The sequence below is a fragment of the Vidua chalybeata genome, chromosome 3 (assembly GCF_026979565.1).
Source record: "Vidua chalybeata isolate OUT-0048 chromosome 3, bVidCha1 merged haplotype, whole genome shotgun sequence".
NCBI lineage: Eukaryota > Metazoa > Chordata > Aves > Passeriformes > Viduidae > Vidua > Vidua chalybeata.
Genome location: NC_071532.1, coordinates 10,559,028 through 10,703,206, shown reverse-complemented (window position 1 = coordinate 10,703,206; position 144,179 = coordinate 10,559,028).

Here is a 144,179-nt window from a genome sequence, read left to right as displayed (position 1 = left end):
TCTCAAGGACAGACACACTATGCATCTTTTTCTTCCACCTGCCTAAATACTGAGCTGTGTGTTTCTGTTCTGATCTTAAAGAGGAATGATGAATTGCAACTCCAGCTTGCAGAGTATAACATTTGATTTTGCTGTATCTGTGGTTAGCGGATCACATTCTTAATACACCCTTGCTTGTCAAACAGCAGCTCTGTAGGCAGAGATCAAAGGAGCTGGCAAGAACACGTTTCCTTCACTCATCTAGGAGAAGATGAGAGGTAACATGATCTTGACCTCTGAAAGTCAGGTACAACTCTGAGAGTGGGTGACAAGAGCCAGGACTTGTGTTGATAACAACAAATACTGGTGCCATAACACAGACATGGATTAATTCTTTGGAGGGAGTTGTATTTTTGCAGGTCCTAGCCCCTGTATAACTAGAATTGACTGGATAAACGTATCCTGTATTGTTCATAATTTTAACTATTTTTACTATATATATATGAACAAAACAAGCTGATTCTTAGTAGATTGTGTTGCTAAATTTTGGGTGGAGAAGAAGCAACTCCTTGAGTGAATTACATGTTCAGATTATGTCACAAAGACTGTCTCTGCAGGGTTTTATTGCTCCCTAAGTAATTTATTGTCTGCCCTTTCCCAGGAAGGTTTTATACCATCAACAAACAGCAGGGGAGTGAAAAATATCATCTGTAGGACATAGTAAACTCACACAAGTAAATGTGGCTATAAACTATAAGTAAGCTAGCAAATTTACAGATGTTCATTCTATTCCAGATGCAGCTATTGTATCTCCAAGGCCTCACAGACGTAGTGCAGAAGTTGCTTTGCCATGTTGCATGGAGAATTAACGAAGTCACATGATGGTGTTGTTGCCATCTTTTTTTTTTCCCAGCTACTAAATTACATTAAAAAAACACTAAATAAACACCCAAAATTTTCTTTAAATATCATGTAGCAATGTTTGCAGCTAATCTCAGTGCGGGTATGTGACTGTAAATGGAAGGTGTCAATCAATGTAATTAGAAAAGATGTGCCTGAAAAACAATCTCTGCATTACAATATTGCCCCCACTATAAACACCCTACCACACGGTGTGTCCCTTCTTAGTTACACAGTGTAAGTCCTGTGTTGATTCAGGCTTGAATTACACAGTAAATCTTTTTTTTTGTGAATTTACAGACTGTCCCTTTGAAGGCAGAATTGTGCCAGCCTATTTATTTAAAGTCCTTTTTTCACTGCAGCAGCGTGCTTTGGAGATCTAATACCTTATATGCAAAACCCCTGAGTGACAGCAGCTCTGCAAGCTCATGATACTTATAATACATTACATATTATCAATAAAATGTTGCAAGACATGTCATAGATCTTATTAACATAACTTTAAATTATGGGTACAAGTTTGACCTATCTATTGATGGATTAGAAGCAAAGCTTAGACTGTTAAACAGAATTAAAAGGCTCAGGGCATCATTAAACAAACTGTTTCAAGTAAAATGTCTGTATTTCACCATAAAAAGTCAAAGCATACCTGAAAAGGTAGCTGTCCCCAAGGCAACTTATAAAGTTTAAAGATATCCATGATCTCTAGTATTTTTTAAAAAATTATTTTTGCCATTGCTGTCATATTAATTATCATCCAAATTTCTCCCAGAAATTTTGGCTGCCTTAAAAATTTTTGATCTCTGTCTCTCCCAGTCACCCAAAGCAAACCAGAGAAAATAAGGTCTGAACTGTCAGGAGGTCTAGACAGCACCCAAACCTTTGGTATCAGTGACATGTAGACTGCCTGACTGTTGTGTCCCATTTCTGAGATGAGATTCATTATGTCAAGACTGGAGAGTGCAGTGACAATGAGGCTCCAAACAGAGATTTACAAGTGACTCTTCAGACATGCAGGAGTCTATGCTGGCAGATCCAGCTGAAGACTTTGTACATTAGGTCACAAATGACTCTTCTGCAAATTTTCAGAGACATTTTGTAGGGTATGTTTATTTGTGCATGGTTAGGTAGCTTGACTAATTTTTACTTATGGAGTGCATTTTGGCATTTTAACCGTGGATTCTTTGCCACATCTTTTTGTGTTCTCTTTGTGTTAGCACTTTGGCAACAGGGAAAAAATTAAGGCAAATAATTTAAGTGTCTTGCCTGAAGTTATGTAGAAAAAACAAGGATAGGGCCATAAACAGCTCAGAGATGTCCTGTTTCCTAGCCCTCCACATATATCCTGGAAATATTCCTTTTTTTCTGAGTGTCATTAGAATTAACTGTCTATAGCATGGTAAATAAGGCTTCTTCCCTCCATACTTTATTGTTTAAAACATGAATTTTATTTTTAGGATGTGAACTTCTTTGTTGGAGGGGTAGTGGAGTGTGCTTAGTCTAATAAAGATGGAAGGCAAGAAGCCCAGAAATTACTGCTTTTTTTTTTTTTTTTTCATTATTTCTGTAATATAATTTCTGGATCAAGTACAAAACCATGACAGAGAGAAAGAGAACTTTTCCATTGACTTGAGAGGGAATGGAGAGAAACATTGAAAAGAAACATGTCCAGCTGATGAGTAAGCTGGCATGCATCACTGAGTCATTAGTTTATTCTATTAGAGTGGACTGTGTTTTACTGTTGATAAAAAAGCCCAAAATAATTCTGTCCATTACACATTAAATTAAGAGAACATACACATGCTCCATAATCACAACTCTCTCTCCCTGAGCACTGATCAGTAATAGTGACCTTTTAGGTAGGGGGTGGAAGGTGATAGCCTAAATAGTTTTGTGTTAATTATTACTCCTCTGTACTCTGGAAAATCCTAAAATTTTAACAACTTTGCTATGCCTCAGGTCCCTTCAGACCTGACATTGGCAACAACTAAAGAACATATATACTTGGACAACAGTGTTATAAGTAATTCTGCTGCTTTGTGTTTGTTTTGATTTAGGTTATGTTTGTTTGTTTTGTTGTAATCTCTCCTGGAGTGACAAAAAGCTTTATTTGACAAGTTAAAAAAGTTAGTTTTCACTCATATTTATTCAGTCTCATATACTGAATAAATAAAGGCACAAATAAGAGCAGCTTGAGCTCTGCAGTGGACTTCCCTGACTCAGTTAACCTTAAAGTTCACTGTGCTGAAAACTAATAGCATTTAGTTGTCAAGAAGCCAGAGTAATGACATTTTGTGCTATTATTCTAATGCATTTTTCACTGTGCATTTTCTTTAATTATTTCCATGAGTAATATCATTATGCATTCATGCCAATACAATTCTGATAATTAATTTACATTATGGCAATTTCTTAATGATTTTGATGTCAAAGTTAATAGCAACATCTGATAGTTGATCTGTTTGAGCTGACATAAATTTAACGTATTGATGCCAAAACCAACAGCAGCATCAAATTACATAGCAGAAAAATAAACATCCACAGGGTAAAATCCTCAGTAGAAAAGTCTTGATCCTTACCCGAGGCTGATAGGTTCAAAATAAAACCAAGACCCCTAGACACGATGCATGTCAGATTTTTACTTCCTCTTGGTTTATTTATTTATTTACACATTAATGGTATTGATGTCTCATTTTAAGAGATCAAGCAATATGCTATCATATAAAAGATGCTGTACTCTTGCCTCCAGATAGATGCATGCATTCCATATATTAAAAGGAAAAAAAATGCATTAACTAAGCCTTTATCTTTCTACTTCTTTAAGCACTATTCTGTAGGAGGAGAATTTAGGACTGATGTCTGAACCCAAATTTGTGTCTTGGTTTGTGATTTCAGTTTGCATCGTGGTAATAAAACCAGCACAACAGACTTTTGTGGAGGCAAATATTGTTAATATCAATAAAACAAAAAACCAGAGCAATGCAAAATAATGTTCGAGATCAATATTTTTAGTACATTTTTGCTATATGGAATTGATGCATAGATAAAGTGATAATTGTATGTGTTACTATATATATGTATCTATCTTTTTAATATTGACTCACATAAGTATTACAAGACAATTAACATAAAATAAACCCACTTTCTTCAAGTTTTTGTCCAGGAGATTTGAAGATCTCTTTACAAGTCTATAGGTATTTTTATTTTCCAGTTAAATATTTTAGTACACTTTAGTATTGAAAAAAATCTATGTGAAACAAATTATGATAGCCATAAAATGGTGATGGTTGTTTTCCCTTTATATTTTTAATGAAAAGCAAAACCTCATTCCATGACAGAGTCACTAACATAATATTTATTTCCCCCTGCTTCAGCCTGTTAAATGTATAGATGAAATGTTAAAAACCATTAGAAATAAAATTGATCCTGCCGTATATCTCAGCCTTTTCCTGAACTGGCTTTTCATCAATGATATCCACCAAGGGAGTGCATATTTCATTTTACATTGTAAGGAGATAATTATAAAGCCTCAATTAGACCTTTCGTTGCTGGAGTATAAAGGGCTGCTAGTGCAGACCCAGATAATTTGCCTCTAAAATGCACTAGCTTTCCTTCTTCAGACTCCATAAGCAAGATGCCTGTCCCTACCTGCTGAACAAGAAGCTATGTCTGATTGCTTTTAGCCTCTCTTAAACTTGTCTTCACAAACATGAGGACACATGCTTGCTTGAAGCCAGGCCCCCAAGATTCAGGCATGTCAGTGTCCATTTTCTGCATCCATCCTGTGGAGATGAACACTGCTCCACCCAGAGGCAAAGTTTGTTGAATGATTTTAAGTCCTGGTGGCGTGGGTGAAGGTGCAAACTGCAGCAATAGCTTAATCCCTCATGTATATTTCTGGGGAGCTGTACTTTGGAAGAAGCCTGTGGGATGACAGGGACTTTGTTTACTCAGAATTTTTAACTTGTGCAGTGTACCATGAGTGCACAAGTTCAGCTACACACCTGCAAGTTCTTGTAAATGTAGTGCTGTGGTGGTGTGGGAGGATGGATTGTAGGAGAATAGAGATAGTGCTGAAGGCAATCTCACCCCTGAGGAGTTGCAGCTGTACTAATTACCAAAGAGTAGGAACAGGCCTGCCCTTAATAAGTCACAGCTCTGTCCAATAAGGATGGTCCAATAAGGATGAGTGTTATAAGAGTGGGTTAGCTGGTTGAGAGGAGAGCTGGAGTCAGTTGGCTGTGCTGCTGTGAGGAGTAAGGGTCAGGTGTTTGTGTTAGGGACAGTGAGGGTTAGAATGTGCTGCTAGGGACAAAAAGGGTCAGGTGTTTGTGTTAGGGACAGTGAGGGTTAGAATGTGCTGCTAGGGGCAGAAAGTGTCAGGTGTTTGTGTTAGGGACAGTGAGGGTTAGAATGTGCTGCTAGGGACAGAAAGGGTCAGGTGTTCGTGTTAGGGACAGGGAGAAGTCAGGCAGTCGTGTGAAAGAAAAGGAGTCAGTGCTGTGAGGCGCTGCCTGTGGGAACTCACAGAGAGAAGGTATGAAAGTCTTACAGTAGATAATAAAGTAACAGTGACAGTCAGTTCCCATCCACTGTTGATTGGTGCCAAGCGCTGACACCAACAACTGGTGGCCCCTACGGGTGTGGGTTCTGACATGGTGGAATACATGAGAAGTACATGGATGGGAGGGGATATCTGAGAGCCCTTGAGTTTCAACCACCCTTTGTTAGGACATACACATCTTCCCTATGTTCAGACATAAGCTGAGTCTGCCTCAGCCTTTTGGTCTTAAAAGAGAATTGGTTTGAGGCAGATACTACTCATACAAGCAAGGACAGTGAGAGAGAAGATCGGAAAAGAGTCTGATATATGGAATTTTTTTGTTATGCAGGCTTTGTCAAATGCATATTCTCCTCACACATTTGTGATAAAGATCTGGGATGCTTTCCTCTAACAGAGCAATTTAATTTCAGAGCCTTTTTGGGGGGTGGAGAAAAGGGAGATTTTATTCTACACAACATTACCCTATAGTAATTAAATTTTATTTTACTAATAAATTTTTAAAATAATAACATTTCATATTATGGAGACTGAGAAAGGACTGGAATACTGACTGTCCTTTTTCCTTAGTCTGTAGAAGGTATGGGTTTTAGCTGTTCAAATTTCTTTCGGCAATAGGTTAGTCAAGAGCACCTCTTGGTTTTAAGAATAGCTGCTCAATGAGAAAGAGCAATGTAAATGTTATCTTTATTCCAGGTGAGGAGAAAATCTCTGAAAAGCATTTCTGAGGAGTGTTATCTCTGTGGGTTGATTGTTGGAAGGTGTAAGAAATATGACTATGATTGTGGTTTGCACACTGAGAGACTCTCCCCCACAACCCAAATGGCTTTCTTGTGTGTGGCATTTCAGAACCCCCTTTTTTCTGGCTCCAGGCATGTGGAATGCCTGTGAAGAAAATATTTTTTTTTTTTTTTTGTGTAGGGCTTGTCATGAGTTGGACACAACCTCCTTGGAATGCAATGTAGGAGTTTGAAAGGGAGGTTTTAAAAATTCAGAGCTGCCTGAGGACTGTGAGCATTACTAATGAAAATGTGTTTGAGTTTAATGTTAAAACTAAATGTCCCATAGAACAGAATGAAATTAACTTCTTCTGTCCCCAAAACTCATACTGAAGTTTCCAAAGCCTTAAATCTGGCCCAGATAAATTAGCTTCTGAGTCAAAAAACTGCTCCTTATGCCTCACATAAACACCCACACCCAGGCATCTCGTATTATCTTCCATGTCTTCAGTCTGCCAATTATTTGTCACACCCTGTTGTTGTGGACTATCTTAAATTAGCTCCTTAGTGACTCAAACATTTATTAACTGCTCTGAAACCAGGAGTTCATCATGTTAGGAAGCTCCCAGGCCTTAATTGCTGCAAAAGAAGTTGGCAGAGGCAGCAGGGGCACCACCTGGCAGCAGGGCTATGTCTCCCAAAACAGGGGCTGCTCTGCTCATTCCCTACACCGGAGAGACATGGAGTGCTTTACGGGTGGTGGGATGCATCTTGTAGCAGTGTCCCTTTGAGTCATGAAGCCTGAGGGAGATGGCAGCAACAATCCACTACTCACTGTCTTTAATCAGGTGTGAGTGCAGAGGCGTGACTGTGGATATGAACAAGCTGCTTTGGTCCTTAGTGCTGAGGCAGAGAGCACTGGTCCATTTTGCAGGAACAGTAATTAGTCAGAAGGCAGCCTAACTACCAAGTAAAATGCTCATTGTTTCTCTGCTTGACAGCTAGCTCAGGCTGGTTATTAACACAAAAAAAAAAAAAAGCTTTCACTTTGAAAGTAATTTTGTTCCCTCCATCCTCCACTCCTACATTTCCTTTGCAAAAGCCGTGCTGAGTCACATCAAACTGTGGCTAAGCTTGTGGGGCCTCTTTAAGGTGCTGCTTTGGCACACTGGTTCAGAAGTCTCAGACTGGACCAAGACCAGAAAAGCAAGCAGTGGAGGTGGAGGAAGCCTCCCAGTTCCCATAGCACAGACGGCTGCACAGTGAGCTGGGAGAAAGTTTTGTGGGAGACATTCCACAGCACATTACATGACAGCTTTTTTACAAGAGGGAAATTATGTCCTCTGTTACTTGTTGGACAGGGATTGATTACACTGAGTCCTGTAACCCTCTGGGTATTTTAAGTCTGCAGACCACAAAGAGTTTTCACTGTAACTGGACAGTCACTAATGTCCATTTACTGCACTGTCCTTGTCATCTGAAGCTTTCAGTCATACAGTTTACTGACTAATTGTACCAAGCAATGTGTTTTTAGTACAATGGGTATTTACAATCTGCAATAGTTATATATAAAGCCTTAAAAATATGCAATGTCTGACTACTAAATCATATGATTTTAAAGGAGGTTGTGTATATTTTTACATCCACTTTAGACTTACACACAGAGAGTATTTCCAATTGTTTACATATGTTAGAATCTCTTGCATTTAAATAGCTCATTATGCAAATATTTACAAAATACATGGATATTTATTTTTACTGTACCCTCTATTCAATCACTGAGCTAAGATTTAATGTCTAAACATCGTCTGCAGAGTTGCATGTGCAGTAATGTATTATGAGTAATTATGTACTATATACAGTTATACAACAAAAATAACAGATTCAAAAAATATTAGCCTTTCAAAGGCAAGCACTCAAACTTATCAGAGGTAAGGTGCAATCTAAGGTGCAATCCTATTTCAAACCCCAATTATGCACATGTGCCTTATACCGTGGTCTTCACTAGCCATGTTCTGGTCGTCCCCCAGCTGCCTTCAGCTGCGATGGGTGCGTGTGTCCCACACTGTGTCACAGGCCAAGGCTCCAGCCAAGCCTTGGGATCAGACTAAGGCAAATTTATAATGTTTCCCAGGCAAGGACTTTTTCCTGGATTTGGTCACCTAAGCAACTGACCTGGCTCAGCGCGCATGTTTCTGATTTTCCCACTCCAACACAAGAGCTTGCAGAAAGAGAACACCCTGTACTAATTCACCTCTCTGGCTGGAGCCATACACCAAGCAGGACTAATTTTGCATTTGAGACATTTGAAAGAGCACTGTGTTCTCATATAATCAAAGACAGACTGAAGTAATTGTGTTGAAGAGTTTTCCTGACCAGAATATCTTCCACCAGGAAATGCTGCTTTGTTGGAATTGAAATACTTCATAGGAACATTTTGTTTGTGATGATATTTTTTGACAGAAAAAAATGTGAGCAATTCAAAATCTGAAGAAAGTTCTTCTCACTGCTGGTTGTTTCAATGCAGGCCTGATTTAATTTCTTTTGGTTTCAGAGCATATATTATTTATATTTATTATTCATGAGTTAAATATTATGAAATCCCCTGTAAAATGCCCTTGAAACATTTCAATTGTGTTAATTCTGACATTGACCAATTTGATTATTACAAGGCTTCAATAAGTTTGGGTTTTAACAGTTATGTGTTTATCAGCCCTTCTGCGTGCACAGGGCTTTCCTATATTTTAAGAAAACAAGAAAATTTCAGAAACTTAATTTCAACAGAATTTATAACTGCTATGAGGATGACATTCAATCTGAAAAAAAAATCTTTTTAAGTGGATAAAGTTTTTGCAAGTTAAAAGCCGCCAAAATAAATCTAAAAAATGAGTGATCTCAATAATAGATGGCAACTTTTGTTCCATCTACTACACTGCAAACAATTTGTCCCTGGAAATTACTCTGAGAACAGTATTTTATTTTTTTAAATAGTGCAATTTATAGAGAATTTGTAGCACAAAAAGAAGATACTTGAAGCCAGGTTTTTTTTAGTGTTAGCTGAATCAGTGATGAATATGATGTATACACTTGCCTGTAGTTAAAATTTCCTAAAGCTAAATTATAGCAATATGCATCCTGCATATTGATAATGTTCTAATAAAACCAGACTAAATAGAAGTTATCTTAAACTGAAGACAGGTTGGACTACAGTAATATCATTTGGATAAAGATTTCTCAGGATAATTGAATTAATCTGATCACAAATCTTTTATTTCCAGTTCACAAAACATTTTGTAACTTCCTGGATATTTATATTAATTGACATGTATCTTCATTCTGATTATGGAAAAAGGTAAAGCAAAACAGTGATGAAGGAGACTCGTGTAGACAAGTATCAGGAAATCCTTTCATAGCACTTCATGCTAAATGAACAGTGTTTGGCAAGTATCTTACATAACGGATCAGGATTCTTCAATTCATTACTCACTTGCTCTCTTTGGAGACATTTAGAAATAGGAGTGCTCACAGCAGGCGTGCTCACAACTGTGAGTGGTAAGAAATCTACCTCCATACAGTGCACTGTAACAAGCCCTTGTTTGGCTGTAGGCTTGACTGCTTTTTATGTCAAACATTAATTGGTTGGGTAAAAAGAGATCATCCTGGTTTTCCACAGACCCTTAGCCTGAGGTGGCTACAACACCATCCAAGCTTTTTTACATTTAATTTTCTACTAGCCACTTGTTGGGGATCCTAATAGAGCAATCAGCTTCTGATCTTCCAGGGACTAGGATTTTTGAACAACTTTCCTACAGACATATTGAGGGGCAAGAAAGTCAAGAGGGATTATTCAGTGGATCTCTGTGGGTTTATGAAAGGGATTATAGACCACGTTTTTCTGCAGCAGCAGCCAACTGTGATTGGTGGCTCAGGAGTTTCTTTTGTTTGCTGAAGCAGGCTTGTCCAAACTCAAAAGGACCAATGTCTTCTCAAAAGCTTCAGCTCCTTTCTGGAGCCAGCAAAAGCTATCTGAGACGTAGGTTCCTGCTGCTGAAATCCAGGGCCAGAACTCAGACCAACTTCTGGGGTCCTGTCTCTTCTGCTGGCTTCCTTCTCCTCCTACTCCCACCTCAGTCTCACAGAGCAGTCTTGGGAGAGCCAAGCAATGCACGCATCACGTTTTCACATCTAAAACAATGGACAAAACATTGCATGAACCACTCTGATGAAGGCAATGATTCTTGATTAAAATATGGTAGGTGTGCCAATCATTACTGCAGTAAGGCTGCACCACAGAGTCCACTGCTTGGAGGGCACCAACCCAAGCAATTCTACAGTCTCAGCTTGCTCTGCTCTAAACTTAAGACTCATTGTGTTCCCCTGACCCCCTCTTCTATCACTGGAGATATATTCCATCACACCAGTTCTGTTTCAGGTGGAAAGCAGAATGCCTTTAAAAAGAAAGAGAAAAGGAAGGCAAAAAACAGGACACACCTATGCATTTCACATGTGACTTCCACCCACCTCCTGCCATATAGCTACAAAAATGTTGAGTTTATTTATATATAAATAAAACCACTTTTTCATCATTGCAACTTGTAAATAGGAAATGAAGTCACAATCCTCGAAATTATAATGGCAGGCACACAAAGACACAGTTGCTGGCAGGGAATTCAATTAACAGATAGCAATCACCCTTGGGTGACTGTGTGAGGCGGAAATATAGAGGCATGCTAATAAGTAAAATCTTAAAGCCAAAGCGTTTATCAGCCAGCAGCCAGACATGGGCATAAGTGTGGGCAGACAGCACTGCTCTGGGATATTTAATAAAACCTGCTCTCTTCACTTGAGGATTTGTGTTTAATCATTTGGTAACATTTTAGAAACATCTAGCCTGGGAAGCTTCTCAAATGGAAATGCTTAGGTCACAAAACGTAGAGAGTTATTTACAGATACTAAAATAGCTAAAGGAACAGAGTGGATTCTAGGTAATATTAACAGAATGCTTTGTTGCCATATTTTTTGACCTTTTAAGTTTCTGGGGTATGCCTGCTACGTGAATCACAGCCTTATCTGGGTAAACATGCAGGAGGCATTCATTAATACTGGGAAAGTGAATGATTGAACTGCTGTTTGAAATATAATTTTAACTCTTCTTTGCTTGGTTGAAAGCCTAAAGCTAAAATAGTTTTCTTCTAAGCTCCTTGAACTTTAATTTGCATTGCATTTTGGCCTTTCAAAGGCTTCAGGCAGGCCAAGGTATGTCATCTGCTGAAAGACGTTCAATTTAAACTTTCTCATCAGGACTCTCTTTGTGCCACAGCAGTAGGGTGAACTCACAGGGCTGTTTTGCATGGCTAAATACCACTGCTTAGAGGAAAGACAAATCCAGGAGCAAAGTCATGAGTTTCTTTAAAGGAAGGCTGTTCAACTTAGGGAGACATTTGTTAGGAGGTTCATAAAGAAGAAATGTAAGGGATGGTGTTAGTACATTCTTGGGTAACTCTCCAGGGTTAAAGGATTCATAAAATGAAAATGGTTTGGAGCAGGACACAGCCAGCCTAGTGATGGGACATGCAGGAAGCAGCATATGTCAGCCATTATTAAGGAAGGCTGGAGGGTGTTGGCTGTGAAGTAGACACTGTTGCTGGTACCTGCTCTTACTGCTTTTGGTTTCAACTCTGACCTGGGTATGCAGTCGTAAGTTTTGTGGTCATTGGCTCTGCTCCCGCTACTGGGCTGGAGACAGCAGAAAGTCTGTGGTGCCTTCACTCCTTCCATGAGAGAGAGGAACACCCCTCTGGATACACTGCCTCAGCAGCCTGCACCATCCCTCTCACCGGTGTGGTTGCCTCCTTGGCTTTCTTCGGAACGTTTCTGATGCCCATGCAGACTCTGGTGGCCGCCAGTAGTTGTGCAGCAGCTGAAGCAGTGTGGTCATTGTTCAGTTTGCAGAGTCTTAGTCATTTTGCTTTGTCAGAGGAATCATCAATAGATGGGCTGAAGCAAATGTTAGAGATGGGCAGTGCCATGCAGCAAGCACCCTCTAACAGGTGCTCTCAGTACCTGCTCCCTTTTCCCCTGGGGATTCGCGTGACTTACAAATCAGTGGCCAGAGACTCTGCCAGCCATTTTCCACACTGCTGGCATAGAGCCCAGCCTGGGCTCTGCTCAGGAAGCTGTAAAGTGGCTCTGAATAGCTGCTGTGAAGCTGTCCCTGTGCTGCTCCTGTCACAAAGAGTTTTCAGTGCCCGCCTCACTAATGGATGGGTTTCTCCTATACAGAGTGCCAAACAATGCAGTGATACATTCAGGTTTTATTAGTGTGAGTTTAGCGTGGTCGCATTATTCATAATGGAAACAGCACAAGAGAACTGCGCTGTTCATCCCAAACGCGAGACCATAAATCCTGTGAGCCACGCAGCACCGTCGAATGATGTGTTTGCACCACTTATTTAGCAGGAAAGCTATTTGTAGTCCCTCTGTATGTAAACCCAAGCTGTCTTAATATTGCAAGCCCAAACTGTGTTGGAGGAGGTAATAGCAACAAAAAAATAGCAACCAGTACATTTTAGAAAACTCAGTTGTAAGTCTAGGATACCAGGGCTCAGTCCCTGCCGCCAAGTGAGAGGGGAGCAAGTGCTGTGGATGGGTGCTCTGCTGAGGGGGCTCGGCCCTTGCCCATCTCTGGCCTATGACAGGGGGTGCTGTGTTTGCTTCAGGACTGAACATGGACCTGCTTTGCTGAGGAGTGTGTGTTTGTGTGGGTCATGGGGAGACTTCGTGCTGCTGCTCGCTCGGTTTGCTTTCGCAGAGAGCAGCTGCAGCACTGGAGTGTGTGAAGAATGCCCGGTGGAGGTACATTAATGGCCTGAGTGTGGGTAAGCTGGTCAAGAATTAAAGACAATAGAATTTACTGTGACGAGGACACATCACCTGCCTAACATAAATCAGGCTTTTAGGTGTCAGGAAGCAGTACCAGCTATATGCTGATTTGCGGTTATGTGTTCCTTGGGAGACTGAACCAGAGGGAGTCAGCCTGGGCTGAGGAACAAGCAGTGGCTTGGGAGGAGCTAGGCTGAAAGCACTGCCTCCCTTCATGTAGGCTTTGTGTGACTGTGAGGGAGATAAAGCTGACTTTTGTGTGCTTCTGCATTCAACCTAGTGACCTAGAAATGAAGGGCTACAGCAGCTATTACCAGCGTTTTAAACTACTGCCTCTTGCAGAACTCCTGTCACCCTTCCATCAGCCTTTGCCAGTCCTGGAAGCTGGGCAGTTGAAGCCCTGTGGCCTAAGCACTCTTTCTTTGATGCTGCACAGCACTCATTGAGGGAAATGTTCATGAGAAGATTCATGCACATTTTAGATGTGAGTATTATTAGTTGACTCGGATGCAATGGCTCAGGAAAATTACTGAGCAGGTTCCTGTTGCTTTTTCAGGAAATATTGACTGAACTTGTGGGAACACCTCCCCTCTCTCCTCCCCCATTCTCTCCTGCATCCATACCCTCTCCAGTATGGCCATTAAAGCAATTCATACTGGGCTGAGAGAGGAGACTGATTTCCTAAGCCTCACCTCTGAAGCAAGCTCTCTGCACTCCTCCAGCTACTTTGTTCACTCGGTATTAGCACTGGAAATGCTGACAGTAGCTGCTAAAGGTTAAATGTGTTTGTAGAAAATCAATAGTGTGGTGCCCTGTTCTCCCTTTCCCCTCAACTTCTCAGGGGGAAAATAGCCCCTGGATACATGAAGAATATGAGTTCACATTTCTCCATCTCAGAACACATGCATTTATGCAAGAGGTTTAAAGGATATCTTTTATGATCCTGGCACAGCGACACTTCTCTTAATTCAGTGCTTGGAAGAGTGACAGAGGCTTCTGGAAGTGTTGGTTATTATGCAGGGCATGTGTTTTAAAACCTTAAGTACCTTGATTGTCTCTCACATAGCTAGTGCTGTCAGCAGTTTGCACAGTGCTTTTATGTGCGTTTTTCCTCCCTGAGACACCTGTGTTAAGTTCAGAACTGATTCTGCTTCTGAAGCAATTTATTAAACATCTTCAGTGCGCCACTTCTGTGAAGAGGTCAATTTGTTCTTTCTGCCTAGAGATGCAAAACTCTGAGCTTCAGTTGGTAAATGCAAGTATTAGGTGAATTCCTCACTGTTTAACTTGAGATTTCCTTCAATCTACTCTCTCTATTGATCCCTTCCTTTAACATAGGAATTTATTATTCATGAAATGTGGAGACATGCTACTGTACCAGTCTAGAGCAGTGCAATTGGGTAGCCTGGCATGCACACACTCTGCTCTTCACCCTCTTCTGGAGGACACATTTTCCAGATGACTGAAAACATCTGTTTCTTTCTCTTATGTTCCTTTGTCTTGCTTGCAACATGCCAGTGTGGTGGTGGTGGGCTGGCACACATTCATGTCATGAGGTTCTTGGGGCACAACCAGCCTGAAGCTGGTCCCTAAAGCAGCTCATGCACAGGCTGCTGGATACATGTGAGGAGCCTCTGGCTTTTGGTTCTCTCTGAGGTGGCCTCCCTGGAGGTTAAAAACAGGACTCTGGGAAGGAGTCCTGCCCCAAACCCCAATTTTGTAACAATTTTCCTTGTCTTACTGCTTGAAGGTCTTCAGGGTGGTGTTATCTATACATACTCACCCTCAGAGGTCCAAATGCCTCTATGTATCCTTGTTTATGGATGGGCTTTTTATTTTTGTTTGCTTTGTTTTTAATTTGGGTATTTCTAATATGCAAATTGACCTGGATCACATCTGTACATACTAGATACAACAGGTTTAATATTAAAATACAAATTTTAGGTATGATGACTGGATTCAAATTAAAATTTACTTTGCAAGGCTTCTGCATGAACTTTTTTCCCCTCTTTTTTTCTGCCACCCATCATTCTTATCATTGTTCTGGGATCACTTTTATTTTGCTATTTCAGCTAGGAATATGGCTCATGGTGTTTGGCTAGTCCTTCAGTTCTGGAGGGAGCACATTTGCTGAAATAAAGATTGGTAGCTATTCCTAAAGTTACCCCTTGGATCTTGGTCAATCTTTAATAAGTAGACCTGAGACAGCAGATCTTGAAGTAAGAGGGACCATATCTATTGGAATATCAAATTAAACTGTCATCCCAAGACAAGTATGAATATACAAAGTTGATATTTCCCCTGAACAGTGAATATTTTGGTAAAATTATTATACTACTTATTACAGAAGTGATTACAGCTTTTTGGCAAGATTTTTATTTAATGTGATTGAATATAATTTTCTGGACTGTGTTTTTTTGCATACAATGTGGTTTCTTTCAAAGTTGTGGGGTTTTTTTTTTGGGTTTTTTTTTTTTTTTTTTTTTTTTTGCAGGGAGGGTGTTCTGTTATTTTTTCTTATTTTCTTTTTATTTATTTTTTTGTTAGACAAAGTCAGACTGTGAATTTAAGAAGCAAAACTGATTACAAAAAGTACCTGGAGAGCATTAATCAGTGGGAACTTGAGAAGTAGCAGACTCTCAGAGCTAGTGATATAATATTTTTCATCTTTCTTTTATCATAGAAAGGGTCTGTAGAAATATGTACTTGAATCACTAAAAATGTCCAGTTCTCAAGGATGCTGACCAACTTGGTATTCTTAGTTTTGATTTAAATGAAATATTTTCAGCATGTCGTTCATTTCCAAACAAATCAAACAAAAAAAAAAAAATCTTGAACCGTAAGTGATGCTTCACATTTCCTGTTGGAAAAGATTTCAGAAGCTCATAAAATGTCTCCAGCCCTTACAATATATCAAGTCATATTAATTTATGGTAGTCAATGATCAGTCAGAAATGGTGGAGGAGAGAGATGGAAAGCCTATAATATTTACTTTCTTTCAGAACTGTATATCAGAGGGCTGCTTTTTTTTTTCCTTTTTTTTTTTTTCTCCTTTATACACAACTCAGGCACAGCATCTCTTCTTTCTTGCTTCAGGAAAAAAAAAATGGAAAAAATGAAAGAAGGGAAAAAATCTACATATTTGTATTATATTATGTTCTCCAAGTAGCAAATTCCCTCTGCCAGCTATCTGTGGGTGTGCAGCCCTTCCTCAGGAACATACTGTATCTTCTGAGTTCCTGTGTTTGTGATATCACAGTGCTTTTGCTCTGAAGAACCATGAATGGGGCCATTATGAGGGGCCGACAGATAATTAAGATTCTGAGAGGGGTAGGCTGCTAAAAGCGTGTTTAGTGAGGAAATTACAAGGCCAATAAAAAATGTCTTTGCGAGTTCCAATTGTATTCTTTTCTTCAGTGGGTCTAATTTTTCAAGGTCTGGCTGGATCAAGATGAAGTTTTTTTTCATCCTTTTTTTTCCTCTCTACAACAGGAGCTGAGACTAGAATGTAAGTCCAAGTTAATGAAGCAGCCTCAAAGTTGAGGAGGAAGAGAATAAACTGCAGCTCTGAGGTACAGACCATTGGAGATTCCTCTTTCAAACCCTGCCTTTGCCACTCACTGGATTTATTTGATTTGGGAACAAGATAAGAATTCATAATATCTGATTTGTAGAAATAACCTGGAGGAAGGAAAAACAGTCAGAAATACTAACTTCAGATTTAATTTTCATCTCTGTTTTCTAAAAGTCTTTCTCATCTCTAATATCATTAAGCAAATACAAAGTACAGATTTTGGGGAAGTTGTGCACCGACTGACAAATGCATGTCCAAATAGCCCACAGTTCAGCACTTCTTTTTCTGTCAATATTTCGTGACCAGGAAAGGTTTGGAGCATAATTCTCTCCCAGTAATCTATCTTCTCCCTTTCTCTCTCTCTTTTTTTTTTTCTTAGTAAGAAATAGACCTGGAAATTCATTGCTGATTTCCCAGGAGTGTTATTCATGCCAGTTTATTTATGTATTTATTATTCAAGTGCAAACTATTCAGTTCCTTGTGGTAAACTGCAAATCAAACTGATAGAGGCAGAGGGCTGACTGTGACACCAAGTGCTGTAGAGACGAGTGCCGATGCTGTGGCTACTACTGCCCCTAAGTGATGAGGTGTGAGGACAATTCAGCCTCCTTGGTGCTCAGGTCTGCCCAGGCCTTGGCTAGAGCTGGAAAAAACCAGTATACTTTCACAAGGATTTAATTGTCTTCAGCAGGACATTTAATACAACTATGTTTTAACATGTGAGCATAACAGTTTATTGTGTTTAAGTGCTGGAACTGCCGCTAGGAGAAATCTATATCAAGGCTGATAAGAAAGGAGCAACTTCAACTTGTGATGTGGTCAATTGCAAAAATAAAAGATGTCTCTAATGTAGCACTTGTTTCTAGGCTTCCTTCTTCTTATTCCTGATTTTTCCACGACCATTTCTCATAATTTATTCACATCCATGTACACAGTCCTTCGTTACTGTGTGAAAAACCTACACAGGTTTTTCAAGGCAGCTCATTGATTACACAGAAGAAAAAGTGAAATTCATGTCAATGCTTAAAGAAATCAAATTAAAAGAGTTGTCATTTTACTTTATTGACTTAGTATTCCCTTTCATAACATAGGATAAAAATGTGAGTTTGAAATAATTGTGTTCCTTTGTCTGGTATCTTGATTTCCATACAGATATGCTGATTTACACTAGCAGAAGTCCTAATTGTTAATTCGAATGCCATCTTACTATGTCATCTTGGTAGAGACATAATGTTCCTGTATTTTTCATGCGACCTTGTCTCATCTGCAAAGCTCAAATTTCATTGCCACTCTGGGAAAGGTTATTGGTGAGAAATGTTTGAGCCTTAAATGGATTCTTAAATTTGAATAGGACACATTTTTTTTTATGTGTTGAAAACCAGGCTTAGATCCAAATACCTCAGAAACTTGAGAAGATTCAAACTTGATTTAGACTGAATTGTGCGACTTAAGTCTATTTCAAGTACATAATTCTGTACGCACAGAGTGCAAATCCACATGTACATGTGTGTGTGTACACACAGAGGCACAACATATGTATGTTGATACACAAATGTACATGTCTTGCTTTAGTCTCATACTTGGAAATAAGTGACTTATATATCTTTCACAGGAATTCCATCAGTGTTTACTTCCTTAAAGAGAATTCAAATTCTAAAAGTTTTTAAATAATTTATTGAGTAACTAAATAATTACTGATGGGAAAAAAAAAAAAAAAACAAACCAAACCAAAGGAATCAATTTCAGTTTTTTTTTTTTTTTTTTTTTAATTTCTCTCATTGGCCATGAACTAGATTTTAGACATAAATGTGAGTAGGGTATTTTAAATGCTTATTAGTTCCTTATCTTTGTTCTATATGGAGCTCAATGTAGATTTCAGTTTGAGTAGGACCATGAAAAGAAGAAAGCCCTCTTTATATGGCTAATACAAGGTAAATAAATGTTGGAAGTGTGAAGTAGTGATTGGCAGGCAGAGGGAAAGGATGTTGTATGGGATGGATGGCAAACCAGGGAATCAAAATGTGGAAATAAAGTAGACATAGAACCATTCTGGTTGTTTTGGAGAAAATCACTGTCTGACTCCTGGTTCTGCAGAAACAAAGACAGGGTGCCTGGATTTGAATCCTTTTTTACCAGCAAATCCAGTCTTCAGGATAGTTTGCATAACCCATTCCAGCTTTGGCTTATGTCTGTTCTGAATAAGCAGTTAAGTTTGGGTATTTTTCAGTTCCCTGTGGGTTGGCAGAGAAAAGATATGTAGCACAGAGGATTGAAGGAGATGATTTGTTTCTTTTGCTGGCCTGCATGGATGCACCTCCCTGAAGGCAGCAGCGTTCAGCCACTCTCATTCCCAGTACTGATTGGTGTACCAGGCAGAAGGTGCTGGTCTCACAGATAGAAAATGTTCAGTGCTCAGTGCTTCAAACACCTGTTTACAGAGGTTTATATAACTTAGGAGCATAATAGAGCTGTCTGCTGAAAACTCGGGGTGCTCTGAACCTGGTGGTGGTTCCAGCTTGGCAGGAATGGCTCAAATGGACACAGGAAAAACAGAGAAAGCAGTCAAGTGTTATATGCTGCCCCAAACCCTTGTTTATGAGTTTGTGCTAAACCTCTGCTGTACTGCAGACTCTTCCTATGAGAGTATCCAAATGTGTCGTTAGCATACCAAATCACAGGAGCCAAATTTCATCAGCGGGTTTGTGGCTGAAGCAGATTTTTATGTGTGTAATTTTTTCAATATGGATGTGACTTTAGAGCAGGACACAACACAATACAAGGGAGAAAATCAAACTTTGGCTTAAGTTTGTCTCACCTATGAACATATATAAGTTTAAAAAAAATTTACTTATCTGTTGAGAAAGTGCAAGGCTGGTGTTCCTCAGTTTGCAAAGACAAATATTTGGTTAATGCCAGCATTCCAAGGACCTGGACGAGACTTAGCTCTTTGTTACAAAGTGCCCTGCAAATCCAAGATATGAGACAGCTCCTGTCTCCAGGAATTTGCCTTCTCTGTTCATAACCTGCAAGGAGGGAGGATATCCTGCCTGAGGCATTGCAAGCGACTAACTGGAAAGCTGAAAGCAGAACTCAGATCTCCAGCCCAGTGCCTTGCATGATGAGCTTCACTCTGGATTGGTTACTGTTTTCCCACAGCAGTGCTCTGCTGCACTAATTGGGATTAGGTCCCCATTGCACTTAATGCTTCCTGAGCACAGAGGAGGAAGCAAATTCTGCCATGAAAAACTCAACAGTTGTAGCTGCTTAATTGATGGGGTTATTTTAAATCCAGTCAGTTAAATTGCTACGGTCACCCTTTATTATAGCCTAGGCAATTTTATTTCAAGTTAGCTTTAATCAATTAGGAATTGATTTTAGCTAAGTCAGTATAAGAACATCTGATCTGGTTTAACAAAATTGGTTTTAGAGAAGTGAAATGGGTGCAGATTCAGCCTGAGCCCAGAGGAGGCTTGCTTTCTCTTTTTGCCTGCTAATGATCAGGTACAGGATATCCCAGTAAAACCCCAGATCCTGCACAGCCTCAGCAGATCCTATACCAATCTTAAGCCCTGGCAAAATAAAACATAAGGCAGATAATGATGGTTGCCTTAATGAAGACTCTCTCCTCAGCAACTTGCACTCATATGCACAAGCACATCCTCATCCTGACTGCACTGGTCAGTGGAGGAGCTTTGGGAGCAGCAAGCGACATGCAAGTTAAGAACTTGCTAACTCGGCCTGCTAACAGCCCTCCAGGCCACTGAGGCAGCAAACCATCTTGGTCTTCCACTATGTGCTTTTAATGCATTTGTTTTCAGCCAGTTTAGTGTTTTGAAGAGATTTGCAAAGATGGCTGAGCTGGAGGTATGGCAAGGAAAGTGGCTGGGAGCAGGTGGAGGTAGGAAGAGGAAGCAGCAGATCTGCTTCTTGGCAGAAGCGTGGCACTATATTGTGAAAATGGAAATCCCAGGAGAACTGAGAATTATCAATAGAGAATTTTGAGCTATGAGCATTTCTAATGATGTCTTGCCTTCAGGGCTATGAAATATTTGCAAGGTTTTATGACACTTTTGAAGCTTATTTCTCCAAATGATTATTAAAAAAAACTCGATACTATGTTTAAAAAAAAAACCAAAACTTATCTTGTTCTCAATTTGCTGCTGTTGTTTTTATCATGATTGTTATGAGTTCTTGTATAGACACTCTTTATCACTGAATGTTGGAATCTTTCATTTCTGTTCTCATAAATGGTAAGAATAAAGCTACTGCTGTCAAGGACCCACTATTTCTGGTACTATCAGAAGAAAAAAAGCAGTATTTCTGCCTAGGACATGTTTACTTTGTGCTAGAGCCATTCCCATGCTTGACTTCTTCTGTAGGTACAAGTAGTGTTAATGAGGTGTTAATGTGTATGTAGGCGTCGAAGACATAGATTTGCCTTTGATCAGTCGGTGTTCTTTCCCTTTTTTTCTTCATTTTTTTCCCCCTAACCTCGAAAAGCTGTTTGCACTATGAAAGCCTCCTGACTTAACAGAAAATTTTCCAGGAGCTGTAAGAACTTCTGAAAACAATGTCTAGTGAAACTCCCACTGACTGCAGTGGGGTCAGTACTGCTCCTTTGATTACAATTGTTTGAAGAGCAAAAACATACTCCCAAGGGTTTGCCTACATGCAGTGTTCGTACTGCTTTAAATATATACTTAAAACTAGTATATTGAAAGCAGTATATAAACCCTAGTACAATGCAATTGTGCTATTATCAGGAAGTTATGCTGATCTTCTTTGATTGCACAAATGCAGATCAGACCACAGTCTCTCCCTATCTGTATTAGTATAACTTCAATGTTTTGTTTTTCTAATGCACACCTAAGGAGCTAACTTGGCACAGAGACTGGGTGTGTTAGTTTCTTGGTTTATAATTATTAACACACACAAAAAAAATGAAAGCAAGACATTTAAAGTGAGAAAGCTCCAGAAGATAGAAAAATTGTGCTCTCATCTTATTGATGTGGGCTTCCTTATCCTGTTGCCTTTATCTTTCTTATTCACTCCTGCTGACTTAAAGCAGCATCACCTCCTGTTTATCTGAGTCTCATGGAAAAAAACAATTGACTGGGGTGTGTGTGTGTGTAGTTTTCGTAAAGCAAACACGTACAAAGTGAAGTTGAAAAGGTTCAGGACTCACGTCTCCTTCCCCAGACTCTCTAGGCATCCACTTGGGACTCTGAGGCCTGGCACAATCATATATTCGAGTGGAAGACTGCGTGGGTTTCTGCATATGTCTCTCTTGGGACATCCTGTTTGCTGCAGTCATGCCTTACAAGCGGCCAAAAACAGACTCTACTGTCCCAGGTGCTGCACAGTCAAGCCAGCAGACAAGTCCTGCTCTGCACAGCAGCCTGAGCTGTGGTGTTGGCCTGGCCACATGCAGCAGAAGGGAGACGTGGAGCTCACAGTGGGAGACAACGGTGTGGTCGCAGCAGCCAGTGTGCTGGCACTGAGGCTGGTGGAGGGCTGAACATGGGAGGTTTCCCAAGAAGAGAAGCTGAAATGGAAAAGGAGGGAAAGTGAAGTGAGAAAGAGAAGCTGGGAAAGATGTATGCTCCAAGAAAACTGTGATGCAGGCTGGAGGAAGCAGCCCACTAGCACAAATTGACAACCCAGTCAAAACTGTATAAAAGGCTCCAGGAGCAGCTGGAGGCTCCCAGTGATGATGGCTCTGTAGCTTTCCCTCCTGGCTCTCTCTTCTACCTCCTGGTTGGGGTCTCATTCAAAATTCAATTTTCTCCCACAGGCCACATGGCAGGAAGGAGAATCAGGCTTGAAACATGGAGAATTGATTTAAAACAGCCAAGCTGGGCTCCTGTTCTAAAATCCTACTTTAGAGGATATCTGTCTCTCCCTTGTAACTATAGAAAACCCTGGTTTGATTATCCTTGCCAAACTTCAGTCAACCTTTGGAAGTGCTTCTCTTCCTCCTTTCTCCTAACTCCGAGAATGAGGTAGGAGGGTAGGAGAGGTGGCTCATTGCATAAAGCTATGTCCACGGGTTGTAAAGATGTAGAGTAGCTGAAGGACTGGGTCCCAGCCCCCTGCCTTATCTTCCTGTAATGAATCCAGTTCTGCCTGTTTGTGTTTGGAAGAATACAACAACTCCTAAAAATAGGAAAGGGAAAGTGTAAACATACTAGCAAAGGAGAGGCTTAGCAAACTATGCACATCCCTGTGTATAACTCTTATTTATAAGGTTTGTTGCCTGAACTTAGGCAAGCCTGCAGCAGCAGAGGTAAATCATGTGGCCCTGGAAGCATTTGCTGTTTCCTACATAGGCAACAGCTTCTATTTCTTCCTCCCCCACCCTAGTTTATGTTTTGCTGTCCCAGTTGGAGTTTAATGTGCTTTGCAGTTTCCTCTATTTTTCTTTTTGAGTGTGTTTTGATTTTTTCATGTTGAAGTCTCTGCCGACAAAAGGTGTCAGCCCATTTAACAGCTGCTGGGAGACAAGTGCTCCGTGGATACAGACAGCATGGCAGTGTGGGAGGCCAGACAAGGCATCCTTTGGGCAGGCAAGCACCACGTGTCCTTGGCCTCTAAATCCATTTTCCCCTTCAGCTGGGCTGCTTAGAGCACATCATGGACGATGCTGATTTTTGGAATGGGAGCTTAGTGCTTTGGATGTGAAAGCATGCTGTATGTTTTCACACCTGAAAGCTCTTCAAGGAGAGATCTGAGATCTTTCCTTTTATGCGCATACATTGAACTTTCTTTGACTGGCTTCAAACTATTTTTTTTTACCACATATGGTGATTGCTTCCAATGTGTGCTTATAGAAACTGGAGACATTTACATTCCTAGTTTAGGGAAGACTTGACAGATATTTGATTTGAGTTGGTTTGTTATTCCTAGTTCTGGCTTATTGCAACCACAGTGCCTACTGCTGTATCTCTATTGATTGCAGACAGACATCCTGAGGGATAACTCTGTCTTCCCTTTCATTTAAAAAGGAGAAAAAAAGGCATGTCTCCAGCCCTAGTACTTGTGAAGACAGACACAAATACCTAATGCAGACTGTTTGATGAGACTGAAAGTGTGTCACTGTGAGTTCTAAAACGTCATCATTTATTCACCCTGACTTCTCTGTCATACACTGAGGTACCCACAACACTAATGTGAAGAACTGCGCTGAAAAGGCTGCACAAGAAGAGTAACTGCAATTTTTTTGGGTTACACTAGCAGGACAGTGCTGAAGTGAAACCCTGAAGGACACCCAATCTGAATTCAAAACTCTGCTGACTCTATAGCAAAATTGCATCTGACATCCCCTACTCACATTCCCTTATTTCTGTCCAGACAGGCAAATTCCATCTGACCCCTGGATTTAGCAGGTTTGGGATAGTTTCCTTGAGCCTTGTCCAAAGAAGAAACAAGGAGATTTAGTTAATATTTGCATATCTAGAGCACAAGAGTCCCTGGGAGTTTCTCTGGCAGCCCAGATGTTTTTCCTAGTAGAAAAAGGCCCTGCCCATGTCCCATTGTCTCAGTAGACCAGGGGCGAAGGACAAGTATGATTATCTGCTGGCACTAAAGATCTTCCTTCTGTCATTATAGAAACTTAATCAAAGAGTCTGTTCCAGTTCTTCAGCATTGCAATCTCTTGCCTGACATATGTCGGCTGCTGTTCTGACTTTCTTTAACACACTGCAGGGTTTGACTGCTCTGAAAATGAAGGCAGCTTGTACAGGTAAAAGTGGGCCAGGGTAAAATCCTGGAGCATGTGTAGCAGTGGCAGTGCTATTCCTGCAGCAGGACACTCAGCACAGGTGAGTAGCCCAGGAGTTTACCTCTGGCCTTTCTGTTGCACATTGCCTAAGCGTTTGTGGGGGTCTCTGATGTATTGCCCCATGCCACCTCATTTAAAGCCAGCATGGCCAAGTTCTCAAAATCATTGAAGATTCCCACAAATGCAGGACTGTCTCACAGGATGAGAAAACAGTCAGTCTTCAGCTTTTTTTTACCTCTTTCCTACAGCTCCTAGAAGTGAAAATGAGGCTAGGAGAAATGGCAAGCATGATACTTGAAGCCCTAAAAATTTGCGGTTGCTGTGGTACAAATCTTTTAAAGCAACGTTCTTGCTCTACTTCATTTAATGAATTGATCCGATGGCTTGTGCTCCTGTGAAGCCACTTCCTCTTGCCCATTTAGTTTTCCTTCCTCCCTCTAAGCCCCAGAATGTAGACCTTTCTCATCACAGAGAAGGAGTGATCTCCTTCTATTGGAAGGAAATCTCTGCTCATTCCTGCCAAATGAGAGAAAATCAAAGTCCGTGCTGAGCAGCAGTAAAAGAGCAATGTTGCTGCCTGGAATTGCATCAGGAGCTCCTTCCGTATTAGACCGTGTAAGTGCTACAGCAGGGAAACAAGTAGCTGAGCCTGTTCAAAAGCCTATGAATTCTTTCTTGCATTAAGTTAATTAGTGAGAAATGAAACAAGAAGCTGGTGCATGAAAGAAAAGGATTACATATCTTGTATCTTAGTAGCTCAGTGGAATTGCAAGGAAAAGGGATCCAACTTGTAAGTGATAAGAAATAAGTGTTTTATCCTTGTTTCAATTTTGAGCAAAATTCACTGTGTGTTTTACCTGCTGGTGGACAGAGAACATTCAGCTGCTGAGGCAAACATGATAACAGAAAATCCAGGGAAATTTGTGTGACCAGTTAGTGCTCAAGCACAGTCCTGTCTGAACCATGTCCTACTGGCTGAGAAGCACCATCTAATTCCCTTCTGCTTTCACTCTAACTGGCTGATTCAGGGAGTAGGAAACTCAAAAATGAACACACTCACTCCTCCCCAGCACTTAGCAGCACCAGGAAAATATGGCAAACAGATGGGAGTCAATGTATCATCCAAATGAAATCCCACCCTTCATGAAAATGTGCCAGCTGAAGAGGAGACAGAATTCTTATTGGTGTCCTTTGCCATAGATAGCAAATGTGAATTTTTTGGCTCAAAGACAGCAGTGAGTGCTTTGCTTTTTTCCTCCTTTGGGTGCTTGTCATCTTGGCCAGGTGGTCTTTGAAGCTTGGGACATGCAGAAGCATGAGACTTTCCAGAGAAAGCTCCAGATGCCCTTGGCAAACTTGTTTTTCCTAAATCCTGCTTTCCTGCTGTCTGTGGCTGGGGCTGAAATTTTCACAGAAAAACTAGCAGGATAGTTAAGAAAAATCTAACAGGCTCTTGAGCTGCATTTTATGTGGACAAGATGTATTTCCATCTGGAGTTGGGGTGGCAGATTTTCCTTGCCTTGCTGACAGACTTCATGTTGTCATGAACAAAACTTGCTTTCAATGGGTATTGGGATCCCTTTCCTCTTCATGTGTTTCAATTGTGACATTTGGAAATGGTACTCAGGAAATCTCTCGCCATCTGGGTCTCCAGCAGCCTCAACACCTGCACCACTGATGCGCCCTCGCCTCTCTCAACAGTAAGTCCATCTCTTCCCCTGCAGCTGTCCCCTTTAGATTCTCTTCCTCAGTCTGTCAGCAGAGTCACCAACAGAAACCATCTTATGGATCCTGTTCAGTCCTTTTTCCAGCCTATAAACTTGACAGGAAACTTCTATATTTGCTCAGTTTCCATTACTTGCCACAAAGTGGGGAACGTTCCTGCAACATCTGAGGAGGCACAGATTTACCTGGAAGTCCCCCCACCTGTTCATAGGGAGCAAGACGTCACTTCAAAGCTCACAAGACAAGTACTTCAGTCTGAGTTTTGAAGGGGGCAGCTTAGGGCTGCCTCTTTCCCTTCTCAGCTACAGTGCAGCCTTACTATGTCCATACAAAAGGCTCTTACCCTCAGCTCCAGGATCACCTCTGCTTTGCTGAGCATCTCCATCAGCAGCAAACAGCCTGCTGAACAGTCCTCTTCCTTCTCTTCATCCTCTGTTGAGTTCAGGTGAGGGTGGTTAGGAGGAAGTTTTTCCTCTGGAACAGCACTGCTGATCTCTTCTCAGGACTGATGGTGAAGCTGAGGTCACCCCATGAGGTACAATGCACACTCATGCACTACTGCTAACCTGAACAGCCTGCTGGCACCTTCACTCACTATGGTAGCTTCCTGGTCTAGCTAAGCTCTGAAGGGCTTATCTGCTTCAAAATAAATCTGGGGTCTGGCAAGAAGTCTTGACTAGCTGTGCTTCTTGATCTAGTCTGTTAGCTTACAGACTTACCCTAAAGTACTTAGGGTCCCAAGCAGGGTAAACTAACAGACTAAAAGTGGTACATGGGTATGTGCAATTTTAAATTTTATACATGTTCATAATTATATGTACTATACTTTATATTTATATATAGTTATATACATATATAAAATATTTGTGTATAGTTACTGAGGAGAACTATGAGCATATCACTCAGAAACCATCCAAATTATAACACCATTGCAGAAAGCTGAATCAGCTCTACTGAAGCCAATGGAACAATGAATCAGATTAATGTGCCATTTTCCTTGGGTAAAGAAGGATATTTACATGAAGTACAGCATTTCAAAATGGTCAAGGGTGCTTTTAAGTCTGTGAAACATTGTTGTTTAAATATATATGTAAAATTTCCTTTTATAGCTGGTTAAGACAGTTGCTATGAAGTTTACTAGCATGAGTGGTCTTTTCCAAATTAATTTTACACTTTAATTAGAATAAGTACTGTACTGCTAGAAGACAGAGAGAATATGGAAAGAGCATTAAGTTCATTCCAGTTCTAGTTTTCACAGGTAGGTATCATATGTTGAAAGGTGGACATACTATGGGAGTCCTAAGTACTGCTAGCAATTCCATCTAGCTAGTGAGTTTATGTAAAATCATTGACCTTGATCTGAGGATAGACCTCTTTAACACAATCAATACAGGTGCAATCAGATAAGAACATTCTACTGTTTTATTAAAGTGCATCTAATTCAAAACTCAATAACTCTCACAAATCCTTAATCAGAGAAGACATCCTGGGAGGTATTTAGGTGAGTGATCTTATAACTCTTGCTCTCTCCTTGTTAGGGTGGCATTTTACAAATAGACATGTCTATTTCCTCCTTACCCTCCCTGCCATAATTCTTTCACTATACAGCTGTGTTGATTATCACACATTTATCAAGTATTTTTGCCTTCATTTATTTAGAGAGACTGAGTCAAGTGACAACTTCTCTTTACCCTGTCCCCCACATCAGTGTGGCCAAGCATACAAATGCAAATGTGGCTCGCTTGCTGGCACGCTGGATCCTGTGTTCTAATCCTTGGCTTAGATGTGTGATTCTATAGGAGGTGTAGGGTTAATGCATGCTCTCTAGCTCAGGGTGGTCGGGGATAATGAGAGAAAACAGTCCATGTGCAGCAGTATGTGATAGTTTGAGCAGAATGAAAGCCAAAGGCAATGACTGCATTTTTAGAAATTATTTCAGATCAAAATGATGTATACCAAGTAAGACAAAATAACCACATGGTAGAGAGCTCTGAGAGCACTGCTTACAGTGAGGTAATTATTATTTTTTCCAGGTGATCCTCAGCACGTTTCTCGATAATGCAAAACAAATTGTAATTTGGAGCAATTGAGCTGAAGGTAGATTTCTTTTTCAATCATTTAAGTTCGTATATGGCAGACTGAGGGGAATCAGATCTTCAGTGTAAGTGTAAATGGCTACACATACTTAACTAGACCCCTGGTTCCTTGCATTACACAAAACAGCACTTAGCCAGTCCATAGAATAAAGTAAGAAAAAAAATCAAATTGGTTTGTAACAATGTACAGCACAGAGAGGCTTAAGAGGCTGCAGCACTGCAACAGTCTCCTTAACATACGTCTCCAATGAAAAGAGAGGATGTCTGGATTGCCACTCCTCACAGTCAGGAATATTCCAGTTTGATTCTGATCCCTTTACTCCCTCAGACTTGAGCCTTGAACTTTTATTCCAGTAACTATATATTAGTTATTCTAATAACTTCTTCCTCACTCTATTTCTGCCTCAGTTGTTTTGAGACCTAAGTTGTTTGTTATCTTGTTCAAGATAATGCCTACAAAGGACAAAACTACCAAGTTCCAATTCCCACATGCACAAACACACCAACATCTGTGCTTTCCAGGAGTAGAAGTCTGTGTCTCCTATTCCAGGTGGGCCAAAGTAATACCTCCTGTGGTAGAAACAGGATTTGAAAGGGGATGGACTGAGCTAGTTGGTTGTGTTCTGCTCAAGTTCTGCTGTCTGGGAAAAACTCAGTTATCATCTTTCTTTAGCTAGGAATGTGGCCTGGGTCATCTTCCTCTGTTCTAAGGAGACAGACAAGGGCAAGAGTGGCGAACAACAGAGGGCCAGGCAACCCTCCTGAAACTGGTTTGGTGATGCTACTACAGCTGATGGCAGCAGAAGGAAAGAGCTGATCCTTCCTTCCCAGCCAACTCCGTATCAATTGCCATCATAGTTGTTCTGGCCTTCCCTTCTGTTCACACCAAGAGCACGAATTTCCAGGGCTCTCAGTTACTTTGCCGTTTCTGGCTGCCTATTAAATTAGATGGCTTTCTGCTTGGCTTGTGCTTCATCCCTACAGTCTCCATTGCTCTCCATGTCCAGAAGTGTGCTTGCTCCATGCAGTGATGATGACTCAGTGCTTCCTGAGGCACTGCAATATCTCTCAGATACAACATGATGCTGTGTTGTCTTAGCTTGGGTCCTGAGGTCACTGAAGCATTAGCACTGCACAGTGCAAGACCTAGTCACTTTGTCATTAGCATAATCTTCTCCAAAATGCTGAGGTGATTTATCAGATTTCACACAACAACTGGGAATAAAGTACTGACGAAAGTGCTATGTATTTGTGTTGGGTTTTTTTCTGGTGGTTTGTTTGTTTATTTGTTTTAAATTACTGAGCTTTTGATTACCTCAAATATCTCTTTAAAACACAGTTTTGAAAGAAGATGTGCTGGATAGTGGAATGGTTAAATGCAAAGGCATGCTAAGTATCTTGGCCTTTGCCACAAAAAGCATTGCTGATTCAAGACATTACATAAAAGCTCCTGCTGCTCTGCAATCTCTCAGTAGTTACTCTAGCTAGCCTTTTCACTCTCCTTCTGCAAGGCTAAATAATACCCTCTTTTTATTTTTGTAATCAGAATTTATGTCATGTAATCTCTGAAAGGTACTTTTTGTGTGTTTCAACTTTGATAAATGCAGCCCCCATCACCATGGAACACAAATAAAATTAAAATTTATCTCTGCACACTTCTGTGTGCTGGGTCTGCAGTTCAAAAGCAGCCTTATTTTGGAGAGCTTGGCGAGGGGGAGATGATGGTATTTGGATGTACACAACACTTTAGACAAAGAGTTAAAAAGTAAAATGCTATTTCTTAATGCTAAAGGGAGAAACAACAGTGAAAGACACTGAAAAACTGTCCAGATGCTGCATTATATCTACAATGATATGTAACTATTCTGTATTAATGAAATAAAGCCATAGCCTCTGAGTAACTTTGTGCTTTTTATGTGTTGGGCTCTGAAGGATTCCCACCCACAATGGAAAATAAGGATGCAAGAGATCTAATTAAAAGTGGGAGCTTGAGAAGCACAAGACTTTAAACTCCTCTTCTACTTAATGGAATTTGCTGTGGTACTAAAATAGTATTCCCCCCTGTCATTTTGACAAGAAAAACATTAGTCAATATTTGATTTTTTTGTGGAACAAATTATGGTAATAATGAGTCTTTGAGAGAAAAAAACCTGCTCAAAATGGTACAATCTCATTTAAAATGTGCATGTGTAAAATAGAGCAGATACACAAAGTGTTGTCTGTACTTCACCGAGAGACTGTTATTTTATGAGCTGCGTGCCCTTTCAGCATAGTGCTCAACACGTACCATTTGCGTGTCTCAAGCCCACTCTCAATGCAAACTCCTTTCTTTATATAATTTGGGCATTGGGACTGTATGAACTATCAGGTTTCAGCTCCTACTCAGCAATCCCAAACTGCAGGGTCAGGTATCAGTGGGCAGAAAATTCTCCCTATCTTTCCAACTGATTCTCAGACATTATGGCATCAAAGATTGATCACTTCCAGTCAAAATGTGAACAGCCAAGCAACCATTTATGCTGGATTTTTTAAATTTATTAATTTAATTTGCACTTACAAGACTGAAGTCCAGGCAAGAAAGTACAGAAGACACACCAGAGATGAATGGACTTGGAAGGATTATTAAAATTTTTTTTTTTTTTGGCTATCAGTACACCCATTGCTGAAGTGGGTGCTGTAAAGAGAGATGTCTCCTGCTACCTTTTGCTTTTAATGTTGCACTGATTTTAGAAAAGTTGATGAGGAAACAGCTTCATCTTGCTTGAGGATGAGATGAAGAGTAACTAAGCTTCCAAAGTCCTGCTCTGGCAAGGACACTCTCTATACTCTATACGTTGACAGTAGGTCTTTTGACCTCCCTTCGACTTTTTCCTTGGTAAAATGAAAATAACACTGTACTTGCAAGATTTATTAACAGGAATATGTCAAGGAAGATATGAGGCACTTTGGTGCACGCTGGGATCAACAGGAAAATTTTCAGTCATTCCAGTAGGTCAGGTCACATTGTCAGTATGGGAAGCTGTAAAATAAGTTTTCTTGTCCAAATTAGACCAATGGATTACTTGGAACATTCTCTGGGAAGCAAAGAGGTTGCAAAGAAGATGTCCTGTCACATCTTCTTGGGAGCACTGGCTTCAAGGTTTAATGGGAAGTTTCTGTAGAGGAATGTAATGAATTTATATTCTTGATACATTGTTTCTACCCTGGAACCCTCTCTTCAGCAGACCCTGCCCACACTCCAGAATGTCCTGGTCCTTTTAGATGTCTGTGAGTATGATTTGAGAAAGGTGTGTGTGGCAGGGGTGGGGGAGAGCTACTTTTTGCCCCCATAAACTCTTCTTTGTCATAATGCCCTTATGATGGCCTTCATCAGAGGACATCTCCAGAAAACTCCGAGGCAAATCTGGCTCAGCCTTTGCAAATTTCTGTGAGTTTTCAGCATTACTGCTATTTTTCTTTTGCTGCTTATGAATGAAGATTCCCAGATTCCCTGAAGGTCATAGCTCAAAAAAACCCCTTAAAAACAAAAAAAAAATTCACTGAGTTTTTCATCAGCATGAGAGGATAATTTTTTAATTTTTAAAAAAAATATGTAATTTTTTAAAATTTGATGTAAAAATTTTTACATCTTTAAAAATCAGAAGTATATCCATGTCTTCTATGGTTTGGGTCACTTAGTTGAACACACATGTAGACATTACAGTAGGGATACAATTTTCCTGCAGATGTTATTAAGGTGACTTTATTTTGTGAACAAGAGATTCTCAATGTCACTAGCTTAATGACAAATGAATGTGAATAATCAATGTCAAATGAAAAATCTTTTTTTTGTAGCTGGGTTGTCTTGTTTTTATAAAAGCATCTAAAAAATAAAAACAAAGCAGGGTTCCTTATGTTCCATATGTTTCTTTCCTCAGAATGAATCATATAAGCCCTTTGCACTCTGTTGAGTGATTAAATGAAAATGACTTGGGCCAGTGAAGATGTGAAATGGATTTTTGTCACTGAGCAAGCCTATTGAAATGGCTCTGTTTCACAGAGCCAGCAGCATGATGTTTAAATGGAGTTTGTTTTGGAACATGGGTCACTCTGGGGCAGGTTTGCTCACATAAGCATAAATGTAGGCTAAAAAACACAATAAATGTGAGCTGTCAGAAGATCTTATTAAGAATTTGCAGAAGATCTTACTCTTAAATAGGATGGAGGAAAGAAATATCTCACAACCAAAGGCTTCACTATCTTCATGGTTAGCCTTTGTCCCAGCCAAAAATGTAGGACACATTTAATATAATCTCACTGTATAATGTAATCAGACTGTCTGAGGGGTATCTTATGCTACTCTGATAGTCAACAATCAAGAGTGGTCAAGGACAGTCAAATTGTTTTATTGTGCATAACTTGGCAAGGGCTAAGGAAAAACGTGTATGAATTTAATGGCTCAAGGCTTTTATTACTTTCCCAATAGGTGATTTTAAAAATGTACTTCCTTGCCTTTGTGTCAAATGCAAAGTGAAATGGATAGCCTTAAAAATCATAAGTTGGAGAGAGAAAGGATAACATTCCTCAGATGCGAGCCTGCAAATTCAGGTCCTGAAGAGGACGTTAAGTCCAGCAAAGAATGTCCTAGGAGACTCAGGACAGCTGTAAAGGGTGACACTGCAGGACACATGTCAATTCATGTTCAACAGACCTGATATTAGAGGACAAGCTCATGGAAATATCAGTAACCACACAACTGAGGAAAGAGTCCGGCTTTGCTGCTCTAGAGATACTATAGGTGTCCTGTCCACCTAATTTAACCTTCCTTTAATGGAGAGAAGTCCACAGGGAATTAACCAGAAAAAAAAAAAAAAAAAGGGATTTGCATGATTCATCTATGAGAATGAGAATAAATATTTGATTTGGGAGAGAAGTAACAAGTTTGGGGGAATTCATTCCCATTCTATGGGACTGAAGTTTTTTCCCTAACTTATCATCAGATTGAGGATATAAGAAGCAAGCCAGAATTAATTCTTTTCCCTTTGATTACAAGGCCCAGGTTACAATGTTAGTAAAGTGAAACTTGAGCAAGTGATTTAATCTTTATTAAAATTCTGCTAGCACAATAGAACTAGAAATATTGCTGATACTAGATTTGGAAATAATTATACACTGACCAATATAATGCACTTTTAAAGCATTTGTAAATGTTCTCTTTTGTGTATGTCAGGCAGCCAGAACAATTCTTTCATCAACCCCCAGCAGTGCCCCCAAGTGTAGAGATTATTTTGTTGATTTGAGATGGTAAAGAGCATGACTAGCTGGAGTACAGCTACCCAAAGTACAGTTTAAACAGGAGGTGACCGTTGGTATGTTACAACTCCTGCATAAGTGCTACACAGTCTCTGTCAACTGAGAACAACAAAACTTGGTTTTAATTTGTGTCATAAAAAGGCACAGCTCTGGTGCCCAGCCTCAGACAAGATTTGCCATTGAGTCAGCATTGGTCAAAAAGGCAGAGTGTTGTAGTCTGTAAGTTTATTGAGTTGAATGTTCTGTCATTTTATGGTATGTTCCAGTGCCCCCCGAGTTATTCCAGTTGTTTTTTCCTTGTGTTATGCCCACCTACCCAACTGTCCTTCAAAGAATCCCCTCCCTACTTTCCTGATTCTTCCCTGCCGATCAAGGCAACCCAGCCCCTTCACCCTGTCCATCACCTCAAACCCAACCCTTTGTTCTAGAAAATTCCCTGTCCCTCACCCTCAGGTCCAATTCTCAGCTAGGCCCTCTCTCCTCCCCTTGTGCTGATTTGTTTTAGTCCCAGAAACCACACCCTGGTAGGTGCCCATTGGTTGTATCGTTGTGTCCACTCCCTGTTTTGAAAGATTTTAAAATCATGGGCACAGGTATGCTCGACGCTATTTTTGCTTGTGCTCCTCTCTGGCATTCATCTCCTGTGTTCCTTCCCCTCGCCTCTTCCATTAAATTTGCTGGACTTTGCACTGCAGAAGAGCCTCCCCTGCCTCCTTTACTTGGTCCTTGTCTCTCCTCCAAGGAGTCTCTGCTGCTGGGCATCTGGCTCAGAGGTTTTGGCTCAGGCAGGACCCCAGCCTGGCCAGTTCCCCACTCTTGCCACTGGCCCTGGGACATCGCAGAGCTAGCCTGGGCTCTGGAGGACAGTGGCAGCAGAGCTTCTGCAGTTAGAATATGACCTGCAGAAAAAACCCAGCTTTTCAAAGACAAGTTTGGTCTTTGACCAAACCCTGTGCATCTTGTAAAACTTGACAGGATCATGTTGAAAAGGCTTTAATGCAGGATTTTGTGGAAGTGACCATTGACTTCAGAATATTCACAGACATGTGAGGTAGGTTGGCTGACTTCTGTCAGGAGATATGTCTGGAGACACTGCTAGTGATATTTCTTCTAGTGGAAACAGACATGAACATTGAAGATTAATTTGTAGTCCAATTATTTTTTTTCTAGATTATCTCTTTCATCATAAGCTTGACATCTTTCCTATGGTCTTCATGAATTTATACTGCACAGTTAAAGTTCTTTGAAGAGTTTAAGTTTAAAGCAAAATTGAAATATTTTAAAGGACTTTATAATGACACATTGGAAGCACAGAAAATCCCTTGATAGCCTAAATGTATGGAAACATTCTAGAGTACAAATGAGTTAGAGATTAATTCATGGCACCTTGTGCAAGCTTGGGGAATTCTATGTTTGAAATAGTTCCATAGCACAAGCAATCTGCTGGACAGTAGAAATGTCCTCTCAGCCTCTCCTCACTTCCCAAAATGAGTGTTTAGGGGAAGGAATCTTTCTTCCTTTGCTGTCTTCCCCATTGCAGCCTTTTTATTGTCAAAGAGGTTGAAGAAGTTGTAGGACATTCCTCTGTGTACTGGAAGTTATGGAAACATGTTATAATAAGAATTCAGAACCCAGGAAAAAGACTGGTTCACATTTAAAAGATTTTAGGCTAAAAATGGCTAAATGCAGCTGGCTATAGAAAGAGGGTTTAGGTTTATGCATCTGCTGGGACAAGAGACCAAAATGCCCAAAATGTCCCATGGTCGTTAGAGCCAGGAAAACTTGCTATGTCCTTAGATGTCCAATTGAAATTAAATCAGGACTTGGAAGCAGGTTTGCATCTTTTGTTTAAAAGAACAGCTTGAACTAAACAGGGTATTTTTAGAATCAAAAAGAACCTCTATATGGCTGGAGAATCTTCAACTGTCCTCCACTCTTACTTTTTATTTCTAAGAGAAAGAACAGCAGGACTGGGGATTCCGGGATCATTCAGATGTCTCCTCTTCCTCCAAATGATTAGCAAAAGCTGAAACTGGTATTTCCCTGAGGGAATAATCTTTTTATTTATGTATTTATTATTACAGCTGTAGAAGAACTCTCTGAAATAGCTTTTACCTTTCCCAGTACTCCCTTTGATTGAAACCAAGTACATCCTCTTGCAGAGACTCGAGGCTGAGAAAGTCCATGTGCTGCTGAGTTTTTGGCACATTGTGATGGGTTCACTTTTGTGGTGGGTTAGGTTTGGCAAACACCCAAATTTCCATCCAGCTGCTCACTCATAATCCCTCTCCATGAGGCCTGGGAGAAAATAGGATAAGAAAGCTCATTGGTCAACATAAGGACAGGGAAATTCCTCACCAGTTACTGTTGTAGGCAATACAGGCTTGACTTGGAGAAAGTTAATTTAATTTATTGCCAATTAGAATAGAATCTGGCAGTAAGACACAAAGAAATACAAAGACATATCCTCCCATCCCCTTCTCTTCTCTCCCCTCCCTGCTCCTCTCCAGACTCCTGTACATGGTCCCAAAGTGGTGTCGAGGGGCAGTTATGGTCAGAACTGAGATTTGGTGATCTCTCTCTCCAGCTCTTTTCCTCTCACACTTTTCCTGTGCTTTCATGCAGATACTCCTTCCTGTCTGCAGCACCTCAGGAAATATCTATTGCTTCCTGGGCTCTTCATGGGCTGCAGTTCCTTCAGGTGTACCTGCTCCTACTCTGACCTTGATGTTCCCTCTGCTGTTTCTCATTGCTTTTAGTTCTCCTCTCTCTCTCTGTGTTACCTTATCACAGAGGCACCATCTGATGAACTTGTCTGTATCCTGCAGTGGGTCTGGTGGAGCCAGCTAGAGCTGGCTGTGTCTGCCATGGGTCAGCTCCTCGTCTCTTGGCTCAGACTCTTCTCTGTAGTCCTGCCTCTGCCATCAACTTGCTGTGGACATTCAACACAACTTTGAAGTTAGGAAAGTAAGGCAAATGTTTGTCTGTTCTGACCAGTTAGCTTTGGAAAATGAACAGTTTTGCTCACTACACTGTGACTAGACTTCACTGTGACAAGACCTCTTTATGGTAAACAGGAGAGCTTTTTGTTCTATTGGTAACTAGGTCTAATTGTTTTAACTGTCCTGTTCAATTCAAAGCATGCAGTGACTCACCCAGCCTGCACCCCTTGTCCTACTGTGTTCCAGGAGAGCTTTTGTTTGTCCTGCAGCCATGGGGATTTGGGCAGGTGGCGCATAGCTGGACTTCTTTGCATTCCTATCTGAAAGTGCTCCCTGCTTTTCCTACTTATAAAAAATATAGAGCTCTTTCCTAAAACAGTGTTGCCCAAGCACCTTTGGGTGATTGTTTTAGATTCTTCATGAATACCACTTTCTGAGTACTAACCTTCTACCCAGACTGCTGGATTTATTTGAGTTGTGGGAGAACAACTGGCAGACAGCTGATGAAAGAGTTGCTGTGAGGTGGGCATAGGAGCTCCTGCCTCACCATTTTCTTTGTGAAGACTAATGGTGCAAGGGTGTCAATCATCTTCTATGCAAAGGTCTGAAAAGGCTCTCAGAGCTCAGTATTTTTAGCTCTTTAACAGATTATCTCTTTCATTTTTATAGGTAACAGTAGCTCTTAGGTTAAGAGGGAGACAAAAGCTTCATTAGTTTTGGAATTTCAAATGAACTCCGTATGGGATTGAGAAGACTTTTTTTTCCACAGGAACCTGAAGAGTGGCTTAAAGGATGTTGTGAAAAAGAAGGGGAAACCTCCAGCTGAGGAGGTTTCTGTGCTCACAATATACATACAATAGGAGATATTTGTTGAAATAATTTCCTTTTTCTGTAGTGGAGGTTTTGCTAAGGGAATGTCATCTCCTTACTCTCCTCCACACTCCTTCTGTTCTGTTTTTTTATACTTACCTCATCCAGATTTTTGTTGTTATTTATTTTGAGGGCTATTCAGGGTGTTATTTGTTTTGAGTTTTTTCCCCCTCTAGGATATGATAAATTCAACCACTTTCTTACAGATTCCCTGCATAAGGAAACTGGATCTCTACCATTATAGTGTTTGGGAATGGAAGCACTTTGTTGTTGTTGTTGTTGTTGTTGTTGTTGTTGTTGAAGCCTTTGTGTTGAAGCTAAACTTTTGAAGAAGCTCATTGATGAATGATGCTCATCCAGCAGATCCTGAGTGTATCAATAAATCAAGTGGCAGCTCCAAGAGAGAACACTTGGGACAGAGAGGACCAGGCATTTTGGTGTCTACTCAGGAGCATTGTATTTCCATGTAGCATTTTGCTTTTTGTCTGGGGCATGCTTTTTGCAGGAGCTCCATCTGCTTAGTTTGCCATAACTGAGTTACTGCTGATATCTTCCTTTGCACTTTCTATAACATGCAAAAGAGAAAGAAAGGAAGCATAAAAACGTATATTAGAATTACACTGAGCACATTTCTTTTGAAAGTATAATTTATAAAAATGAGTACATATGATTTTGCAATTATAAATTATGAAATAAATGCATTAGTTAAGAAGTTAAGCTTTCAAAGGTGCTAATTATTAACCAAATACATTTTACAGTGTTTTAATGACAACTTTTTCACATTGTGTTAATATCCATTAGCTATATTCATACTAGTAATGCTAATATTGTGCAAAGCCATTAGTTAGCTTCAAAGTCAATAATGGATGATACCGATTCCAAGCCTCCACTGCACTAAAAAATACATACTTTTTTGGAGTTTTTTGGTTTTTTTTTGATAGAGTGTGAAAATTAACCTGAGTTTTCACTTGTCAATGAATCTGTTTATGCTGATTACATAGGTGGATGTGGAGTCAGTTCTTGAGAGCCTATGGACAAAATACTGATCTGCCTCTGTCTACTCAAAAGCAGAAATTGGGTTCAAAATTATTTGCCCTGCCTCCAGAGGAGGGCTCTGAATATATCTGTTCATGGACTTTATCTCAGCTGCCTTGTAGATAGAGCTCCTTCACTAGTAATTTCTCATTATGAAGTTTCAGCAACACTTCTTAGACAAGATGTTTTTAAGGAAAACTCTGGAATATTTCATTCACTACATTATCTGAATGGATTTTCAGATAGTTTATCCTGTTATTCTTCCTCTCAAAAACATTCACTGTTATTTTGTCAAATATCTCTCTAATATGTAATCATTGTTCGGGTGCCGGATTGAACTAGGAAGGGTTATGTATATGCCATATTTTGCTCCTTGCTTTAGGAAAAACTTTTATAAAATTATTTGCAAGTCAAATATTTTATGATACTAATATAAGGAGATTTTTATGCTACTAGTAAAATGTGTGCGTTGTTTTAGAGGCTGGATTGTAAAACTAACCATATATGTTGTAAATCAACAAACAGAAAGAAGAAACCTCAGTGGTTGTCTCAGATATTAAGCATACAGATTTTAGTAATAGGGTGTCTATGTTTAATTTTTAATTTGTTTAGCCACAATATCTATTCTAACTTAAGGCTTACAAGATGCAAATATTAAAAAAATCTTTAATACAGAACACATACACAGAGATTTGACTTCCAGTTTGGTATGTTTCATCTGCTTCATCTTCTTTTGCAGGGCATTAAATTCTGGGAATAAACTGCTCTCAGCTGAAAAATGAACCCTTAGCCTATGTGTTCATGGAATGGATTGAGTTCATTGTGGTGCTGATTTACTGTAACTAGATGCAAGATTGATGCATCCAGGAGAAACCATTCCACATATCTCATCTGTCTCTAGAACTGCCCCTTTAATCTCTTTACTAGATTTGATTGTTCTCTAACAAACCAGCAGATACCTCTAGAGCAGGTGAGATTTTTCTTTCTGTGAAAGACCCAGATCAGATGAGCAGAGTTATTGTGGACAGGACAGATTAAAATGTCTCAACTTAGTGTAAGCATCAGCAAAAATGGGTTTGGGGAAAAACTCCTTTGTCTTCTTATTTTTGCACAGACAACAGGAAAAATGGAGTGGAGGGTAACGGCCCATGCTGCATCTTCTTCTTGTGATCCTGATGCTCTGTTTCTTTGTCCTCCTTCAGGCTGTGATGTGAAGACTGACTTATGGTGGGACTTTTGCTGAGGTGTGGATTTGGGGCTAGGAGGCCCTGTAAAGAAAATAAAAGCATTATGCAGCACAATTAGAAAGTTGATGGCCAATACAACTCCGTGAAGGATCATGGAGTGATTCCTCACCAAAGTGAACTAAATCAGAAAGAACACCATTAAAACAGGCAGATTAAAACCTGTTTGGAGGAGATTAGAAGTGGCCCCTGTGTGGGAAAACACAAAGCACTTCAGATAATTGCGTGGAGAGCAGGGAGCAGAAAAAAAGTAATATCCTAACTGACAGAAATCTTGATAACCTGGAAAATTTGGTGAAAGCCAGGAATGTAAACATCCTGTCTTGAAAAAACAAAAAAAACTCCAGACAATCTCTTGACATTTAAGGAAGACTTGATCTCCTAATGAAATAAATGCTAAAGAAGACCTAACGTATCTGAATAGAGCTTGTGGAGGTTCCCCAGGGAAGGAAGAGCATGCATAAGAGCAATCCTCCTTTGGTGCTGGGGAGGAAGGGACTGCAGGCTTGGGAAGCCAATCTGGAGGAATCAGACAGAAGAACAATGATAACATTTTATTTCATCCTGTGAAGTCAGTGGCCTGGACTTAGCTCCGTTGATCAGAGCATGCTTCTAATAACACCAAGGCTGTGGATTCAATCCATGCATAGGCCATTTACTGAAGAGTTGGGCTTGATGATTCTCTCGGGCTCCTTCTAACTCAGAATATTCTGTGAATTGGTGAAAAATTTATTCACAAAAAATGCTCCTACAGAGAAAGGAGGATGGGTATTAATCTCCTGCAGATCAAGGAAATACTTTGGAAACAGAAGGCAAGTTTCCTGGGGTTTAGGTTCTAGAAACAAATTCCCCTTTCCAAAGAAAAAAACCCAAACAACCAAACAAGAGTTGGGTTTAGTCCATGGTACTGCCATTTGGGGACCAACTGTAATCTGTTTTAGCTCATTTTCTGCATTTGCAAGTACTGGAATCAAATGCTGACAGTTCTCACTAGTGCATAATTAAATTCTTATTCCCAGTTGAAGCCATTGGCAAAACTTTCACTGACTTCAATAGTGCTGGATTAAGCTTTCACTGAATGTCATGAGAATTTGAAAAGTAAAATCAATCCAGATTTTGCAAAGAGCCTCTTGTCTTTGTTGTGGATCAAACCAAAACCATAAAGTAAAAAAAAAAAAAAAAAAAAAACAAAACCAAAGACAAAAACTTTGCCATGAATGAAATAAGAATAATGAATCATATTGGTATCCTGAATACTTTTCCAGAATATAGACAAACTGAGTCACTTGGGGGTCTACAGTGATAATAAGAATTGTGTAGAGTACTGTGTAGCAAAAAATATTTCTTGGTTAGTCTGCTCTTTTTGGCACAATCCTTCTGGCAGAAACATATAAATTTATTTTGTTGTTGCTCAAGAGCTCCTGGTGAGTAATTCCTGCTCTGCAGATGGTATATGATGTAGATGATTTTTCAAGTCCAATTTCAAACTGTAGTGCTGTGGTTTATCACAAAATGTTTTGCTGTAATCTAATGGCTAGAACTCTGAGAAGCCAGATTCCACTGTTAAATTCCAAATAAATTCCATCCCTTCCTAGATGTATCCCTCATTATAAATTTGCAAGTTAAAACCAATGAGAAACAGAAGTGCCTGGCTGTAGAGGAAGTTCTTCCCCATCCTACACCAGTGAGTGAAGGCTGCAGAAGTTTGGGAAACTGGTGAGACTGCAGACATTTTTCTCAAGGAGAGTGATACAAAGTAAGTATCGTTCATCTTACAGTAACCCTCCTCCAAAAAAAAAAAAAAAAAGAAAAAAAACCAACAAAACAAACCCAAAACAAATTCAATAGAAGAGACTAACCTGTAGAAATAGCAAATTTATTCAGTCTCTTACTAAACCACAGTTAGAGGTGTGTGGAATGGAAGGTGACCTCAGTTTCCCCTGATGGTGTAGGGGATTATTCCGGTGCTCACTGAACAGAAGCTTGTCAATAACTGCTGCTCCCAAACATGTGCTTTGTCATAGCAGTGACCTGTGGTCCTTGCTACAATTCCCTTAGGATCAGACGGAAATTCTGATCAGAAGGAAATTCACCAGGAAAGATCAAGAGTCCATTTCTTCAGAGATGCAAAGGCTAGGAAAACCCCATTAACAGGATTTGCTCCTGCTCTGCTGTTACAGCCCTGAGAGAGGACTGGACTTTCCACTCTTACCAACTGAACCATATCGATAACACTTCATCCTTCAGTCCTGTCTTTGAGTTGTCAACATTTTTCTTTGGCTTTAGTGGTGACATAACGGGCTAAGTAGGGCTCAAGCAGATACTACATTTCTAAGGGGGGGCACCAGAATAGGACTGCAACTGCTGTGATCACTCACCAGCATGCCAGGCCTGGACTTACCCTTCTTGGCTATGGGCTTTCTCTCCTGTCCCCCACTGCCCCAATATTCCCAGCTCTCCATCCCTTGGATAGAAGGAATTGTCAGCCTCTGTTTTAGCCACACCTCAGTCTCCTTTTGTCTCCTGCTCCTGCCTGTCATGGTCCAAGAGTTCTGGGTATACAACTACAGTATGTAAAGATGGTTATGCTTTCTGACACCTCCCGTAATACAGTGTCACCCCTATGTTGTTTATCAGTAATTTCTGATTACACCTGAAGATTGGAAAACATGTATCCAGTCAAAATGTTTTTACTTAGTGTGTTTTGCCTTCTGAGATACTTAATCCTTGCTTTTATTTCTATTACATTTCCACAGTTTTCTGGCAGGTCTGTTTTCTTTTTCAGAGTGAGTGAATTTTACCTATCAGATTGCACTGGAGAAGAAAACATTTATTTTTAAATGTTTATGGGAATAAAATAATAATAATGCTATTATCTACACTCTTGATTACCAGGGTTATCTCGTATATATACAGATCGTCCAGATAGGCAGATTAAGTGATCAGGTTCTTAGTGGGCCCCAGGCTCAGATCATACACTAAAGAGGATCAAGCCTGCTTTAATTCATCTGCTGCTTTGCTAATGCTCCTGCTCTTTCTCAGGAGAATTTCTCAAATATGTTATCTGGGTCCCAGTGTGGTCCCAGTGAGTTGGATAGACAGTCTTTGGCTTTGATGGGACAATTAATTGGGGCTGACTTGGAGCAATAATGTGTAAAGAAACATGCATGTTGCTTATCTTGGGCTTGAGATACACATCTTTCACAAGTTTTGGCAGACCTTGAGCATCTCGTTCTTGCTCAATGTTGCTGACAAATGCCTCTAGAATCTAGTGAGAATGCTTCTTTGTAGCCATTCACAAATCCAAGGTGTTTGAGGGGGCATAGGAGAGGCCCAGCTGTGTCCCTTAGAGAAAGAAAAAAGGAAGCAGAACAAAGGCTTTTGCTAACTGATTGAACAGTTTTTAGGCAGGCAATGGGACTTGCTTATAAAGAAAGTTTCTGAGAAGCTGACATTTCTCCATGGCCCAGCTAGCATGTAGCTATTTGAACAATGAATATAGGAAACCACCCTGCAAATATGATTTATCCACCAGCTTTTTTTTTTTTTTTTTTAATACATGATTGCTTTCTGACTAGGATGTGTGCTCTGAATTGCTTAAGAATTTTGAGAAACTTCCTTTATAGAGCTTTAAAATACAATAATGTAGAGATGAAAAACTCCTTTAGAATTAACGATGGAGACAGAACTGAAGTGACATTCATGTTGAAATGCCACTATCTTAAATTGTTCTTTTCCAGTTACTGTGTTTCTGAATGTGTCTGTGGCTCCCAGTCTTTGTCATGTCTGCTAGCAAATATTGGAGCTAGAAGATGACAAGAAATATGCAGCAGTGGAGAGTGTTATGGGGTAGGAGTGAGCTTTTGACACTGAGCCTAAGAAAAAAAGAAATGGAAAGAACTTTTTGCTTAAGAATACAAAATTACACGAAAATTGGGGCTGATAAAAGAGAAGTAGACAAGAATAGATGAATAGATAAAGTGCCTTGAAAGGAACAATGGGGGTGGATGCAACTGTTGAGGAAGGGAGGTCCTGTGTATGTGAGAAAAACTTCACTGTACATCATAAACAGAGGTAGAAGACTTGAGTTTAAAATTCAAGAGTAGGAAATAATTGAAAAAGGGCTCTAGAAAGTCGAGGCAGCCAAGAAGAAATGACAGTAGTGTGGGTTCAGTAGCAGTGTTTTGAAAAGATTAATCTGTAGTGATTTCATTGGGTAACATTCCTTTCCTCACTTCTCTTGTTTCACAGGGAGGAGGGTAATCTCTCATTTATTTATAACTATCCCGAGATGGAAGTCAGAGCTGGTTATGTTTGGCTCCAGAGTCCACCACAGGTATAGGATCCTATGAGAAATCCTTACTTGTCAGGCCTCTAATTTTATGCTCTGGCAACCTTATGCCATAGCAATAAACTCCTTTAAGACCCAGTGACCAACCCAGTTACAAAGCCAAGCTGCCCAGTTTAATTTGATCTTCTTGAACACTGTTTTTTTTGTGTAGGAACAGTGATAGGAAGCAGAGGTGCACTTGTATAACTAGATCTACAGTGTGAAAACACAGCCTTCCAAAATACTTTGTGTCTGTCCTTTTGGTGTTCTGCTTAATGACCTCACCCAAATAAAAGGAGCGTACCTTCCAAAAATGTTATAATGGAGACAGAAAGCAGTGTTCTCTCCCAATGGCAAAACTGAGGAAAAAAAAAAAAAAAAAAAAAAAAAGCACTTTCAAGCAAGACCCCCCTTTCTGTTTTTAATTTCAGAAAAGATAGTTTGGTAAAGCTTCGACTGGATGGCTTTCAAATGCAAATCCTCCAGGCTACTTTAGGCGAACTTGATATCATCTTTGAGTCAGACTAGTCTCTTAAAATGCAGCAGGACCAAAAAAGGACTTGTGATTAAGGAGACCGCACATCCTTGGTGTCCTGGAAGCATGCCAGGGTATGAGATGATATTTCAGTCCTTTGCGTTCCTGAGAATGTCCTTTTGTCCCATGAAGGGCTGACATCTTCCTGTGTCATAACGAAATGATGAGACAGGGAGGGAGGTGTCTGTCTAATGAATCAGTCTGGAGACCAGCTAGGTCTGCTGGTAGGGTGATTGACTGTTGCTTTTCTGGGCTCTCCAGTGAAGGGGTGTCGGTGTCTGATGCTCATTCCTGTCCTCTGGCTGCCCCCTGTTGGCTGGTCCACCACATCGGCAGTGGACCTGGCATCCCCCGTGTGCAGTCCTTGGAAGGGCTGGACACAACTGAAAAGGATTTTCAAAGGAAGTCATCACTAAAGTTACAAAATCGTCTTTTTGTGTGTCCCTTAATGTGACAAAAAGTGTTGTGGTGGTGCTTTCTTTTGTTGTTGTTTCTGTTTTTTCTCTTGCCAAACTCTGTATGGTTTAAGTTTAAAAGGGTGATGACTACACGATTAAACTTTTGGAATGCTATGCTGGAAGCTGGCGGCTGCTTTCATTTCTGCTTAGACTTACTTTCATTTCTGATTCATATTTTCTTTCAGTGGCTTTCTTGCACACAGAACCTCCTGTGCCAAAATCATTGCTAACTTTATAAGTATAAAATGGCTACATCTGCTAGAAATCACCCTCGTATGAAATAGCTGCATCCAAAATTTCAGACAGGTAGGCTCTTCTCATGTTATATTAAACATATAGAAATGTGAATTCCAGAAGTTTTACTCTCAGCTATTCAAATACAAGTTGTATTGTGGTGGGTGGGAACTTATGCAAGCTTACTGAGGGGAGAATTGAGGCATTTCTGCTGTAAAAGAGCTGGGAAATATATCATTTTTCTGCTACTATAACCTACCTCCCCACAGATCCTCCTTTAGAAGAACCTGAGAACTCTCTTCCGAGATTAGAGGGCCATCTAACTCAGTGTACAAGGCTGACAGGGCTACTAGCTACCAAAGTACATCAGCACAGGGCTCATACAGCATGATCTTTCCTTTGGTGCATCCCCTTACCATCCAGAAGCCACCATTTTTGAGACTTATTATGCAGAGGCTGGATGATGTCTGTCACTTTTATAGCCACCAATGAACCAACTCAGTGTCTAAAAGTTGCCCTGTTACTCATAGAGATTCACTAGTAGCTTGCTAACTTTGTGAACTTCATGCAGCTCTAGATGCTTCTCTCTACTGTTATTTGACTAATATATCATGAGTAATGCAGTGAACAAATCTCCCATTCTGGAGCACATTCCAATTCTATTTTCTCAACTAAAATCCTCTCATGCTCCTCCTCCTCCTCACCATGGTGTGTGTGGGCAATTCACATCTAGCTGTGGATGGCAGCTGGCCCACCTCACAAGACAGCTCTGTGCAGCTGTTTTTTCAAGAGATGCCAGGTGGTCGGTCACTTGACCGGCTGTCCATATTGTTGTTTGTTATGGGCAGAAATAGTGTTCTATGAATCTCTGCAGTGGGGAAATACATGGAATGATGGTCCTGTTTTGCTCCTTTAAGCACACAGCAGGAGCAGGAAGATCCCTCTTCATGACTCCATGCTGTGTGTAATGGACATGTCTCCATGATGGATCCTGAGGTGCCTATAGCAATGATCACAATAACTTAGGTGTTAACCTTACCAGCCTTATCCTGTGTGACCACATTACAAGGTATAGAAGCTAGAACTACTTTTCAAGCTCAGTTAGATTCCTGGGAACAGCAGCAATCCAAGATGCAGATCTTTCTCAAGCCTCCAATTTAAAGTGATCATGAGGTGAAATGGAGCCAAGAAGAGCCAAGTAAGAACCTCCAAAACTCAAGCTGTCATAAAGACCATGTCCTCTTAGCAGAGGATGCATAGGAGGCCAAGAGAAGTGGGATAAGCAACAGTGCTATGACACATTTTCCCATGAGAAGCACAGCCCTGCTTCCCAGGCTTTCTAAGAGTCCTCTCTGGTGGCTATGCCAATACATTCTGCACTGCACCCGAGGACAGCTGGAGGCAAGTAATCTGAGCTACCTGGTAGCCATGTGAGACTTTTCAGCAACTGTTGACTACAAAAGACAGAGATCATGCTGTAAAGCAGAATTACTCTTTAGAGACAGGAAATGGCTAGAAATAGGATTCAAAGCTAATGCCCAGAAAAGGTAATGGGAAAAAAGCATGCATGCAATGTATGAGCATGGATTCTTTGTTCCAGCAGGTGCCAGTCTGCTGCATTTGCAGATGGTATATCAAGGGAGCCCCAATGGCTAGTTAGAGCAATTCCTGCACTAATGTGAACAGAGATTTTGATTTCACGGTCTGAAATAAAATGACCCAAATATAATTATGCAAGCTTATTAATTTATTTGCTATGGGTCGGTAACCCTTCATAGTCTATAGCACGAGTTACATGAAGGGCCAGGGGGATTGAAGCTCAAATTTAACAGGGTCGGATTTCTATATGGAAATTGGAAGAAACGAAGCACTAAATTGCATGTTTTATGATGATATCTTATTAAGAAAAAATTAATGCCCAACTTTGAAAGCACCAAATTCATTCTGAAGAGAAGCAGTATAAAAAGAACAGCCTCGTGAAGGTTTGAACTAAATGATATATAAGCAAGTTACACCCCCCTGTCCAGTGCTGGAAACATGGACAAACCTTGAAAGTTACCAGCTTAGGATGGCCAATGTGACATGGGCTTTCTGTTTGCAAAGCCAATTTCTACAGTGGTGCCAGAGGCACTACTGGTAGATTTAGTAAGGCCAGGGTACTGCATAAAGTGTGTGTCTTGGTTTTGAGACAAGTTTCAGGAGAAAATGCCCTGGAATGAGCATTTCCTCTAAGCAGAAAGGGCTTCAATAATTTCCTTTTCTTTTATCAATGAGAGAAATGGATACCAGGGGGTGAAAGTGAAAAAAAATGCAGTTTATTAACAGGAAAAAAAAAACAAAAAACAAAAAACAAAAAAACCAAAAGAAAAACCCAAAAAAAACCAAAAAACAAACAAACAAACAAATGAAAAAAAACAAACAAACAAAAAAACAAAAAAACCAAAAAAACAAAAAAAGGGTGCCTGTAAGGCACAAGAAAAAAAAAATTGAATAAATGCTTGATATTGAAATTGTGCATGGTAGCTTGTGTTCCTCTTGATGACATCTGATGCTTTGTCCTCAGGGCTCTGTGAGCATTTCAGATTTCAGTATATGGAAGCATTTAGATCCTTCTCCTACAAAGCAAGAACGGGGTTATTGGATCAGACTTCTTCCATTCCCAATGCCATAGGCTGTTATGATATTAGGTGTGTGCGCTGAGTGAATGACTATGGTCTAAACACACTGCACTATGTTTGGAGGCTTAAACAAGACAGAGAGCCTGTCCCACACAAAGTCAAACAGAACAGGGATGAAAGGTGTCGGGCATTTAGTCTGGGTGCTGCTAAACACTTGTGGAGCCTTTGACTCTCTCAGGAAACTACTACATCTGTGTGCCAGAGTGGAGGAGCCACTTGATCAATGCATAGATCTCAGAGTCAATTAGGATCACAGAATGTTCTGAGCTGGAAGGGACTCCAAGGATCATCCAGTCCAATTCTTAAGTGAATGGCCCAGATATTACAGTATACTTTTCTCACATGCAAAAGCTGGCCCTGTAGGCCCTTCCAGCTGGCCTCACAAGGGCACAAACTTTGACCATTGTGAACTTGATTTGAGCCTGAGAACCAGAAGCAAGGGAACTGCACACCTGCCTCAACCCTTCAAACTACCTCTTAAAGGCTTTTATCTTACATGGTAATACAAAACACTACTTTGTGTTTCTGCCTTCAAAACTGTCTTGATATGTGTGATGGTAAATCAAAGGAGAAAACTTTCCAGCAGGGATAAAAATTAAACCTCCTTTATTTTACCCTACTTTCTCCATTCATGAGGAGGACACATATGATCGCTATGTCAGTGTTAATGGTAGAGTTTATAGCTTCACCTCAAAAGACACCTCATACCTAAATGACATTCTGGTGGCCTCCATAACATAGGCCTGCTCATAAACTTAATATTAGATAAGATGGCTAAGTGTCTTTCTTCAGAAGAGGGACCTGTGAGGTTGAACCCTTTTAGATGTAAAGAATATCAAACTGGAACTCACTTCCTGGATAAGCATTCTAAGGTGATGGGAAAGGACTGTGCCTGAGGTGTGATAATGTTCCATTTCCTCTTCCAGAGTTACTGATAGATTCTTTTTTTGAGGTACATAGAGCCAATGGGAGATAGCAAGTTCCAAAGCTCAGCATACACATTAGTATTTATAGAATTTTTTGTGCCATATACTGTAATTAGGACTGACCTTGATAATGGTGATTTATCTAGCCTTTTGATGAAAAAAAACTTTGCTGTTAAATTAAATGACTGCCTTTTTTATTATATTTAAGAGGGTCTGGACTACTGCATATGGCTGTAATGCTCTCTGAAATTGGAGTAAAGATGATGCATTTGACTTAGGCAATAAAACTGAATCCTGCAGGTGATTATTTGATTGCAATTCATAGAAGTTTATTATAGAAATGTAAGAAGGAATAACAGCATCACTTTAGAAGAAGATAAAAAAACCCTGACCCTAATATTTTCTCTTCACTGAAATGAAACCCAAAGTTACTCCAAATTAATTTTATAGAAGGAGTCTTATCAGGTCTCTACTCATGCTTGACATTTTACCAAGTTTTTTCCCTCCTGGTGCTTTTCTCACAGGACACAATGAAATTTAGCATTCATAAATTGCTCAGGGCCTTTTGTAAAATCCCAGCCCATGATATCAGCACCTTCTTTGCTTGTTCTGAAGATCTTGTTGCTGAACTTAGATCTTTCATCAATCTCTAGCTGGGGTCTGCTTGCCATTGCATGCAAATCCCCCATCTTCCAGGGCAGATAAATTGCTGAGGATGCTTCAGCACCCCTAGACACAATGAACAATGGGTTTTTTGATGGTGGTGATAAGGGGCATGCAGAGAAATGAGAAGACTAGTTTATGCCTCAGTCGCTTCTGTGCAATATAGAAACATAAAACAGAGTCATTTTTTTATTGGAAAAGAGTCTAAACAACATTGAGCCCAAACATAAACACAACACTACCAAGTCCATGCCTAAACCATGTCCCTACAAGAGCATACCACATTCATTAGTAGTCATTTACCTTACTACAGCAGGTAGCACAGATAAACTAGCATTGTAATACCAAGTTTGAGGGATGCTTAGTGCAGCTGCAGCAGAATGCAGCAAGGCATGGATTGCACCTTAGGCTGGAGGTGCTGAAGTAGCTCACACAGATCCATGCTATATCAACTTCACCCTTTAGGGGTATACAAGCTGTCTGGTTTAAAGCTCTCTCTGCATGATCTCTGCCTTCAGTGTTGTATACTTCATGGTCGTAGAGAAAGAGTGGGAGCAGGGATAATAGAAGGCTTTGGTTAAGCATGGAGTTAAGGAATAGATGTAAGCCTTCAATTTTTCCAACTCGAGATGTTCAGTGGTAATGCTCAGCTTGTATGAAGGAAACTGTAGGAGCAAAAAACTGACTCTGCTAGGGGAAGAATTTGGGTTGGCAATGGTTAGGTTAAGCCCCTGCTCTCAGGAAAACACTTAGTAGAAGCCCACTCACTATGGCTGCATAGGCTGGTCATTTTAAAAGTGGAGTTCTTACCTGATAGCCTTTCCACAATTTTCCCCCTAGAACCTGCATTTGGCTGCCAAAGGGCAGCTGATGTACTGGTGGCACAGCGCCACAGATGTAACTCTTCTGTTGCATAGCAGAGCTCCTCATCAACACCTCGAGGCTGCAGGGTCAGGATTTAATTAAAACATCATAAAGATGTCTTTGGGGAACTGGACATGATGTTATTCTGAATGCAATGCAGTACTGCAGGAAAAATGTGACTACTCGTGTACCCAGGGCACAATTCAGGTGACCAATAAAGACTAGCCAAAACATAGGATCAAGTAGATGATACAGAGTTAGCTTGGTTTCATCAAAATATACATAAGGTGGACTAATTTCCAGTACGCTTTTGTAAGCAGCATTTGCTTGAATTCTACTAGAAAATAAAATGACACTGCCAAAATAAGAGTGCTGAAGCCTGAGAAGGGGAAGGAGCAAAATCAGTCTACCTGCTTGAAATCTTGTTTGAAACACCTTAAAAGGTCTCTGATGTCAGGTAAAGGTTGTAAACAGAACTGACTTCTAAAAAAGCCTAGGAACATTGTTAGTGACTAATTTAATTAGTTTCATTTTTTTATAAAATACTTGAGTATGAAGTGGAGAAGGACAAACTGCTACCACAGTTACCACTATGCCTTCACCTAGAAAATTACAAAGACTGTGTTTACTTCTGTCTCTGGTCCAGTCCTGTTAAGTTGGATATGTGGTATCTCCTACACCCCTGGTTTTGAGCTTTGTTCCTGAAAGATTTGATTCACCACCAGATAACTTACATTTCATGCTGCCGTAATTCCACTAATTTCAGCTAAATACTGTGAAGTTATTTGGTGATGATTGAGCAGTAATTAAAAAAAAAAAACATATTGTAAAAGTCTTATGGATCCTTTTTGATTTTAAATAGTTCAATTTAGTGGTTCCGGCTCTTAAGAAACAAAATGATCCAATCAACAGATTGACAACAATGCCTTTGTCACCTTTTTCTGGTCTGTGTGTGTGAGAGAGAGGGAGGGGAAGGGGGGGGCGTCTCTGAGTTACCTCTTTCCTGCCTGTCTGGGTTCCAGCTGGTACCACTGCTCACTGGTTCCAGCAGCAGTGCTAGTTCACTGCCTGTAGGATAAGGCACTTTATTTATGGTTGTGAGCCAGAGCTGCAGACTGCCAAGGAAGAGCAGGATCTGACACTGCTGCCATTGCTGCAAATGATGATAACTCTATTGATTTCAATGGCATCAGGCAGCTTCAGAGCCAGAGAGAATGCCTGACCTAACAGGATTGGTTCCTGTGTGAGAAAGAACAATTTTATTCTCCCAGCATCCCTGGATCATATACTAGGAGTTACACAAAGAAATGCTAAAGGAAAGAGAACGCGATCCATCAGGTCTTTGGGATTGGTGATGCATTTTGTATCACATTTACTAATTTTTAAGGAAAAATTGGAGAACAGTGTTTCCTTTCTACCCCAAACTAAGGTTCATGGCCAAGTTTTTAAATATACATATTCAAATCAATATATATGTATCAAATATATATATTCCATTTATGAAATTTGTAGCATAAGCCAGTTAACCCTCAGTAAGCCATATTTTCTCTAGTAGCAAAAATCATATCTCTAGGGACAATATTCCATTTATTAGGTTCTTGGGTGAAATAAAGGATAAGAACTGTAAAGATGAAGTTGGCAGCCAAGGCTGAGGATAAAGACTCAAAAGAAACCAATCAATTTCCAAGGGAATGTACAAATTCCTCTAATAGACCTGTGTCATCTTAACTGGGAGCTGTTTAAACATGACTAAGATTGTGAATGTTTGGCTGTACAGCTGTACCTCTGTTAGAAGCTAAGAGTAGTTTCAGTGGGTCAAATGCCTGACATAATTACTGCCTGGGCTTGGGTTGCTTGGGAGGGCTTTTCTCATCCTTCATACAACTTCTCCCATGCCATGGTTAAGGGCTACTTCACTTCCTCAGCACCACCAGTTCTTTGCTCACACCAGCCAAGGGACTTTCTTTGCCCTGTATAGTCTTAAGGATTTAAAGTGGAGGCTTTTATCAGATGTCCACGAAATGCATTTCTGCTCCCTGTGCTTCTTCATAAACCATGACTGGTCTACTCGTCTTTCATCACATAAAACTCTATTTCCAGTGCATAGATTCCTTGGATCTCAAGCAAGGTGTGTTCTGAAGCATTAAATTTCAAACCTCAGCATGGGCCTCATGAGGGTCACGTGTCATTTTGCTGTCATTGTTTTCTTTGGGCTTTTCACACTAATAACTGTAATGGTTTTTCTAACACTGTAAGATGTAAATTTGAGTATTCAGTATTATAGTCACAGCTTGGATTTTGTTTTCTCCTATCTCACCTGTGGCTCATTTTCACAAGTTGTTATTTGTTGTATAAAAGATTCTGCCTCATTTTTTCCTGAATATATTGCTGTTATTGTTAATAGGCAATGTTAATTATGTCAGCATAAAGAGAAGAACATTTTTTTTCTTCATATTATAGAGCTTGCTTAACTGCATTTGGCTTGTCTCTAATCAGAAGCTGGCTTTATGTGTTCCTTAAGGAATAATTAAAAAGTGGGGTTTTTCTGTTTGTTTGGTTAATTGGTTTGGTGGGGAGCTTTCAGCAAGCAGTAAGGAAAAGTTTTCTCCATCCCACAGGCTGGCTATGAACTCACCTGTACAGGCAATGCTTCTTTATCCAAATTTGTAATTAATTATATAGACATGAGGGATTCATCTGTGTCTATCCATGCATCTATTTTTTGCCACAATTATTTATATTGCCCTGTTTGAAAAGGTTGCTATGAGCATGTAAGTGACATGATATTCTCACTCTACTGAGAGGGTTTGTCAGTCACATGTGGTTGGTAGTGCTGTGCAGAATGTGGATGCTTACCCTTCTTTCAGTGCCCAAGAAGGTCCTATATATTTGATCATTCATGGTCCTGCTGATTGAAAATAGTTCTGAGGCAATCTATTGATAGCAATTTCCTCAGGATTTTTCATTTCCGCACGTCTTCTTGAATTTGCAGCTGATTAATATGCCAGAGAGTAAATAAGTCATACCTGCCTGGTCTTCCTTCCCACCCTTCTGTCCCCCTCTCAGGATAGATTCTTTCCAGTCTTTGCTTCTCTTGTTCCTTTTCTCTGATTTTTGCAGGAATACAAAGGACATGGAGAGAAAGAGATGGGTGACCACACTTTCTGAGATGAAGAAAAAGATCTTTTAAATATTTTTAAATATAAGGATGGAATAAAGTAGTTTCTTCTCTGCATATGTAAAGGGAATTTGGGATCCTATCCATCCCTTGTGGAACCATGTTTTATGATCCCTCAATCTTTCCCTGGGAAGGTTCTCTGAAGATGAATATGGTTCTGTCACAGGAGTAAGTTTTGTTTCTAAGTTTTTGGAGTTTTCTTTAATTTGAATGCAACATGACATCTGAAGTCTAAATAATGCAATAGTTTCAGAGCTGATGATCATCAAAAGGTCTAACTGGCTTCAGTTACAGTTCTGATACTCAAGGGACCAAACTAACCGAGAAAGTCATCTAAGTCCTGAAATGTGTAACTGAAGCCACACATATTTGAAACCTCAGCTCTTGGTGTTTCCAGGTCATCAGCAAATGACATAGAATTAAAGAAACTCCAATACCTAGAGAATGAGACCAAGTTCTTTCTCTAGATGCTTCTAATGCATTTACCACTGCAAAAATCAACTCTCAGAAGTGAAACATGGAGTAAGGGTGTGGATATTCTCAGCTCAGTCAGAGAGAAATGTTTTCTAACCAGGCAAGAGCCTGGGAAAGAGTTGGGAAAGAATGTAAGTAATTCTCTAATCTATCTTGTTGTTCACATTGTTTATAGATATATCCTGCCACTGTGCATCATTCACTGCCCATCAATGGTGTGGGATGTTTTTACTCTAAGACCAATGAAATTAGTCTTCTCGATGTTCTCTATATATAGAGCGGTGCATTTGAAATAAAGGGAGAGTTCATTTTCTTTGCCTTCTGATCTGGAGTTCTTTGTTCTCATCCTGCTCAACAGTGTCATAAGGGTTTGCCTGATTTTCTTTAATGTTTAAACTTTCTACAACTTCCATGAAAAAAACACAAAGAATTATAACAAATAAAAAATGTTGAATGTTGTTACCAATCAAAATATAAAATGCATTTATTGTACAATAAGGGAGTGATAAAACTAACAGAATAACAGTCAGACATAAAAGATTAAACAAAAGAGTGTCTGGTTTTGGCCAAAGGCAGGTTAATTTTTTGTAGTTTTATGGAGGCAGAGCCTAGGGCTGTGTGGGTGTGGCCAAGACTCTATTATTCCTTACCATCTTAAATCATTGCCAGGAGCTGAGGGAAAGGGACTCCTCTGCTTTCAGGAAAAAAAGGGTATTATTTTATGGTCAAGGGAAGGCATGGTCAAAGGGCAAAGGGTCTGTCCACCATTTTTTTCCATCATCCCAGGTTTAGTGAGCATTTTGTATGTAAATCACCCTCTCTTTGTACATTTTTGTGCCTAATATGTTGCTGTTAGTGTTAGTTTTCTTACCTCATTGCTGTTTCCAGTAAATCGCTCCTATCTCAGGCCAGGATTCCCCAGTTTAGTACTACCCCTAAAAGAAAAACAAACTATGAGCCGCTCCCCTCCTGCCCTTCAGTTACTTTTTGCACAGTGACACAATTTGATTTTGAGTGGCAATGGGCAGTGCTTTCATACCCACATAGTCAAAGCTAGGCCACAGCATGGTGGTCATGGTGCTCTCCAGCCAACTGCAGAGTGAAGTCATCATCTTCCAGCCTCTCATCCAGCATGCAAATAGTATTTTGTACTGCTGGAGATGCTGTGTTTTCAGATGAATTTAGGGTTTCTAACAGGTACAGTGTGAAATCTTATCACCCAGCTCCAGTGTGCCTGAGGAATAGGTCCTTGGCTGCTCCAGTCTGCACAGCCTGCCCTGGGCGTGAGTAGGCTCCAAAGCAGGAGCCATGGGAGACTGCTCCATGGAGTGACAGTGGCAACTGGCTAGGGACTTTCCAGAATCAGAGGGACTGCATCACTGTGTCACCCTGGGGCAAGGGAGGAAGTCTGGTATTTGCTCTACTCCCAAGATGAAGTGAAACTCTTGAGAGAGCAGAATTGGCTCGCCTTCTCCTTGTCTATTCATATAACATGGAACTAGACATTGTCTGTCAGTACTTGTATTGCAGATCTCTCAAGCAGAGCCATACCTTTGCATTCTACACAGATACTCTGAGGTTATGTGGATAAAAGCTCCCTAAGGGGAGATCCAATAAAATATTCAGCTTTCTCACTTCCCACTTAAATCAATGATCAGCTATTAACTGCCAAGCATTTCAGGGGTACTCCTGGTGCCATGGAAAGATCAAGGAGGAGCATGACCTTAACTTGGTAGTGAGATATTTGTACAAGGAATGAGGTATTTCTGGAGACCCAGACATATACAAGGTAGAAAAATAGACCAATAGAAAGAAGAGAGAAAAGAATCATAAACTTGATTCTGGAATTAATTAAGGAATTATGTGCATCCAGAGTATTGTCTGTGTGGACAATGATTAGAAAAAAAATGAGAAATCAAGAGAAATATTACTTCTGGTTTAGTTCACTTATATAATTATTGCATTACCACAGAAAATCAATCTGAATTTGGATTATCAAAAGAGTTTAAATTACATTAAAGCACCAACACAGCAGCACCAATGATGATAAGAGTAAAAATCTTCATCTCAAATTGTTTTGAGAAACAACATAAAATACTGTAAAAATTGATGTAGCTGGGATTACCTGAGTATACTTGGAAGAAGCAGGAAAGAAGGTCATCTGAGGAATAGTATCAGAGATTTGAAGTTTATAAAAAATGAGAAGTTTCTAGAGAAAAGTGGAAGACTGAGGAGACAAGAGACATAAAAGCCAAGGGAGAATAGGATTTGAGGTATGTTGAAGTCATCTGAGAGAGCCAGAAGGGTGAAATATTTGACAATTATGAGATTACTAAGGTCTTTTTTTTTTTTTTTTTTTTTGTGGACTGCTATGGAGGTGTTGGAAAGAGTCTAGTATAGAAGTGGAGGAAAGGACTTCTGATGTTTACTGCAAGAAGCATAATCAATAAAGCTGAAAGGGAAAAGGAGAGGGTAATGAGAAAGCGGGGAGTGGAAAAGCAGAGCCAAGATTATTTTTTCTTTTTTTCCCTAAGACTTACTGTGAAAGAGGAGTAAGAAGAGACTAAGCTGCCAAGGAGTAAGCTGCAGAAAGGTCTTATAAGAGTTTGTGTCATGAAGTGAAGAATCTGTGGCAGGTAGATGGGCTGTAAGAGCAGGGGAAGCATCAGTGTTTGGCTGAGAGTTGTGTTTGGCTATGAGGAAGTAAAGTGGATGGTCCTTTCCATGGACAAGAGGAGTTATGGAGGAGCTACAAATGTGGTAAAAACATGAGGGAACAACACATGAAGCTGCAGATCAAGAAAGCTCATTGATACTGAGGTTGACATCCCAGATGAAAGATTGAGATGTAAAGAACCAGGAGAATCCAGAGTTAAAATTAGAGGGCAAGGCTATTGGAGGGGAATTGGAGAGATAAGAGATGGCAAGAAAGGTTGAGGTGAAAAGAAGTATCAACTAGAGTGTTGTGTAGAAGATAAAGAATGAGAAGGGGAAAGAGGAAAGTCTTAGAGGAGAGGTCAAACTTTTCTACCACAGCCAAAACCAGGAAGGGGAGAGAGAGAAAAGGCTTCTGTAAGTGAAGGTAGCTGCAGACAACAGACAGAGACTTAATCTTTGCCAGAAGGAGGTTTTAATAGCCCCTGATGGAAAATTAGGAAAGCCTGCTTCCTCAGCTCCCAGAGGGTAAAGAAAGGGAGGGAGACAGAATAAACTTAACAGTGTCTGTGAAGAACTTATATACAAGGGGATAGGAATGTGCCATAAGGAAAGAAGTTAGATTATAATCCTAAATATTTTCTTTTCAAAACCTCATTAACCATATTCACAGCAAAGCTGAGAGAGATCGAAGCATAGAAGGAAAGTTTCAGGAGACACTACTTTAAAATATACCTGCCAGGATCCAGCTCTCAGAAAATCATTTTAATTTCTCCTGATCTTGTCTGGATAGGGTTCAAAAGCCTTTTAAATCTTGTTTTGGCCTTCTGCCTTCATAACTGTTTATTTCCTATGACTTTTATCCAACTCAAACTCTGAGGGTTATTTCACTGAGCTGCTTAAAATTTAGCTGAGACATTCCATCTTTCTTAGACTAATATCTTAAATGACTGGAACTCCATAATGGTATGAACCTTTCTGTGATAATTGAAAGAAAACAGTGATGCTGTTTGCTTACTAAAAGCCTGGTGTCAGACAGGACAGTCCGACTTGTAGACAACCTTCAAACAGAGCTGGCGGCAGATGAGACCTGTCCTGCAGGCTTTTGATACAGTTCCATGTGGTATTTTTCATCTAAAACCAAGACTAAAAAGTAAAAGTATAAAATTTAAAAATTCATATAGCAGTAAAGTTCTGTGAAAAATTTCTTGTAACTCAAATTTTCAAAACATTAACCTCTACTTAGTCACACATTTACCTCCAAATCTGAATTAACATCTCTGGGGCCCTTGAGGCAGAGCAGTGCATCTGCTGCAGATGACACCTCACAGAGGAGAGGTTTTCCCAAGTGCCATGGTAGGGAATTGTTACGTGGAAATATCATCACCATCACAGCACTTCTGTGGAAAACCCAAGGCTGTTCAAACAGAGAAGGGCCGTCTAAACAGAGCTAAATATTAGGGGTTTGTGGAAACAGTGTTTTTCTAGGTGATCTTTCCTGAATAGCTTCACCTCAGGGACATTTCTACCCAAGAAAGAGAATTGCTTCCTGTGTGGGTTTGGCTTACCTCAGCCAGGGCTGGCTGGCAGAGGAGAGCCTTGCACCAGAGTTCTAGGGGCTCCAGAGGGCTTGGAAGCACCTGGCCCATTATACTTAGAGCCAGAGTAGGAAATTAGAGGTGACTAAGAAAATAGCTGTGCCTTTTAGGTTTTTCTCATTTTTTTTTTCTTCCCTAGTATATAAAAAAAGCCTTGAAAAGTAATTTAATTTTTCAACTCTTTACATTGACAAGTGTTTTTTAAATTGTTCATTGAGACCTATTGTAGACCAGAAAAGAACTAAAGAAATGGAGAAGTCAGAAGACTCAAGTGGAAGCAAACTGAGGAGAAAAAACTCCTCAGGCAGGCAGTTCAAAATTCCAGTGGTGCTTTTCTTAACACCTATTTATCTTTTGTGGATTAACAGTTTAGGTAAATGGCACAAGGGTCAAAGAATTACCACCTAAGTCCCTGCAGCTGTGGAGACACAGCGACTACATAAGTTCTCAGTGGGCATGTCCACCTGATTGATGATACTGAAACACCTGTATCAATTGTAAGTCCTGTATCAACACCTGTATCAATTGTAAGGTTTTTATTTTGGCTTAAATCTGTATGAAGGAACCTTTCTGTTGGCACTGTGTAAGTTTATTGAAGCCAGTGAGTTGGTTTATAATGAACTGGAATGTTTGTATTTATGTTATTCACACCAGCCTGCACAGGCTCAGGAACAAAAGGATGGCTAAGGGAGGATTTCTTAATCAGGGGAGGTTCATCAGAGATGGTCTTGCCATCAGGAATCATAAGCTTACCTTCCACAAACAAAGGCACAACTTATATGCAGGACTGAGTGCCCCTTTGGCAGTAGTTTAACCACAGACTGGCCTAAACCACCCATGAAATCCCAGTCTTGTAAGCTTTCCTTGGTCTTTGGGTTTTACTACATGGACAAGATCTGAGACCTGAGGTCCCCTGCTAAATGGAAGAAGAATGAGATAAGGTGTTGGAGTCTTTTTAAGCAAAACAAGGAGGAGGAAATACTGCCTCAGAGAAGGAAATGTCCCTCACTTTATTTCATAAGATTGGTTAGAAATATGCTTAGTGGATCATCTTCATGACAGAAACTTGCAGAAGAACCTCAGGAGCTCTGGTGCACAGGTCTCCTCATCAGGTCAAAAAGGGAGTTTCATATTTTGAGGTTAACTGCAGGTGGTTCTGCAAGTGTTGGTAATTTTGAAAAAGGTAGGGTTTATGTTTGTCCTCTTAAGCTGTAGCATAAAGGTTTGATTTGGTTTTATCCAGACCACAGCTAATGTGGTGAAAGTACCTCCCTGCTAAATCCTGTCTTGAGACAGGGAGCCTGTGTTTAGTATGAGAAAGCCACAGAGCTTTCCTTTTTAAGCATAAAAAGCTGTGTCTTTTACCATACACAAGAATTATTATACAATAAAAACACTGTGTAGGCAAGGTTTGTAAGTTTTACCAGACGAAAACTTACTGAAGTGAGCCTCATAGTGGGTACAGGGCTGATCTTAGTGAATTTATCCTATGGCAAAACTACAGCACATAGCCTGTGCTATGCTTTTTCCTCTGTCTGCACAGGAATGTTGCCTGGCTGGGGATGGGTAACAGAAAGAACTGATAAAAAGACAGTTTAGGCGAAGCCAGAAGTCTCTCCTCACCTGTTCTATGAGAAATCAAACTGTCTTGGTCTCTGCTGCTATTATTGCAGCAGGATTGGGAATTTGTGTCAATTATGCATCAGCAAAATAATCTCAGTGCAACAGGGCTGCAGCTCAGGCAGATGGAAGGAAAGCCTCCACGAGGGGATTGCTGCTAACACACACTTGTGTGTGCAGCACGTACCTCTGCATTCTTCGACACATGAAAAGCAAAAAGCCCTGGCACACTGAGAACTTAGTGTGGGCTAAGCTGTAATGCTCAGTCTCTGAGCAATGCTGTTATCCTATAATTTTGCCTCAGGACAGGCTTAGCCAAGCCTGCACACATTGATCCGTGTGAATAGCAAGTATTTCATGGAAAGCAGGAAGCAAACCAGGTGGGTTTGCTGGACAGGGGATGTGGTTTTATTTACAAGGAATGAGTGCATATCGAGTGCCTTGCTCCCTATTCCCTTGTTGCTTACAAGTCCATCTGGTTTTTGCAAAGGCACTTTCCAGGGCTTGTTGCTGGAATCTTGCATGTTGCTGACAACGGGGAGGTCTGGGATGGTGGGCCACATCGGTTTGAAGTATGTCAGCTTAGCTGCTGTTCACCCGCTACCATGAGTAAATGCACTTAGGAGCCTTCTCCCTCTTTCACTCTTCACTATTTTTCCCCCTTTTGGTTGTAGACAGAGGAGCCTTTGAAAGCTTTTGATAAACTTATGTAATTGGGTATGTTTTCCAAAGCACGTCTCTGTTCTTTCCGAGGGCTTAGCTAAGAACATTATTCCAATTCTTCTCTAGGCCTTCAAAAGTGCCGATCTTTTCAAACATGTGCAGTGTGAAGGATTACAAATTTGTTTTTCAAAGGACCCCAAATCCCTGCTGCTTTCATCAGTTCCCCTCCTTGTGCTCCCAGTTTTGTCCCCTCACCCCAGTCTCATAGCCCCAGCTCTGAGCTGCAGGATGCCAACACTCCCTCTTCTTCTGTCCCTCCACCTCTTACTTTTTGCTTCTCCTTTTCAGCTCCCCCCACTGCCCATACTCCCCAATATATTTTTTTTAAATATGAAACAAAAGTGCTGAGAAGCATTGCCATGGCAGCAGTGCAGCAGCGGGCCCTCCCCTCCGTGTGCATGCAAGGGCTAAACTTTTAATATAATGGCCTGAAAAGAACAGGAAGGGGACAGCTTGAGGCAGAGAAAAAGAGTGAGGGAGAGTGCAAAAGCAATGAAAAGTGGGACAAAACCATTGGAAATGCATTCAGGCTGACATCACCACCCTTTCCCACAGTGGTCATTCACTTAGGAGGCTCCAGTGTCCATTCACTGGCTTAAAGCTAGCTTTCTAGAGCCCTGGGAGACCATCTTTCCCGGCCTGAATGCCTTTTTTGTTGTGAAACAGTGAACTGTTTCTGAAACCCTGCATAAAGGGCTGAGTAATTCACTGCAGTTGCCAGGAAGTCTGAGCCACTTGTGAGCTAACAATAGTTAACTTTATCTGCCGGCCGGAGCCCCCCTTCCAGCTGTAGGTCCTGAATTCTAATAAGGGCTTTACTCATGCCTCTGAGGTTATGGTAATATTTTATACATCTTTTTTCATTAAGACACAGTCATAGCTACTGTTGAGGCACCGGAGGCAAGTGCTGTCAAATGATGTGGGGTGGAGGAGAAAAGAGGGAAAAGAAGGAAAATAGCTTTTTACATCAGGCAAGCAGTTTGGTCATTTTATACTAGAAATATAAACTTCGTTTGGGCAAAACCAGGGATCATAATTTTTAAAAATTCACTTTACAAACCCCAGAGTCAAGCAAGACGTTATGATTGTTTTCTAGCTGTGAAACAACCTCAGCTTTCCATAATTTGGGGTTGCTGGTTTTATTTTTTGCTCTCTTTCTTCTCTGTCCCTGCACTGCGGGCATGACAAGTGAGTGAATCATGAAGGAAATAGATGAATTTGTTTGGGTTTCCCTTTTAATCCAGATTTGGATGTTGATGTGCAGAAAAATTCTTCACAGTGACAGCACAGCTGTGTATAAGCAGTGACACAAAACAGTGATTCATGCAGTGGTTCTGCAATGCCAATAATGACAGTGTGTCTTTGAGAGATGTGGATCATCAGTTTTTTCTTTACCTTCTGAACCAGTTGCTTTCTTGATAACTGAAAAATCAAGTGTAAGAGGAGTTCTAAATTGTCCCTTTGGCCTCCAGTGTTTTGAAAAGGAAAAGAAAAATTGCTCATTCCTCACTTTTAAGCGAATGATCACTCAGAGTGGAATTTATTTCAGAGCATCACTGTGACCATTCCTGTCCAAGGTAAAAGACAGCACAGCTTGAACAACACTTCCGTGTCTTTAGTGTCTGTGCCTTTCTTGCTATGCCTTGAGAAATAGCATTAAAAACTCCTGGATGGAAATAAAAGCACATATTTCAAGGTCCCACACAATACTTTATTAATGTTTATAAAAAGTGTTTGAAAGATGTGTACAGGTTTTGTAAAACTAAACCACAGAAATGTTCCTGATGTATTCTCCTATCACAGCAATACTTGTTCTTCATCTGTACTCATGACACCAACTGATGCTAGTGGGAGCTGCATGTGTTGTGGATGAGGTCACTGCAGGGTCACTGCATAGTAAATAAGTTGCTTGGCTTTTTGGTTAAGTTCAAGTATTGAATCACTTTCATATCTTCTCTCCAAGTGACCTTTACCAGGGAGGAATACCATACTCTGATGGAGTGACAGATTTGAACTGGCCCTTTTACTGTCTAACAGCAATGACTTCTGAGCTCTTCTGTGGGTTTGTCTTGCTGAGAATGAAAAGCTGCTATTGGTGGGTGGAGGCTCATGACCCATGTGTTGTGGGTGCACACACACAGGTGTGCATACATCCACCCCTCCCCAAAACCACTCTTTTTGCCTAATCCAGATGAACTGTGAGAACAGTCAGATATCAGAATTGACAGAGCCCACAGGTAGCAGGCAAAGGGGAGAGTGGGGATGCAGGAGAGATGTTTTACAGAGACTTTTATTAATAGTGAACTAACTGTAAAGTCATCAAAGCTATCCCCGTGGTCCTGACTGAAAGCTCTAATCTACTGGTAGTGTGGCTTTCTCTCAGCATGGACTGCTTCTGCTCTTGAGATGAAACATGTGACCTGAAGCTGACTGTGTTGCATTTTGACAACCCATTTAAATAAAATTAATCTATTTGCTAATCCTTTGCAGGGAGGGAGCATAAATTAGAGGGACTAAAAGCATATGATGGAGAGAAAAGGAGTCCAGCTTTCTAATTTACAGTGACCTTCAGGATTCATCATAAACCTTTACCATCCACAAATGAACATTTCATCTCATTCTGGAGATAAGTTTGGAAGCATGAAAAAATCTGTCCACTTTTTTCACATGTCCAAATGCAGACCAAGCACTTTTGAAAGTCACAACCTGTGATCTGGACTTAAAATTTGTCCCTTAATATATTAATTTGTCAGATGTGTCTGTATGATGCAATCCCTCTCCAGTCATCTCCTCCTTTTCAGAGCAATGTAAATACTCCAAGCAGCTATATGCCTCAACTAGATGCAATATGATTTCATTCTCTCACTTTACAGGTTATCAACCCACCAAAAAGTGCAGTATTGAAGAAACACCATTGAATTTGGGTGTCATAGAATACCAGGAAAAAGCCAAAACAAACCCTGAAAAATATACAGTAGCACTCCTGTATTTCAAATGGATAGAAATTACTTCTTCTAGAGAAAGATAATGACTGAGATTTTTTTTTTTTTAATTTCTTGATAACCAGGTCAAATACTTTACATCCTGTGTCATGAAACCTCAAAACCTCAGCTGTGGGGTTACCTGGGATGGAATGTTTCTGGGTTTTTATATTTTACTTGTGCTTTCAAGTTCAATAAATCAGTCTCTTTCATTTCAGTGCCCTACTCAGACCCTTTTGCCCCCTAACCCTTTGTCAACTGCTTTTAGTGACTTGTTTTTTTCTTATTTCTAAGCCTGGTTTCTCTTTCCTTCTGCTCTGACAGACCTTCCTCTCACTCTCAGAGTTTTCATTATTTAGCAGGATTCTTTATCCTCTTCTGCCACCTGGACTGTGTCTCACTTATTTCTTCTCACTCCCACTTCAAAGGCTTCATTTCCAAACCTCTCCTGCTGGACCTGGCTTTTTGTATTAGACAGTTCTGACTCAGAAAGTCTCAGCATCCTGTGAAGGACCATCTTAGCTCCTGGTAATGATGTTCTACAGCCCTAGAACTGCTCGGAGTTACCTTGGAATCCAAAACTCTGGGGAGAACAAATAGCCAACAGCTCACTCAGAGCTCTGTTCTTCTGAAAGTCTCTGTCCTGGGAGCAGAGAGATTGCAGGTTTGCCTTTCCATGAGACTCCTGTGTGACAAGATCCAATAGCTCTCCACCCATCTGTGGCTTGGGGACAGCATGGAACCCCAGAAGCTTAGATGTAAGAACAGACTAACTTTTCTGGCACTGCTGTTCCATCAGACCTCAATGGTTTCCCAGGCTTTTCTACATCTGGCTTAAGAGAAATGGACTCTGAGCCAGAAATGGCAGGGGACCCTTGACTTAGTGTCAATAGTACTTGACACTGAGAGCCACAACATTCTTCCTCATTTATACAAGGACCAAGGAAAAGCAAGTGTCATGAAAGCTAAGAGAGTTTTATACACTAATAAAGGAATGTTTCACTCTATGATAGTTCTTAGCTAGAACCCCTCTTACAAGGAAAGTTGAGGCAGGAGGAAAGGCTTTTCCTCTTTTTACACCTTTAGAGAGTAAATATTCTAAAATAAAACTGCACAAGAAACAGTAAAGCCAGTGAAAATCTCTGTTATATCCAGCATTAGCATACCAAAGTCACCAGCATGAACCCAGCGTGTGGAGCTTGCCTGTTCATTAGCTGGATTGCTCTGTTTTGATGGTGCACTGGTTTAGCACTGATGTAACACCTTCACAGTCAAACACTGTGAGCCTGGTTTGAAAGACTGTAAGCATTTCCTTCAGGTGGCCAGGCAAGCAAAGCGAAATGAAAGCTGCTGGTGGGTGACAGGAATAAAAATACAGGATAAGAGAGTGTGATATTTCTCAGAGCCACACTGGGAACGCTGCAGGAATCCTAAAGAACACATCCAAGCTGAAAGGAGAGAGGAAGAATTTTTGGCGGGAGGTGATGCAAACAATTACTGTGCAAGCACTAAGAGAAGACCTGCTTCTTGTTCTCTGGGGTTTTTTTAATGGCTCAGGGAATAGATTTAGCAATTCTGTTTTCTAGTTTTTAATGCTGTCTCTGTGTAACACCACCAGAAAACTTGATGGAAAATAACAGTTAAGAATTGAGCCCTGGTCCCTCATTCAGAAATGTGATGTTTGTCCAGCTATTTTCTCAATTCGTCTTCGCCAGTGAAGTTTAATTTCAATTGCATGTGTGTCTTTATAATTTCTGAAGCAAGAACTATTAATCACTAAATCTGATTGGTCTCACTGCTGCTTACCCCAGGGCAGCTATTTTAGCTTATGAAAACCAGTGTCAGTTGACACTGTCACCCACATGGCTTGATAACTAAGAGCTGAAGATTGGCTATTTCCATTTTAACTAGACAATAAAGCAGAGAAGCTGATAAACGCTGAGGTAGGGCAGATTTCAGCAGGGAGGTTTTATGAAACGAAGTTTCTCATTGGCCTCACACCCACCCTATCACTGGAAATTAAGCTGCCTATGCTTATCCTTTTAATGTTTTTATTAAGAGATGTCAGCAAAAGATGGGAGAAGACTGTGCAGCCAACTGAAAAAAATTGAGAAGGAAAAGGCTTATTGTTATATAAATGTCCTTTCCTCCCACTTTTGCAAGAGCTGCTTGCTCTTGATCCTTTCAAAGCAGTCTCCCTTCAAGAAAAGAAGATGCTGTTAGCTGGAATCATACAAAGAAGAAATTACAACAGTTAGTCTTTTATGTTAATATTTTACTCCATTAATGCTATTATTACTTATCTAGCACAAACTGAATGCTAGAGGCTTTTCAGACAGCAAACTCCGTGTCCCGGTGTATAGTGTACGGGTGATATATGCAAGAGGATGTGTGAGTTGGCATCTAATTAGATGCTGGCATGTACCTGAGGAGATGGGCACTGGGCTCCTAGCTCTGCAGCACAGGGGTAAACCAGACTAAACAAGATTTTTAAAGTTGTTCCACTCTCAGCTTTGAGGTACGAGGCCTGATCTCTTCTCGGTGCATTACTTTTCCTGCTGTGCTTTGTCCCTCTGTCTTTAGATTTCAGAAGGTGTCACAAAACATAACTTACTGTGTAGATAAGGACTACTTAGCATACTGGGACATGCTCTCATTAAAGGCCTTCGTGCACTGCTACAGCATGAGACCTCAATAAATGCATTTCTTTCTCTGCCAGAACACCTTTTCATTTTCGGTACTTGGTTCCACAAACAAGCACTGAAATTTCACCTGTATTTTTAATGAGTTTGCTCCATATCCCCTTTTATTTTTTTTCTTTTTTTTTATTGAAGGATGAATATTCTAAATTAAACAGAACTGGAAAGGGGCAAGACAAGTATAGGGGCAAGGCTTACAATGCTTAGGATGAAGTTTATTGTAATTTCCTCCATTTTCCCCCTCATGTGCTTCCTTGGAGAGAAGTTTGAATGGAAAATCAGGCAGAGTTGATTCTTGATTTCTCTGGTTACCACTGTAGAGGAAAATTCATTACACCTAATTGCCTAAGCAATTGCCTAAGCAGGTAATACCTTCTGCTCTCAATAGATAGAATTTTCTAAGCTGATGCACTCACCTCTCTTCTAACAAAATCTCTGAAAACTGGAGATGTATGGTTGACCTGGTCCAGCAGGTCTTCTTTTACATGGGAGGACTGAAGTTAAGCTCCTCCACAGGGTTACTGCACACATTCACGCTTCAGAGAGACCCCCTTCAACAGAAGCAGCAAGTTAAAAACAGGGCAGAAAGGGAGAAGTAGCTGTGCTTCTTCTGAGCCTTCCCACCTGCTCCAGGCATTGCACATGCCAAAAGAGAGGTGACACAAGAACAGCAGGAGTGGAGTCCTCCTTGCTTTTTAAGGAGGATCAGGGCTGGTCCTGATGATTTGGAAAGAGGTTTTCCAAGTGCCCTGGGGCATCCTGTGGCTTCATAGACAGCAAAATGCTAAATAGGGATGTCTTCAATTTTGAGTTTCATACAACACTTTCTGAAGCTGAATCCCTTGTGCTATGAACTCTGACATTAAAGACCCTGAGACCCAAGGTTCTCTGTAGAGACAACTGTGGGCAGTCATCTCTCACTCCTCAGTCAGTCCCTTGGGATTAGTTGCTGGCATATTGGGGAACACAGGTTGGGCAGCCACTGGCATGGACCACACTCCCTCTATACAGATCTAGGAGATACAGACATATAAATATAAAGCCTGTGCTTAAACTGAACATCTCTGAAGTCTTTGGGTATATAGTGCAATTCAGGGTTTGGTTTAGCTCAAACAAACAAACAAACAAACATTCAGTTTGGTTTGGAACACCTGTCTATGGCTGAACCATATTACAGTTTTGGCCTAGTATCTCTGACTGCAATCTAATCTTCCTTTATATGCAGGGTGATGCCTGTGTGTGCACACAGGCAAACACAGAGAAGCTTCTGGGGAAGGCGAGCAGTGAAGTAGGGAATTCTGCATGTTGGGAGCCCACACAGAGCCCAGCTGATGAATAAATAAAGGAGTGCTGGCTTTCTCACTGTGCCAATTTCTTAACCTTTGCGATCATTAACGACTTCTCTCTTCCACTGGAAAAAGAAAAGCCAGCAGTTCCTGTATTTTTCTGAGACACAAGCAAAGCATTTAGCACCACAAATAAGCTCATAATTTGACAGGCAAAATGCCCAGAAAAGTGAAAGCAGATTTCTCCCTCCAAGTCCCTGAATATCTTAGTGATCTTTTACTTGGTTTTCAAGTGCTGTTTCCTTTTTGTTTAATCACAGGTTTGGGTCAAGCCACTCTTCAAAATATCATGCCCTGTCCATGTGCATTTTCTTAACTTTTAGTATGTTCACAGTTTCCTGCTTTGCCAGCAAAAACAGACACCACACAGAAATGCCTACACATGTCTAGAGCAGCTGCTGAGTAGCTCTCATTTTTAATTTACCTACCATCCATCCATGTGGTTTTTTCCCTTACGTGCAAATCCAGCATCCACAGAGTTGGCATAACAAGTATTCAAGAAGCTGTATTTGCTGCAAAACTGAGCAAAGGGAATTAGCTACAGTGTGTGAACAACTTTATAAAGAGCTAAGGCTGATAAAGGCCACAGCCAGGCACAATGTTCAAGCCTCTTGAGAATGAAGTAATATTATTTCTTTCCCAAAAGACTTCCAGCCAAGGAGCCCAGTGGATTCTCAAAAGGGCTGAGGAAGCAGGTGGCCCCCTGGGGAAGGGTCTGCCTGTCTCAGGTTCCTTGTTGGAAACAAGCCTTTGGGTGCTCTCTTGGAACTTATCTGAGAGGATTATTGTGCATCCCCAGCCTCTCTGAAGGACCAGACTTCCCTGTCACACATAACCATCCAATCACACATAACCATCCAGATAAACATGATACTTCAGCACACTGGGTTTCCAAGGGCTTACGCTGTCTAGGGAGGTGGTTCAGGAAAGACAGTATCAGAGCATGGGGCTTTGCTGCCTTGCTCTGTGGCTGCTGCTGCTTCAGAGAAAGGTGATAGTTGCATTTGCATCAAGTCACAGTAAGAAATTCTGACTGAGTACGGGGAAAAAAAGAGCAGTGTGAGAGTGGTTCAGCACTGAAGCAAGTGCCCACCAAGGCTGTGCACTTTCCATTCTGGGACAGCCAAAACTCAACTGGACAGATCTCAGCAACCCGCTTTAAGCTTAAACTTACCCATGCTTGAGTGGAGTTTGGACTGGAGACCTCCAAGCCCCATACAACCTAAACTGTGCCATGATTCTATGTGAGAGAAGGACAAGATGAGCCTCCCCTTTCCACCCCTCTACCCTCCTATATCCTCTCCCCCCTCTTCCCTGTCCCTATGCATCTTTTGGATTAGTGTTTGACTACTTTTCTGCTATAAAGGAAAGTTTTGAAGGTAACTCATCACATCCACACCCGATTTAGAGGAGAAATTCACATCCCAGTGGCAATTTTATACAAAGTTTCCAATAATAAATGACTTACTAAAGACCATGCAGTACACTGACAGCAGAATGTGACTCTGACCTGGTAGTCTGAGCACTAATGGTTTGTAGACAGAGGAATCACACTTCCTTCTGTTCCTCAGAGGAAAGGAGAAGAACATTTCTCTGGGCAGCCTCTGTGAGGAGCCTGTCACCATGGTGAAATGCCACTTGTGATTATTCTGTGTAAACCACCTGAAATCCATGTGTAAAGGGGCAAAAAAATTAACCTTTAAAGTAACCCCTACCAATCACATTAAAGGGAGAAGAATGGCATAGTTAATTTTATTTGATAGTCATTAGGGGAAGAACGGACTCCAGTCTTTTCCATTAATAAAAACTATTAATTTCTTTAAATAAAGATTTTAATGTTTCACTTACACCTATTTCTTGGACTCCAGATGAACTCATCTTTGTTATCAGCTTTTGCATTTGCTTTTGGGATTTTTCTTTTCCTTTTCCTCATCTTCATGCCAGTAAGTTCTAGAGAAGTTTTCAGGCTGCAGGACATTGCCGCAGTCGGGATAGCTGTAAGAGTGAGATGCTGGCTGAGTTGCGAGCAGACGTGGAGCTGTTTCCGCTGCAACCCTCGGGAGCCCCCCCAAGCTGCTTGCACACCCCACTCGATGCTGAGCGGTAGCTAACAGCACATAATTCATTCATTAATTAATCACACCACAATGAGATGCATGGATGAGGTGACTGCTGCAGGAGTGCTTTAGGGAGTAAATACAAAGCCAAGCCCTGCTGCCATGCAGGCACAGCCTCAGGAACGGGGCGCTCGCCCTGCGGCGATGCCCGTGTGCTTTGTGTGTCCCGGCTGGTGACAAGCACATCCGAAAGGGCAGAGAGGGAGGAGCGGCGGGGCTGTCCTGCTTCCCCAAAAAGATTTTCTTGAAATGAAGGATAAGCGCCTCATAATGGGACACCGGGGGTAGAGAGAGGGAGGGTGGAATGGAGATGATTTTTTTTTTTTTTTTAATGGTGTTAATTTTATTGCAGAAGAATTTGTAAGTGTCTTCTTGCCGCTCTGGATCTTCATTTTTTCCCCTTCCTTGAAGCTGTGAAATTTTCTGAGTTGTGAAAAACACAGGTCCTTACTCAGGCTTTCAGGTCAGCAAGAAATCCATGATTGTCTAAGATAAAATAGCTGTGACTTTTCCCGGGATTAGTTTGTGATATGCCACATTCAGGGAATGCATTGCCTGCACTTTTGAAGCTGAAAGATGAAGTCGAGGGAATAGTTTTGGATTTGCCTGCATGGCAACAGTGGCTTACTCGGCCAAAAGCTTGTCAAAAGGGAAATCACAAATTATTTCTGAAGTTGATTTTATAATTCTGTCAGACAGAAAGGGGAAACTACAGGCCCACTTCTCTTTCACGAGATGTGATTAATTCCCATTGATTTAATCACTGCTGGGATGTGTGTCAGGTGGGGATAGAATGGGTCAGAGAGGAGAGAGGACTCAATAGCAGGCAGCCATTTATGATTATCTCTAATCATAAATTTTCCTCACTGGAAGTCACTAAAAGGCCTTGGCTACAGGATAATGTTCATACACCTATTTTCTCCTGCTGTAAACAACAAAACATTTTATGTACAGAGTACAGAATATGGATTGTCATGTCAGGACTCCAGATTACTTCACTCCTTACAGTAAAGTGCTGCAAGTCTGGATTTGAGAGGTAGCTCAAATCGTGCTGCAGGGTCTTGATATAGCAAACAAATCTCTGTGAAAATGGAGACACCTTCCCTGTGACAGGAGTGCCATTGCCTACACAGCTATTGGCAGCCTGCAAAGCCTGTGTAATCGGTCATGGGGATAAAGGACAGAAATATTTCTAGATGCAGCACTTTCCTGCTGATTTCAGGATCGTCCTACAAAGTAATATGACCAGCCTTACCAATTCAGCCCTTGCATGTTCCCTTCTTCTTGAGAACTCGCCTTTCTTCAAAAAAGAACAGTATCTGTCAAGGACAACTAATCCCCATTGCTTGCTCTCAGGGGGTTCTTTCATGTGGCAAGAAAAAACCACAGCTTAGCTGAGTGAAAATGGACTGATGTTCTAATTTTGTTCTTTTACTTTCCTTTTGTTTTACAATCCATTTAGGATTAGAAATGTACTTAGGAGATGTAATTCTCCTGAAATGGAGTTTCTGTCAAAAAAAACCCCAAAAATGTCATGACAAGGAACAATCTTAAAAAGTTTGAAACTTCTTGTTTCAGCAGTCTTTAATGGAATAGTGCTTAAAAAAAATAGCCCATGAAATTGCTTTGTTTTGACATTTACCAAATGAAACTTTTGGACCTTTTGTGTCAAAATGGCATTTTTCATTTCAAAAGTGACTTAAATGAGAAGGAAACAAAGTTTAACAAGAGAACTAAATACCTGGAGATTGAAGCATTTTGGGTTGAATAGTTTAGTCTGAATTACCTCATCAAGAAACTCAAAATAATTTACTGTAATCAGAATGGCATTTTCCTGATTTGTCAACAGAAAAAAAATAATAAAACCATCTCTTATACACCTCAGCTTTACGCTGAGGATGAAAGAAACATTTTTTGTTTTGCAGCAGCAGCAGGACATGGCAACATAGCAAAAGAGCTGCCTAAGATGCTTCTAATTTCTGTGGTGAGTAGGAGCAGGTCAGTTGAAAAAATAACAGCTTACTCAGCCCCGTAGCTTTTGTTGATATGAGAACTCTAGCTGCAGATCGTAAATCGAACATTAAAACAAAGTTAGTCTACAACTAAATTTCTGAGCCAAGAGGCACTACCTATGGCCACCAAATCTTTTCAGCTCTTGTCTTCTTCCAGTGAGGCACAGCCCTAAGAATTTTAATTTTGTTGCTGAAGGCCTGTGTTACCGACCTGGTCGCCCCAGCTTCCTTGGAGCTCTTACCACATGCTCCTCACTGCTGTGGCTGCTGCCCATGTGCAACGAGCCTGGGGGCTAAAAATACCCATTACAAATGCTACAGCATAGCAGCAACATTTTTTTCTCTGTATGAAATCCCTCCATGTGGACTGTGTTACCATCTCACCTCAGCTAGCACATGCCGTCTGGGATTAACTGGCCCATGAAACTCAGCCCTGGCAAGAACCAGTGCAAACCCTCTTCTGCCCACACTCCAGAGCTTCCCTTGAGGGCATTTGGGAGGCTCAGATGTGCTCTTCTCAAGTGCCTCTTCTGGGGCTGTTCCACACAGGGGTCACCATCCATTTTACTTCCCCTCTTCAGGTATAGTCCAGACTTGGCAAGAGGTGACCATCAGTGTCGCCCTCCCCAGTCCCCATAGTGACTTTCCCTGCAGGCTCCCTGACATTTGAGCTCTGTTGTAGTTCCCCTGCTTAGTGCTGTCACACAAACTTTCACATGTGGGCTTTTCTCCTTCTTTCTTTGGAAACCTTTCACATCTTTGGAGAAATGGGAAGGGGACTTGGTGAGGCAGAAGTGTATAGATAGAGCAGGGAACATGTGTGTAGGAAACTTAACTCTGTGTAGGTTATCCCATCCAGACACTTTGTCACTCTAGACACTTTGTCACACTTTATCACTCCTTACCCTGTAAATCTAGTCTTACGAGCATGAGTAGAGGTTCCTTTTATATCTCTGCATGAGGTCAAAATTTGTAATGTAATCTGTCCTTGCCATTGTGTATGTATGTGTATATATATGTATAAAAGTAGCCATATAGATGCTTATAAACTAATGAAGTTCAGCAACTCCGTGAAATTAGGAACATACATGTCACTGTAGTAGCTTGAAAAAAAAATGCAGGGCTTAGCCCTTTCAGGCTGCCCTTTCTTGTTGCAACAATTTCTGTGAACAGGAGGGACTGGGTGACAAGTTCATGATGAGGTATAGGGCCCTTCAGCCTTGGCTCTCTGGTTGAGGTGTGACTCCATCCAGCAGCATCTTCAGCTTTCTTCTATCAAGAACAGTTTTTTAGTTGTGTTATTTCTTCTGGACAGAGACCTCTCACAAACTGTCAGACCCTTTGTTCTGAGCTGAAGTCCCCTTTAGAAAAAAGTTTGTGAACAGAGTATAGGAAAGATGGTATTTCTTTCTTTTTTGTAGTTAAGGGCCAAGGTAAACTGGCACCAAGGGCACAGCTTCACTTGCCCTGTCCTTTTCAGTGAGGGCTTTGGGATCCTGGATATATTTGCAGCATGTTTCATGGACACTATCACTGGGTGTATAAAAGAGCAGTTTATTACAGCAAAAGCTCTGCTGATAGCATGGTGCCCGCAGTGAGCTCACAAGGATGGCTGGATTATTAAGGGATGTAAAAAGAGCCTTTTAGAAGTGTCACTCCTACACACCAGGGTACAGCAGGAGGTGCACAGCAGCAGTCTGTGTGTCTCTCACAGCAGGGACTGTTGGCACAATGGCTTCTGTTTTTGCTGCCTGTTCAGTATTATTTGTTTTATGTTGATACTGTCAATGCACTTAAAGAGATTATATATTTTTCCCATGGCATAAACAAAATGACTTGCATTTTGCAAGGAGAGTAATGGTAATGAGAACTCAGGCTTCAAGGGGAAATGATAGTAAGGTTGACAGCAAGGAGAAATAAATCTTGTACATTCAACTTAGTCTGAGCTGACTGTCATTTCCTTAAATAAATTAATAAAGTCAAGTCCCCATGTTCTTACCTTATGAGGATGGGGAGAAGAGGGAATGAGCTATGACCTTGTGGCAGGCAGTGTTTTTAGCAGGTGATCTCTTACCATTAGCTCGAACCAAGCTTCAAGCAAGACATGAATTTGGTGGTTCCCCTCAGGCCGATGTCAAACCTTTGCCTTCCCCCTTCCATCCAATACTTTGCAGCAGCCCAGAGCTAGACATGATTACAGAGACCGAGGATGATGTAAGGACTCTTCTGAAGCCAGCTGGGCTTAACAGGTCACTTCAGAAATTTCTCCAATCTCCCGTCCTTCTCCCCTACCCATTGTCACCCCTCCCATTCCTTGCTGAAGTGTGTAGTCATGAGCAAGACTGAAATGGGGAGGGGGAGTCATGCTATTAATAACTCTGAATCACTGCTCCCTAGAAGATGCTGAGCATTTGTTTATCCTTTGTTCCCAAGGGACAACATATTGTATGTTACAGCCATTTGTTGGTTTGGTTTTTTTTCCCCACCCAAATGCAGAACAGTGGCAGCTGAGCTGCTGTATGAGAATAGCATTAAAATGTGTAATGCACCATAAATAAACAGAAGTAGACAGCCAGGAAGCTCTGGTAATCACTGCTTTGATGTAGCATGAATTATGATGTGTGTATATATGTAAGCGAGTGTGCGGGGGCGGGGTTTCAGGGTTTCATGTTGCTGGCTGTGCTTGTTTTGACTCAGCTGCTGTTGCTCTTGGAAGAGAGCGAACCCAGTCTGTCATTTACCTAGCTCCACCTTCGCACTGACAGCTGTGCATGTCCCTTGACTCAGAAGAAAGGGATCTCATCCTCCACTGCCTGTTCCCTTGGAGTCCCTCCCTCCGCCTCCTCCCTGTCCCCTTTGCCCCGGTAGCAGGGCAGAAGGGGTAATCCTGGCTGTCTCCCAGGACCGGGTCACTCTTCCTGCAACCTAGAGAGGATCCTCTTACAACCTGGGCTTCAACATCACCTTCCAGGAGTAGTTGATTTATGTTTCTCGGGTCTACATTAGGCTGTTGGATTTTTCTTTTTTCTTGCTGATTTCCTGCTGCTGCTGGGATAGTGAAAAAGGCAATGGTTGTGTTAGCACAGACAGGTGAGGTTATTAACAACTCGGTGTCATGCTTCCCTCAAGATACCGAAATTAAAAAGGTGGCTGTTGCAGCCTAGTGCTCTGAGATCAGTAAGTAGCACAGTAGGTGGAAAGAGAGGAAACCAGCAGAAAAAAAAAAGGTAGCACGGGTGTCTCCTTGTTGATTATCTCCTATCAGCTTCCCAGGGACTCCTTTAGCTGGCACAACAAGCTGCTTGTTTGGAATTATCTCCTGCCTATCCCTGCTAGAGCAGCAAGACAGCTTATTAAAACAGCCTAGCTTTCTATTTGTGCTCTTTGCATTATTATTTTTTTTTTTTTTTTTACCTGGAGCCAATAGTCTCCCTCTGAAAAAAACTTGTTTGGTCTGAATAGCCACAAATGAGTCTAACAGTGCTTAAGTGCTGCTCGGGTTCAATGAATTCTCTGACCTTATGATAATTTCGGTGTCACAGGGCACCAATAAATGCCAAAAACTGTCCGCCAGTCGGTAACTAGCTGCACAACCAGCGCCGGGCGCTGCGCTGCTCGGGCGGCCGGAGGCCACTGAAAGCGGCGGGAGCAGCCGCGTCCCGGCGCCCCGCGCCCGCCCGCGCCCTCTGGCGGCTCCCGGCCGGAGAGCGCCCGTGCCCCCCGGCTGCGCCCCGCCCGGGGCTCAAAACAGCGTCTGAAAGGCTCATTCTTCTCACGCAAGAAGCACCATTTCCCAGCTGGCGTGAGGCAGGGAAAGGGCAGGCCTTGGCTCTGCTGAAAAGCAGTTGTCTCGAGCAGGGAAATGGTTTAAGAACCCAGGAAACTGGGAGCACTTAAATACCTAAAAATTTTTCAGCCGAGTCAGTCAAGTCTGACAGGCTTAGATAGTACTAATGGACTGCTGAGCATGGGCAAAATTTTCTTGCAGCTGTGATATACTGACGAAACCAAAGACCGTGCAGAAGCTATCCGAGTGAAGGAGTGGTTTTTAGCTAGGCAGTTTCAATGGGAATTTGGTGTCTACATATCTACGAGCATCCAGAGGTGTATTTTTCTGATTGTTGCCACTTAATACAGTTACACTTTATTTTATTATCATTTTACTGAAGAGGAAAGGTTGGACATTGAAGTCTTTCTACCAATAGGGACTGTAAAACATAAAAGCAAGAGGCAGCCCTGCAATTTTTGTCTGAGGAATAAAGATGCACCTTGGTAGAGCTGAATTAGTGCTGTAACTAATCTCTCCCTGACTCAGCAAGGAACTGAGGGATGTGCTTAACTTTATTCGCAAACTCTAAGAAGTTTGTGAAACAGATGAAGCCTTGCTGCTGTGTGGCATAGCTGCACACTAATAGATGCATTAAAAAATGCTGTCACAGCGCACCTATATTGCCACACATGGTAATTAGTCAAATTGCAAGACAATTATCATTCCAATGCTGAGATTGCTGACTTGCATTTGCTTCACAAATGCTGGAAACACCTTCCTCATTCAGAACTAGCAGGCCTAATTCTGTGTTATGTTGTAGCTCCATTGCCCTCCAGCAACACAAAAGGCCTGAAGAGGCTAGAAATAGCCTCTGGAGAGCAATCTCTGACATAAGATGTTCATCCCAGCCCATCTGTTGGCAAACAACAGCTCCTCAACACTAGCTCACTCCAACTGTTCTCACAAACCTCTGCCTGGGGCCCTTGTTGGGAAAGGGCCGTGTGTTTGACACGTACAAGCAGAGAGCACTGCCTAGCAGTAGCTCAAAAGCAGCTTATGGTCCTAGGAGCTAAATTAAACTCAGTTCAGGAGACAATAATAACTCAGGAAGTGCCCCTTCCCTCACTCCTTTCCACCAAATAGCATCTCCTCCTCCCCTTCTGTTCACTGGCTGTCCCCCAGGAGATCCTTGCTAGCTCTTGCTCCTGCAGAGAGGTTGAGTTAGAGCAGGGGGATGGTGCAGGACTAGGCGAAGAGCCAGTGATGATGTATTTTGGAAATGGTGGTAAGCAGGAGAGGGAAGGGAAAGGCAGGCTGTGTCTCCTTCATCTCAATGAGCATCTCCATGCACAGTGGCAGAATGAGCCCTAGGAAGCCCATGGTGAGCCAGCCCCTGTTTCTGGAGACAGCACAGTAAAGTGGAATGTCTCTGCCTTCATTCCAATGTGCCAGCTCACAGTGAATGGGCAGAGGGTTTTGGGCAAGAGTGTGTTTTAGAGCCACTTACCACTTCCTGCCTTTTGCTCAGGACAGAAATGCTCTCCTGTCTGGTCTTTCAGGCTGCCTGTGGCTCTGTCCTTCAGTGGGAATGGAAATGTTGGTTCTCTCCCACCATGAGGTGGTGATGGCCCTGGGCTTTCCAACGCTGTCGCTGAAGTGCAGAGCAGAAGGTTGCCCCACTGTCCATCCGCCAGGCACCAATAGTTCAGACACTGGGTGCCCACTTCTGCTCCTCCTGCATCTGGACGTTGCTCTCAGCATAAATCCTACTTTTGTTATGCACAACATTTTCAAAACAAAAATTGTATAAGCATGAGAAATAGCCACTGCCCCTGACTTTAGATTGCTTTTCACTCGTTGTAAAGACAGGACTTTATAAACTAACAATACAAAATAGCTTCTCCTAAGTCATATCTCTTTTTATATTAGCTTTACAGACTCAAGCCACCCAAGAAGAACATGAGGGTTTAATGCTTTTTCTTGATCAGAGGAAAAGATGAACATAACGGGATTCTGCAGTGCAAGAGTTATTTGACATTGCAAGCCTGATATAATAAATTATTCTGCTCATTTCTGTAAGTATGTAAAGCATATGTAAACCAGCCCAAATGTCAGTATATTCAGACTTTTTAGAGTTTTTAATTTCTTTTGCATTGCAGAAGAAAAATACATTTTATTAAATGAAAAATTATTGACACTTCTGTTCCCACTAGCTGAAATTAATGAAAGCTTTGTCATTGTCTTAAATGAAGTGAGAATCATACCATTGCAGTCCTGTTTAGTGTCATAAAGTTGTCAAGCTGCCAGTTTCCTGTTGGCATACTAATGGCCTTTTTTTATGATGTTTGAAGCAGATAAATTATTTGTATAGTGATTTATTCTATTTTGCAATTAATTGCAGTCATTGAAATATGTTTTATCTTACACTAGGGTTTTATTTTATATGGTGAGGCCATCATATTTCCATTTTTTGTGGTATTTGAGAGCTTTATATTTGCCCAAAAGATAGTATGACAGTTAATGACTGAATGCAAATTCAGTGTTCTGCTTTCAGATAGTTTATTACATTCAGTCAGTGTCTTTGCTGAGTAGAGGTTTACATTTTAAGGCTTTTTATTTTTAAATTTTAATCTTCTGACATATTATTACTGGGATTTCAGATAAATCCAATATTTTTATGCTCCACATTTTTTGATTTTATTTACTGTGGTTCTTTTTTTCATTTTCAAGGAATAACATGAATGAAATGTGTATATAAAACAACGATACATCATAAAATACATCACATTTGCTTGAAGATACTGCTACCATGAAAATATTAGTAGTTATAAATCCATCTCAAAGAAAAATTACTATATTTCTCTGCATTCAACCAGCTGTTCATTAAATGGAAAGATATTTTTTCTAAATTGTCTAAATTTTAAGGTCATGTATCTCCTTGTAATGGGCTCAGTCTTTGAAGGAACATTCTTCCAGTTGTTAACTAGCTCTCAAAATAAAGTCTTTTCTACTGTTTATATGTATGCAGATGAAATCTGTATTCACAGAGAGAGCTACACCAAGGTTTATATTCTTTTTCCCCTGAAGATCTACTCTCCCACCTTTTAGATGCTTCTGCTTTTGAGGTGTGGAAGTGCATGTGAATCACAGCAATTGAAAAAGCAGCCAAAACTGCAGATTTCTGGTATTTCTCTGTCCTTCATACAGTGCTCATTGGGCTCCTGAACTTGACAGAAGCTTGGCCATTCGTACTGTGAATACCTAAATCTAGGTAAGCTAGAAAGCATAAAAAATAAGATGTGCTACCCCTTGAATAACTGTTTATAATGTATGGAGGGGAATAGAGCATTACATTGTGGGGGAGCTTTACTAGAGTTCCCAAGGGGATTAAACGAGTGACCTTAGAATTATGTCAATATCACTGGCATTGCAAACCTGCTCAAAGGCTCCACTGGGCAAAGAGCTGGGCCTCTAATCAAAGGCAGCCCACCTGGTATAGCTGAAAGCACTTATGCTGATGCAGGTGACACAAAAACACTCCTAGTTCTGGCTGTCAATAGCCTGTCTATAATCAGTCTAGTGTCTGGGTTTTATTTCCTTAAACAATGTGGGAGTTTTTGTGGTATTTTTTGTGATAAATATTGAATTACAACTTACCCCCAAAAGTAAGATTAGAATTTATTCAGAAATGCTGTTCTATTTAGTAGTTTTTAAATGAACACATAAATTAATAGATAAGATTGTTAACAACTCTGAAATAAAATTAATTTGTTGATGTAAATTGTTACTCAGCAGGAATTTTGTGTCTGCAAAATAGCTGCAGTTTTAGTTGCTGAAAGACACAGTGCCTTAAATAAGTCATTTCCATAAGTTCCATGAAATAGCTTATAGATGTTTTTCTTTAATGTTAATATTTTATATTATTTTAATAACAATATTATTATTTTATATTTTATATTAAAATGATATGTTTATTAAATTTTATATACTTTATATTTTATATAATTTTATATTATTTTGATTATAATGTTTTAATAATTATTTTAATTATTTTAATTGCTCTTCTTTCATAAAACAACTTCCTCTAAACACCAGACTCCTGGGAAAATTGGAAAGAAAAACAGAAAAAAGAAATCACTCTAAAGCACCCACTCATCAACCCTGTATCATAAGGTTAAAATTCAGAGATGATAATAAACTTTGCTAAAAAAATTAAACATGTTTAGCCACGTGGCAGCAACTGATGTTTGAACATTTTAGCAAATATATGATCCCTGAGTTACAGAAATTAAAGGTCAATAATTCAAATACCAGTTATTTTATCTGACTTACATAATTAGTGGCCATTACTACCTATTTAAACTGAATGGTAAATGTTTATTTACTATTGCATCACATCCCCAGAGCAGCACAGTCTCAACACACTGAGGTATCTAGCAGCAGAAAACGCCCACACTGAAATCAAAGGTGTTATTGCAGCAAGGGCAGAGACACCTCTGCCCTTGGGGTGCCGCTAGGAGGATGTTCTGCATATGGTCCTTAGTGCATAACAGCTACCTCTGCATGTACTTGCCGTTTCTAGGCAGATCTGTCCAATTTATCCCGAAGTCCCAGCACCACAGTGTGCTGCTGCCACTGCCCAAGCTGGTTTCCTCTGTTCTAGTACAAGTATGTCTGTGCCTGCTGACATCATGACTCTTGGCTCCATGAACATGCCTATAGAAACAAAGATGCACCAACCCTCCCTTTTTAAAATGCTTGCACAAGATTTGTGCAGTGGAGACCACTGATGAAAGATGTTTTCTGTCAATGGAAAGAGCAAACCATGGAAGCATGGGTGCAAGTACAGGAACTGCAGCCTCACCTGTGCTCTGGGGAATGCAGTGACTTCCCTGCTGTCCATGCTAGCTTGCTCAGTGGCTTACCCACTGACAATGAGATTGTGCAGATCCTTGTTTGTGAAGACAGTTCAGTAGCCTCAAATGAGACTGCTTGCAGAGAGGGTGGGATTTTCCTGATACACACAGCTGAACTTTAGGAATTGAATGGGATCCAAAGTCACATGAGATAGATTCAGTTATATGTCCAATGGATGAACTGGTGTGAAGTCAACTGCTGCTTCTGGCTGGTGGGAACTTTCTATGAGGATGGAAAGACAAGGCTTAGAAATTACTTGTTTTTTATAATCATGATTATTTATAATTAATTGTTTTTATTTTATTACCAGTAGAATGTAAGGTGAAATAAATGATTCATAAAGCTCATCTTCCCTTATCTCTGCAATTCTTTCTTGAGCTCACTGGTGATATAATTTATGCTTGTTTCTCCATTTACTGCAATTGCCCTTTATCAGAATTCAGGCTATACTTTTCTGGCTGATTCTGATAGCTGGAAGTAATGCAAGGAGGATGTTTTTAAAGTAGATTATTACAGGGAAAAGAATGATTTTCTATCACCATGATGATGTTTGCAAAGGAGATCTAAATTTTCTTTCAAACAATAACTGCTTAATCCTCTCACCTCTATGAATATTTATACATACAAGAATCCAAGTTACCTTTCCTGTCACCCCAAAACAAAAAATATTGATAAGGCAATATGAAAGAAAAATAATTTTGACTTGAGAATTTCTCTCGTTTGTAGAGAAGCAGATATGAAAATAAATAATAAGCTGAATAAACTCAACTTAAGCTTCAATGTCAGGGTCATATCTGTGCCTGGTGCTAAGAGGGAAAGTATTTGAGGGTGACAGATGAACATTCTGTTTTCTTCTGGTCTTAAAAATCTATGAAATCAGATCTCTCCGCTCTGGAAAAGTGCAGCACTTTTCTCTGAACCAGCCAGGGCTACAGAAAAGCATGTCAGACCTGGTCCTTTAAGGGCACCTTGAAGGGCCTGGAGGGACCTGTGGTAACACCATGGTAGCTAAGTCAATGGGAATACTGCTAATGTGATACTTACAGAGTTCAAAGTGGCCTTTGAAGGCAACACAATGAGAAACAGTCTTAAGTATTTTGTGAAAATTTCCTTCCCCAGCTGCTGCTGTCAGGGGTCCTATGGGTTGGGAACTGGTGTGGCTATGAAGGTTCAAGATGAGCAGCTGCCCTTGAGCAGGCTTGCATTTACTTGCATTTGAATTTGTTGCTCTGAGAAATATGGAGATGCATCCAAAGCTCAGCCTCCCAGCCCTGGATGAAGAGGGAAGTCAGCATGGTGCAGATGGATGTTGCCAGCCACGTGCTGGGGAGGAGAGGCTGTGTGGCTTCTGTCCCAGGTTCTGCACTAAGTGCAAGGACCTCTGGGCAGAAGCAGTGCTGGCCACCTCCTTCCTCCTGGCACGGCACCAATTTGCAAACATTATCCCCAAGCAACAGGAGATGAGCTAAGCCAGATGAAATTTGGCCAGTTCAGGTGATAAAGCGCTTTGCTGCTGCAGAGCTCATTATGAACCTCACAGCCCTTTCTGGACCTAGGAGATAAACAAGGGAATTCATTAAATGCATTGGCTTATTAAGAGTGACTGACTTACCTTCAAGATTGAGTCTACTTCATTTGTTGCTCATCACAGGCAATTGTAGATGATTAAGGATATGAGGGCTATCAATTTTCCGCATATTAGGTAATCACCACTGCCCTTGTGTCTTGTCCTAATTATTTAGATTTGCACGTCCTGATTTACAGTGACTTTTTTTTTTTTTTTTTTTTTTTTTTTTTTTTTTACTTTTTTTGCATCCGGCTTGTCAAAGATACAGGAAAGCAATTTTTATTTCCAAGAAAAATTCCATCACAACAAATTTCAAATTTTAGTCCACTTCCAGTAGTAGAAACATCCCTGGAGTTTGAGGTGCAAATCCAAGAGTCAATAAATCGCTAGTTGTTGGAGCAAGTAACTCAAAACCCCAAAACCAGGGAAAAAAATTTCACAGATCAGTGAATGGGTGCTATGTCAACCTTTAAGATCTACATCATCTGAACAGTACCAAAAATATGGAAAAAGTTAATGATGATCATGTTAAAGCTATGAAAATGGAGAATAACTTGAAAGTGAAGAGAAATAGTTAGAAGGACTGAGGAAAATAATTAAATGCTTAAACGGCAGCATGTTAAAACAACAGAATAGAGAAGGCTATTAGAAGTAAAATACTCATCTGTTTAAATGTGGAAATCCTGTCCAAAAGAGGAAAATAAAAGACAAGTTAAATTCATCCTGTTGAACATAGAACTCTAATGAGGCAAGCCAAAAAAGATTTTGAAGAGTAACTTCCTACTGGCGTAAAAGTGACTAATAAGAAGTTTCTCAGAAACAGGAAGCCTTTTGGAAAGTCAATGGGCTGAGAGATGATTAAGGTGCAAATAGGATACTCCAGGAAGCAGCTCTGTGGTGAGAAAGCTAAATGAATTATTTGCATCAATGTTCTCTTCAGAAGAGGTCATGAAGGTTTCCACACCTGAGCCATTCTTTACAGGTTCAAGAATGAGGAGCACTCAGAAATCGAACTGTCAACAGAGGAGATTTTCAGAGCAATTCAATAAAATGAGCAGTAGCAAATCTCAAGGACCAGGTAACATTAAACCAAGCATTCTAAAGAAGCTAAAATATGAGACTGCTAAACTACTAATTTCTGAAATCACTCTTGAAAGCGGAGAAATGGAAAGTCGCAAATGTGATGCTATTAAAAAGGAAAAAATAAAAAAGTTTAAGGAGCAGAACAGAAAAACTACTGACCAGTAAAATTGATTTCTGTACCAGACAAATTGGTAGTGATCATAGAAAATAGAATTGGTAAACACATCATTTTTAAGAGAGCAAACACGCTTCACAAATCCATTATCATCCTTTGGGGGAGTTAATGAGAATCAGACTAAGGGCATGCTGCCTGATATACAGTGGACCTGGGTTTTCACAAAGTGATGCACATCACCAAAGGTCCTTAAAGGAATTAAACAGTCATGGGATAAAAAGGAGGTCCCCTCACATGGTTTAATACATGACTAAAAGAAAAGTAACAAAGATTAAGGATAAACTGCCATGCTTACAAAGTGGAGAAATGGGGCCCAATTGAATCCCACAGGGCCCCTGCTGGGACCCATGTTGCTCTGAATTAGTTTTGATACAGGAATGGGGATGAAGCCAGGCTATGTTCCAACTTTCTAGCTTTCAACTGTTTTCTCTGATCAGGAATACAGTTTAATTTGAGTACAGACTGAACAGGTTGGTGCATAGGCCTTTATGACAAGGAGACCATGGCCAGGCTTGTGTTGAGATTTTGTGGGTCTGTGAGCAGGCTTGAAGAGAAAGGAAGAAACTCTTTCTTTCTTAGGTTAGAAACTGCAGTAATAGCAGGCATCAGGCATATGTTGTGTATGCCTCAGACTTGACAGAGCTGGCAAATATTCCTCTTGTGTATGTCAAGCAAATTAATTGCTAATATTGACCCACCACCAGCAAAGATACCTGTTGACTGAGGATGGGAGAAAAGAAATTATTTGCCAATCTATAGACCAAGATGTCAGAAATATGATACTCTAACAAGAAGCAACTTTTTATCATTGAAACATCAGATTTTCATAAATTGTTACACTTAAGCATTTTTATTACTCTCTTGTATGAATCAAAGCTCTCTATATGTTAAATTTGGCTATCTGAGAAATCCAGGTTTTTTTTTACTGAAGGTATATGAAGATAATTAATTGTCAAAAGTTAAGTGGTCACAAATTTTCTCTGCTTTAATTAGTGAGCCTTTTCAGGCACTCTGAATCCTTAACCCATGAGAACTTTAGGGCAAAAACAATCTTTGTATTGGCAGGTACACATCCGTGTTCTTTTTTAGATATTAAATAACTGCAACATTTCTCTTTTAGAGATGTGATGGTCCCATTAAATGAGATGCTGTTTCAAAACTTATCTTTCAAATAAACTGCACTATAACTGTTGCATACAATGATTGTAACTCTGAACTATTAATCTGTTCACAAAGTGCATTGATGATACTTCGGGTTATATTTCTATGCCTTTTGCTTGCATAACAGCTGTTTTGGGGCTTGGTAGTTAGTGTGGTTGTGTAATTTTTAATTCCAAATAGCATAACAGCCTAACAGAAAGTCTCTTGTATTAGAAATGCCTATATCTCACTTTCAGTGGAGTAAAGAACAGGTAAATAAACCTTTGTATGGTTTGGTATAGCTTGCATACATATACACTCCTATATCTTCATATGTACTGCACATCTTGGGCAGCAGGGCAGGCTATAGGGTATATGGCCGGTATGTGGCAGGTACTGCATATATGTGTTGTGTTATCTACCGGGGAAAACTCCCATATGGGAAAATAATAATTTACAGACATGAAATTAGTGAAACTCCAAAGAAACCACAGCACAGCACTGTCAAAATAGCTGTAAAAACCTACTTTCCCACTCTTACTATGACAGTGAAGTTAGTGGAATTGAGGAATTGAATTAGATTGTCTGCTTGTGCTGTTTGGCACTGCCTTGTGTTTTGTGGAATAACAGGCCCTCCCATCAAATTGCTCCAAGCTCTGGTTAGAACAAATCAGTTCACATCAATTCACATGAACAGTGCAATGACAGGTTACACCATTGAAATGTGGATTTAATGTGCAAGGCAATGCCAATCTGATCTGACAGTGGTATGTAGTGATGGTGAGCAGCTGTCAACAAGGACACAAGTGCATGGAGACAGAAAGCCCGGAACATCCAACAGATTCTTCTTTTACTTATCCTCCTTTTGTACTGATTCAGTGAAATTGCTTGCATTTGCAAGGATACCAGGAAAAAAAAATAGGTCAAATAGCAAAATATTGTCCCTGAAGTACTTCCATTGAAATGGGTAGAATGATACGCACTTCTTTCTTTCAGGGCTAAATTCAGCCCACTATTATTTCTCATGCATTTTGCGTAAAATGAATTAATCAGTTGACAGGTTTAGAGTAGGAAGAGATTAAAAAAAAAACCCAAACTAAATCTATTTCATGATGTTCCCAAATTTGCTTTAGGCTGAAAGAAACTTCTGTGAAGTCTCTTTCTATCTTGTCCTTGTTTGTATAGTCTTCCATAGATACCTGCTATCAATTGCTGTTCATATCATATGCTGGAAGAGCTGAATTTTGGGTTAAGCTGTTAAGTCCATGTCTGTATATATGATGAAAGGCCAACACCTTCCCCTCACATACAATTTCTGCATCAAGACTAGGATACTAGAACCATATAACTTCAATTCTGCTTATCTTTCTGAGAGATTAGGGCACTACAAAATGACTAAAGCAAACAGCTGCCTGAAGTGATATCACGCAGCTGAATTTTTCACCATTTTTTTCTCTTAGTATATTTATTATTTTCTGTCTCAGCAAGACTACAAATGAAGCTCAGCTGACCAGTGGAAAGTGACAATATGCACTGAGTTTTTTATCTAGGGAACAGAACATTTCTTCTGCTTGGACAATGCTCTTACCATTTGTGGGATGAGGTGAACAGCTAATAAGTACAAGTCTTTGTTAATGTAACCATAAAGTTTTACAGCTAAAATTGGAAAGGTCAAGTAGTGCAAAAATCAAGTTTTCTCTAGCAATCTTTAACTTGGCTTCATTCTATAGCTGGAGTATTTTCTTTTTTATTTTACATCGTTAAATGTGTCATGTAATATATTCCTCTTTGACACTAAATGCGTATGATAAGTATACAAGGCATGAATTGTGGTAGAAGTAACTGTTGCCATGGGAACTTTAACTTTTGCATATGCCAAGTTTGAATCTGTAACAGTGAAATCATAAGAGTCCAATGAATGGGGGTGTGGCACATCCCTTCCTATGTACCTCCCTACCAGGTCCGTGCTCCCACATCTGATCTGCAGCAGGTCCGTATGCCAGGGTGGGGAAACATTGGACTGTTCTTCTGCCTCTCTTTTACAGAGAGCCTATTGAATTTTTTCCTGTACTGTCCACTTACAGGTGAGCCTCTAGAGGCTTGCACACACGATCAGATCTGACCTGTGTTGCTTTGTTCAGTGAGTTAATTAGCATGTGTTTAGCAACACTTATCAGTTCTCTGCCACTTCCAGATGCATTTTCCCTTAGCCTCTCATAGCTACAGAGTTATGGACCTATTTTATGCTGTGAAGAGCAAGGGTATGGCAACTTCTACTGGACCCAGACAGAATCTGGTACCCTACTCCAGGGGCTTGAACAAAGTTATTTGTTCCCTAAGCATTTATGCCATCAGTTTCCTAGAGAAATACACTACACAGAAACATTCTTCTTTTACACCCTTTTCCTAATCTAGTTCTAAAATGGGAATTGCTGCCTTGCTGAAATTCTGATGCAGCAGTGTTTGTTTACTCCCAGATAGACCTCAAACCCAAAAATATCAAAAGCATGAAACAGAACTGCCGAGTGAAACATGTTTGTAGATAACAAAACTGTTCATTTAGTCAGTCTCTGAAAACACTTGTCACCTTGTGGGGATTTTTTCCAATATCCTGTATTTTTTTCCTTCCTATGGCCCAGAATCTCTGGCTGAAATGTAGCTTCTGAGGGATCTCAGTTTGTGGTGGGGAGAAGCCCAAACTCTGTGTGCATTGTGCAGTTCTGTGGGCTTCTTCTGACAGGAGATCCAAACAGAAGTGATATAGGAATACCTTTTCCTGGGGAAATGCCAAGCCGCTGTTCAGACATTTTGATACATGCTGGTGAGGTAGCCTGTATGGCTCCACAACCTCTGTGTGTATGAACCACTTTGTTCTCACCACTTTTCTGTCCAGTGATTTTTCATAGCTTTAAATTCAGGAGGAGGAGGCATGTGGGGGGAGGTGTAGAGAGAGAGAAGGAAAGAAGGAAAAAAATAGGAAAGAAGGTTGGTCTGTCTTTCTTCCACAAAACACACAATTATCAAAGGAAAGTGACAATCAACAGAAACTGGGAGGTAGCTTCCCAAGCAGCACTGTGTGGCATCACTTGAAGAACAAAGAGTTTATTCTCTTCCTCTTGGGATAATCATCCATGCCAAATATTCTGGCACGTTCTTGAGCCTACTATCCAAATAATATTCACTTCCTAACAGGAACATTTGTCTGTGGGTAATGCTCTAAGTTATACTGCTGGGGTTTGCAGGGCATGAGAATTTTTGGTGTTGGAAAGAGCATAATAGGCCACCTCCTCTCTCTGCAGGCAAGCAGAGACTGCATTCTCTTCATGTAGGCTCTTCTTTGTCTTTAGGCCGGAGATTGTCTTAGATCCAAGTCAACCAGACAAAAGCTGATTATCTCACCTTTAAATAGAGGGATTACGGAGAAGTTGAAACTGGGTAACCAATCTTGCACTTGAGCAGCTGAGGGGGATAACCCTTCAGATGAAACAGATTTGAAGGAAGAAAGGGAAAAAAAAATTCCAAGTTGAAGATTAATGCAGAGCCATCGCTCCAAGCTATGACATTTGACTTAACATTCATAGTTATTTGTATCTGTATAAAAAGGGAGCACAAATAAATAGTAATTTTAATTCGTTCTGCAGCAGTTCTGCTTTTCCTCGAAAAAGTTCACCATTGGGGAAACTTTCCTGAGAAGCATTAAAAAGAAGAAAAATGCCAGTGTCGACATTGACATCTTTATCTTTTCTCTTTGCACAGCCCTACAACAAATGTTTTGGGTTTTTTGTTAGTTACATATATTTCCTCGTACTTATTGCGGATGCCTTGAAACTAAATGGGCTGCAATTAAATTCTTGAAAATACCCTCCCTAGAACAGCTATCTTCTAGGAATACTGTAGAACAGATCCCAAATTAATACAAAGAAATGCTCAGCAGAATTCAGATATTACATCTGTGCAAAGGTGATTTTAAGCCACCCTTTAATTTTCCCAGTCCTTGTTTACTTATGCTGGTATACTGAAAACTATTTTTCATCTTCACTGTTGAAACACTGTTAAGGCGAAAATGCTAATGGTAGCCTGGGCTTCCTGAAGGAGATTTGGTGGCTCCTGGGTTTCCCTGGGGCATAGGAACACATAGACTTTCCCCTCTGTCTGACCACAGTCTCTCTACTGTCTGTGTTGAGGGAGTTTTGGAGTTGTGTCAGCATTAGTGTGCTCACAAAGGGTTTTCCTGTGCTGGTACAAGCTCCCTGAGTTGCCATGTTGTTTCAGGCTAGCACAGAAACGGAAGCCAGGTTTTGCCTTCAAAATACACTAATACTGAAAGCAGTTTTCTGGCATGGCCACACTAGCACTGTTTTGACTCTGAAATGGGTATATTTTTGAAGATCATATGGACCAAGAGTCCTGGAAGTAAGATAAACCAGATTCCACAGGAGCTTTTTTCTGTTTTCTATCTAACCTACAATATTTAATACTTGGAACTGTAACTGCTGAAGACATGTTTTTCACCAGATGAACATATGGAATATGGTTCTGATTCTGCTTTAAGCTTGTACAATTTCAAGGAGGTGATCCTGATTTATACTCAGGTAACTGAGAGGAAAATCAGTTCTATTATATCCATAAGAGTGCTCATATTTTAAAAGGGCCAGAGTTTTAAGCTGTCATTTCAACCAAGGCAAATAGATTTTCTTGTCACCCATCCTCAGAGTCCATGACAGCAAAGAGCTCTTTTAGATGGATTTTTGAGTTGGCGGGGGATGGCAACAAGCTACGAAAACACCACAGAGTGTCTTTCTAGTATTTTACCTTTTCTTCTGGTCTTCTTTATATCATCATAAACTAGATAAAACAGCAGTGCACAGCATTTTGATGTCATTCAGGCTACCAAAGAAGTGGAAGATACAGCTAGTTCCAAGTGCCAGACATGCAAGATTAATTTACAGCAAAGTCAGTAATCTGAGTAGGTTTGAATTATGCTCCTCCATAGTACAAAAAAAAAAAAAAAAAAAAATTGCACTATGGAAATTGTTGTGGCATAGTGCACAAGGGAAAGAAAAAACACAATTTTCATTCCACTTTAGAGATAGCATCAGAGTCTAGTATTAAGCTAGTGAGAATATCTAACACTGGCATTATAAGAGAAAGGTATTTGTCTTCTTCCCAAGTCGGGACAAATTCTACTTTTTCCATTGTTCTAGGGAAATACAGATTTACACCCGAACCAATAAAAACAGGATGAACTCCTTTTCAGCATGCAAGAAGAGGTACAGATCACTCTGCAAAGCAGAGTGCAAAGAAGGAAACAGTGCAAAGTAATTTGCACCACCAAAACACATTTCCCCCTCCAGTATGAAGCAGTGGGGAGCAGCAATCAAAATTGATTGTTCCAGTTAAAATTCTACATCATGATGTTACTGAAAAGGTAGCATGATGAGCTCAGCTTTTCTACAACATGTCACAAAAAATATAGGCAGGAGCCTGTTAAGATTAAAGAGTTCTTTGTCACATCATACATTTTCTTGATTCACTATAAATCATTAATTTTTTTTTTTTAATGATACTTTGTTTACTTCATGGGCAAGCCATTAAATTCAAATTACATCTTGAAGGAAGTTTACTTCATTTGGGCCTTACCATGGAAACCATGTATTTGTATTTCTAATGTGGATGAACGGGTCAGAACTTAATAGCAGGTTAGACAGGTGTGATAGTGAAGATGTATCAATAGCACTACTCTTTTTTGCTTTAGCAGCCCACTTCTACCTTTTCTGTGCAGAAACTCCAAATATTTATGTAAATATGTAAATCAGGGTGATAAAAATGATAGAAAACCTTTATTTTTCCTCCAGCTCCTGAGCTATAATTTTATGTTTTATTGTTGATTACAGTGACATTAAATAGTCAGTAAAACAAGTATATCTGCATCACACAGTGCATAAACAGCATTTTGGATGACTGTCTAAGTTATTTAAAATTTTTCAGTGGCATGATATTTAGAATTGTACCCTTTCTTAAAAATCCCTTTCCTTTTTTGACTTCTCAATGGCAGTGATTTTTATGAGTAAGAGGTTAAGAGTTCTGTAATCAAATTCATTACACTGAAGTAGAAAGTCTTTATTTGCCATTAATTTGAAAATAAATTGTGTCACTAAGTCTCTCCCTTCATTGAAAGATAAGCATTTTGTAAAATTAAATAAAGTGCAAAGTTGTGTACTCAGGGAAGCTTGTGCAGTTCTTGACAGTTTTGTAAATATGATCACAACTTCTCTGATGATTTTCTAATTTATACTCCCCCATGAATCCTCCTTTCCCCTCCAGCCTTACCTTAGGGTTTGCCTTATGCAAACAGGACAGCAAATCTACCCAGGTCAAAAATGAAAGCAGTATTTTTTGGTTTTTGTTGGGTTTTTTGGGTTTTTTTGACAGTAGAGTTTCTAGTTGAAGCTCGTTCAAACGCTTGCTGGGTTTTCAGAAACCAGTGACAGAAATGGCTTTTGATTCATGGCTGTGCTTTGTTACCTTTCAAAACACTTGTGTTTGTAAGCTCTCCTGTTGCTGGCTATGTTAGAGTTTACTACGTGCAGATGTCATTATGCAAGGTGTTGATCTTCCTCAATGTGGACAGGAGGAGTCTAGCATCTTGGAAGATATACAGAGCATCTTGCAGGATCATGTCCAAACCCTAGAAACAGTCTTACTTCTGTTTTCACACAAACCATTAATGCTGAGTGATCTTTGTGATAATGCTAGGGTTTCATTTTCACTTGCCTGTAAATTTTATTTATTGTAATGTTTTGCTGTTTGCTGAAAGTCCAGTAAGATTTTGCATTATAAAGATAAACCTTTCTCTACCATCATATGGCGTTATTGTGTCAGAAAATAAAAGCATTCCAAGGTTGCTTTCCAGTATACATCAAACTGTTGAACTGAACTGCACAAGGGCTAATTATTTCATTTGATACATAACCAGGATGTCAACTCAGCCGCAGCAGGGGCCTCTGGGAGAAAAACAGAATTACCTGTCCTTTTGCGAAAATATTCTGGAGATCAGCTCGAGGAGGCCCAGTAGTCATTTTGGAAAAAAAGTAAAAAGTATTCTCATCCTTAGCTGGTAGATTCCTCTAGGGAAATTATGAAAATACATGAGTAACTGTCAGCCCAGAAGGTTGATAAACATAGCAGTTCTTCAGATAGACACTGATTTTCATTCCAGTAAAGTCATGCACATATTCTCCAAACTACCTTAAAAAAATACCTATGTTATAGTCACAGATACGTTTTCACCTTAGCCATGGAATAGTGCCTCTCCTTAGAATCAGTCTGGTGTATGCCAAGTAGCTTAGTAGCTGTAGGAGCACAATTACTACCCTTGAATTTAACCACTATAAAAAGAGGATTCTCCACTGAACTACAGTCCTTCCCCTCACACCTGGGAGCTGCTAGTAAGCCTGTCTTTCATTGTACAGCAGATAAAACAGTCTCTGGAATGTGCCTGTAGTCCAGGACAACACTTTGGAAAGGGCACCTTAAGTCTCTGTAGTTAGGCAGATGATCATATTCACAACATTCCTAAGCTCCACCTACATGAATGATAAGAACTTTGGTCTCCTGCTTCAGAGAGAGCTTCATCAGTGCATTTCTTGTAACATCCTCATCTGCTCTAGAATTTGGGTCTTCCACATCCACAGACAGACCTGGCTTCTCCCTTGACATGGGGTGGGGTATCTGTACCAACCTTGATATGCTTGCAAGGAGATTGATGGTCACATCCCCATCAGAGCTGGATGCTGTGGAAGGTATTCTGACAAAGTTTCATATGCCTGAAATCTTGTCAATGTGGCCAGTAAAGATGGAGTTTGGCTCTGCTGGGCACATTTTTGTAATAAGCTGTCTCAGTGGGATTCCTGTCTCCATTCAGCTTCCCAAACCATAAAGGCAAAAGCACAACCAACCTGCAGATGTGTATATGTTTTGTTTAACACTGTGAATAAGTAAGAGGTCTCAACACTTCTCAAATATATGTAGGGCAAATATTTCTCTTCTGGGGAATGATAGACTTACAGTTTATATACCAAAATTGCATTTCTCAGTACTCAGGAAAACTTTTCACTGTTGTTCATACTTCGTAAATTGTGCCTCTGAGATGAAATGCAAACAGCAAACTATGTCAAGGTAAACACATATTTAGGCACAATTGAAAAGAGGGCCAGTGTTTGGGGGAAGTTATCATTTTAAAATATGACATGCCACTGGCACTGATCTAGGATATCACACCAGAGGCAGTCCACTTGCTTCTGAGATTCATCAGGCTGGTCCTCTTTTTCATAAAATCACAATTTGTATTCCTTCATAAAACCATCATGTAATATACATATTTCAGTAAAATCACCAGCTCTTAGAGACTCGGGGAAGCTTAGAAAAAAATTATAATGGCTTTTTTCTTGCTCCTAGATTTTCCAAATGTGCTTGATTTCCTTTTCCAGCACCCAGAATGCACATCTTATTTTACTACTAACTGTTAGTCAGAAATGAGCTTTGTTTAATTCAATGGGCTTTTTTACAAAATGTTAGACATATACTAGACTGTTTTATAATACTTATACTGTGGCATAAATATTTTTGCAAGTGTACTAAAAACCAGATTGCTTCTCCCCCTCTCTGTGGCTTCAGAGAAAGTTTTTTGTATTTTTCTGAATGTAGTAGTACCTTATTGTTTCTGAGGCCAGTGGTTACAGGCATAGTCACTCATACACACACTTGCAGATGCAGTCATACAGATAAACAGCTTTACAAAAACTTAGTCTGCATGTAGGGGCCTGGATTAAACGACCTTTCATGGAGATTAAAAAACCAGAACAAAACAGAAGTAGTAATTAATCAAACTAAAAGTGAATAGAAAACTTCTAAGTTGGTACAAATTCGGAGAAATATTCCTTATCCTATTCAAAATTAGAAATTAAAATCTACTCTATTTTTTAATATCTCTCACTCAGAAAAATTATACTGATGTAAATGTCTTGATCTTGAAAGTACATGTTTTGGTTTCTATTTGCTAAAATCTTTTTGAAGAGAGTTAACTGAGAAGTTAACACTGTCCCAGAAATAATTCCAAACTGAAGAACACAATGTTTCGTTTAGTGAGGTTGAGACCTGGGGTTGAGGCCACAGTGCTGCTTTCTGGATTAGGTTTCTGTACGGAGTTAGGATTTCTGTCGAAAGGAATACCAGAATGGGGATTCTGGTTCCTCACTGCGGCCCTGGCTTCTGTGGCCACTGATGGCTTGATGAAAGTGCACGTACACTGTAAAGAACAGATGATGGAAGTCCAAACTGTCCCTGGTGTCTTAAAATGTCCTATGCACGTGTTTTGCCCTCGTGCCTCATGTTCTTATTTATGCTGCAGTTCAGCTCAAGAGCAAGGACTTAGGAAACCACCTGGCCCACTCCCAACACACAGGTCTGAACCTCTCTTAGATTTTTTTCCAGGAGTTACAAGTTCTTCTATTTTTCTGAACAAACTCCAGCACTGGATTAGACCTCTGGTGAGGTGGTAGAATGATCCCAAACCTTGTAGAGCTATCAGGGACACACTGACAAAGAGGTGCCTCTGTTGACTCAACTTAGGCTATACCAAACCTTTGACAAAATACATTTAAAAGGATGTGCCTGCAACACTAGATGGGCATGTATTAGTGAGATTATTATGTCATTGTGTAGTGTTCTACAGTGGTTTGAGGTGTATAAATGGTTTTTAAGCATCAGAAAAATTATTCCCTGTTAAGGCAACTGTGGAATGGTGCACTTTTTTCCAGAGTTTGATTCAATGAGCACCAAAGTCAATAGGACTCTCAGTGTTACTTGAGAGATTTAGACCTGGCTCACCAGGTGTTTTTTTCCCTCTGTCTGCTTGGATGTAAATTCAGCAAAACTGTGTGTCTTTTGCACTGGAAAATCTATTCTCACAGCTAGAGATCTTTTCTGTTAAAAAAGACTAATCTTGTAAGAGGAGAAGAGGTTGATTTAGAGAACAAAGGAAATGCTGCATTTTTTGTGGCGTTTTCAGCAGTGTAGTGAATGTTTTCCTTTTGTTAGAGTGCCAAATGTGTGCTCTATTGCACAAAGTGAAATACGGCCCTCTGCTCTCCTTTTCTAGAGAAAGCTACCTGTAAGGTATGGCACTTCCTTGTTTACTTGGAAGCTCTGGCTGTATATGAAATCAAACTCCAGTCCACATCTTTAGTGTACGAGTAATGTGGGAATGTTAAATTCAGAGACACGATGGAAAGTCTTGATTTCATGTGAAGGAGGATCAAGCTGAAGTGATCCCATGCTAATTGCTGTGATATTGTGCATGATACCTTGAAATTTCTCTGTAATGCCATTTTGTTCCATCAACCAAAATAAAGTTATCATGAACTCTCACAGCCATCTGTAGCATATTTTTTGATGACTGTGCATCATTGGTATGTAATCCCAGGAAGTGTGAAGTATAATAATTAATAGGCCTGATTCCACACTACTGAAGCACCTAGGAGGATTTCTATCAGCTTTCATGAGAGCTGAAACATGCTTTAGCTGAGCTATCTGGGGAAGGAGAAGCTTTCGAAATTACATATTTTTCTAGCTCTACAAAAGGTTCTTTGGGGTCACTGTCTGCTCTGTGTGAAACACATTTCTAGCCACAAACAGGACCGCTCATCTCACCTGACTAGCATGTTGGCAAGGTAAAGAGACAATAAAATAAACTCCATCCTCTCCAGTTCTCAGACTCAGACTCTGCAAAATCCAGGAAAAAAGGACATAGTTTGTGACATAGCCAAAGGGTTAATAACTTAAAACTGTCACAGTTCCAAAGGACTTGAAGAAGAAAAGAATTACAGACTCAAGGATGCCTACTCCTTCAGCAGTTTCCTGCTTTTGTAGCAAAGGAGCTCTAGCCCAAAGGGACCATTTAATAGCAACTGGGGGCACAGGATCCCTCTGTGGAAACCAGGGATAAAAACAGCTGTAGAGTCTGCAGTGAGTTATCAGGCAGGATTCTAACCACATCTCCAGACAAAAGAGATACCAATACTAATAGGAAAGACTAACAGAAAAGAGAAGACCTGTGTCTACTCCTCACACAGAAACTAAGATAGATTTTTTTGGCAATGCCCAGGAGAAGAGCTTCGGTCTCAACACAAGCCTAAATTGAGCTAATTCTGTCTGCCTCAGCGATAGTAGTTGTGCACTCCTTCAGCGAGCAGCAGAGATGGAAATTTTGGCAAGACTTCTCCCTGCCTCTGTTCATCCCACCAAGGTTGCCTCAGTCTCGTCCACACTCATTTGCAAATAGCCAGCTCCCCTGAAAGCCTCAAGTGTGTCTAGACATTGGCTAATCCCTCCCCTTGTGCCAGCTGGGTGACATCAGCATACTGAATATTGCTACCAATCTCTGCGCAAGCCAGGTCTCTTGGCACACATTATCACGAACCTTTCCCATGCTACTTTGCTGGAATCACTGCAGACTGAGGAATGCTGCCAATGGCTATTTGTTAGGGTGCCTCTGGAGCATGAAGGTGACAGCTTCAGAGAGCAATTCCATGCACTCCTGGGGACTCTGAATAAGTAATCAAACCTCATGGTCATGGTTATCCTCCTCAAGGAGCCACTGTGGATTCAGTTTCTTTGTACTTAGTGGGAGTTAATCTAGATGTTCCAAACTTTTCATATCACTGTTAATTTCCTTTTGAGGTCTATAAGCTTTGATCCCATCCAAGTAAACCTGAGGATTCAGGAAGTTACCACTTTGCACAGCAGTAAATTCAGTGATCTCCTGCCACCTGGCTGATTGCTTACCACTACACAAGGCTGTCAGCATCAAACAGGCTGCTGAGCACTTGCTTCCTGAAAGATATTCCAAGTTCAATGACATTCTCATTCTCTATTATGTATAAAAGAAACAAAAGAGCTTGTCAGAATAAAGCCATTTACTGTATACTCAGAAATACCTTTAATTGTTGCATGGCACTTAAATACTTAGAAAATGTTGAGATCAATAAATTGATTTTACTGAGTCATCTGTCTCCCACCTACTCAAATGTTCGTGCTCAGCATTGTAATTATCTCAGCACCTTTACATTGGGAATTAGGAGTATCACAAAATCACAGTTGCAGAATGGTTCAGGTTTGGAAGGGACCACTGGAGGTTTTCTATTCCAACCTCCCTGCTCAAGCAGGATCCCCTAGAGCACACTACCCAGGATTGTGTCCAGACGACTTTTGAATATCTCCAGATGAGGAGACTCCATGACTTCTCTGGGCAACATGTTCCAGTGCTCAGTCACCCTCACAGTAAAGAAGCTCTTCCTCATGTCCAGAATACCAAAATGATGTCTGCATCCCTTTTTCTAAATAAGGCTGTTCTAGACCTCTTCGCTGTGCAAAGAGCAGCAGGGAGAATGCTGCAGAGGGGAAATGCTTGGGAACAAGGTCATCAGCTTTCACCAGCATGGGGTTGGTCTCTGCCCTTCTGCTGAACCAATAATGATTGCCTTGTTTTCCAGGAGATAATGTTCAGCCAGTACCTGGAGCACGTGTATGTTACACAGCAAGATGGAACTTGCCACTGTCTGCTCAGCACATTTATCTGTCTTTTAGTCCAATGGCCTGGCTGCAAACATTGACAATATTCAAACCTTTCAAAGATGAAAGATCCCCACAAGATGGATCCTCACGAATTGTGCAGCACCGCATGAGATAAAATCTACCAGCTGATCACCTACCTGGTCAGTTCATGCCTAGGGGCATGAGATTTAATTGCCTTTAACATTTATACTTTGTAAAAATGATTTCAGCTTTGGTCTTACTCCACACTGAGAAGTGGTAGACACTAGCAACAGAAACACCCCTCAAACACCAACTTCTGAGGGGAGTTAATTAAGTTTTAAATATATACCATTTTAGTAAAATAAATAACAGCTGACTTATACATCCATGTAACAATAAAATGAGATTTTATATCATCTGTATTGTTACATCAATCAAAAGTCACACATACAAATGACTTAACACTGCAGTTTACAGTATTAATAAGTTTTTTTCCCCTTCCTTTATTTCCTATCAGGTTCTCAACTCTGGTTATCCAAAATCTCCAAAGTAATATATTTTAACAAACAAAATTAGGCAGATGTATCATTCATTGTGGGATTTGAACCCATTGTCATTGGGGAGAAAGCTGCAATTTAATAGATGAAGATGTCAAACCATGTTATAGAAGCTCTTGTGACTGCATAGTTATCACAGAGTCATAGAGGTCCCTGGCAAACTGAAAGATTTCACTGTTTATTCACAGTGAAGACACTTAATTAATGACTAGGCCTAATCAGCCTGTTTTATTATTTACAGGGATTCCAACATGGCTTAGCTCAACTGATATGCAAACAAACCACCCTCAGCCTGCTCTAATTAATAATTCTGAACCAGACTCACAGAGTGGCACTGTCAAGTAGCTCTTTGGTGATTTACAACACCTCCTCCGTGAGATTCACATTGCTGCATGCAAATGAGCTGCCACCCCTGTGAATCCTTCATTTTAAAATACAATGTGCCATCTTGTTGACTACAGGAATGCCCTTATCTTCACATATGACTTAATGGAGACAAATGTCTGACTTGGGCAGGTTTGTGGAAACCTTCATGGACACACACTTACACAGGATGTCATTCAGAAACGTTTAGGAGGTGAGGAAGAAAAATCCCCTTTTGCCTCTGGCACAGTTGCTACTGCTGAATTCTTCAACCAAATTGTCAGCCTCAACTTCCCCAAAAAGGGAGGGATTGCCCATTGTCTTGCACTTGCTAAATTATTTTCTATTGCTGCTAAGTAGATGAAAGGTAAGGAAAATGTGTCAGAGAGGCAGAATGATGTTATGGAATAAGTTGACTCCAATGTCACACATAGTTACTGGGTGATCTCACTGGATGATTGCATGCCATAGTGGTCTGAAGATAAAAAGAAGATTTTCTTCTCCAGGATATTAGGGAAAAAAATCACCATAAAAATACGAATAGGAAATAATAGGGGGCAATTTGCATCTACAAGTGATTGAAGAACGTTTCACATTTTTAGGTGAATTTTGTGTTCACAGTGGAGAAACTGAGGAAAAGAGACGGTCAGAGAAGGTCAGGAAGATATGCTACCAGCTGGGGTTGGCAGCAGTGGATTCATAGCAGCAGACCTCATTTTCTCTGAAAAAGACTTCTAAATACAGAGGGAAAACATTATGAGTGAAGCAATATAAGCCAGATGAAAATAGCTTATGAGTGTGAGTCATCTCACTTGTGACTGCTGTCCTATTCCATTGTGAGCCACACTTGAGAAACACTGTGAAGCAGCACATCAGGAAGAGAAAAGATCTCCCTCATACCTATTAACTGAAATGCAAACCGAGTAGTACGTAGCACCTGCCACGTTTGTTCAGCTCAGGGAATGCACGTGGGCTTGGGTCTGAAAGATGGAACTTCTGTACCAGGAGTATATATGCACATGCCTATGGTTAGCCAAGAGTGTACATGTTCCTGGGTAAAGCTGGCTTTAGTGCTAGAGTAGGTGCATTAAATTGCTAATGCAAAATAAACCTGCTATTACACAGTACGCAGCTTACCCGCCCTGGAAGGCAGGAAGCTCTGCAGCTCACGGAGGGCAGATGTTTCTCCAGGCACCTCATCCTTCACAAAGATGGTACTGAAAGGAAGTAATTATTAAAGGCTCACTGTCAGTTTGAAATTATGCTCCCTGTGCTGGTGCCACCAAGGTGTTTCCTATTCAGTAATCTCATTAATGAGATGGATAATGGAATGGATTGAATTTATTAAACATGGGGATGATACAAGCTAGGGAGAAGCTGCAACACAGTGGAGTAGAGGATGAAAGCTCAAGTTTATCATGACAAATTGGAGAAATGGTCTGAGAAAGAAAAAATCAATTAAGTCACTAAAAGTAAGTGTGGAGTGCTACATTTAGAGTATTGTACAGAAATAATGAACCACACTAGTACAAGGTAGGAAATTAATTTCTCTGCAGTCGTTCCACAGAAAAGAATCTGGTCCTTATAGTTGACTGAAAATGAGGCAATATTAGCTGCAGGGGAAAAAAAAAAAAGAGGAGAGGAGAGGAAAGGATCACGTCTTTCTAACCTCAAACTGCTAATGATTCCAGGTTTTTTGTCCAGAAGATAGAACATTTATTTGGGAAAAATTCTCTGTCACTGAAAACTTCCTTTGTTTGTGCTATTGATGGCACAGTAAGAGTGGTTTTCTAGAACATATGAGATGGACTGAAATACCCCACAAGAGCCAAGGGATAGCAGTGAAAGATACTTGTAAGATAAAGGTGTTGAACAAAATTAAAGATTGTAACAACATGAGAAAAAAATACAAAAAAAAAAAAAAAAAAAAGGAAACTATCTATACATACAATGTTACTTTTATTCAGAGGCTCAGAATCACTTATAATAAAATATGTGAAAAGCATTGGGGTTTCTGGGATTTTTAAATAGCTTTTTCCATTAGTCAACTTATGGACAGAGTTTCCTTAGATTTAGAAAGGAAATAGGGCATAGCTGGATAAAGCAGACAGGCAAATGGACAATTTATCAAAATGCTATGCACTCAACTAGATAAAAAATTATTAATTTGTAAACTGACTATTAAGAACTGTCAAGCCTCAAGTCAGGTTGGCAGTTCTCAAGTTGGAAAATGCAATTTGAAGTCTGCAACATTAAATTAAAAAGTCCCTCTTTGTGTCAGTCTTCACTAATGTTTGTAGATGTAGCAGGGACTTCTGGCATCAGTGAGCCTGCTTCTCAGTTACTATTCTTCTTGGCTTGCAACAAGGTTGAGAGGGAAGCAGAAATGCAAAGATATCTCTTCTGCTTGAGGTTTTTGATATTCTGACACACTGCAGAGGGCTGCCTAAACCTCCAGTCAAACTCAATGTCTGCCACGCTCACATTACAGTCCCTGGACACAGCTCTGTTCCTCTGCGAAGACAAGACCTGAGAGGGTGACATGGGCAGTTCTCTGCTGTCAGGGATGTCCCATATCCAGGGTGTAGAAATAGAGAGGCAAAACTTTCCAGCTGTTTGTTGTGAAGAGGTAAATAGCCATAGGTCCTCCAAATCCAGTGACAAAGGCAGTCCCACACTTACCGTCTACACTGGGTAAGGGAGAGAGCAAAGGAGGAAAGAGGGAGACTTTGTGATAGGTCCTACTACACACCTACTGGTGAGCTGTCTTTATTAAAGGTTTGGGCTGTGATTGAACTCATCAATTCCTCTTGCATAGTTGGCAAAAGATTTATCCCTAGGTATGCAGATTAGGTAGAGAGTTGCAATATGAGATTATGCAACATAACTTGCATTTGTAAGATCTGCAATTATGTTGTAAACATGTTTAGGGTCCTTGCTGGGTGTTAATGTCAAGATTTACATGCATAATTTTAAAAAGCAAATTCTTTTATTTTTATACACAGAAAACAACAAACAAGGTGACAACAAGCACTTTTCTTCTTTCTGTGCAAAATGTGGCATGGCGACTCTAACTCATTCTAGCTTTTGCAGGGACTCTGGGAACTTTTCACAGAAAGTGAAGTACTTTCATAGAAAGGCAAAACTCTTTGGTGTGTGCAGGGATGACTCCTTCCTTGGGAATAATGGGTCTAACCCCACTCAAAGCTTTATAAAATTCTCTAAAATCTCTTTTTATCCATTTTTGCCCCAACATGCTGTGTATATGTTTAAAGCACATACTCAGTATCATATCAAATGCTTTTTAGCTGGTGGAGATCTCAACATAAAATTTTTGTTGTAGGTGCATTTTCATGCATGTTTCCACATACACTTGTGCAACTAACACAATGAAGGTTTAAGGGAAGACACTTGCATGAAACAAGAATAAGAAATGTAAGGTGTTCAATACTTAGATAATATTAGAAGTTACAAATACTCAATTGTTATACATTGAAAAACAGAAAAAATAACTTGAAAAAGTTGCTATAACTTTTTCCATCAAGATCACAGACAACAATTTCAGAATGAGGTTCCCTGCCAAAGAAATGGTGCAACTACACTAGTTTTAATAGAGCTTTTCCAGTTGGAACCAGCAGGCTTGATGTATGCTGGAGGAAGTGGTGAGGCAGAGAACAATTATTCTTGGCTCTTATGTAATTTCCAACATGAATATCCAGGTTCTAGGTTCTCACACAGACAAGAAAGCTCTGTGTGAAAATACCCTCCTATGAACTTTTAATTCAATATATGAAGTACCACCATCACTTTTTCCTCCCAGGTTGTTATATATCTGATATGATATACAGATATACAAATGTGTGTGTATGTAATAAATAGGACAGCTGTCATTAAAATGTATCATCTGATTATAGCAAAAGTTAATTTCCAGGGAAAAATAATATTTAATAACATACTAGTTGAAATATGTAATGCAGTTTCCAAAAATAAACAGACAGTGGATATACAGGAAATTCTGAGTTAAGGCTTTCTCTCTCAATCTTTAAAAATCAGTTACTCTTTTATGCATAAAATTCAATATTCGTATGAAAAGAAAAATTACATAGCAACCACAACTGAGACTGTATAAATTCTTTATTCTACTTTACTCTGCAATGCATGATTATAGTTGCATGATTATGCTTAATCATTCCTAAAGAAATGCTGTCTTAAAAGCTATATTCTTATGGAGTCTTTCAAAATTGCCTAAGTAAAAATACTAAAAATAATCACCCAAAGAAATGGCTGTATTCACATAATCCCACAAAGGATAATAATGCATCAAATGGCTGGTGAATTCATAAGATTAATTTGAGAATTGATTTCATAGAGATTAAAAAATACAGTGATAATTTACATTTACTCTTTCAAATGTAGCCCATACATTTATTTTTTATGTGATTGATTACAATTTAAACTTCATTTCTCAACTGCCCATAATGAACTGTGCGACATCTGGCTGTCCTTTGGAGGGGTTGCCCAGAGGATGGGAAGGACTGAGCAGCAAAGCTTGAGCCAGAGGCAGAATCTCTGAGGAAACCTTGTTCTCTGAGGGGACAGTTCCTGATGACCTGCCAAAGAGCAAAGCTATGAAGTCATGTTAGCGGAGTGCAAGAAGCTGCCAGACAGAGCTGGCAGAGGAATCACAGAGTCAGATCAAGTAGGCTTGAAAGTGGGGGCTAGGAGGGAGGAGCAAGCAGGAGGAAGAGGGAGGAAAGAACAGGCTCTAACAGCTCAAGAGACTAATAGAGCCATGCTGAGCTGTACAAATCAGTCTGTCAGCAATGGACAAGTAGCCAGTTAAGTCCTTTTCTCCTCCCTGGCATGGGAAATAGTTATCAGACCTGAGTGACTGCGATGGGTGACTTGAAAAGTGCTTCAGGAGAAGAAGTGCTATTCATCAGAAAACTCACTGTCCAGGGCTGCTATATCCAGATATTGGGGGCACTACTCTGCAAACTGGGAATTGTTTGAGCAACTGGGAGAACCCCAAGTGTGAGTTGGAGTGTGATCTATCACATCACATCACAATACAGCAATAAAACAATTTTGAAGACTAAATGCTCCTAAGCTAGGAAACAAATGAAACCCAGTGTAAAGAAAAAAAAAAAAAAAAAAAAAAAAAAAAAAAAAAACCCACAAACAACTATACCTATATTCAAATAGTTTTGGTTTTAAGTCCATGTGAGAAAATCTATTCACTGTGTTGCCCATATTGAGTTGGATCATCAGTAGCAGGTGGTAGGAAATGTAGATTCTTTTGTTATAAACTCTGTGTATAAAACTCTGATTTCAAGCACATTTTCTCCCATGCAGGGTCAAGAGTTATGATTACTTCAGAAATTTAGGTTTAGAGAATGATGGAACATTTGGATGTCTGCACAGTCTATTAAAAAAAGGCAAAAAGCATCCTATTTTAATAATTATTCCTAAAGACCAAAAATTAAAAATAATACTTTAAAGAAAGGATTCAGTTGAATTAAAATGTATATGGAGAGAAATACCATGTAGTTGTACAAAACCCCAGGCCTTAACTGTGCCTCTCATGGCTCATTTCCTCAGTAGAAGAATAAGTGCTTTGTTCCATGGTAACTCATTATGTTTTCTATGTCCCTCTGTTTTTCTGGACTGTGAGTGTCATTAGTTATGTTCTCCTATGCTGTTAGACACTGTAATACACTGAGGGTGGGTGGGTGTGCAGGTGGAGAATTGTTAATTGCCCAGCTGATATTTTGACTGTCCTGTGAGGAACTGAGAGTAAATTGTGAGAAGGAAGCTGGTCATGGAAATATAAAGACAGGCTGCAGGTTTTTCTAAGTCTCACCTGTGATGAAAACTCATCAGAAGAGAGAGGACGAGAGGGCGACTTGTCCATTGAACAAGTGCCTTTTAGAAGTTGGCTAAGGAGTTGAGAGACCTGTGATCTTCCCCCCTGAAAATACTGCTAATTGACATGGGATGTGCTTGTAGCACTCTGAAGCTGTTGCTTGCAGATTAGATTTAAAATACTATCCTAGAACAAAGTGCAGACAAAATGTTTGTTGTACTGGTTGGCCCTGTATCCTGTGGAGTCTTCCTTTGAGAAAGGCAATATTTCACATGATCTTGTTGAGACATTGAAGTGGCAGAAGCATTTGAATCCCTGCTGGGAAAACATCTAAATGTGAAGATTATGTAGACGCCAATTTAGTTTGTGATTTTAAAATAGTTTTCTCTGAATGGCCAAGAGAGAAATGCAATTTTGCACCTTCTTTAGTGAAGACAAGGAAATAAGGTGCAAGGTCATTTTTTCCTTAGCAAAGGAAGAAGATAGAAAATGTGAGAATCTTTCAAAAAATCACACAGCCCATAGTGACATTGCTATTGTTCTGGCTCCCAGTCCAAGTAAGGTTCAATGATGGATTAATCAAGATAAGCACCATGAGTTCCCTGGGGAGTGGAAGAGAAAATAATAAGCCAAGTCATTTATATATCTAGCTTTGGACATACCTAAAGAGCATCAGCAACTTTTGCTTACACAGATCTCATTGGAGTGCTATAAGATTAGGATTATACCTTTTGGGACACGTCTTTAGTAGATGACAGTTATGACCCTTTGGTGGATAAAATAGGTTAACTCTGTAGGGAGCACTTGGCTGTGCGTATTGCTGGTGTTGGCATGTTGAATACATCCTAAAGCACACACTCAAGTGCACAGCACTCTGAAGCACATCTCACTCCCTTTAAAAGACTGGATCAGCCACAAGTCTTACAGGAGGAAGAAAGATATGTATCTGGGATAGGATCTGGGCAACATCTCAAGGGGATTTTGATGGGAGTTATCCCTACTGTCAGAACCCATTGCTAGTCTATGGACAGCCCAAAGAGGACTAAAGACTGAGCAAGGCTGGGACATGCCATACCATTTGTGGGAGATGGGCATGATACCTGAAAACAGCCCTGAAAAGGTGAGCACTAAACTAGAGTGCCAGAGGAATTTTGAAATGTGGTTAATTATCAACACCAGCATCAAAACAACATAGAACTGAATTTGAGGGTCATGGAGAAAACATGGTTGAGTTAGTAAATTGATAAATGTAGAGGAGAGGAAAGAAGGAAGGAAAGATCTCATCTGCCCATACAGAACACAACTGGTTTTACTAAGACTATGAATGTCAGTCATTATTTATTTATACATGTATTTTGCTAAAGGGTAAATTCAGACAAGTCAAGGTCGTCTTGTTACCATTAGTGGTATATTAATTGAAATGTTTTGTTTTGCTTCTGTTTACCATCTGGATTATGTGGCAGAGAGCTGCATGCTTGTGCCAGGATGTTTGATGGGACATTGAATTAGCTCAGCATTACAAGACAGCAGCATCCCACTGCTCTTAAATCTTTCTCCTTCCTTCAGTACTTCCTGCTACATTTGTCTGAATCTGCTCTTGCTCAAGGTATTGACACAGAAAAAACAAGTTTTGCCAAGGTTATTTCTCTGCACATAATAAATTTTAAACCCTCTAAATGGCTCATTCTTTAGGTGAGTTTTCTTTCCTCTGGTTTAAAGAGAAGAAAAAGCATTTCAGGAACAAGATCCTTTCTTCTTGTTTTGTGTGACATTAATTTCTTTCTCAGAGAAAATAATTTCTTTAATAGCTCCATCCCACACAGGCACCACCAAAATAAGTCTTCACCACTGTTGAAGACAGTGCATCTTGAAGGAGTTAGTACCTCCTGCTCAGTTTGGCATCTGCATGTCTAAGTAGAGAGGTTTGTGAATGTCTCAAGGAAAGGAGTTAAATTTGAAAGTGCCCATTCACAGAGTAAGTAGATCTGAGTACCAGAAAGACAGTTCTGCCTACCTCAGAATCATTTCTGCAATAGCTGACTTCTTTGGAAAAGAATTTGTTCCCATTTCAACTCTCATCTTGTTCAATTCAATAGTAGTCCAGTTAATGGTATGGTGAGCTCAATTAAGATATAGGAGGTGTCCAGTTTTGAGATAAAGAGTTCTCAATCAGGTCTAAATTACAGTCCAAAGGAATGGACCTCAAAACTTGCCACTGATCTGGGTGCTCAGAAAATGTTGTTACAAGTCCTGCAAGCTTCATCCACAGTCAGCATCACACATTAGCATCCATGGTCCATTTAATACCATTTTTTTCTCTGCTTTCTTAAGGGAGCACAGGAAAATGCTTCCCTTCCTTCCATTCCCCTCTTGCAGTCTTGCAAGGTGAGACTCTACTCATCAATCAGATGAGCTACTGGTATAAGTGTAGTCATATTTATCTTTAATAAAGCTATACTGTTCTACTAAGTATCTGACTTCCACCTGCATTTAGCTATTACAGTTTTCTGCTGGAAACAGTGACTTTTGTCAGTGGAAAGTACAACTGTAACAGTTATCAGGCTGTTCTTGACTTGGAGCATGCTTTTTGGAACTGATGGACTCTCAGGTCTCTCATATAATCCAAACCATTAGATTTTGGTGATGGAGAAACCATGACAAAAAATGGAAGTAGGTGCAGTGGGGGGAGGGGGTGTTGCACACATAAAGACACATTCCTGTGAGCAAGGTCTGAGACATGTACATGCTTTGACTGACATCCAACTGAAATGAAATCAATGATAAATTTGCCTTTGATTTGAGCAGGAGATGTTTTTCATCTCTGTCTGCTGTATATAATCCATTTCAGTCTTCACTACACATTTTATTGTTGGTTTTATTTTAAGAGAATATGTGGCCAAGCTGCATATCCATGTTTTTCAGCCTGGCCACACAGATTGTAGAAAAATTGTTTCTGTAAAATTGAAGAATGTGAGCAAGCAACATATCTCAGGAAAGAGATGTTAAAATTGCACATTTAACATTACTGTTTAGTTAGCCAATCAGATTAACATTTCTACAATGTTTTTACCTCCAAAAAATGCCACACAACTCAGTTTAATACTGATCAAAATATCATATTCCAAAACTAATATCAATATGTGGACTGGAATCAATGAAAAGGATTAAGACAGAAGATTGTGATTTTGAAAATCCTGTACACAACAGTGAGATTGCTCTCTCAGGAATGAACTTTGCTAGCTGGAGTATGAGAAGACACAGAACTTACTCAGTGATCTAAAAGCAAAAGTGTCCAGAGAGCAAAGACAACCGAAGATTAGAGCAAGTTTTGGGTCTTGTTCCCATAAGCTCTAGTAATTTTTTGAGAGACACTGTTAACCCTGACCTCTAAGATATTTTTAATAGAATTTTCATTGGAACCAGTGAAGTATTACTGAGCCTGACCAGATGCCTAGATCTAAGGCTGGAGAAGAAAGAACTGAGCCAAATAAACTTGGGAAGCATGAAAGGACCCTACTTTTAAGGAAGCTCCTTTCTTTAAGTGAGGTATTAATGGGCTGTCTGATTTTTTTTTTTTTTTTTAATTCCTGGTGACAAGTGGAAACAACAGCAGATCAGGCTATCAGGAGAGATGTTAGCCCCTTCACAGTAAGCTGAGATTTTTCTCAAAAGATCTAAATTAGGACAATTCAGTATCTACATAGTCAGGAAGTGATGGGTCTGGTTGTGGAAAGCAATAAGAAGCATCATGCTAAAAGAAAGGCAGCATGAATTATTATTCATCTGCTTTGAGTAGAAGGGACTGGAGCAGACGGCAAAGGGACCTATCGTAGATTGTTTCTCTGTGCTGTTCTTTTCCTCTTTGCTTTTATGCTCTCCCAAATAATGTGCTCTTTGAATAAGCTTGTTTGATTCACTGCCTGTGAGCAGGAAATATATTGCTCACTAAGTGTTCTCACAGTTTGATTTGGTTTCTCTATGGTTTTGGAAGGCGTCTCAAGATGATGTTAAAAGTGGACATCTAGATGCAGAACCTGGTGCTTGTTGCTGCCAGTTGGGGCTTGGCAAATGAGCTACCCAATTAAGCTGTATACATTAAATGAAGCTGTCACCAGTGTGCCAGCTAGCTGTACTAAATGTCCAATTAGAAATCCATCCACTATCTTTAATTCCAAGGAATATTTTACAAACACACAGGAAAGCATTCACCTAACTGTAATGAAGTCACCTCTCGGGTGTGACATGGGAGCTGTAACCACATGAAACTGCAGGAGGAAAAAATATATCAGCAGCACACAGTTAATTTCTCTCATTTTCTATACAATACCATGCCAAAATTTCTGCAGCTAAGCAAATAATGTAAGACAACATTGTATGGCAGCTCCTTCACATAGGTGGCAACAAGCAGCATAGCATAAGGGTTATTATAAATATTGTGAATCTGTTTGAAAAAATGTCTCTTGAGTTAATGTTCTGAAGCATATCAAGTTAATATGACTACTAAATTTTTTATTACCTTTGCAGCATCTTGAGAAAGAGCCAAGAAATTAATTGTTCTCATTTTGTAGCATTTGTCATACACTGAGGTCTGCAGGCATCTAGAAGTATCCTTGTAAATACTGACAGGTCTGAGTGAAGACTCTGTGGAAACAAAGTTACAAGTACAGCCCTGTGAAATCCTGTGTTGGTTTCACAGTCTTTCTAGAGTGGTCCTACTGGTCTCAGGTTTGCATTTTTATCTACAGGCTTCAAGCAACCACAGTAAAAATGGATTTTATTTGGGGCATTTTTCTCTCAACTTGCTATTGTCAACACATACCCCAAAAAGCTCATTTCTACAGTTAACTTACAAGGACCTCTTAGGTTTTATCCAAGAGGCCTTTCAACCCCCTCTTCTCAGATCTTGTCATTTGTGAGATTTTCCCAAAAATGACTGTCAGTCCCATCCTTGTGTCCATCATGAATTGGGGAGGACTGCCCACAGCCCCAGAGCTACTTCACTTGCTTCCTGTTTCTCTGTAGGAAATGCAGGGATGGGTCCCGCTGCAGAAGAGCCTGCATTACCATTCTTTATATTCTCCCTCCGGGGTGAATATATTACTTTGGGTTGTTTCTCTGGTTCTTCTCTATTGGTGTTTCGGGTAAAGTTAGTGAAGTCAGTAAAAAATAGTTTTGTGTTAAAAGTCTCTAGTTTTACAGTGTCCCAAACATTGATTTTATGTAAAGTTAAAGAAAATGGACAGTCAGTGATAAACACAGTCAGTAGCATAAATCAAATGACAGCTCTGTATTTCATGCCCTTTGTTCATATAGATGCTGGGTCAGGGAAAGGAAGGAAAAATAACATTGTGGTAGAATTGGATTAGAACATATTTCTTGATTAACACTCACATGTAAATAGCATTTAGGTAAAGTAGCCACCTGCCCTCTAAAAGCATGTGCTCTCATTTAATACATTTATCAGCAGTACTGCTTCAGCAGTACTGAAGCACAGTGTGTTTGCTGGAAGACTTGAAAACAGCCCCAGCTCTGAACTGAATGGCTGCTTTTGTCTCCCTTAGGAGCAGAAGGATTTTGCTTATCCAGGGGAAGAAAGAAGTCTTTTCAGAGAACAAGGCTTTGCACCAGGTTCTCTGCCAGGAGTCATGGGGTTTTTGGATGACCTGGAGAGACCACATCACATCGGTAAGCCTAGCAGGCGGTGAGGGCTGAGAAGACGGGGCACCTTTCTGCAGTTCCAGGCACTGGCATCCTCATTGCCATGCCAGACAAAATCACCACAGGCAACAGGCTGTTCCCTCAGGGGACACAGTATCCTCCTTTGTTCCCTTTCACTTCTTCTGCTCACTTTCACCACCTGCTCCAAACTTCTCTGACAGTCCCAGTTTAACACCCCTGCCCCAGTAATGTCCCACTCTGCAGGCAAAAGAAGCAAATCTGAACTTTCTCCTAAGCCAAACAGAACTGCTTATTAATCAGCCAGATAGTTCATGTCTAAGAGACATAAGGGTATTTCTCTTGGGGGGAGAACATGCTGCTTCTAGGGAGATCTCTTCCACCATCTGCCCACATCAAATCTAGGAAGCAGGCTATTGGAAAGCAAATTCAGCACAGATGTATAACACATGAAAATCTGTTGACTTCAGGGCATATTTGTATTGCATTTAGCCTCAGGAATCTAAACCAGAGACAACCTTTCCTCCCCTCCCCATTGCCACTCCAATGTAGATGTCAGTAGACACATACTGTGACACCTAATTCAGATTTCAGTATGATCATGAGTGGAGTTGCATTATATTTTTCATTTGTTATTTGGTTGTTTGCTTCTGCAAAGAAATAGTTTACATGACAATTACAAGACAGGCAACTATTATATAAACTGTGTTATTTTACCAAATTGAAATTCCCAGTCACCTGTGTGACTTGGGAGGGTCACGAAGCTATTCATGCTCAAAAGATATATATCCTTAATGAATAACTTCTGTCAAATGTGTTTGGAAAAGTATTTCTGAGTGACCTTTTACTCCATGTTGCCAAGGGCCATAAAATATCAGCCATAGCAATGCCATGCTGTCACAGTTGGGCTGTCTCTGGGTTTGGTGTACAGAGCGTAGCAGGTCTTTGTTAACTAATGCTAGTTTAGAAGAAGAATGAGGAGGACTGCAGTATCTTCCCTCTCTTAGGCCCTTCCTATTCAAGGAGTAAGAAGCATCCAGCAGACAGCCTCTTCTTAGGCAGTGCTTAAGGAAAGGCTCCAGGGCTGTGCTCATTTAGTCCACCACATCTGAGTCTGTGCACATTTACCTAGTGCAAATTGTTCCTCTTTTATTTGCCCTTCTCTCAGACAGAGAGATGTTTTAAAAACAAATAAAGGAGAAAATAAGACATTCTTCCATATAAATCTGTCCTGAAGAAGGCAAAATCTCAAACAACATGTGAAAATGTTAATTGTGTTGTCAGATACACTTCTGGAAGGAGGTCATGATGACAGTGCTAAGTATGGCACAAGCACTTGAATAAAATGTATCCCAAAGTCTAAATTAAGGGAAATATGAATGGAAGGGTTTATCTTCTTTTTTTGAAACATCCTGAACATGCTGGGCTTTCTTTGGTTAGCACCCACTGAATTTAAATATGTGGAAACTAACTAGGAGCTACTGTCTTTCTATTATAGATTAAGCCCCCTTTCCCTGTAATTAAAGAAAGTGCTTTTTCCACTTCAGCAATCCTTCAGCAAAAACAAAGATAGAACTCAATATTCTTGATAGATCTTGGATAAAATGAAGACAGGAAAAAAAAACCTTTCAGACTGGTTTTATAGGCTGGAAAGAAACAGGACTGCATATCTTGTCTTATTTCAACTCTTAATAGCACATTGTGACCTCTGGCGGAGTCTGCTGAAGTCAATGGAGTTGCACCAGGGATTGGTACCAGAGCTCATGGGCTGAAACTGCCAGTATAAAAGGCCAGATGTATATTTTTTCACTGTTTTATGTTAAACAACTTATTGTATATGAAAATAGAAGAGGGAAGGAATATTCTTACATTTTCCTGCAGGTTCCTACAAGCACAGAAACGTTGTGGTTTGGCAGATGTTCAATGTGGTCTCCCAGAAGATGAGTGGTGAGGGGCTTCAGAACTCCACTGGGCAGAACAACTGTCCTTGGCTATTTCTTGCTCAGGGGCCAGGAGGAGGGGAGCCAGGAATCAGAGTGCCTGTTTCATTCTCTGCAGATGGGCACACGGTCACACAGTGAGCACATCCTTGCCAGTGCCTGGGACAATTTAGCTCATACTGAATATGCACTAGCTCTACATGCAGTCTGTTTTTCTGCCCATATCTCTAAAATTCAGGGGTTTCTTCAATATGATTTTTGGCTGACTGGTAAGGAAAGTGACACTTGAGCTTTAAGAAAAGGGTCGAAAGTCCACAAAAGGAGTTTAACTTCCAAAGTCAGTATAATCATGATACTTTGGGCTTTTAGGGGGAAGTGTGCCATTACATTTCCAGAAAAATTGGGAGTGGTGCACTGCCTCAAATAACTGTAAGAGGCAGCAGAACAAGAGTGAACTTTCAGCACCTGAGATTTATGTGTCAAAAACACCTCAGCCCTTGTACATGTTTTATGAGTGTTAAAATAAAAAGAACAGTCCCAGTGTGTCAGGTGGTGAACGAGCAATACTTCTATAAGATTTAGCTCTTTGCAGGCAGTTCTTGAAACTCCTTAAATCCTTGAAATTCTCAGTGATTGCTCCACAGGGGTGTGAAATCTATATCTGGACTTCAGGCTGAGTTTCAGTTGTTGGCTATAATTGCAGGGGAATTTTTGGTGCCAGAGAGATGTTAGGAGGCTATAGGGAAAAAGGAGAGAAAAGCAAAAGAAAGTTGTGTTTTGAAGCACAGTTGTTTAATAAACATGCTTTTCCAATAAATAATAAATAAATCTGGGAACGTCTTCTGCTATGCTGTGCCAGTGGGGGTAAGCCTGCATTTACATATGGAGGCTTGGCAGAATGGGTGCTTGACTCACCAGATATACAGTATAAAGTCTGTGAAATGCTGAATGTGCCAAAGTGAGAGGCAGATTCTGTCAGCTTTGCTCCTGATGAGTAGGCCTGTGTTCTGCACCTGACTATTTGAGAAGGAAACTACTACACAACGGAAGAAGGTTGTCAATGCTGACCAAAATAAGTATGTGTCTTTTTTTTAAACTGCTAACGTGGGCTGTTTCCTTAGAACGAAGAGGTTTTTCAATGGTCTTTGAAGACTCTTTCATTTCCATTTGTTTCCTACGTTATTTGTTTCCCATGTCTATCTGATTTTAAGCAAGGACCTGCTTGCTGTTAATCTTTTGCAGCTGTATTCTTAAACATCCTGTATACAACACTTGTCACAAGCATGCTGTTCTGGCTATATCATGGCGCATGACCACACAGAGATTCATTTTTAGAGCAGGATGGTACTCCAGGAGCTGTTCTTTCAGCTGTGTGCGTGGGCTTAGCAAAGAATATCCAGGCTAAAATTGGAGGGAGGGCTCAATTAACTGCCTCCAGGGTTCTAAAGTACACCATTGCACCCATTTACAGCAAATTTCTTTACAGTTAAAAAGGCAATCTTTTCCACAGTTTTATTCAAGCTCTTGAGTAGAATTTTATGGAGAATTAGATCTGTGGTTCAGCATTTTAAATATCACTTTAAGTTCTAATTTTAACAATACAATGTTGGGTTTATTTCTACTAAGATCTATAGCACCTTTCCTTAGGACTCCTTATTCCTGCTAAATGTAAAAGACTGTTAAGAGTAAGCATGGAGAATTCTTCTTAAAAAATGTGTACTGCAGCTTCACTTGAGGAGCAGAGGTGGAGGAGGCAGAGGTTCACCCAATCTGAGTGACTTCATCATGAATGTGATGTTAGAAAGGATAGAAATACAGCATTTTGAACAGCACTTATTTTTCCTTAATGAGATACAAAGAAATAAACCAAATTCAGGCTTCCTTTCCCTAGGTCCCAGGTGGAGAAGAGAAGACATCCACCTTTCCTACTTCATGTCTCCTCTTTCCTTAGGAAACGAAAATCCAGTTATGTCAGTACTGCAGCAAATGGTGTTGAGTTTTACCAGATCTGTGCATCAGATTCCTTCATCTGTACTTTTTCAGACAGTAACAGTTTCTCAAGTGTCTTTGCAAATGTGATGACATGCCCTTCTGTTTGTATGAGGTGATCAGAAAAGGAAACACCTCAATTAACAATCATCCACTCCTGTGCTCAGAGGCTCACAAGTTTAGGCCCTTTTCTGACTGCAACTCTTGCTGTGAGAAAAAAAAAATAGGGAGGCTTTTCTTGCATGTAGTAGTGTTAGTTACACTTGGATTGAAGGGCCTAGAAGATTCTTTATATTCAAAGAGCAAACACCGCCACTATCATTATGAATTACTATTCCTGATGAGTCTAATTCTTTTTACTGCCATTACAGCAGATGCTCACATATCTATCCTCAGTGGCCAAATCAATCTTTCCAAACTCCTAATAAATATTCCAAGAAGAATACTAGATTTTATAACAGCATTTCCTCGCCTTAGCAGGAGAAGATAGAGCTGCCCCTTCAAGTTGGCTTTTCACACAGCTTACCTGCAAAGCCTAAGGGACACCAGACAGGGATCCCTTGCTGAACATTGCTTTTATACAGGCTTTTATTCACAGTGACAGCATTTTTCCCTGTTAACAGCCTTCAGTACAATATTTTTCTCTCTGTGGCTATGTCTCTTCTTTCAGCTTCATCCATCTTCAAGTGCATGAACTCTGTTGTGGTTAATTATAAACTTCAGGGACTTCTGACATGAGGAATTTCTCAGAACACAAACTAAGTGAACAAATAGGTTGTAGTGGTTTGGTTTCTAAGATAGAAACCCTAGTGAAATAAAACATATGGGTTGCTCAAAAGAGTAGATCTTTAAGAGATGTCAGATTTGTAATCTCCCAAACTAGGTAGTTTATCCTACCTAATTTCTTTCTTGCTACCATCTAACAGATTAGCAACTTTCAGCTGCTAATCATCACCAGTGTGTCTCCTAGAATGGCTGTTCCTATTTTCCTGTCACTTCCTGGAAATTCTGTTCCCTATGCTCTTGTTTTATTACATAACAAATTACAGAAAATTAGGAAAAAATTATTTCCCATAACCTTATGGCTTTGTGACATTAGTTTATACCCTTCCTGTAACTCTTCTGGATGCCTCTTGGACCTCATATTTCCTCTGTTCTTATATTAGCTCTTCTTTTCCACTACTGAAAGAAACAAGAGGTCTTATAGGGAAAAACGGTGCATACACCCTTATTCATTAGGAAGGCGCCTATGGCCAGAGGACAGGTACATGAAAATAGGCAGTACCAGCCCCAGAAGGTTATCAGTCTGTGTTGGTGAGTCTGAAATACAGTGGGGCAGGTAAACCATGGAGTCATTTGGCTAGGGGAAGGCATTGCCAAGTGGCTGAGTCAAGCCCTGCTCCTAAGTTTATGGTTTCCTATGCACTAGACAGAACTGCCTCTGAAATGCTTGGGGATAAAATAGATGGATGAAATGTTGCCTTTTGGAACAATTTTTTGTTATGTATCTTCCATGTTCTTCTGTTTTTAAGTGTTTTTCAAGGCTGCCTGAAGCCTTGAATTGGCTTTCTTGGAATGGAGTTTGAACAAGACTGAAATCAAGTTAAAAATATAATGAGATTCTGAAACAGTTGAGTTATTCTTAAGATTTGCTCATGTTTAGCTATCATTCCATTTATAGAACACTTGTAGGGATTAGCACATAGCGCACCAAAAGAAGCATATATCTTATGAAATAGCTTGCTTCAGGTCCCATAGTTGCTGCTGGGAGATTTCCTCCCTCAATATCTTTTTGTTTTGCTGTACTTTCTTTCAGTCCAAAGAGGGGCTTTGCTGGTGCCAATGCTGTGTTCAGAAAGTAATCTTACCCAATGTCTTCCTACAGTTGGAAAGCAAAACTCACACAGCTGGTGTGGTTTACAAGGGCATGATAATATGTGAAGCAAAAAACATTTGAATCCCCTCTATGTATCTCTTAAAAGAAGAAACATAATTGGAAAGCAGAGAATTAATTCAAAGATCAACTAAGCCAGGTTGGATGAGTTCTTGGTCTAGTGGAAGGTGTCCCTGCTCATGGCAGGGGAATTGGAACTAGATGAAATTTGAGATCCTTTCCAGCCCAAACCATTCTATGATTCTATGACTTCTTCCACTGTTAATATGTACCAAGGCCTATGCATCTGGAAAGCCCATCCAGTTTTGGATGTGGGGCAGCTGGATTACTAGAAGCACATAGTGCATCTCCAGTGGGTCTCATAAGAAAAACTCTAAGTACCAGTTGCAGTATCGTGCAATTTTAGGAATACTTTTAAATAATCAGTGGCCAACAATGAATCATAACTCCAATTTAAATATAAAGGCTTCTTATAAGATATAAAGACTTTCTATAAGAATTAGATCCACAAAAGGCAGCATACTGAAGGGGAAGCAGGACCTGAACAAAGAAAAGTGGGAAATGACACAGAGGAGGTAGCGGTGGTGTCTTTTATTTCATAAATTGGAGATAAAAGACAGTCTGAAATAGCATAAACCAACAACAGGTTACTCATAAATTTCAAAACATCCTCACCATCCAAAGGCTCTTTAAATGGGGGCCATTTTGGGCCTTTACTGCCTCAATCTGTTGCTGATCATAATCCTCTTCCTTATATTCATCTTCAAAGAGTGATGGTCCTCTTCTGTGAATTAGAGAGCTAGAACCCTAAGAAGGTCTACTGCCAAACCTTGTGGGGCAAGATCCCTCTTTCCTTGTAAAAGCACAGCACCTTATACTCCTCAGTAAAGCTACAGAGGTCAGTAGAATAATGGCCAGGCCCCCATGTTTCCCTGGGTCCAGAGAAAAGCCTACTGCCTGCAAATTAACTTTCCCATACCAGCATAATAATAAGGAGGATAGGTTATATATACATCAAGTATCCTATCTAAACAGATAATTAAATAAAAAAATATAACAATAAAAATACATCTATATTTTTAAACCAGTAGATTTTGTGTGGTTTCAATTTTTTTTCATTCAGTTATTCATAGCAAAATAATGTTTACAGAACAGATAAAGGCAAGCAGGAAGCTGTAAGTAATGGATGTCTAGAAAAGCTGTCTTAAAAACAAGTGTACCTACGAGGAACAATTGGCAGACTGTTGGGACTTTTATGGATAATTACATTACACAGGCTCTCATAATGTCAGATGCAATATAATAAATAGGCTGCTACCTTTGGTGTTCCCTATAGTCAGCTAGAGCTATCTGAGAGGCAACTCTTCATTTTTCTGGTTTGTATGAAAATTATGCCTTTTTGTCAGAAGCTCCTTACTTTGCAGAACACCACACCACCCAGCAGTTGCTCCTGGCAGTTGTAAATCAATTATACCAAACTGTCAGTGTGGGAACATTGCTGCTTGCATTGTATTTCTCAGCTCTAACTCCTGAGCTCCTCCAAGGACCCAAGCTTGCCACAGTGATGTTTGCTTGGGATGGACCCTACACTTGACACCAGTCATCACCTCTCACCCCGTGGCTGCCCTCTATGGTTGATGGTGCTCTGCACCTTGCAGAGGGAACTCAGGATCTCTCAAGACTGGGTATCTACTTTGTTATATTCCTGGGGAACCAATGAAATTCTGCTGGGAAATTTTTGGGGGGAGAAGTGCTTTGTTTTTTGGGTCTTGGTTGTTTGGGATTTTTCTGTTAGTTTAAAGGGGCTTTTTTTTTGTTTGGTTTGTTCTGGGAGGGGTTGTTGTTGTATGGTTTGGGGTTGTTTGTTTGTTGTGGTTTTTTGGTTGGTTAGTTGGTTTTGGGCTTTTTTAGCAGTATAGGAATATAAGTCAGAAAAAAAAATTAAAAAAAGAAGAGAAATACATATGGAGCTTATATTCATTTTGCCCTGCACTGAGCACAGAAAGCTCCTCAGATCTTTCAGAAGAACATAAAGGGAAAAGAAGTGGCAATTCTTGAGCTGCTCTGAGGTAAGGATTGTCTTGGCGAGGCAAATCTCAGGCCCATGCTTCTCACTGTATATTCCTCTGCATGCCCCAGTGGTGGATATCTGTGATAAAAAGGTGTTGGTCAGCTCTGCATTCAGCTGGGCTCTCCTTCTCACCTGGGTGCTAATAGCAGACTCCTGAAGGGATGCCTATCCCTGCAGGAAGGAAAGTGCAGCATCCAGCTTCAGCTGGAGGCCAACCAGTATCTGCTGATGCTTGAATTACTGCTCAGACAGGCACACACAAAAGACAGAATTTGGGAGCAGAGGTTGGGGTAGATTTTCTCTACAGTGCTCCCTGTTCACACAAGGCAGGGATGGCAAACAGACAAGCACCACCTCCACAGTCTTTCTGTCCAGCTTGTCCAACATAGTCATGCCATTATGAGGTGGAGGATCAGGTCTTTCCTATCAAATGTCTCCATGTCTTTGAAATGATGCTGCTGAGTCTGATGGATTAGAAATAATATGGACACTTAAGCATGGAGAATTTCACTGCATTTATGGATACAGCTTGAAGCAAGTGGGTTTTTCAAGAAGTGGGGTGAGGAGAGTACTGGTGAGGTTTTATTGATTTGCACTTTTTTTCCCCCCTTGTGTATTTTTTATTCCTGCCCTGCTCCCCATCCCATGTGTATGGGATGCATGGGATAGATCTGCAAACAGAGAAATGTCCCAGTTTGCTCAGTATATACCAGGAACAGAATCTTGCTCTAGGCATTTCTGGTTGTAATCTGAGGCAGAGAGCAAAATAAATGGAGCCATCTTTCAGAGTCTGCTTGAGGAGCCAGTCATTTTATGTTGTAATGACATGTGCATTTAATAAAGATATAAAGTATTCTAAGGAAAATAAAACTGCACTCTTATCTTAGAGACATATAGACATTAAGAATGAAGATTTCATTTAATTGTGGCTTGCTGCTGTGCACAATTTACCAAAATGGCAGTAAACTGCTATTGAACTGTAACATCTAAAGATGTCTAAGTGCTTGGATAATTTGTGTCTTTTTCCTCCTTTGGAAGATAGTAATAAAATAGCTAAAAAATAGGAAGAAAATATTGTATCCAGGCTTGCAAAGCAAAGAGGGAAGTAGTCACATACTCAAGGCATCATCCCCAGGAGAGGCACACCTTGACCCCCTTACCTTTACCATTACAAATAAATAAAATGATGGGCTTGTATCCCAGAGAGATGCAGTCTAGCAGTACTGGTGGTTTTGTAAGTTTGTGAGTCCTTTAAGAAAGTTCCTATAGATAAACTGTGTGTTTAACTTTCCCTAATTGGATTTTACAGGCCTCTTAAAAGTAGTGTGTGATCCCTTCCTCTCCTTAGCCCCCATTCCACAGCCAGAAGTAAAACCCAATGGCTGCAGTTGCACAGGATTTTGGTCCACAGTTGAATCCCTTTATTGTCACTTAATACAACTCTGAGGGTCCTGGCTCTGCTTGGGTGGCCCAGGGAGCTCCCTTTGATTCCTGCCCATTCCCAGAATCCCTTGGGAATCAGACCAACACGCACTGACATGCCCATGATGATTATCTGGCTGAAACACCTGAGCCCTATGGGACTGAGAGAAGCATTTGCACATTTTCAATGTCTTCTGCGGGGCCTTTGGTTCAAAATGACTATGACAAGATGTAAGTTGGTGGAGCTGGCAGGGCTCTGTTGGAGTATAAAATGCAGAAGAGGCACTTCACACTAGCAAAGAGAGCCTCAGCTGATGAAGAGAAGGCGTGGCATCCAAGTAACTGGACAGCACTGGCCTCCTCAGTGACAGAAGTGGTACCAGTGGTAGCTCCAAGATAAGAGTTGGAGAAGATCCAAGCAGGCATTCAGGAGAGGAGTTTGGCAGGAGCACAGGCAGCAGAAAAGAAGTGGGAGAAACCAAAAGGAAGATTCTGTGAAAGAAGGAGTGCTAAGTTTTATTCAGATTTTTCTTATCCATGAGTATTTTTGTTTGTTTGGTATGGGGTTTTGTGTTTTTTTGTGTTTTTTTTGTGGTTTTTTATTTTGATGCAATCTGTGGTAATATTTGTGTGCACCTGGGCATGGCAAGCATTAGTCCTAGCTGCAGAGATTTTATTAAGCTAAGCAATGGGTCCTGTTCCTTAGATAGGTAAATGAAGAATAACCAGCAGGCAGCTCTCTGCAGGGATGAAGCATGGGGAGCAGAGATTTTATAGATTGCAGTGTTACAGCATCAGTGTTGACCTACCTGCTTACAGAGACAAAGAAAATTGGCACTTGGGTAATGTTTATCAAAGGTATTGTGTTGAAGCACAATCTCAGGATTGTGGATTATTCTTATTAATAGAAAATGTAATCTGCCTCTAGGAGATAACAAATAAGTAAAGTTCATAGCTATTATTACCTCCAGATACATTCAGTGTGAGTATTTCACACTGCAAGTTATCTTGCATTCATGTAAATTACATTGACTAGAAAATACTAATGCTCTCCCCAAGATAACAAATGTAAATGCAAAATATTCTAATGTAGTGGTGCTAATGTGTCTAGGGAAGGTTTATTACACTATGAAATTTAGATGAATCACAAAAGTGGAATGCTGAATGAAATTACCAGGTAGTGATGACTTCAGCTGTGTGCCCAGGCAGGTAGATGGCAAACTGCAGAAATTAAGAACAAACTCTGCCACGAGAATCCCTCTTTCAGCCATCATTCAGAGACAGGACTGTCCTCTTTCCTCTGGATTTGCCAGTGGGATCAAGGAAACACAATAAATTCTTTCTTTATTTCTCCTTACCTTAGAAATTTCACTTTGTGTATTTGTTTTGCTATCTGTATTGAGTTGCTCATTTCTGACACGTCTGCTAGCAAGGAATGAATAAATAAAGCCAAATGAGCTGAATGAGTTGTCTGAAGAGTAGTGTGAAATTTACTTGAAAAATCATTCAGAAGTTGCTTGAGACAACAAAGAAAACTGAGGAAAATCAGTTGCATATTTATAGAAATGTTCTCAGCATCTTTCAGATCAGTCTGCAGTGCCTCTCCCATTTTGCCCACATGAAAGTGGGAGAGCTTGCAATTTTTGCCAGGCAGCTGTGCAGATATCCATTAGCCAGGAAGGCTGCTCCAGAGCTCAGGGGAAAGATTTAAAAATCATTTTTATTAGCTTAACATGCTACTTTCTAAAATGAGTTTTTCACTTAGTTTACCCCAGGGCCTGAGAGCTCAGACTCACACCCCCTGGCCACATTGTAAAGTAAAACAGTGCCCTGCCTGACAGCTGAAGCCCTTTCTTTGTGTGCAGCTTGCTGTGTTTCTAGTGGAGGTGAAAGGTGCTAGGCTGGCATCCTGGGACAATAAAGCCCTTCACCAGTTTGTGTTGGTTCACTAATAGGTTTCCTACTACATTCACCAGTGGTGCACATTACCAGCCAAAGGGGCTACCCCAGAGGTGCCTGAGTAATTCTGTCAGCTGCAGCTCCCTCAGTCCTTTGCCACATGGGTACTCATAGAGCTGTTAATGTAATTTCTGGTCATACTTCTTATATCATAATCAACATCTGCCCAGGACTGCACTAACCCCATTGGGTGTTTCACAGAGACCCCAAGAAGCATGAGAGGGTGGCAGTGTAGAGTCACTGCTGAGCTTGACCAGATTTGAGACAATAACCTTGAGAGCTAAGGCTCAGTATGGATTTGCAGCCTGGTGCACAGGAGACAAAAATTTCGAGAGTGATAGAAGAAAACTACTTTTAGATAAGAATGAAAGACGAGTGCCATGAAGAATGAAAACATTGATTCCACTTCTAAGTGCTCACTTAGCTAGCAAAAATGATTTTCCCCCTCTCTTATTTGATGTTCAAAAAGTCATGATTTCTGAGCTTGGCCTTGTATAAGAAGATACAATATTTGAATTTTCATATCAGCAAAATGACTAAGAAAAAGGACTGAATCTTGGCTTGTTGAAGTCAATGGAGTTTTGCCATTGATATTCAATTGAGCCAATTTTCTTCCTCAGGCACATTGTGGATCAAGAATAAGGCATTGATCCTCTGATTTAATTTTTTTTTTAGTCATCTGCAGTTCAGGAAATATATTTCTCAATCTGGGTCTTTAACCAAAAGTAAGAAGTTTACAAGCAACTAAAGCATGTTCTTTCAAGATTTACAAAACGAATAAACTAGCAAACCCAGTATTTATCCATGAATAACTTTAGCTAGGAAAAAGGATGAAACAGAAAAACAGAACTGACATTATTTAAAGGATTTGGCCACAAATTTTTTTAAACACTAGGAAGAATTTGCTTTAACAGCAATAATATTTTCGAGGTTATTTATATAGGTTTCTTTCTGAAAAAGCTGACTCCTACAGCAGACATATATAAAAGAAATAAAAAGAACTTTTTATTTCTTTGCCTTTTAATCTTTATATGATTTTTTGCCTTGAATCATCAGTCTATCCTTCAAACTTTTTTGATGTCATCAATAGTGGAGAAGAATAAAAATAAGGTTCTTGAATATTATGTTCGTTCTTAAGAGCATATTTTTTTCAAATATGTTGTATTGCACGACTATTTTTCAGTCTTAGGCTCTTCGCAGATACCATTTACTTTGAAGAAGCCTCTAATCCTTTCTTCTCTCATTTCCTCTCTCTTACTGTTTTGACTTCAGAGAGGGAAGGAGGTTCCTTCTTTCATATTTTCCTTGACTGACCCATGAAAATGCTGTATGATAGAAGCTTTAAAAAGAAATATGTCTCTTAGTGCCTTTGAAAATTAGTCTTTCTGTTCTTATGGCTGATGTTTTTGTTGCATAGCCATTATCTGTTATGTCTGTTTATTTTGAAGATTCAGTTACCTTCTCTTATTCCACTGCAATTCTCAAAGTCTGGAGTAGAAGCACCAAACTTGAGGAGTGGGCCCATGAAAACCTCAGGAAGTTCAATAAATCCAAGTGCAAGGTGTTGCAGCTGGGTCAGCATAATCCCAGGCATAAGTATGGACTAGGAGAAGAACTCATTGAGAGCATCCCTGCAGAGAAGGGACTGGGTGTTCTGGTGGGTGAAAATCTGAACATCAGCCAACAGTGTGTGCTCATAGACCACCAGATGGCCAAATGCATCCCAGGCTGGATCAAAAGCAGTGTGGTCAGCAGGCTGAGGGGGCTGATTCTCCCCCACTACTCTGCCCTTGTGATACCCCTCCAGGAGTACCGCATCCAGTGCTGGGGTGGGTCCAGAGGAATGTGATAAAGATGTTCTCAGGGCTGGAGTGCCTCTCCTATGAAGGCAAGCTGAGAGAGCTGAGGTTGTTCAGCCTGGAGAAGAGAAGGCAGCAGGGAGACCTCATTTTGGCCTTCCAGTACTTAAAGTGAGTTCATAAAAGAGAGAGGAAGGGACGTTTTATATGGGCAGACAGTAATAAGACAAGAGATAACAATTTTAAACTAAAGAGAGAGATCTTTCCTGCTCTGGAGAGGAAAGGAGATCCACCATTACCTGTAAATTTCTAAATATGAACAAATAGGCTAAATAAAGCAGGCAAATTCACATCTGACTGCAGTATGTATAAATTCAAGTCTTCTCAGCGCAGTTATCAAAACAGTTTTTGCTTCACCAAAAGAACCTGTTTACTTACAGGAACTGTATGAACCCATGTTATAAATCTGGATTTGTGCTTGTGAGTCATCTTCAAATCACCATCAGCTGATGTTTCAAAAAGAATGTTGTTACCACGTCATATTTACTTAAAGTCAATTTAATTTTAGTAGAACCCATACATTTCAGTGAAACTGATTTTATCTCATTTGATAACCATCTGTCTTGAGAAGCCTCTAGTCTAAGGTCTTAAGAAATCCTTTGATATCAGTAGGATTCAAGACCAATAGAGAGCTAACATCTGAAATTCACAGCTGCTGATACTGAACAATTTTGATACCTATTGATAGTCACTGATACCTCTCAAACTTGATAGGCTACACCCGTAGGTCATAGAATTATATAACATAGAATCATAGAATGTTAAGGGTTGGAGGGGAGCTTAAAGATCAGTTAGTGCCATGTGGCGTTCCATTGTTTTCTCCAAGCTCCAGGCAGCTCCGGCGCCTGGAGCGGCACTGCTTCTCTCCGGAGATCGGGTTCGCCGCTTGTTCCTGGGCGCAACTCCATTCCGCGCTCCAGGTGGGGATGGCCACGTTTTCTACCGCCGTGCATGAGGGACGAAGGCAAAGAGGGGAAGGAATTGTCCAATTCGTCCACGAGGGAGGCTGAAAGGCTTTAATGGCCGCGGGAGCCACGGTGGAGAAGCTGTGAGCCGCCCCCAACTCCGCATGGATGAAAATGGCCTCGAAATCCAGGAGGCGCGGGGTTTTATCGGGGGCGGGACGAAGAGAGCAGAGGCCCTTCTGCCCAATGGGGACAGGTGCCATGGCAATGATGTGGACCATGGCAATGGCATGGACCACGGCGCCCAACAGGGACGCGACCGGGGCGGACACCGGGCTCCGGGGCGAACGGGGTTGTGGGATCGGGGTGACAGACAGGGAACTTTCCGGAGGGGACAGAGAGTGGTTACAGGAGTGACGGGGGGAAGCTCCAATGGCAGGCAGCCTGGAGCGAATCACCGCGGGCGGGGGAAACACGGGGGGTGCAGGGGTGTACACAGAACTCGGCTAACTAACATAGATCAGAACCCCTAATCTGAACCCAAACCCAGGATGCAACAGTCCCATCCCCTTTGCCCTTAGTCAGGGATGCCTCCCACTTGACCAGGCTGCTCAAGGCATTGATATCTTCTCATTTCAATAGGCATTTATTTCCTTCGGTCTAAGAATTATTATTTTTCATATTGGTACAAATCAAGACCTAAAGATAAAAAGACCTTTCAATATTTGTAGCCTTCAGTATCTACCAATTCTACAGAATTTTAGTGATTGCTATGTAATATACTAGAATTAAAAATAATACCGTGTGCTCCCCAGCTAAACAGTGCTGCAAATTCGTATTTCCCCAAAACTGAAGGGCTTAAAAAAATTTGTGGGAAATAATGAAAGCTACTCTTAGACTAAGAAAATTACAGAATATATTCCCGTTAACAATAATTTTTTCATGAAACATTATTATCTAAGTGCACACTAATTTCCTGATATGTATCAGTATAATTGTTAAAAATCATATAACATGTAAGAGTAATTGTAGTGTAATTAAGCACTGATCACTCAATTTCTTTTCATCCATTTTGTATGTATATAGGTAGACAGAACAATTAAAACGTTATGCGAGAGTTCATGTTGATTTGCACAGCTCTGATTCAAAGCAGAGCAAAATCCCAGATGGGCAGCAAAATTAAAACTGCACTGTGGCAAAAAAAAAAAATGTATTAACTTCCATTTTTTTTGCCCTACTTTTTCTGAAAGCCTGTAAATTAACTGCTACTTACAGTTCTAATACACAGCAAAGCATTTGTTATCCACTTAGCAGTGCTGCTCATCTCTGCTAGGGAAAATATCAATGTTAGTGCACTTCCACTAAAAAGCACTCAAAAATTTTTTTTAAAAAAGCCAACAACTAAATCAGAAACAATTTAGCTTTGATCTAAAATCCAGCACTTGTATAAAACAGAAATATAACTTGAAGGTTACTAATGCATTTTCTATGTCACGTCTATTTGTATAGAAATAAAAATAAAGTCTCTTCATAGCAAATGCACTTATTACTTTCTCCTCTAGCTGAGTCCTTTTCAGGAGGACCTTAATTTCTTGCTATTGTTAAGGTTTACATTTACTGGGCTTTATTGACAATGTTTCAGTGAAATAATAATGAAACAGCACAACCTAGCACTCAGTAGTTGTTTTGTAGGCAGTGATATTGTTCTTTTATACATCATTAGAAGTTGTTACTAAGATGCTGAAAAAAACCTAGAAAGTCTTACATACCGAGAAATACAAGACAGTGAAAGAATTGGGTCCTAAAAACACGGGATCTTCCGCAACTGCAGGACTTTGTAGGGGCTCAGCGGGCTTCAGGCCTCAGTCAGCTCCCAAGCCACATCTTGGTATGTTTGTATACTATTCACTAAAATAATTATTTTGTTTTCAAATAAACACTGAGTTTTGGAAGTATTTCCTTTCTCTCTGTCTTTTTTTTTTTTTAATAACTGCAAAACTGCATATAATTGAAGAGAAAGGGCTGAAATAATTTCTTAGGACTCTTAGAGTCCTAAATCTTGACCTGGGTTTTTACTAGGATGTACTTCACCATTTTTGTTTATTTCACTGTATATATTATTCCTTTTATTTAAATTGTGTGCTTGATAAAACTTCTCAGCTTGAAGGTTTTGGCTCCTAATATGTTACAGGAAATGTAACGTCCTTCTCATTTTCCCCTCTGCTTGCATGCTGACTGGGAGAGACTGCGTGTAGTGACCCCGATTTACAAACTGTGAAGGCATGCTTTGCTCCTGGGTCTCAGCTGTGGCACCTCACCAGGGATGTGCCAGCAGGCAGCAGTGCCAGGCACTGCATTCACGCTGTGCAGAGATTTTCAGGGTGCTTCCATGAATGTGATGGGACATCAGACATCAGCTTCAAGTCACCATAAACTCAGCAAATCAGATCAAGATGTGATCTGTAGTCATCTGTCATCCTCTCACAAAACCTTTTCCTCAGGATCCCTTTCATGTTGAGGTATCACGGAAGGAATGTGCATACCAGTAGTTAACTATGTTTCCCAGGAAAGAACTTATTCTCTGTGGTTATAACAAGATCATCAGGGCTGGTCTCTGCAAGCTCAGCTAACAGATCTGCCTCCATGCCTAAACAAAGTGAGGTTTGTTTTTTTCTCCCCCTCATTCACCAGTGCCCACTGTGAGTTGCACATCATCCTTATTCACAGTTTGTAAAAACAGTAACAAGCACACGTGTACCACTTTGAATAGTGAGTGGCCTGCTCCTGTGAGGATGTTACCTGTTACCTATTCCTCTGAAGCATCCTCTATCATTCATTTTGTCACTTGCTAATTTTGACTCACAGAGTGTTCCAAGAGCATGGATAAGTCAGGTGTATGCATATCCTTTATTTTATTTTAACTTCTAAAACATGATCTGTTTTTTCTCTCTGGATACATTACCTGGCAAAGCATAAACAAATCATAAGTAATAAATTGAGTATGCCCTCTGTGAGGTTTTCCCACGATGTCAAGGACACCTCTCCATTTTCCTGATGCATTTACAGTTGTTTTAGTCCTATTTGTTATGAGCTGTGGCAAAGTCTGCACAGCAGAAAGGTATACAGACTCCAGCACTTGGACATGACTAAAGGAGAAACTGTTGGCTTCAATGACCTGTTACTGAATATGCATGTCTAGCAAGTCCCTTCTGTTTTACAGGTCATAAATAATGCACATCCCTCTGGTGCACATTCTCTGCCATTTCAGAGTGAAGTATACATATATGTAATACAGAGCATATTATGAAAATATAGACTATAGCTGACAGAAATGGGTGGCTGTATTGTGCTCAACATCAGAAATCCAATCTAAGTCCTTCTGTTTAAGCATGTATGCAGACACCCTTCAGTCTGGATCTGGTTTTTTTTGTTGTTGTTTTTTTTTTTTTTTTTTTCCAGTGGCACAGATGCATCCAAATGAATACATCATAAGTCTTAACAATGCACAATGGCACAAACTTTCTAACAGACTAGATGCCCTCTGAAACTGTAACAGGTCACACACATCCCACTTCCTTACATTGGCATGAGGATGTGATGGCTCTGAGCTCAGCAGGCCACAGCCCTCAAGAAAGAGGAACAATTCCTCGAGTTCATTCTCTAGGATCTCCCAGTAAGAAAGCCCATAGGTAATGACTGATTTCCTTGCCTTCAGCCTATTTTCAAGGGAGTGAAAATATATACCTCCTCATCAGAGCTAACACTGAAGGATCCACATGGTCATATGAGTTTTGTTTGTTGTTCCAACAAGAGTTGTGGAGTCTTACTGTGGCAGATATAACTGTGAATTATGGTTACTTAACTGGCGCACCAGAGAATCATCTGCTGTCCTCTGGAGCTTGAGAACCAGCCACTGTTAGGTGCCATGCAAACACTTCAGGAAAAAAAGTCCCTGCAACAAAGACCTCATTCAGTGGGCACAAGTCATGTTACGCCTACAAGCTGAAGGCTACAACAGCAGTTTTCAACTTTCAGTGCTCCAAAATTTTTATTGCTAGTTAAAGAAAAGCAAGCTGAAGCTTTCATCTCAATGAAGTCTACAATTTTGTGGGACCCAGTGGCTACATTTTTCACACAGTTGTAGGAAGGGAATGAAATCTCTGGACAGCACTTATTATCCATTCTCCTAGGCATTCACTCCATATTCTGATAAAGATCAGCCTTGGGCTTTCTGGTTATTGATCTCAGCCAAAAGGCAGATCTCTCAGATCCAGCAAGTCTTTCTGCTAATATATTTTCCTTCCAACATTAATACTCTTTCTAATTTCAACCTCAAGAAGCAGCCATAAATTGCAATCTGTGGCTTTAGCTTGTAAAAGCAGAGTGGACTGTATGAATACGTGTTAGACAGCTTGTCACAGACTGCTGCAAAATCCAATTATTTCTGGGGTTATTATATCTTTTTTCATCACGTCTATTCTAATTGCGGGGAGGGGGAGGGGAGAAAAGGTTGAATGTCCACCTCAGTGTTAGAAAACACTAAATCTCAAACAATTAGCTGAGATGCAATCAAGCTTGCCTATAGTATCTAATGAAATGCACTGTGTAGTTTGAGCTTGTTATCTAAACTGATAGGCAGAAAATACCAATGTATCTGTCCGTAAGTCAATAACTACGAAAGTTACTTTAAATACAGTTGTGTGTCTTAATTGCCTTGATTGGGCCAGCTTCCGGCTTCTTCATGGGGTGGGACTCTTACAGACTTGTGATTCTTCTGGTGGGCTATTTCCTTATAGACATCACAACCCTGAGCGTTGGCTCAACCTGCCCACAGAGACCTGCCAGGAGAAATGGGTCTGTACCCTGCAAAGGAAAGGTACAGCCTTGCACTCAAGGCGGGGCAGAGATGATGATGGCTCAAGACCAGGATACCAAACCAAGATATCATTGTTGGTTTTCTCCAGGCACAGTGCAGCCATATGGTCTCTTGCTCAGGGTCCTGTCCAGATACATGGAGTTTTACTCAAGTCTTAAGCAAATCAATTGAGATTACATAAAGGCAGGATAGAAAAGAAAAAAATCACTGAGCCTGCTGTTCAGCAAGTCTGATGCAAAAAAAAGGACAAGCTCTTTTTCTGTTTTTAAATTACAACATTCTGAATTAATTCCTAAATATATGGAGGAAGGTGTTGCAGTCCATACAGATAGATTTAAGGAACAAATCACACTTTGGTATACATAGTTTACTATGTGCACTGGTATTGTAAAATCTCAGTTAATAACTGTGAATTATTTGCTTATTTTGGCTCCTTGGAATTTATGGGACAAAGATCAAGTTTAAACAAATCTTTTTTGATCTTTTAATGGATTTTGTAAAGGCAAAGGTAAGAAAATCCCATCTGTACTTCTACATATTTGAACATTATTAGAATTGAGGTTTTTTTAAGCTGTTGATGTAGAAACAAAAAGGAAATTTCGTTTGCATTAGCTACAGAGCAAGTATCAATCCCAGCATTAAATGTTGTTGCACGGCTCTGTGAATGATAATAACCCTTTGCTTCATTATAGAACTGACATCAGTTTTTCTAGATGATACTAATGGAAATGTTTTGGAAGCAGTTAGTGTTAAACAAATGGTCTGGCTTTTGGGTGATATTAGTTAATCAGATATAAACGAGGGCTTGAAAAATAGGATAAAAACAACTTAATTTGTAGACTGGATATAAGTCAAATGGTTTTTGCTTGCCCTTTATAGTCTGGAGGAGTTTTGTCAGAAACCAGCTAGCTAGACGAAGAAAGAATACAGTGACATTTGTCTGGATTTGATAATTGTCACTTGAATTTGTATGCACATTTTTTTTTTTTAATCATGTAGTTCAAGTTTACAGTCTTGAAGCAACTTAAAGGCTGGAACTAGCTTTTGATGATGGACTACCAAGTCAGCTCATGGCTATGCAGGCAGCCTTGAATTAGCCACCTCAAAATTGAAGGGCCAAGATCAGACCAGCCTGTACAATTTCTGGTGTGGAATGGAAGTGGCAGTGGGCAGAAACTGGAACACAGGAGGCTCTGTCTGAACATCAGGGAACCTTTTATTTTACTGCAAGTGTGACTAAACACTGGAATATGTTATCCAGGGAGGATGTGGAGTCTCCCTCCTTGGAGATACCCAAAAGCCATCTGGACGCAGTCATCAGTAACTTGCTCTAGGTCACACTGCTTGTGCAAGGAGGTCAGACCAGATGACTTCCAGAGGTCATTTCCAACCTCAGCAAGTCCGTGATTCCATGAAGAGGGGTAAGGACTCAGGGAAAGAGCCTGCCTCATTTTATATTGCCTGAGAGCTAGAGATATATAATGATGTATCTTGGCATAATCCATAGTTCAACCTCTTCCTCAGCATGCAAAACTAACCCAGATAGCAACAGTGTGAAGCATGAGACTTTGGCAGAAGCAAAATTTACTGGCACAAGCAATATCCCAGCAATCTCCTACCCTAAGCAGTTGCCTGCTGTGCTCATGGCTCAAGACAGTCCAGTCTACACGTCATGTAGGTTATGTTCTTACACATCCAAATGCTGTTTCTTCTTGAGTGTATGCCTTTTCATAGCCCACTGAAGCTCTTCTCCAATTGCACATTTTTTAGTAGCTTCAGTGTATCCTGTCTAAAAGATCTCTGCAATCCGTTACTGGATTATTTTTTTAGTAGCAGAAGTAGAACCAAAAACATATTCCTATGAGTGACAGTTTTAAAAACTAGAGTAACTACAGTGAGTGTTTATTCTGACAAGGTTCAAAGGTTTACTAAATTTTTTTTTAAACCTGTAACTGGTATCATACTTTCCACAAGCTCATTATACTGTATCTGTGAAAACTGATTTAGTGGTAGACTTGGTGAGAGTAACACTTGGACTTGATGATCTTAAAGATCCTTTCCAAACTAAAAACTTCTATGATTCCATGATTTTGTAGTAGATAACAAGTTTCCTTCATACTGAATTCATGCATACTGCAACAACCCCAGTCACAGCACAAAGTGCTGCAACCAACAGAATCTGTTGCTGACATTTTATGGCAAGCTGAGTTCAGATTTGTTGTGCAATGCAAGAAATTGATAAAAAAATTGATCATTGGGCATATGTGACCTCAAATTGAGCTCACACTTTAGAATTTTTTCCACATATTTATTTACAATTCTAAGGAGAGAAAGAGTATAATCAATGGAAAGATGCCAAATTGCCCAGTAGATTGTTAGTAATTAAATGGTAACACAAACCCAATTTCTTCATTCCTTAGACAAGCTTAGTTTGGATTCCTGACAGCTATTTTTGTCTGATGATAAATATGATAAGAAATGTCCTTAAGCTGGTCACATCAAAAAACTTCATGGACCATATGTGGCATCTGATCTATGCACTTCATCATCTTGGGACCTTCCAGACATCTAACTCAGATACATTTCCACATTGCACTCAGCATGCCTTCCATACAGCAAAAAGCTGTGAGTGCATCTCAGAGGTAGGAAAAGGGCTAGAAAAATATTTCTGTGCTTGCACCATCCTCTGGTTCCAAATTTCACTCATGCCTCTCAAGTTTGCTTCCACAGACAGCAAACAGTGTCACAGTTTCACAGTGATCTCCCCTGAAAGTTCTCACATAGTTAAACTTAATAAATCCTTCCCTTAGATGTTGAAGACACTGAATATTTACCTGGGTTCAAAGATAGGCAAATTAGTATCTTCTCTAATTTCATACAAACCATGGACACATTAGGAAGTCCACGTGATATATAACTACTGGTAGGTGAAAAAGTAATGGAGGAAGAAAATTTAGATATAAATGTCCTACTCTTCTGGGGCATCTGCTTCCCCAAGCATCTGCTGCTGGCTATGTCAAAGGCAGAGTGGTGGCTTAGCTGGCTCTTTGGTCTGACCCACTATGTCTGTGTTCATGCTAAAGAGCTTCATTTATTCAAGATATTCCTTACTCATGCACTTTGAATTGTTCCCCGGTGAATATGTAGAGGACCTCAGTGCCTGTATTAGATGACTCAAGTTTGGAAATATGCCTCTTCTGCAGAAGCCTTGGGAAATTAAGAGCCATCACAACAGAGGAACAGATCTGCTCATTTTGGCCTGTCAACCGGGTGAAAGTATACAGGAAATTATTTATCCTGGCTTTTAATTGGTGGCATGAGTTATTCCTTCCCCTTTCAAGTAGTCTCATCCTCCTCTCTTTGGACCTGCTGTCAAGGACTATGAGCTGGGGCCTGAGCCCCGGGTCTGTTTCTGTGACTCAAAGCTGCAGAACCCATCAGAGCATCACCCAGACCAGGGGCTGTGATGTGTCTTGCCTCTAGCCAGTATGTCAGCTCCCACACCCAGGTCAGGAACGGGTTCCCTCAGTGATGTAAACTGATAAATGTCATCTCCCCTCTTTGAGGCTACACAACAATGAGCCAAAGTTTTCCAGCACTGGAAATTCAGATTTAGATATCTGAATTTGAATGTTTGTGACTCATTCCTTTACAGGAACTATCTGTAAGTAAATTAATTCAGTATTTATTAAAAAGTTAACACCTGAAGACAATGAATAGGAAAAATTTAACCAAGATGACTTAGATGTCATTATTCTGGGAATAAAATTCTGCTCAATTGTGATTTGTGTGTTTAAATAGAAAGACCTTTAAGTCATGCTTAACCTGATATAAATTAGATTGGCTATCCAAGCACCACAAAATGTCGAGGCAGGCTCCAAACATCCCTGATGTAGTTTCAACCATGGATTGCTATTTTTCCCCTTAAGTAAAGGTATATTTTTAAAATTTGCTTTCCCTTTGATTGTTTATACCTACAGAGATCATGTCTCCATGTCCATTTCTGAATAAAGAAAGTGAAAAAAAAAAAAGGGCCAAATTCTCATATTGGTAGCTGGGATTTCTTGGGGGAAGGAAAAATAAAAAAGAAAAAGAAAGGTAGAGAGATTTCTCGTGAGCATTGAAAAGGGCAAAACATTAATGGAAATCTGACAGTACAGTTCTCTGAAATGGAAAACTTCATTTTCTAATGCTAGTGTAAGTTCTCTGAGGGGATGAGGGGTTTGCTTTTGCACTACAAAAATATTCACAAGTAGTCCTCAGAGAGGGAGGGAGGGAGGGAGGGAGGAAGGAAGGAAGGAAGGAAGGAAGGAAGGAAGGAAGGAAGGAAGGAAGGAAGGAAGGAAGGAAGGAAGGACAGAAAAATGTTTCTGTTTCTAACTTAGATATGTGAAGAGCAAAGGACAAACCAGTTCCTGGTCTTGACAGATCACAATATAGGAATAGAGGAAGAAAGGGGAAAACAGGTCTTCAGCTCTCCTGGAAACAGCTATGATCAGGCTGCAGCATGAGGCATGGAGACTTTTTCTTCTCTGTCTCTTTCGCTGGACACATCAAGCAAACCAGTTGCCTGGAGAGAAAGATAACGTGTCCCCTCAATAAACTCTGAGCTTTATACCCATACTTATTTAATTTATTCAGTTACATAGAGTAATGCTTATTTTTAAGTCATCTGCAGAGTATTTAAGCAGAGCCACAGCTCTGCACAGCCTTAGCTCTCATGCTACCTCTGTATAAGCTGGAAAATAAGAATATGAGTTATTTTAATATATTTCAAAGGAAGAGGAAGATGAAGGTGTCTGTTTCTGTGGTTTCTTGGAGACAGCCCTGCCACAACCTTGACTCTGCAGGGGAGACAATGGCTTGATTGCAGCAAAGAGTGGGTGATTCCTGCTGAGATTACTGCTGTGGCTAGTCCAGCAATAAATGTCACTGAGGTCAGCAAGCAGGCATGAGGTGGTAATCACTTTCAGATGTCACTGACCTGCCTGGATCCTAGCCAGAGACCTAGAAATTGAAATTTTTGCAGGCTGCTAGCAGTCCCTTTAGCTGCCTTTTACTTAACATATTTCAAGCTGTGGAACAACAGAAGATGAAAAAATCAAAGGCAAGCAGATGTTGCAGAGATGATAAAGAAAGAGGCAAGAGTGATGGGAAATTTGGTTGGCAGGTAAATGATGTGGAGAGATATAGATCTCAAAAGGAGTAATTTCAGATGTTTGTCAGTCACTGTTTTTGGTTGTGCACCCATCCCACATAGTTTTAATGTCAAAAGATCACAGGCAGTGTTTGGTTCTCAATTTTTTTTTTTTTTTTTTTTAATGCAGCTGATTTTCTGATTTGCAAAGCAAAAGACTTTTTTTGGTTGGCAATTAGTAGTGCTGTGGTGAGTCACTCCTCTACTGGTGCTTCACTCACTCCCTTTCTTCCATAAACGCTTCTAAGAATAACTGTTATAGAAATAACTTTCATCTAGGGGAATAGCCCAAAATAGCAAACTCTGTCCCTAAAAGTTATCAGACTGATTAGTCATTAGCAGAATATTAGACTGGAAAGAATAAAAGCCTGAAAGTAGATAACAAATGTGTTTTTTATCAGTTTATTTTTCACTATGATTTATGCTTTAGAAGTGCAACAATTTCAGTAAGTTCATGTTTCCATAGAAAGGAAGTAGAAGGAGGTTGATTTCCTTAAAATCATTTAACACCTTGTTAAAATCACATGTTAACAACATTGTGCTTACAAGCAAATAATTCTGTCAGAAATAAAAGATTTAAGTTTCATTACGTCTTAACCCTTCTGGTGTGGTTTTTTTTTTTGTTTGTTTGTTTGTTTGGTTTGGGTTTTTTTTTTTTTTTTTTTTTTTTTGAAAAGCAGTACATGGGCCCTTTTCAGTATAGTATGAATGACAGGAGGACAGAAAGTGCTTTGTGTAGCTGAGAGATTAGTGCCCAATGGACTAAACTTCTGTACTCAGCTCATCTACATGTAGTTTTGCATGGTCCTGTGCAGTTCAGTGGGATGGTCAATCTCTTTAGATTCTGTGCTTTAGATATCAGAGCTGATTTGCTATCATGATGTTTGGCAACTGGCTAATCTCCAGGGATTTAAATCCGATGACATTTTATGTGGCACTTTTGCTACTTTATGTAGCCCCTTTGGAAGGCTTGAAGGCATATAATAGGCACAGATTATTTATTTAGTCAACCAATGACTTCAGAGTTCTCTCCTCTTCATCTGTGCTCCCACAGCTAAGAAGCCCACGTTATGCCCTCATGTGCACTGGGGTCTCAGTTCACCTGTGCGAGTTCAACTCTCCCTTCTTTTACAAATAGCTTCTCAAATCCAGACATGGTGTAGAAATAGTCCCATCCTCATCTAAAAAAAAAAAAAAAAAAAAAAAGCTGTGTAGGTTATAAAAAGTAACTGAGTCAAAGCAGCTGATGCCACGAGAAAAGCCTCCTAGGCCAGAGGAGATAGAGAAGGGGCAAATGAACAAATGTGGGCAAATGCACAATGAAGGAGAGGGAGTGGCCCATGACATTTTCCCTGCCACCTATGATCTACAAAATGTATGTCATGTTCCCAGGAACTGGGCAGGGGGGAAATCACAGCAAAGAGAAAGATACACTTCTGAGTCATATTTCTGTCTGTCTCTTCTCTGAACATACTCTGTGTCACTGACCCACTTAGGATGGCTGAGGGTGGCAGCAGGACAAGTTGTCATGAATCAGTTCACCATCCTGCAGCTTGCTGTCCCCTCAGGCACGCTTCAGACATAGGCTGGCATCATCCCAGCCAAGCTGAAAGCTGAGTTTAATTTCTAACATAATGATTTATTCATTGTAGTATTGGACAGTGGTACAGATTGACAAGCCTGAAGTTCGCACCTTGTGGTGTTTTTGAAGGCAGGTTTATGGTTCTGTGCTCCTTCAGCTTGGCAGCCTTGTTCACTGGCTTATATGCTCAGCCAGGCTAGCTGATGATTGCATCACTTTGGTGCTTCGCCTCTTGATTCCTAAATCACAGAGCCTGCTACTATGGCAAATTCTGATACGGTGTCTCCTCACAGACCAAACGTGATGCTGTCCTCACAGTTTCTTCTGTGTAATTTCCTGATACAGGAATGCATGCAATTTTGAAAATTAAGGACTAGTAGGACTGTGGTCAGTAGGTGATGATTCCTCCAGAAAATTGAAGGACTGGTCATGGCAAGGGCACATAAGAGCAGCAGATATGCTGTGATGCTAAAAAAAATTCTGATGGGACAAATAACATTTGTTTGAGGTGCCAGTGGTATCTATCCCAATTAGGATATATTGGGCTATATCTAGGGAGTGAAGGGAAGTACAGTCAAGGTCATTAATTCCATCAGATTTTGTATACTGGCTGTTTAAAGTAGACTTAATAGGACTGTGAAATGCTGTATCACTGTTACCATTTCATCGCAGTTCAACATCTGAAAACTGGAAATTAAGACCTGTCTCTGCATTATCCCTGGGGTCAGCACTGACATATTTATTCTCTTTTAACTAGTCACATCCAACTCCAGACTGGGTCAAGGGAGGCTGGAAGGGAGACACTCAGAATGAGCATTTAAATCCTGCCTTACTGCAAGGGGATATTCAGAAGGGTATCTTTGACTCTCTGACCTCCAACACTGTGTGGACTCTCCTAAGCATTAATTCCCACTACAGCATTTGCTACAAAGGGATACACACACTATTAACTCTCAAAGAGTCTGGGAGTGCCAACAGAACATGTATATAATTTTATTTTTGTTTTCAGAAAAAGTAGGCCAGGCTGGGTATGGATACACTGCCCCTTCCCATTCCCACCATTTTCATGGGAGGTTTCCCTCACACAGTCAGGCACAGTTCCACTCACAGATTTGTACTGCTACAGAGGTCCTGAGGCTCCTCTCAGTCAGTGGTAGACAGCTGTGTCACACAGCTCTCCCATTTCTCCATGCCTGCTGTGAGGAACCACAGCACCAACAGGCCATGAAGGGGAGCAGTCTTTTCAGTTGGCACAGCAGGTGCTGAAAAGGCCATTTTGCTTAAATTATTGCATTCACTAAAAGCTCATCCCCAATAATGATGTCATATGCAGACACTTCATACTCTGGTGCAGGGGAAAGGACAGAGGAGCACATAAAAGATATTGAAATCCTCTATGAATTTCTGCTAGGTGTGGCAAGGAGGGGACCAAATGGAAACTTCCCTTTCTGCTTTTCTCAGAACAGAGGAAATTTTTTAAGGAAAAAAAAAAAACAATTAAGCACTATAGTGATTTGCAAAGGTAATTAGAACATGGCTTTGGTTTATGCCCTCAAAAAACAACTAGAATAGGAATTTTTAACCAGTTGGAAGAAGCTAATGAACTATTGCAGTTGCCTGAAAAGAACTGGCAAAGTTTTTTTTTTTTAATTTTTCTTATTGACAGTGTTTCTGTCCATTTTTTGTTAGCTTCCTATAAATATTCTGGCAGAAAAAAATTACTGGCAAGAATGTACTTCAGAACAGTCAATATTTAAGATTTTTTTCGCAGATTTGGAATCCTTCAGATTTCTACCAAACACTTTCACAGACACATAATTATTCAGTAGTGTCACAGAAATACCAAAATATCATGTGAATAACATGAAATCCAAACTGGTTGGATTGAGGTTTTTTGTTTTGTGGCTTTTTTTTTTTTTAACCTACAGAAAGATGCTTACAAACAACCAACAGTTTTTGGAAATCATACTCAGAGTAAGTTAAAAGGAAAAATAAGGAAGGAATATTCAAGCAGATTTGTGGATAGGAAGGAAATGGACTACATGTCCAAGTTAACTATTTAAATCTTTATTGCTGGACATATAGTTACTAAATTTTCTGGTAACTATAAATCTATTAAGTATCCATGTCCAAATATGTTATGTATTTTGAAATTATTCTTTCCATCTGTTTATCAGACAGATTTTTACTTAAAAAGAAATGTTATAAATGAATGCAGGGGAAAATTTAACCCCCATAACAATTTTAGTGACATTACTTTTTCATAATTTTAAACAGTGATTTCTAAGCTATACTTTTTCTATAGTTGTGTTACCATTAAACAACCTTATCACTGCTATTCCACATGGTGTGCTGGACAGCCCACTCTCTCTGTGGGTTTTTTCCTGACCTTATGTGGCTTCTAGTGGTGTAGGTCTATCATTCTCTCTTATCTCATAACTGAGAGCAGGCCTCACAGCAGCAGTGCTTCCTTCAGCAAACTATTGATCATGTCAGTCTCTTCTCCCTTCCTCCCTGTTCCCTTCATCTTTCTGACCTTTTTACCAATTTATTTGTTCTCTTTTCCTGCTGTATTAAAACATGCCTATAGGCTGAGCCCGCTTCTTATTTCTTCTTTCTTATTTTACGATTCTTCCTGTTGAGTTGGAAAGTCTTGACAATGCATTAAAAGCTACTTCAAGTGAAGAGAGGCTTCTGTACATAATAGCACATCATGCCATTTATGCCACAGAGGATCTTTAGGGCCCTCTGCGATGTAGCTTCTGACAGATTATGCAAAACAAACACGACAAACAACATACACAATTCTAAAACGCATGTGGCTTGCACCTAAGTCAAATTAATTCAATTAAGTAAATTAATTGAAGCTGCCGATTTCAATAAATATATAGAAATTTGAAAAAAACAAAAGATCAGTTCTACCTTCCCACACTCAACATTTCATAAATGTAGACACCTTCACACTTTATCATAGGTATTGCATGCTACTTTTCTGGCAAATAGCCTGGAATATAAAATAATATGTCAGTTACTAATTTATTTTAGGGTGTATAGATCCATTTAGGGGACTGGCTATTGAAACACTGCTCTTATCCAGTCTGTCTGTAACTAAACTGATTAGCTGTGTACAGTGCAGACAATGACAGCGATGAACACTATGAATTTAAAGAAGCAACCTACTTCATTGCAAAAAATGTGGGAGTAAGCTAATACAACTTCGGGATGGATAGCAGAAATTTATTGATGTGATTTCTGGTCTAAAATTTTTTCTGACTATTGAAGCTCTTTGTGTTTTTCTTCAGGTTGCCAAAAGGACAAAAACTTTAAACAAAAGTTCAAGTTCAATCTCTGTTTGACTTCCTCTCTTAAAACAAGAAAACCAAACCTTTTTTTCAGTTTCACATTGTATTTCATACTTTGTTGTGAATTTTCCCCTCTCCATATTCCTGTCATTTTCTCTGTGTGATTTGGCCTGGGGTGGAGGGGTTAGAGAAACAACTTGAAAAGAAAATCTTGGGTAAGCCAGACAACATTGTACTGCCCCAAATAAATTCTGTGCCCCTTCTCCACAGGGAGACATTGAAGGTCAGAAGTTTCTCCTGCTTTTCATAGAAGAGGATAATAGAATAATTTAGGTTAGAAAAGACCTTTGATAACATTGAGTCCAACCACAAATGTAACACTGTCAAGTCTATCACTAAACCATGTCTCAAAGAACACACCTACGTGTCTTTTAAATACCTCCAGGAATGGCAAATCAACCACTTCCTAGGGCAGCCTGTTCCACTGCTTGACAACCATTTCAGTGAAGATTTTTTTCCTAATATCAAATCTAAATCTCCCCTGGTGCAACTTGAGGCTATTTCTTCTCATCCTTTGATTTCTCACTTGGCAAAAGAGATTGGCCTCCAGCTGACTACAGCCTCCCTTCAGGCAGCTGCATGGTGTGGTATGAGTTCCATAAGCCTTCTTTTCTTCAGGCTAAACAACCCTAGATTCCTCAGCCACACCTCATAAAAACTGTGCCCCAGATGCTTCTCCAGCTATACTGCCCTCCTCTAGACACACTCCAGCACCTCAATGTCTTTCTTGTAATGAGGCATCCAAAACTGAATACGGAATACGGAAATCAAGGTGTGGCCTCATCAGTGCTGAGTGGAGGGGCATGATCACTGCCCTGGTCCTGCTGTCCACACTATTCTTGATACAGGCCAGGATGCCATTGGCTTTCTTGGCCACCTGAACACCTTCTGGCTTACAGTCAGTGGCTGTCAATCAGCTCCTCCAGGTTCTTTTCAGCCAGGCAGCTTTCCAGCCACTCTTCCCCAAGCCTGTATTGCTGCACAGGGTTGTTGTGACCCAAGTGCCTCATCTTGTTGGACTTCATACAATTGGCTTTGGCCCATTGATCCAGCCTCTCTGCCCTCCATCAGATAACACTCTTAGTGTCATCTGCAAATTGACTGAGGGCGCACCTGATCCCCTTGCCCAAATCATGGATAAAAACATTAAACAGTAATGGTTCCAGAACAGAGTCCTAGGAAACACCACCAGTGACCAGCTGTATTTAAGTATATTCACCATAATTCTCTAGCCCAGGCTATCCAGACATGTTTTTACCCCATCTAAGCTATGAGCAGCCAGCTTTTCTGGGAGAATACTGTGGGAAACGGTGGCAAAAGCTTTACTAAAGTCCAGGTAAACAACACCCACAAGTCTTTCCCTCATCCAAGTGGATTGCCTTGTCATATAAGGAGATCAAGTTAGCCAAACAGGATCTGGCTTTTCTCTTCCTCTCCAAAGTGGCTTGTTGCCTTATGTCTTTTTGACCACAAAATTAAGTAATTCAGAGCCTGACTTCCTACCATATTGCAGGTAGGAATGAGAGCTCAAATACTTCCTAATTGTCCTCAATTTATCTCTACTTCTCTTGTTGGAAGGCTTTTATTTTCATAGATAATGTTATGGTTGACTTACTCCTGCCAAGGCTTCCACAATCTCCTGTGCCATTGAAGTCAATAGGAGCTTTGCTATCAAATGAGCTGCAAGCCGGAGGCAATCCATAATTATTTAACTCCGGTTGCTACATGGAACTTGCTCTGAAACAGCCACTGAATTATTATTCTCTGCTAATCTGTAGCTGACTAAAGACTCGGATAGAGTATTCCTGAGCACTCCCTGCTCCCAGGGAGGTTAATCAAATCACAATTGCTGCTCTTTTATGTCAGAAATAGGGGATGAGATTACATAAACCCCACAAAATTTAAGCTAAATAACAGGTCCAAAAGAGACAAAACTATGGATGGGTGTTTGCTGTGGCCAGCACAGTCAGTAGCACCAAGGCTATCCACACATTTAGCATGAGGAACAGCAGCAGCTCAGAACTCCTCCACCACCCCCCACTGCCACAGCACTGTCTGATCACCTCTTGCCTGCATCGCATTGACTAACAGCCAGCTGCCTCAGCCCTGCGCTCAGAAACACTGGCCAAAAATTCATTTAAACCAAATGGGCCCTCATTACTCTTAGAGTCTTCTCACTGCAGCACAGCATGACACTGGGACTAGATATTATTTTGTTTTAATCAGTGTTGCTGATATTGGAGAGAGAAAGGGAGAGAAAGTGAGAGGATTTCACTGCAGCCTTTAATGTGGCTCTAGTGAGATGCTGTTATATATTGGGCTGTGTGGCAGTATAGGGACTTGTTTGACAGGCCCTGTCATCATCTACCTCCAAGATTATCATTCATGCTGCTGGAAAGACAACTTTATTGGACTAAATATTGGCATGTGTCTGTGTGGCCCACACAGGTAAAGACTCTCCCTGGGCCGTGTGTCTGAGTCACTGTGCGTGGGTGTAACAACTGCACTAGTTATTATTAATCTCTCTGAAACCTCTTTACAGTGATTAAGGGAGTACTGTATGAAAGCAATCTGTTTGTGGGCTCTCGCCAAGGAAGACCCACTAAGCAGATTTTGTTGGATACTCCAGCCAAACTGCTCTTTTCTTGGCAACTGAAATGTGCATCAACATAGATGTAATGTCAATTTCCAGCATTTTTGTAATGGACTTTATTCAGATTATTTGGACGCTACACAAACCACTAATTCAAATCACAGTATTTAACATTGCCAGTCACTTTTCTGATGTGCCAAAGTATATAAATAAACCTGAGCAGGAGACAAAAGGTTACATTTAAAAGATACCTAGAAGGGAAAAATAATGTATACCTTTTTTGCCTCCAACACCCTTTTTGTGAATGAGAGACTTTAGTGAGGAATTTCAATATGAGATGAATAGCAGGCATATGTCAGCACGTGATAGACTCCCTGCAAATCATGGCCAGAACAGCTCAGCAAATTGCCAGGGATTTGCTCAGCTTTTCTCCAAACGGGGGAGTTGGGGATGAGAAGAGCCAAGCTCTCACTGAGAAAGCCTTGCAGCTGAGATCATGTGACAATGACCTGTAGCTACATGGAAGATCTGGTAACCCTGGTTTTGGATGAAAATAATGATCACACAGAAAGTTTTAACCTAAGTATATTACTAAACTGGGCTGGTAGCTAGTTTGCCTGAGTCAGAGGAAGACTAGGAGGTTTCACCTGACCCATTTTCTTTGAGCTGTGGTAACACAGTAACTTCTGTTTTCTCCTCTAAAGAGTCATATATATATATATATATATATATATATATATAAAAATCTATCTTGTAGAAAAGCTCAACCTTTTTCTCTCTTCCCACAAAGCCTGGGTTTACTATTGTACTATGTGCCTGTAAGAGCCCGTCTGAAGCCCCTCATTTTCCATTCTGCCTTCCAATTGCCACGAGAAAGAATCCCTTCCCCCACTGCAGTTCCGGCTTAGAACAGGACACAGTGCAGGTGCAACCACTGAACCGTCATGCGAGCTGTTCCGAACAAGGCCTGGCAAGGAGTTGGCAAGGACTTGGCAAAGACCTGACACGGACCCAGCACGGGACAGCCTGATGCGTGGCCTGCTTCTAATCTCCGTTCTTAAGCCAAATGAACTTTTGGGGTGACTCCTGTGGTCCTTCATTGAAGACCCCTCATCTGCCTCGTTACCACTGTGACAAACAAAGAATGAGAACCCTCCTCCCAAGGACTGAGACCCCTACTATAGGGGGGAGGGGAAATTGGTGGTCTGACCACTAATGACATGACCTGTTTCCCTTCAGTAATTTTAATGGACTTATTCTTCATTGTATTCGTCTTGCTTCGGTGGTTTCTGTGGACTCACCTGTTCCCTCGTGGCGATTACAATGGACTTTCATTGTTACACTTGCTCCCCCCTCTTTCCTCTGTGGACTATAACTGGAGCCCCGAGTCCACCAGAACTTCGGAGACTCCCCCGACACGACAGACGGATCCCCATCGTCCGGACCACTGAGGATCTCGCCTGTGTTGGTAGCTATTCCCATACCCCTCTTCTCTCTCTCTCTCTATCCTTCTATCTCCTTTCTGATCCCCACTATCGCATTTACTGTTTTGGCCCCTAATAAAGGTGCATTTGTTGTGATTAACTGATAGTCCCTTGTTGTTTGCCTTGGTTGCACTTTTGGGATCGGTGAAAAGAACCATCACGACACCCCGCAATAAGCGGATCGTGACAGTGCCTCATGACATCTTGTCCTCACATATCAGAAAGTGAATGTCTCTAAAGAAACTAAGCAACTTTAAGAGGCTAAGTAAAGCAGAGTAAAATAGCAGCAAACTGAAGCTTTTCTATCTTTGTCTGTCCCAGGAGGGTTAGGCTGGAGAAAACCAAGACACTCTGAAGGAAGCAAATAACAAGAATGAAAAGGAAACCATCTCAAGAAGGGAGAAAAAAAAGGAATCTAACCTTAGGCAGACTGTCAGAATGTGATATTTGGAGTTCAGAGTGCTACACTAGCCTGACTATACTCAACTTTTACTGCCTACAGCATTTTTTATATCATCAGCTTTGTATCATTAAGTAATTAATGTTGAAGTGATGTGCCATTTTCTTCTGTATAACTTGCATTCACTACATATCATATGGTCATCATTTCAGTTTCTATTGCATTAGAGTACTTAACAGAAGTCAGTTCCTTTCTGACTTCATATATTCAATGTACATGGGTTATGTTTTGGGTATTTTTTTGTATTTCCAGAGAGCAAATGATCCAAAATACCCAAGTAGCATCTGAAACACATTTCTTCTATCTAGAAGACAAACAAGCTTGCCCTTAAGAAAACAGTAAAGAACAGACACACAGAAAACGCTTTACTAGCCTAATAGGTTCCATGTCATAGTATCATAGAATCATGGAATGGTTTGGGTTGGAAGAGACCTTAACAATCATCCCACTCCAACCCTCTTGTCATGGGCAGGGACACCTTTCACTAGACCAGATTGCTCAAAGCCCCATCCAACCTGGCCTTGAACACTTCCTGGGACATTAACAACTTCTCTGGGAAACCCGTTGTCTTGGTTTGAAAAGACAGGTGTCTGCTAAGGAAGGCAGGAGCTTCTCTTGAAATGGAAAATGTAAATACTCTCCCTCCGAATTACTATAATTTTGAAATTAAGGGGCTCTCAGACAAAGATATGGGAGTAGGAATAGCAGTTCTTTATCAGGAAAAATAAAAGTAAAAGTAAAAATGCAGAAATACAAAACAACACTGACAGAATATGACCTGACACCCTGATGGTCAGGGTGTTGGTAGCAGTCTGATTGAATGGTGGCTGCAGTCCTCTTGGAGTGACAGATGCAGTTCTGTTGAAACAATGACCTTGTAGAAGAATGTAATTTTCTTCTGAAGGTCTAGTGGGGGTGTAGATGGGCCTGGTCTTCTTTTGGGAAACCAGTGGAAAAAAGGGATGCTTCTCTGGGAATCCGGTGGGAAAAGACTGACTGTGGTATTCCAAATCTCAGATTATATCTAGGTAGGAATGCTTGGCTCCTCCCCTGGGCAGAGAATCTCACAAGGGAATGATGTAATTTTATCAGTCATGCAGTGACACGCAATGGCCCATTAACAGAAGATATCTCCCAGAGTCAGTGGGTCGTGGAGGAGGTAAAGAAAACTAACCTGGTTTTAACAGGT